Source organism: Semicossyphus pulcher, unplaced genomic scaffold, assembly GCF_022749685.1.
Source record: "Semicossyphus pulcher isolate SPU_LCO1_2020_fin unplaced genomic scaffold, fSemPul1.0.p SCAF_14, whole genome shotgun sequence".
In the NCBI taxonomy this organism is placed as follows: Eukaryota; Metazoa; Chordata; class Actinopteri; order Labriformes; family Labridae; genus Semicossyphus; species Semicossyphus pulcher.
The window spans coordinates 29853400-29958298 of record NW_027211648.1 but is presented as its reverse complement, the minus strand read 5'-3'; the positions used below and the strand labels follow the sequence as shown (position 1 = coordinate 29958298).

The window sequence follows — 104899 nt, the reverse complement described above, 5'->3', positions numbered from 1 at the left end:
ACAGCACCTGCATTACGACTGCTGCCGTAGTAAATGATGATGCATCCATTTTACCCTCACTCGTGAGCAAGACACCGAGATACTTGACGCCAGACAGCCTTTCTTTCGGCACTATACTCTTATCTTGGTTTTTAAGGGTGTACAGCTTCAACCTCCAGATGTTTTGAAGGCTTGCAAATGTACAGCGAGCTCTCCTGAGCCGCATGCTGATGTCTCTGCCGCTTGCACTGTCCTTACTGAGGACTCTTCCCAGATATAAACTCATCTACACAATGGAGAGGGCTACCGTCCACAGTGGTTGGTGCATGTGGTGTTCAATTTGTGCACATCACTTGGGTTTTTGGAAATCTTGGTTCAAACCCGCCAAAAAACATGATGCACTCCTTAAAATGTAAGTTCTTAACAGTTTAAAAAGTAGCTGCAACATTAAACTGTTCCTTACACGTGAATGGGTCTTAGTGGGCGGTCCATAGCATGCACTAACACATTAACCATGTGTTTGATTAAAAGGCCCTACTGTAAAGTGAGCTGTGCTGTCTGGTAAGTAATCAGTATAATTTACATTTTTCTTACATCATCATACGTCATGAGAGCCACAAATACCTGATGATTCACCTCTACTCCGTGTGTGTGTGTGTGTGTGTGTGTGTGTGTGTGTGTGTGTGTGTGTTATGAAGCCAGGTGACATTCCAGCACACACTCGTCTGATGATCGGCTGCAGGCTGTTTGTTCCTTTGTCTCCAGAGTTAAACAGTCACACTAACAGTTTGTTTAAACACACACACACACACACACACACACACACACACACACACCTGTCAGGGTTAATGAGCTGGAAATAAAACGACCAAACCTGCAGCTGTACCGAGCGATCGACATTAGCATCGATCAGATCTGCTTCTGTAGAAGGAAATACAGTTGAATATCCTGCAGCTCCCCCTGCAGGACACAATCTGCATTACAGCCCACAACAATGAGCTCATACTAACCTGTCCTTCAGAGGTCACATTGCATTAAAACTTTTTAGATGTTTTTATCTCGTTCTTTGAATTTTTGTTAGCAGTAAAACATGATGCACAAATAGTTTTGTATTTTCATATATTATATTCTCTCATTGAAACACCCAGTTTTATTGTACAAAACAAATAATGTGGAGAAAATGAAATGACTCTAATACTACTCTTACTAAAGTAAAGGATCTGAGTATGTTCGTTCTGAAGGTCTTTTAACGTCCAACATTTTTATTGTCAGAAACTGTAAAGTAACAAAACTAAGAGTTTAACTTTCAGAAAAGTGAGAGCAAAAAGAAAACTGAACTGTGGAGAAATATCAAATGAGACTGAAGCTGCTTCATTTTGAAGTCAAATAGTGAGATAATTTTCAAGACTTTAAATGTCCAAATCATCTGGTTAGGAGAGGCTGTAAATCCCACCGGCCTTCCTTTATAAAGTTGTCTGTGTTAAATGCTAATAAAACAGTACGCTGTCCTTCTCCGTCCCCTCTCAGACCTCCTGTCTCTGTGAGCTTCTCTTCAAACGGCTCTGTAGGGCAACCTTCTTCAAAGACAGACGACCTTTAGGCTCCGCGATGTGAAACAGCACAGACAGACAGTTATCATTTCCCTGTTATTGTTACTTATTTTCAAGTGATTAAGAGAAAGTTTGTTCACTTTTGTTGGGTTTATAAGCAGCTGTTGATCTCTAAAGGAACGTAGTTTAAAGACTGCAGCATAAACCTCATGATTAATGTATTATTATCATTTATGCTCTTGCTGGTGGGCACATTTTGCAATTAACTAATTCACACAATCAAATTCAGTTTATTGACAAAGTACCGACTGAACATTGTCTCTGTTCTTTCTCCAACTAGTAGTTTGTTAAACTCCACATTAGGAAGCTATTTTAGAATTAAGTGTTTGCTTGTTCTCAAAGATAAAGATGTTTTCTACATGAAAAACTTTAAACAAAAAGGAGCTGAAAGTTGAAAATACAAATGTAACTTCTTTATTGTTGAAAATAGATGAGACGACATTTACAGGAACAGGCAGAGATGATGAAAACACTCCTGAATCTTCTCTGCAGCTCATGAGGTGCAGACAGAGGAGCTGCTGAATAAACTGCACAGTTCAGAGGCTGCTGGATAAAACACGTGAATACAACAACAAGGCTTGGCTTCAAAGGAAAGAAAATCAGTGCCTGTCTGCGGCACAAACAAGAACTTTTAGTGGACGTACTTTGACCGGGGGCATTTGCTTTACGTTGCAACCATTACAGCCTGTTTCACTGCTGCAGGCGGACGAAACATACCGGAGCAAACCCACAAAGGTTTTGTACCTTTTAGTTATTTAGACCCCAAAATATGTAATTAAAAGGGATTTAAAAAAGGAATTGCCCTTTAAGATTAGAGAAAGAAAGTATACAAGCAGGTTAATGCCCTGTGTACTCAGTCCCCTAACTCCCCTCAGTCTGAATCTCAAACACACCCTCCTCCTGCTGGCCGGCTCACACAGGATCGTAAAACAGCTAAATTTCACAGTGAAATCAAACTGCAATCTGTGAATCTGTTCAAGTATCTTTGCAATTAATTTATTCGTTCCGTCAACGTTGGCAACTGTGACTCACAAAATGCACCTTTGACTGACAGAAAGCTTGCATTAGTAATGGGTTCCTGTGTAGTCGAAAACAAAGGAGGCTAGCATAGCCTGCTAACTGTGCTCAGTGCCGCTGCTCTGCTGGAGGATAAACTGCTGTTTGAGACAAATGATGATTACAGACAACTTTAGACAACACGTCTCTGGAATAAACTGTTTTTGACAGGTGGTTGAAACTGTGTTTGGAGAATCATTAGACTGTGTTAGCATGTGCACTGATGGCTCTTAGATTGCCAGCTACAACATTTCTAAAGCCTGCCTTGCAAACAGTCACCGAGCTCTCGGCATCATTTTTCTGTGAAGATGACCGGAGGAGATTTAGTGTGACGAAGAGTCACACATCTTCACAGTGAAGGACGATGTAGCTTGTTGTAACTTAAGTGTGAAAGATCAGGGGACCTACCGGCAGAGAGAGAATAAATATTCACAATATGTTTTCTCTGAAAAGAAAGACCAGTGTGTTTTCGTCTCCTAAGAATGAACTCTTTATGGAGTATGAATGGAGTGAGATTTCTTCCAGAGCGTTTCTACAGTAGCTCAGAATGGACAAACCAAACACGGCTCCAGAGAAGAGATAGGAGTGTTTCTCCTCATGTATCCACTATTAAGAACCGGATAGTTTCACTATCGTTTGCATCTGCATGGCAGCAAAAATATCAGCCTCAAAATGTTTGCCTCGTAGACCACCGTTATGAATCGGACATCTGTAGAGCTGCAGACACTTTGACCTGCTATGGAGGTCAATCACGACTTTTTCTAATGTAAATATTTGATCCATTGAGGTTTTTATCTTTCTGAACTTTCCTTGGGCTCAGTAAAGTGATTCATAAAAATACTACACATTCAGTGGAGCCGGAAGTAAACCTGGGAGCGAGAAACTCTCTGGTCTTATAAGCCAGGCCATCAGCTGTGATCAGGCCGAAGAAGCCCAGGTGTGAATAATACATCCATGGTTCTCCTGCAGGCTTCAAAGGGAAGGGGAGGGCGAGGGGGAAAGTTATTTGTCATTTGAAATCTGCAGCCTCACTGCTCGATGCCACTAAATCCTGGACACTGACTCTTAACGCATTAAAACAAATGAAAGATGTTTCGTCTGAAAATGACACGTACAGGACATTTATATGTTTAAACATGGAAGGTTCAGGATTAAAGAAACGCTCACTCCTTTATACGTCCAGTTTAACATGTTGCATTTACAAATGAAATGATATCTGACATGGAGACCTTTGTGGCACAGACTCATGGTTTTTATAAATGTTTGCATCTCCTCCAAACTTTAATGAAAGAGTGGATTCAAGAAGTCCTCCGGACCCAGGTGGCCCCACCGATCCTCGGAGAGGCTTCATGGAGTCACTAACTCTTCTACATCAGCTGCTGAAAAGTTTCAGTGTTGTAACATCCGTCTTCCTACACGGTGTGAAGAGTTCTGCAGGAATGCAAACGATCCTTTTGATTCCTGGAACAAAATATTAACAATTGGTGGTAAATAAAAACATCATGAACACTTTTATATCCGACATAAATACGACTGTATCTGCAGTCTGTAGATCCACAGCAGATAAGATGAAACAATCACTGGATGGTTCAGAGTTCGTCACAGGCTGGTGTCGGCCGTCTTCATCTTCGGGGTGCAGACAGAGTTGGGCTGCGTTGCCGTGTCCGGCTGAGCGTCCCTGCAGAAGAACACGGCAGGGTTTTTACACGCCCACATCGCCACCTCTCCTCCTTTCCCCGGACTTGAACTCGACAGCCGGCTGTTATTATTCACCCCTACACGACTCACGTAGCGGTCCCTGATCCTGTCCGCTTGGTTGAGTCGAATCTCACGGTTCTGGGTTTGGCTGGAGAGGTACGCCGCGATATTTCTGGTCCGATATCCCTCCTCTCTGCTGCGCCCCAGTAACATGGATATGTTGGGGTTCCTCAGGGCGTAGATCAGAGGGTTTATGGCTCCGTTAGCCCAGGCGAGCCAGATAGCCACCGTGTCCATCGCAGGGTTGAACGTGAAGTTCCCCATCGCAGTGATCAACCCCATCAAACAGTACGGCCCCCAACAGAAAATGATGAACACAATCATTATCAGGACTGTGGTGGCTGTTCGCATTTCACTGTAAAAGCGCAGTAAGTATGCGTACGTCGTCACAGGTCGCACTCTGATTTCGGTTAGCCGAACTGTCTTACAGATGTTGTAATGACAGAAACACATGAGGGAGAAGGGCAGCAAGTAGCACACGACGATCAGGCAGATGCTATACGTCGTCCCCATGCGTGACGTCCCCGAGTGGAACACGTACATGCAGTGGTAGAAACCTCGTTTATGGATCTCTGTCGGTGTTCTGACCACCAGATACCACGGCAGAGAGAAAACCACTGCAGTCAGCCACACAGCTATCAACAGCTGAGTCGCTTTCTGGCGTCCTATTTTAGCCTGCGGCTGTCTGACGATGGCGTAGTACCTGTCGAAGGAGATCAGAGTCATCGTCAGGGTGGAGATGATGCCGAAGCAGGTGTTGAAGAAGCCGTTAGCCACGCAGAAACGATCCCCGAACATCCAGCTGCCGTCCTTACTGAAGAGCATGACGAAGGAGAACGGCAGGCACAGAACGGCGGTGAGGAAGTCGGACAGCGACAGAGACATGATGAAAGCGTTGGTCACCGTTCGGAGCTGTCTGTGTTTGATGATGACGATGACGACCGCAGAGTTTCCCAGGCTGGAGAGGAGGAAGATGGAGAGGAGGACCAGAGCCTGAGCTGCCACCGTGATGCCTCGCAGGACCGAGTTACTCTCAGCGGCGCTCAGCACTGACGGAGTCGATGCCTGATGGAGTCGACTGAGCTCGTTCTCTATCTGTTCTCTGAAGGATGAGAGGTTTCCTGTGGTTCCCACTGAGGCCTCTGCGGTGGCGCTCACCAGGCTGGTTAATATGGAAACAACCCTGAGAGAGCAAGTTAAAGAAAAGAGGAACATTAATCACACAATCATATCACATTATTTACACTGCAAATTCAAGGCGGGATTATTACGCCTGTTGTTTGAAGTGTACAGAAAGTTAACTGAATAAAAAAAGATTAAATAAGACAGACAGATGGATTATATTCATCATACAGATTCTAAATACTTTGCTTTGCAGGCTACCAGAAACATATCGAGGTCAAAGATCAAAGATAAACGCTGAGCGCTTTATTTTGAAGTTTTCAATCGGAGAAGGCAGTAAATCACTTCACTGCTTATTGTTTGCTCAGGCTGCACTCCTGGGTGTGGTTTCACTATAATTTCCTGTACCTTATTATCTGGCAGATAAAGACGTTGAGTTTTAAATCTGTCGATTGCAAACTAATCAGTGGAGGCACACTGTGTCCAATCCAACGGTAACCATGTAACTGGAGAGGGGGTGGGTCCCGTCCAGATAAGACACTGAGGTTGTCATTCAAAAGTCTAAATAAAGGTTTGAACATTGTGCATTCAATTCTGCAATAGGGCGGCACGGTGGTGCAGTGGATAGCGCTGCTGCCTCACAAGGTTCCTTGTTCCTTTCTGTGTGTTCTGTCTGCATGTTCTCCCCGTGCATGCGTTGGTTCCCTCCAGGAACTCCGGCTTCCTCCCACAGTCCAGAGACATGCTCGTTAGGTTCATTGGTGACTCTAAATCGCCCGTATGTGTGAATGTGAGCTAAAAGGTTGTCTGTGATTGACAGGTGACCTGACCAGGTGTAACCCCGCCTCTCGCCCAATGACAGCTGGGATAGGCTCCGGCCCCCCCCACGACCCTGAACAGGGTAAGCGATATAGATAATGGATGGATGGATGCAGTAAATGTAGACCTTGTTCAGATCTTCAGACTGTTGGTTCGGCCCTGTATATCACAAAGAAGTCCTGATGGATTCAGCAGCCTCAGAGCAGCTTCAATATGCCAGAGCTTCATAAAGATATCGATCCTTTGAAATCCTCAGGGAGCTGCTTTCAGGAGGCAGACACTTTCTGTCACCTACAGGCAACCATACCTCCTGAAGTGAGTGTATGGATGGTGCAAGAAGAACGCAATCCATGGACAACTTACTTTTCTTGTGCAATTCTACCCAACATTGCCGTAATAGGTACGATACGATACTTTATCGTCCCGGTAGAGAACTTTGTCTTGGACTCGGATGCTGCACACATTTATCTGCCTCCACACCAACAACCAACAACTTGAGAGCTGACAGGGGTGAAAGGTGGATGCACAGGGCGACCTACCTCGGTACAACAGGTGAGGCGGTGCTCAGCTGGTCGCTGGAGGCCGGAGTCGGGGTGTCAGCTGTGAAGTTGCTGCCCCCGCTGCCCCACAGGGCCGTGCTAACAGACGGATCCATCGACGAGTGAGCACAAAAACAACACAACGAAACACCTCCGTCACACACATCCATTCAGATCAGAGTCAGTCTGTGCAGGTGTCCACGAGTCAAACGTAGCTTCTGATGACTCCTCCTCGTCCATGTGTAGTTTCCTGTTTCATTATGTCCATCAGCAGGAGACAGGAAGAGACACGGTTTCACAGGATAACACCGACTTATTAAGCTGCTTTAACAGAACTCTCATAATGCAATATCCTGGTTTCTTGTTAGTTAATAATGACAAAGTAAAACTAAAGTGTTTAAATATAAAAACAAGATGTTAGAGGCCTCACACGTTTTGCTGAAACAGCAAGATACCCCAGTCTGCAAAATGATGTAAAGTCACTGAAGCTTCGAGCGTTGTAACAGCTTCAAGCTTTGCATTTTGTGTGCCATAAAAATCCCTGTGACCTTCTTCCATCGACGCCCAGCTCGCAGGATTAAGAGGTCACTGACTGAACCTCAGGAGCCCTTCATCAAAGATGCATGAGCACAGATTCAGCAGCTTTGTTCATCAAAGAGGTGAAATATTCTTTCCATGTGGAACCAAATGTTTGTTTTAAATTAATGATCTTAAATAATTATCTTATTGATGCCGTTTACATACACATTTGAATTTTGGTGGAATAATGGGCCCAAATATGATATTTGTATTTTGCTTTTTAAATCATATTAAATAACATTTATTCGTATATTTTTTGCCATATTAGGATAATTTAAAGTGCTATTGCATTTCTATAATACTTTCATTATGGTACAGTACCTACCTCGACAGTTTTTTATGTAAACATAACTCAAGTGTTGTTGGGCACATGTAGGCCCGCTTTGTTTTTCTGCAGTAACAGTTGAATAACTGAACCGGAAGTTGTTTGTTTAAGAGTCTAAAAGCCTTCTGTTAAAGCATGTTTGCTAAATTGGCACCAACGCCCGTTATTCGGTTGTGAAATACTATTTATTTGTTTTCTGTTGTTACCTTCAAACTTTTATCATGTTAATAGATTTTTTTTCCATATTATAACCTCCACAAAAACAAGCCATGCCTCTTTAACGGTATTTTTTTTATCCAGTCGCTTGTTTTCCTGATGTTTTCAGCGCATAATAAGCGCCTTTTCCTCTGGATGCTTTGGACGCTGCACACACAGGACAGCAGTGATATGATTAGTCAATACTCCATGTCGTTATTTTCAGTCCTGCTCATGTGTTGTCCAGATTTTGGCCTTTGAGATCCTTCGTAAGGAGACAAGAAGAAGCCCAGTCCATTTCTCTTCCCCTCAGCTGTTCAGTGCTGGAGGAGAAAATCAAACCTCGTCGGACGGAGAGACAGACAGCAGCTCCTCCTCTGTTCAGAACAATAACCCTCTACACCTCCATCAACACCAGCTCCGTATCCACAGACAGCTGCAAAAAAAATCCCAGGTGTGAACAAGATTCTGCACGAGCCTTCTCTCTCTTTCTTCCTTTCTCCCTCTCGGGGTCTCTACCTGCCAACAATCCCCTCTCTGAAGCCACGCCCTCCCCATGAACGTGCTCACGGCTTCGTGTGACGTTTTATACAGTTGCCGTGGTAACTGGTGATAGATTTTGCATCTGTAATGTCCCAGTGAAATAATACACATTATGTTGGGTGATATATCACAATCAGCTGACTGGAGGAACAGTTATTATTTGGGAATTGTTTTGTCTGAACGGATATTTTACAGCTGATCTGAACCTGTTTAACCCTGTCAACATATGTAATGCATATACAAGGACTACTGACTGAGGTCCAATATAACTGAAAGAACTACTGTAGCCTAATGAACAACCATCAGAGCATCAAGCTAATGTATTTATCTCTAAACATTATTATTTATGAAATTAACATCATCTGGAGGGAGGAAATATGTAATTTTGTATTTAAATTATGGTTCATCTGTATATTGTTTAAAACTAAAATGTGTAAACGAAAAAAAAATCTATACTAAATGTGATAGTTTATATTATAAGCCACGGCAAACATGATCTTAAGTTCCATCTAAATAAAAGTGCATATAGACAGAATCGGGTGTTTTCACCAGGACCACATGGGTAGTTTTAAAAAGCATTAATTATAACACAAACATAAAGTGATAGCAGGACATGAGTAAGCCTCTGTTGTCCGCGGGGACCTCAGTCGGTAGGGTTGGGTTAAAGGTGAGATTTAAGTTGTGAAAAGCCAAATCAAGATAACCAATAACTTGAAAATGTCCTAAATTGTTCAGTTGGAGCTACTCAGAGAATGAGCACTTGAAACTTTGAATAACATAGCTAAACCCTCATCATCATCATCATCATCATCCATGGAAGTGATGTGAAACACAGTCCTTTACAGGATCAATGATCTCATGGCTCCGTTCCTTTTCCTTTCAGTGTTCTTTTCTGAGCGGGAGTGGGTTATCATGAAGCAGAGGGGGTTAATATTGTGAAACCTAAATGTTAGGCTGAGCAAGGTGACACCAATTTGGCTATATTTCCCCTCAATCAAGGTCTGTTGTCTCACAGGTTGGTTTTAGTCACCATGTTCACCCTGCAGCCACTTTCCTCTGACAGGGTAAGAAACTCGAATGCTGTTATGTTGTGCGACTGTCATTCTGGTTGCAAATCATCTGCTTCTCTCGCTAATTTATTTATTTATTCATTTTGCTAATCTTCACCCTAGTCTACCACTATTATTGGCATTGTAACCATAAGTATGTGTCTGTTGTTGTTCATGTAACAAGGACATATGTTGTTGTTGCTCTCTTTGCCTGTCTCTATCCTGCATCTCCTTCTATCCCATGTTCGGCCCATCCAGTCGAGGCAGATGTTCAACATGAGTCTGGTTCTGCTCGAGGTTTCTGCCTGTTAAAAGGAAGTTTTTCTGCCAATGTGCCGAATATTGCTAAGTGCTACTCATGGTGATTCATGTTGGGCCTCTCTTTAAATAACATAACAAAGAGTCGGTCTAGACCTGCTCTTTCTGTAAAGTGTCTCGAAATAACTCTGGTTATGATTTGGCGCTATACAAATAAAATTTGATTGATTGATAAAAACATAGCAAAACATTTCCTGTCTCCTTCGGCTTTCCCTATCATTACAAATGTGAAAAAATCTTAGCTAAGGTGACAGCAAACAATACGGACAGACAACATATCTATTATCAATTCCGGTTAGTCTCAGTTCTGTGTTTCAATAGAGACACAGGTTGCTTTTATGCACATAAAGCAACCTGTTACATTCCCTATATTTTCATATTTATTTCAATATACTGTTAACTCTGTAAAACTGCAAGTCTGTCTTATCTACAACTGTAACTGTTATTATTATTTTTAAATAAATTCTGTGCATGTAAATTGAGGCTGATACCTTATACAGTCTTTGTACCTTTTGCTCCGTAACCACACTGCATGCCACTTGGGGGCGGTAAAGCACCTGAATGATGTTTGCTAACTGCTAGACTATCAGAACTTTAAGAAGGAGAAGAAGAAAAAGAACTTCCGGTTTGTGCCACAATATTTATCGTCCGTATCCGGTTGTAAAACCAAATGAAAATACAGGAGCAAAGAGGAGAGTGAATTTAGTTTCTGTTCATTATTTGGTTCACAATGTGTAAGTCAAAGCTTTATTTTCTCTTTTCATCTGGTGATTATTATCTTGTTGAGATAATTTTACCGCGGCGTCCAACACAACAGTGTTTGTAGCTGAGAACTAGCTAACGTTAAGGTAGCTAACATCAGCCCACTGCAGCACAAATTGTTCAGCAGGAACAATTCCTGAGTTAAATAAACCAAAGATTATGTTTATAGCAGTTTAAATGGCGAACATATTTCTGTGCAGGAATTTCGTACAGTTTTCTTCGAGACTGGTTTGTGGTGTTATGCTAACGTTATGCTTCTTTCCAGAAATCCATTAGTTTGAAATAGCTGCTTTATCAAATTTAAATAGATAACAATCGTATTACTGACGTGGCTCTTAACCGAGAGACGGTCACTTAATGTTATGATGAACTATGCTTTGTTTATCCCTGTATTGGAGTCTGCAGTGGAGTGTGAATATCAAGTGCTTTCAAATACAGAATCGATGGAAAAGATGGAGGGCAGGAAAAATACAGCACATCACTGTGTAGCTTCACATTAGTTATCAGATAAATACTGTGTAACGTTCAGGACAGATTCATCGTGGATATATATACATGTAGCTTCTTCGGAACTTGGAATGCCTTAGAGTGTTTATGTTTGACACAGTTAAACTACCTTTGGATATGTGACTGTTGACTGTTTGTTTATCCTTGAAGCTGTGGCCATGAGTTCCCGGTGTCCAGGCCTGTACTGTGGCAGGATGATGGTCAACGGATCTGTGGAGGGAGAGTGTGGAGTGAGTATTAAATATAATATTTGTGTCTGACTGCTGGTTGGTGTGGGGGACTGAATTCCATTGCTTGTACATTATTTATTTTATTAAAGGATATATTTTGACAGCTTGAACCAAAATACTCAGACCAGATGTGCTGTGATATTCTGAGAGACTGTTTACAATGGAGTCATCGAGATGAAGCTGAGACTCAGACAAACATACAGATTTTATAAAATTCATCTGAAGCTCTTTAGTGGAATTAACTGTATATCAAGTTACCAAAACTATTCTGCATTATATTAACTAGGTTTACCCTGCATATGGAAAGTTATGGGACCTCAGTGCTCTCTGGTACCAATGATAGATTGTATCTGTGGAACTGAGGTTTAAAGTGCAGAAACATGGCTTTAAATGTTTTGTGAGATTTATGGCATTGTAACTTTGTTTTTGACCTGATACATTTTGATCAGAATAAAATAGCATTAAAAAAAATATATATTAGGCAATGCTTTAATGTAGCTGCTTGTTGTTTTCAGACAAGAATTAACTTGTCTGTAAAAAAGGTACTGAAAAGTGTAAAGTTTAAATCATCCAATAAGACAAATTCTATTAAATGTGGAATATATCTATTTTTTCATGCTCCCTTTCCCTTCTTAATCCTTGTATATTGTAGAAATGTCAGCTCCTGTAGTTGTAATGTATGTACTTACATTTTAAATAGACCGTGTAATAAGCACATGTAAGAAAGTTCATAGCTGACAAATTGAAATTGAAGTACGCAATGGTATCTAGGTTGTATAAATGTGGGTCAGAGGGTGAATATAGACGTGTATGTGAAAGGATGTGTTGAAGGCTTTATGTATATATATATATACTGGAAGGGAAGATGGAGGATCGGATGTTTTCCTGAGGGCTGAGTTATGGCCCTAAGAACTTTAGGTTTCTTCTTCTCTTTGTCTTTTGGTACATGTAGGTTTATATAAAAGATTGGAAACTGGTTTAAAATGACGTTTTGTAAACTCTGCAATGTTTCCTTTTCCAGTTAGAAATAAAATAATAAAACATTAAACGCAGAACTCTGTTGTCACAATATGTAGCCATAATCCTACGTCACTGTTAGTCTCATAGGGTAATTCTGAAAGATACTTTTACAACCTACGTGACTATTTCCTGGTCACCAAGAATATGTATGCACGTCTACTTCTAACTTTTGCCAAGAATGCTAGAAAATTACCTTCGTACTATTTTTGTAATAGCTGTCCTCACCGTCAAATGCACTAGAAGGATAGAGATTCAGTTATGGCTGAGATTAATAAATGAAAATAAATCTAAGTGAGGCTGCTGAGTAAGTTTCTGCAGCCTGTTCACATCGTGTTCGTCTGTCTTGTCAGGTGTGTCCTCGTGGAGAACGTGCAAACCTGCAGAAGGTGTGTGAACGCTGCACGGAGGCCCCTGAGCTCTACGACTGGCTCTATCTGGGCTTCATGGCCATGCTGCCTCTGGTGCTGCACTGGTTCTTCATCGAGTGGTACTCTGGGAAGAAGAGGTGAGGTCGTACATTGATAATTCAAATCAAAAAGAACACGAGAGTCAGAGTTTACTGCTGCCCTGTATAGTGCTGTCGTTTTTTCCTTTAATATCTTATTGAAGTCTCATTGCTCTGTGATCATCTGTTCTGCGGTCTCTCGTGTTTGACCTTGTGTTCTTCTGTTTGTCGTTGTGTGTTCAGCTCCAGCGCTCTGCTGCAGCACATCACGGCCATGTTGGAGTGCAGCGTGTCGGCTGTGGTCACCCTGCTGGTCATCGAGCCGGTGGGAATGCTCAGTATTCGTTCCTGTCGAGTCCAAATGCTGTCAGACTGGTACACCATGCTGTACAACCCCAGTCCAGACTACGTCAACACGTTACACTGCACCCAGGAGGCGGTCTATCCACTGTGAGCACTGACAACGACCAGACACAGTTAATGCTACATTTAAAGAGACAGAACGTGTTCAGTGAACTGTCTTTCTCCTCCTCAGCTACACCATTGTGTTGATCTACTACGCCTTCTGCTTGGTGCTGATGATGCTGCTGCGCCCTCTGCTGGTGAAGAAAATCGCGTGTGGTCTGGGAAAGTCTGATCGCTTCAAGAGCATCTACGCTGCTCTGTACTTCTTCCCCATCCTCACCGTGCTGCAGGCGGTCGGAGGAGGTCTGCTCTGTGAGTATGAAGAGATGCAAGTTCACATCCAGCGTTTGATGTTGGAGATGTTTTAATCAGGATAAATCATGTTATCAAAGTTTGTACAATTTGCTTTTATTGCAAACGGCAATAAAAAACCGAACTTTAACTCATTTTCTGATTGTATACATGTCCACAAAATGCTTCTAAAAATTGAGTAATAGTGACTCCTCCAAATTAAAAAAACAAGCTGTACTGTGTAGGATGGGCTGTGCAGCTCTGAGTGACAGTTTGTGTGTTTCAGATTATGCGTTTCCTTACATCATCCTGGTCCTCTCTCTGGTCACACTGGCTGTGTACATGTCTGCCTCTGAGATACAGGTAACAACACTCTCTGCACTCTTTGTAACATGTAGCAGATTACGATACCTGGACCTGAGAACTGGCCCTTACAGACTGCTAAATTTATATATATATTATTGTTATAGTTATTGAAGAGCTGTAGGCTACACTAGGGACCCTTTATCGAAATGATTACTGTCATTGTTGTATGGTCCACGTCAGTACAGTGAAGGTATCCTAACCTAGAAACAGGCTAAGCTACGTTAGCGACAGCTCTGTTGAGTGTCATTGAAACCCTGATTTTTAACATAAAACTGCTTTATTTTGTGCTTTTACTGGTTTGAACTAACTTCACTTTAAATGTAATAATATTCAGCCTTAAAATGTCTAATTGCAAAACACTGATGGTCGACCTTTTGACCCCTTTGATGAATGCTACATGCCTCTAAAAAGGCGGCTGTTATACATATTTCTGTGAATAAATTCAAATGTCTTCATGATTTCTGATCGATGCATTGACAGGCTTAGTAGCTGAGACTCAGAACGTATCAGAGGCATTTCAGTACCGGTATCAGTATTAAAACAAATGTAATTAAACCATACTGCATTATAACTGTTAGTCCTTTAAAGCCAAAGAAGTTGAAAACGTGATGTTAAAACGAGATTGTTTTTGTGTAAATGGCATCACAAACTGTTTGTTGTGTATGTTTGTACCTTTTATTATCTCATTTATCTGACCCTGTTCTCTCTGTGTGCTCACCTTTTTCCACCAGTCTTTTAAGCACCTGGTGGCAAAGAAGAAGCGTCTGGTCGTCCTGTTCAGCCACTGGCTGCTCCACGCGTACGGCATCATCTCCATCTCCCGACTGGACAAACTGGAGCAGGACCTGCCGCTGTTGGCCCTCGTGCCCGGCCCCGCCCTCTTCTACATCGCCACGGCTAAGTTCACCGAGCCGAGCCGGATCCTGTCGGAGGGCGGGAACGGACACTGAGCCCGTCTGATCACACAATCAGTAAAATGTTACTGAGCCATCAGTGGACTGACTGCAGTGTGTTTCTTAGTGATCAGAGGATTTAAAAAGTTTGTAGGCTCACGTCATCAAACTCTCTCGATGAGTTCATCGGAATTTTGCACATTTTCAGCCTAACATCCATCTGAACTCCCTATATAGTATGAAAACATGTATTTCTATCGTGGGACACAGTGTGTGTCGCGGAAGATCTACAGACTACTTCAGATTCTCGCCTCCTTTAGCTCACCCTTCAGATTCTCCTTTAGCTTCACATGGCTGCATCTTATTTTAACACTTTAAAACACAAGTTAAGCACCGCTCACATAACTGTTTACAACATTTTGTGCTGGCATATTACAGCTGATGTTTCTTTTCAATGTAATTAGATCAATACACCGATCATTATCAAGTCATTCTCCTCAAAGTGCCATTGACGGGTAACCCATACAGAGTCTATGAATGTTTTTAAATGACTCATTAGGCGACAAACTCAACGTGCAGCTGTCCGTGTAGCTGCTGCAATCAGACAGCGGTTGGTGTTTAAGTTGATTCTACAAATCTATAATTCACTGTTCCCATCATACCTTTGTTTATATTTATATGATGTCATCCCAAAGCGTGTTGTAAAGTGTTTGTTGAGCGTATTTCTGCGTCCTGTACATTTTCCTTGTAAATACAGTCATGAAGCGTTGTGAGGAAAGAGGGCCTCCCCTCAGCGATGATGGGTGTTACATTCTTCCTTTTTCAATTGCGCGCACACACAAAGGACTTTTTAACTTGTGTTGTGTGGAGATGTCCGAGGCATGGCGCTGCTGCAGAGTCGCCTCTCCAAGCAGTTGTTTGTTCGGAGCAGAAGGTTGCAGTCCACTCTTCTTACAGACTGAACTGCTGCCGTCTCAGAAAAATGTATGTAATAAATGACCACACACTAACAGAGAAACAGACCTGAAAGACTCCTGTAACCACCTGGATTAAAAAGAGATGTTTATTCAGTTAACAAGTTGCTTCATATTAAAGGAGAACAGTCTAGTACTGCTCTACTGAGGCGTCTAACCCAGGAGAGACCTGGCTGATGTGATTCGCTGTAGTTCACAATCAACTTTTAGAGATGATCGGCAGCCAGACCGAATCGTTTATTAGTTCCTCAGTGCAACGATGAAAAAACAAACTTACAGTGACAGCGAACCTCGTGCTTCAGAGGTCTAAAACCTTCTGCCATTCCAGGATCACACACCTGACCGAGACGATGATCTTCCTCTCTAGCAGGGTTGTGTTGAAGCAGGTTCACACTTCAGTTGGGAAACATTTTCACTGCTGTAAAGTTAAATAACTTTTTTGCTGGTCATGTGACGCTGTTGATCTTCAGACTCTCACTGGTTGGTGACTTGAAGCTGTAAATGTGTATTATTGTAAATAATGTGTGCTTGTAAATACTGTGTTCGTGTTCAGGGGGATTTGCTTGGTGCACACAAGCTCACATGACGATGAGCTTAACTCAAAGTTCAGTGTACCTACCTGTATAATTTCAGTGTAACTTGACTCCACATGTTCTCTGTGTATATTATTTAACCCATATTGAATCCTGTCAGCATGAGCTCACACCGCGAGTATTTATGAGTCACCTCTATAAATCTCTTAAACATAAACCTGCTGTCTCCCTTCAATCATCTGTGCTCCACAGTTGGGCAGAAAACTCTGAATTCTCTAGCTCATAAGAAAACATCAGGAAGGTTTTCAGCACTTCCTGTCTTAGCAAATACATTCTATGTACCGAAGCCCAGACAAAACTCAGATGCAGCACATCAAACAATTATTCTTTTTAGGTTTGCATTAAACTCTGCATGTGCACTCATTATGGCTAATCCATCCATTCATTATCTATACAGCTTATCCTGTTCAGGATCGCAGGGGGGGGGCTGGAGCCTATCCCAGCTGTCACTGGGCGAGAGGCGGGGTTACACCTGGACAAGTCTCCTGTCAATCACAGAGACAGACAGACTTTCACGCTCACATTCACGCCTACGGGCAATTTAGAGTCACCAATGAACCTAACGAGCATGTGTTTGGACTGTGGGAGGAAGCCGGAGTTCCTGGAGGGAACCCACGCATGCACGGGGAGAACATGCAGACTCCACACAGGAAGGCCCACTACGTCTGAACCGGGATTCAAACCAGGAACCTACTAGCTGTGAGGCAACAGTGCTAACCACTGCCCTCTTATGATTTATAACTTATGGTTAGTTATTGTTCGGGACGAATCCACCGGGTTATAAGTTCTTCATTTTAAACAAAGACAGTGCTTTTTATTAAATGTTGTTTTTAATCTTTCCAGTCAAACATCACAAAACTCTGTGCTTTCGATTGAACGCAGAACATGTTATCCAACAGCAGAAGAAGCTGCTCATGCAGATGACCCGTAGGAAGCTTTGGGTGTTCGTGTTTGTGGCTGTAGTTTTATTTAATGAATAACAACAACGGAGCCCGACAAGCTTTCAAAAGATTTAAGAACCTCAGAAAGTTTTCAGTGTGATGACAATCAGATATGATGATTGAAAGGAGGCGTTCTGTGTTAATAAACAGACAGACAGGTGAAGACGTTAAGAAACATAAAGTGAAGGTATTTCACAATTCAACCAAAATCCCCAAACTAATATCTACTCTGATATAATGATTCTATAAATGATTATAATAATGATTAATGCTCTATAAATACTACACCCTCTCCCCAACACTCCCGTGCATCTGTGTTATGGTTCAGTGTGTAACAGTGTGTTACTCTGAGGCCACACTGGAGCTCACTGTCACACTGCAGCTCTGCCACATACGCAGAGACAGACTGGAAGACTAAACAACTGCAACTGTTTAACACATTCATTTTCTGACACTAAACTCTGTTTCATTCCAAATTATTAGTTTGATATCTTTCCATGAATGAGATCAATCATTAAAGGGAACTTTTGCCACATTATATGTGAATGTCCGATCGGTGTTGATGGCTAATGCTAAACTGACCGCTCACCGAGTCGTGCAGTCGTCTTAACTCCACTGAAGGAGAGATGTTACGGTCTCTGTAGTTGGGTTTTTAAAAACGTGCATATATTAGCTTCGGTGATCAGCCAGAATGAGTTGGAGAATATTGGCAGATCTGATATAAGGCAAGATTCCAATATCATGCATGTCTTATTAAAAATGTGTCCTCGTCCATAACATCCTCTGCACTCATATTTCGAGATCACACTCTCTCTGTAACATCGTCTTGTCGATAGTTTACAATACAAGCAAAGGCAGACGCCAGAAATCTAAGCTAAAATAGTCGTAGTGTAGTTCTTCTTGGACACCAGATTACACTTCAAATGACGCAGCTGGAGCCAGAAGGGCAGATTTTGTTCCAAGCTGCAAACAAAGAACATCGGCAACAACTGCAGACGTCTTTCACACTTCATACTCTGATAGAGATGAAGGTAAAAGTTGGCAAAACTTCCCTTTAATTACTTGCACATTTGCTACACACCTGTGTTAATTAGAGTTGCACTGATGTTAATAACGGATATGTTGTGTCTTTGGGGAGCGCAGAGACACAAAGCAGACGAGGGAAATGAGCCTCACTTATTAAGAACTGACCCCCCATCAGAACCAGGTTTCACAGGTACCTCTCTCTCCACAGGTGCAGTAAGAAGTGTCACAACTGGATGTATTTACAAGCTGAAATTCCAAAATAATAAAAATTCATTGTGCATCCCTGGTGTGTATCACAAAGTAAACATTTTGCAGCAGTTTCACATGAACGTAACATGTTCTGTACGTCAGCTTTACATTCAGGCTCCGTTTGATGATTGGAGTCAGATCTCTGCTGCGCTCACACATCACATCAACATATGCAAGTTAGTGTGTGTGACTTTCACTCTGTCGCCCCGACTCAAACAGGAACAACACATTTCCTCTAAATCACCTGATCAACACATTTACACCCTGACAACAAGAGTCTTCAAAGCTTCAAGAAAAGTTTGAATTCTTCTTAAAATTCTGTTTTCTCTTTCATTTCCTGAATTCTGTTTCATGATTCAAGCACAGTTTGTCGTAAGTAAATCTGTGATCATTATTTCAACAATTCATTAAGTAAATATTATAAATTTAGGGAATTAATTTGCTGATTTAATTAAATTGAGGGGTTAAACAGCTTAAAGTTATTAAACAAAACATTCCATCGCAAAATTTAGGCCCAAATTCTGCCTTTCTGTCCACGTTATCGGCATCCTGAAAATCACAGAGCCTTCAGGAGCACAGGCAGCAGAACAGCATCACTCCTGTTTCTCAAGCAGGACAAAATCCAAGCCAGACGATCCTGAAGCATGGACCCGGCTCTGGATTTCACATTAACATTTCCAGAACCATCAAAACCAGTTAACTTCAGAGTTCTGCAGCCCCTCTCTTAAAAAGCACAGATCCACTGCAGATCCCAGTCCAAGCAGCCATCAGCATGTGTGAGCATCAACCAAAGGAAATCTCCATCTCTCATTCCTTCTGGATGTAGATGATGATGATGCACAGAGTTCCCACCAGTCCCAGCGCCTGGATCCCCAGGAACCAGAGCAGCAGCCAGAAGAACACGATCACCACCGGCTCCACTATCTTGTCCCCAAAGTACATCTGGCTGAAGCCGACTCCTCGCAGGTACTTGTTGAGCATCCCGAACAGAGTCCCCATCCGCTCGCAGTCGTCCAGCTGAGGTCTGGTGGTGGGGTCGTTCACGAGAGGCCATCCGGTGCTGGGGTCAATCTGGAGTCCATGCCGGGTCCGGGTGCCATCAACCTGTGCAGAAGAAGCATTTTAAGATTTTAACACACAACAACTTTATAACTTAAAATAAATAACCAGTTATTGGTGGAAAGATTCAGCATGCAGCTTTGAAAAGGGTTTAATGTCATATACTGGGCATGTGCACTAGCCCTCTTCAAAGCCACCAGACTGCATTGACAAAACAGCAATTTTACGTTGCATAACATGAGAGTTGCTCATTTGTTTTGTGTGTGTGTGTGTGTGTGTGTGTGTGTGTAACTGTGGGTAACAAAAAAAAAAGTTTTGAACTAACTTCTTAAAACACAAAATTTACACAATAACACAAATAGACTTCCTGGTTGGGGCAGCAGCTGAGTAGCAAGTGCTGTGAGTTAAAATTACTGTTTTTGTCAGTGGAGTCTGGTGGCTTATAAGGGGGTGATTTAATGGAGGGTTATCTCTGTAGGGATCCTTTCTGTAATGTTGTCAGACACTCTGAATAACATTGTGAGCCCCTCAGTGGAAAAAAATAACTATTAGTGGACATACTTTGATCGGGACATTTGCCCCAATAGATTACAGCTTTTCTTCACAGCTTCCGACTGAAACAATCTGCTGGAGTGGTTCCAAAACTTTTTAAATCTATTAGTCATTTAGACCCCAAAATATTATATGGCTTCATAATTATTTATATTTTCATGATACTCATCAGCCATGTCCTATTAATGTTATTTACTGTACAGTGTTTCACTTCCTTGCAGAACTGCAGAGCCGTGTGAGGCACACCCCATCGTGTTTCCTGTGGGACACACTACAGTCGCTCTGAAACACTCCACCTGCTGACGATCTGAGCAGATAACATTCAGGACAGAAATCTGAGACAGGATTTGTTGAGAAATCTTCATCTGGCAGGAAAACAAATGGACTACTGGAAAAACAGCTCACCACAGGCTACACCCACATTGGGAAAGAAAATAATTACCACAGTGACTTACACAAAGAACAGGCACAAATAACGCTGCTATAAATCCCCTTGACACCCAGTAAAATGTGTTTTAACTTGTTTTACTTGTTAGTCTGAGGGAGCAGTAAGCACCTGGCAAGTGTCAGTGTAAAAGTGCACTGTAGCTACGATGGGGCTATGTCATTATACTGACAAATTAACTCAAGATAAGCACTGTCACATGTTTTACTCTTTTATGGAGAGAAGGCAACCAAACTTCATTGAAAAACGTCCTTTTTAGAGATGCGTTGCTGCCCTGCCGACACATAAGATAAATCACACCGAATAAAACGTGACTTGAAAAAGATGAAAATCCATTCTATAGTTCGGTGTTGATTAACGTTATACATTATCCTTTACATAACGGAGCTTTTCATTCAATTAACCAGGCATCCAGTTATCTCTTTACAGCAACGTTATGTATCCCGATTTAAATACTTGACGTTGTTTATTCTTAGTATTCACAAAACTTCTTCTTCACGAAATGTATTGCTGGCCAATAATGAAAGAAACTTAAAAGTGTAAGATTTTTGGATGGGATTTGGCTCATGCCCGGATGTTATCGGGGCTTGTTACACAGGATAACTGCTAACTGAAACTGTTCCAACTGACGTCGTAGTAAACTGACAGGCTCTCCCACTACCACAGCACCTCGATGATTGCCGTTAGCTCAAAAACAGAGGAACCAAGAGTCTCAGGGTGAGAAGATTAACATGAAATCTAATGACAGGCTACAGCTAGCTTGTTAGTGTACTTTCGCTTTACCCGGTGTGACTGCTGGTGTAGTCCGGGCTGTCTCGCACCGTGGACAGGTTGAGGAGTGTGCCATCTTCTCTGGTGCTCTAACGGCTGCTCTTCAAAGTCACGTCGACGGAAAACAAAATGTTCATTTGAATGTGGCGTCGTAGCAGACATTTTACAGCTACAGTCCACTAACGGTAACTTTCGGGAATCAAACCATGAGAGTTCAGATTGATAGCTCAGTACCAATGTCCACCCAGGAGGCGCGCCGCGCGTTCACGAGACCCCAACGACATCATCCAATAGCAGAGTAGCAGCGCCAGCAGTTTTCTCGCAGTTTGAGACATATCAACACGCGCCACCTACAGGCTCTGATAGGAATTACAGCAGTATTACTTCACATGTAGCGTGCACAATGGTCATTTTTGGGAAACACTGCACACTTTAAATTATAGTTTATAATTTGTTTAATTCAAAATGTAAATGCTAAAAACACAGTGAAGGCGTCACTAGCTCCTGTAACACACAACTTCATGGCTTTACAAAAACAGAACGGTATCCTCTGATTTTCGTGAATCTGTATCATATTTTATGGAGACAATATTTTCTTTTTTCCCCTTAATTCCTCTGTAAGCTCTGTCTCAATTCACATGTTTTCTGATGTACAGATAGCTTTTATTTGTTGCTAAAGAAACTGCTAACTGCTGCTTATTATTGTGTGCGTTGGCTTATTAGCTAGTGGGTATTTGTGCCCCATATGCTATTTTCCAAACAACTGTACCTGTTATAATTTACAGGATCCAGGTTACACAGTTGCCAATGCAATGCAGAAGTGAGTTAAAAAACTGATTGATATAAAATAACTATGCACAAACATATCTATGAATGCAAAGACTTTCAAAACGTTTTTTGCAAGTAGGAAACATTTAAAAGTCTACAAAAATGAGCGTACACGTGCACACTTCAATGTAAAATACACAATCTCACAAACTACAGTAATAGATACACAACCCTGTTTTCAAGTATCCCTCCACCCTTTTTTGAATTGCATAATATTGCATGAAGACATATTTGTGGAGTCAATATTTGATAAGTCTTTACAGAGACAATTAGAAGATTTAATCCCCATTAAGGAGTTACTCTCTAACTCTTTGCCTAATTCTGTCTCCATGTTTAAACATGTTGAGTTGCTGGTGAGCCTGTTTAAGTGGAACGAAGTGTGTAAACATTTCATGCATTTTTTGCCCCCACAGGTATTTAATTATGAAGTGAAGCATTTCTGGTCCGACCTGAAATTCATAGCAAAGACATTGATTAACTGCCTTACTTCGTTTTCCATCCGAGACTCCTCAAGAATTACCTTCAAGGCTTTCCGCAGGACGTTCTTTCACCCAGGTCTACAGACTACCTGTTTAATGTCACATGTTTCTTTCTTTTTTAACCCAAGTCATCACTGCTCGGTCTGGTTTAGAAAAAGGATGACTGATTGGGTTAAACTATTAAGTCAATGGTAATATTTTGTTTTACATAAAACATGAACATTGCTCTCCTGTTTGTATGTCCTGTGTTCGACCTATTGGCTTTCCTAACCAATCACAGCACAGGAGGGCAGGACTAGGTGGGAGAGGAGGAAATCATTCTGGTTTATTTGCATCAGCAGGGATGGACCAAATTCCAAACAACATAATCTCAGATTTAAAAGTTTAACCTTTGCCTAGGATTTACATATATGGATTGCTTTTCTGGCTTATGTACGGAAGCCCTAAGCAGACAAGCATCCATACATTTTATTTACCCTCTATTTCCCCTGCGTAAATCAGTGCCCTTCTGAGGCCAACCCAGTCAAAAAGTCTCGAAAGGTTTGTGACATTACAGACACACATTTAAGAAAAATATCAAAAGTACGGAAGCTCTAAGCAGACATGCATCCAAAAAGTTTATGTACTCCGTTTCATTCGAGGTAATTAAGTCGAGATCTCAAGAGAACAACTGAAATTACTCATTACACGGCAAAACAGAGCTATAAGCTGTATGGATGCGTGTCCGCTCAGGGCTTCCGTATTTTCACTTATTTACCATTACTGTCTCCACTTAAATCTGCTTAGCATTTAGGTATCATAACGGTGTTATATATCCTGTGCTAGGCAGCATACATCTTCAGTGCTTAAATCTTTCAGGGCTCAAAAAGATGAATCACCAGAGGTCACAGTTAAAACACCAGCAGAAGGAAAAGTGCTACGTTGCCATGAACGCTGCTCTTATAGCAGCCTGTCGCAACACAGCACAGTAAGTTGGTGTGTGTCATTCTCACCTCAGAGCGGGCAGAGAGCAAGTCAGAGTTTAGGATTATGGGGTGCAATGTACATTTAAGAAGGTGCACGAACTTGAACAGGTTTTGGTTCTCTTAAAAAATGCCAGTAAACACTTACTGCGATGTTACATGTCTATTTAAGAGAGTTGCTTACATGTGTTCAGTGGAAGGTTTCGTGGGACATTTTACATCATCACACTGAGCGAGTTAAAAGCTTAGCAGTGGTGCTGTTAGGTCATGCAACCGTGGTGTGGCTTGTTTATATCCTAACATTAGCTCATGTTTAATAAATGTAGTTAAAAATATATCTAAAAGTGTTTTTTATTTGTGATGATATTCTTGCTGAATACATTTTGTATCAAAAACCTTTGTCTGCTGCAGAGCTTGTTTTGTGCAATAACCCAAAAATACAAAAATCCCAGTGGCTTCTTTGTCGAGGGAACAGGGGTCATTCAAAGTACAAAAACATCTCATCCATTCAGCGCTCTATAGCCGCACGGACAAACAAAGCAGGATCTGGCTCAGAGCTGGATTAACCCCCTGGGGTGGGTCCATGGTAAAAATAAGCTCTGGGACCCTACAAACACCAGTTATCAGACATTTGGGACAGAGCCTAAAAACCAGTGGTCCTACACTGAAACTCATGGCTCTTAAAAATGTGTGTACTTTAAATAATAATGTTTGTAACTTCTCAAACTCTGTCACAGAATTCATTAAATGACGCCCAAAAAAACCTATATTTGGATATTTGTTGTTACACACTGCCCCAGTACTGAGGTAAGTTTTAACAATGAAAGTGGAGAAGTGAAAATGTAAAGTACAGCATGAATTGTTAATTGAAATAATTGTATTTATCAATCATAGACAGTATGTAGGAAGTGGCATTGGTTTGTGGAGGACAGTTTTGAGGCTTCAATTTGAAGTTTTGGCCATTGCATCACTTTTTTTTGGAGCAGGAAGTGACCATATTTGGACGAGAGGGTGGGTACACAGTAACCTCTCTATCCTGGTTGACAGTGGCAGCGACTTTTCAATCACAGGGAGCCCCGCCCTGAGTCCTCCCCTGCTTCCTGGTCTGTGTGACTCTCAATGGGAGCATCAGTGACTAAATGAACATCATGCTGTGTTGAAGAAGACTTGAAACTAGAGACTGAGACCATAAACTCATTAGGAACATTTTTTACTGAGGGAATAAATCAAGTGGAAAAATCAGACTTTTTTTTGTTGCCCCCTGCTGGACATTTGAAAGAATGCAGGTATAAGGCACTTCAGCTCTGGCTTCACTTTTGAGACAAAGATGCTTATGATGATGATTTAATTCTCAGAAACAGTCTTTGGTGTCGACTCTTTCACTTCTTCCTGTGCTTTGCCAAGATGAAGAAGAACTCACCGCTAACCCCCGATTCCCTCTGACCTGCTAAGTTGTACCTGTCAGATGCCAAGAACCTCACATCCACCGGCTGAGGTGTCGGGGTCAATTTGTCTTTAACACCCAGAAAGCCTTGTCCTGGCCCTGATGTTGTGATTTGTTATTCTGACAGCGAGGCGTGGGATTACATGCCGCTTGTAAGCGCTGTAATCCCAGCTAATCTGGGATTCAGTTTCACTCTGCCCCGTGGACACAACCTCAGACTGCAGCGGAGGGAGAACATGGAAACACTGAGGGTCCGTCAGGGTGCAGTCTGATGAAGGATGTATCTGCTGGTCCTGGTTCAGATCCTGCAGTCCGCTCTGTCGGGGGTCCACTCCTGTCCAGCTGCATGTTCCTGCTCGTACGGGACCGGTGGGAACGCAGAGCTCAGGTTCAGTGAGGCGGACTTCAATCCCATCTCTGTGTTTGTGTTGTGCTGACATGAGAGAGGCTCATTATGGCCTAAACCTGTGTAAAGTGGTACCTGAAGCTGTATGGGAACAGACAGATAACATTGCAAAGGAAACAAATATATATGTTGTGATATTATCATTTCATTGATTCAGAATGTTTATAAAATATTGCAAAGAATGTCTGTAAACTTAATGACAGTCATGTGAGAGGAACGATTCTGTTGCATCAACTTCTGGTTCTAATTGATCACCTGCCGATGTGTTGAACAGGGCCAAAGTTGTTACACAAACTTCATATGCTGTTAATTTTGGACAAAACGTTACCCAGCAGCAAAATACTTTCTACATGTACGGAGGCTGAAGAGTGCCAACAGTATTACTCTAGAGTAGACTTTAATCAATTAAAACATGTTTAAGTTAAAGATAAAAAAAACTTAATATAAGGTAGTTTGTGAATACTGAAGAATAGTTTTTTAAACCAATACATTTTTTTATTCATTGTAAAAAGAACATGAAAAAAAACTTGATTTAAATTAATAATTTGATAATAAAATTAATAATTTAACCAACAGACATAATCCATTTTTTTTACTTTTCAGAAATTAGCATTAAAAAAAAAATTCTTTAATTGTTTTTTTTTTTTTACTTTTGTTTTTTACTGTCATTAAAGATACCATGTGGGGTTTTAACCACTAGGGGCGCTAAAGAGCAATTGGTGGTAAATATGGAGAGTAGAGAGAGCAGAGGGAATATTTAACTCTTCAACCACACATTTCATATTTTGACCAATTAAAACTCAAGTAATCAAGGATCAAGGATCAGGGACGTGTTTATTTTCCTTAAAGTTCAATATGTTGTAACAAACAACAAACCAACTATAAAAACGAGCATGGGATGCATGTCAGTCATTATTTAAAAAGCCAATGGCAGCATGGGAAAATTATTTTTTCAGTTTCTAGTAAATTAAAATACAAAACATATTTTATAATTTTTAAAGGATAAATATATTTGCCAATCAATACTTCTATTTTCCTCGACTGTAAAAGTTTAAATAGATGAATATCATTAAATGTACCGTATTCAGAATATAAGACGTATTTCTTCCCGTGACATACATCTGAAAAAGTGGGATCGTCTTATATTTGGGGTCTAGACTTTTACATGCTAATATACGTTCACAACAGTAGACGGCGCTCTTATCTGTAACACGAGTGTACCCCTCATGACTGAGGCCAGCTGTCACTCACAGCTACAGAGCCAGGGGGATGAAAGACAGAGAGACACTGAGATCGTCTGGAACAAAGTAGCACAAAAGTCGTCCAAGTTAACCGACAACTGAGTCGAGTTATGATGTCAACTTTAAGAGAAGTCCTCCTCTGCTCTCAGCGTGCTTAGCCCGGCCCTCCGCTCCTTGGTTCAGCTCCTGGGAGTTGACCAAGGAGAAGATGAGGCCTTGCAGCAAATATAATAGATGCAGTTTATATATCGCTAAAACAAGACTGTAAGAATGAAAACTCTCAGCTCTGTGTTTACCTCTGCAGGTCGGTGCGGTGCAGTGACCCCCGTATCTCATCTGTTCCCGTTAACGTCCCGGCCGACACGGTCAAACTGCGTCTGGAGAAGACCCTGATCTCCAGGGTGCCCCGCGCAGCCTTCTACAACCTGTCAGACCTGCGCTTCCTGTGGCTGAACTACAACTCCATCACCTCCATCCACCCCAGCAGCTTCGTCAACCTGAAGGCCCTGAGAGAGCTGCGTCTGGATGGAAACCTCCTCACATCCTTCCCGTGGGAGGGGCTGAGAGACATGCCCCGCCTCCAGACTCTTGGTCTCCATAACAACCGTCTGTCCAGCCTCCCTGCGCACGCTTCTCTGTTTCTCCCGAACATCACCTTCCTCGACCTGTCCAGCAACAGGTGTGTCCAGAGACCACAGACATGAAGCTCATGATGTAGAGGGCGACAGCGCAGCATGAAGTATGTAAAGGTATCTTTATCATTCCGCTCCTCTCTCCTCAGGCTGACGGTGGTACCCGCCGAGCTGCTCGACCTTTGGTTTCCTCCCCCAGGGCAGCAGGGAAGACCGGTTCAGAGGAGAATTTTGGGTACATTCTGTTTTGGAGCAAAAGAGACGCGTTTTCTTCTGTTGCAGCTTCTTGAATTAGATCAAGTATAGTTCATAGAGTTAAAGTTAGCAGTATTTTTCCTTTAGTGTTTGTTGTTCCCTTGACAATGATGTAACAAAGTCTTGTATTCCCAGGTCTTCATGACAACCCCTGGCTGTGTGACTGCCAGATCTCATTGGTGATGTCCCTGTCCCTGTCTCTGGGGAGTCCTGTGGTCCTGATGGACCAGCTGCTGGTCTGCAGCCGGTCTGTGGATCAGTCCGGGGTGCTGCTGGGTCAGACGGAGCTCTCCCGCTGTATGAGGCCTTCCATCATGCCTGCAGCCACCAGAGTCATCTCGCCTCTGGGTAGCAACGTCATCCTGCACTGTGAAGCCACGGGGTACCCGACCCCCACCCTGACCTGGATCAAATCCTCCGCCTACGCAGGTGAGTCAAGCAGGGTCTCTCTCAGGTGATGAAGAAGTGTTACAAACATCAGTCATGTCTTCATTTGTTTTCTCTGCAGATTGTTGCAGAAACAACTTCTTTGAGAACTCTGACGAGCTACCCAGGAGCTTGGAGAGCTGTAAGTGCTGCTAACTTCTTACATTTATTTTACAATAGCCTTTAAATTGTGTATGTTAGGGTTTTATGTATATAATAGTAAGCAAAAATAAGTATTCTAAATTCTGAATATTGTCCGTTTAATGACTTTAAACCTTCCCTAATATCCGGTTTATGGTTGCTATTTGTCTATTTACCCCAATAATCCTCAGGTGTTTATTTTGGGCAGCAGGACTTTGGTTCGGGCCGATGATGATCTATTTTCAGTGGCAGGTTTAGAATGTCAGCATGGGGAGTTTATTTATCTAATATTATAGCACTAAGTTACACTGCGGAGCCATCAGTTAGCATTACACTCATTGCTATGAGAACAATAAGGTGCATCTCAGCTAATTTAGCATGTGTTTGCTACGAGCTAGCTATGATATGCTTAGGAAAGCTTCAGTGAAAACGTGATCTGCCACCTACGCAATCATGAAAAAAATGGCCCAGTGCTGTTTTGTTCATCGTTAAAAGGGTTTATATTTACTTAGATTTTTGTGGATGCTTAAGATCAGCAAAGAGAGAAGAAAGCCTCGTCAATTATAGGAATTTTTCTACAGCGGTAACCGCCACCACTTGGGCCACTACCACATCAACGCCCCCAAAAATGTATTTATAGCGCTAATTCTAGACTTATTTACTAATATATATATATCTATATATATACAGATATATATATATATGTATATGTATAAATCCTACATTAATATATAAATACATACTTTGAACTGTTTATTCTGTTGCAGTTTAGTTAGTAGCCCGTGTTTTTATCTATAAACAAACCCTGTCTTTAGCGACTGACGTCTATAGACGGGCCTTAAATTGTTTATGTGCAAAAGTCTTGAACAGCAAAGATGGGAAAACTACAAAAATGTCCTCCTGTCACTCACCATCCTGATCAACAGACTGCTGTGCTTGTGTGCTGTGTGTCCATGCGCACGTATTACTGCTGATCGTTTACCTTCCTACTCCTGCCGCTACGCATACGGGCCTTTTTACCGACATAGGTTCAGTTTTATTTTTTCTTTCACTCTTTTGGGGTCAAAGGTGAAGTGTGTCACTGCTGCACCTCCTGCTTTTTGTTCTGCAAACTTGAAACCTGACAGCATTCATTCCTAGTGTTGCCGCAGCGACCAGTAAAAGTAATGTGTTGTTTGAGTGAAGGGAAAACACGGTTCTTCACTTCTAATATTTTAGTTTTCACATTGTTAATTTTTTTAACCCTGGGATTTTAAATAGGCAAGCCAATAGGTCTATGATATTTAAAAGCGGGTCCACCCCGCGGTTGGCGTCACATAACTGTGTTATTGCGATCATGCGGTTGCCGTCACAGCCCTAGTGTCAGTTGGGGGTGCCAACATCCAATCAATATGAATGATCCTCACAGGAGCTTTAAGTTCTTCGGTTCTTTAAAAGAGAGCAAAACTTTTAGCAACAAATTTAACTAAAACCATTTGATATGAATGATCAATTAATTTGCCCTTAGTGCCCTGAATAAATGCTTATTGGTCTGGGTCTGCTTTCAATACTGCATCCATTGTTGTTGTGTGTTGCAAGTAGATTCACAATGCCAGGTGGGAAAAGGGACCTGGGTCTTGAACTGCCAGGTTTTAGTTGGTCTGGTTAGAAAAACTAAATGTTTAAAGGCTGGACATTTTGTGATGAAAGCTAAAATTGTGCACCTTCTTATGTTGAAGTCATGCAGGTATCTCCTCGGGTCGGTGTCCGCTGGTCGATCATCATCCTGAACGGGTTATCTTACAAGGACGCTGGTGAATATCGCTGCCAGGCGAGGAACATGGCAGGAGTGTCTGAAGCCCCCATTAAACTGAAGGTGGTGGGAGTAACGAGACTGTCCCGCCTCCCAAAGAGGAAGTACATAAAGACTCCGCTCAAACTATCATCAAAGTACAGGAAGCTGACCCAGACTACATCTGAAACCAGCAGCCCCCCAATGAAGGAGAACCAGATACTCCAGAACATCACACCACCTTCCATTTCCAAGGCCCAGACTGCTGCTAATCTGGTGTCCAAAGAGTTCCTCGCAGATAAAAGGAGCAAAATGAACTTAACAGATGCAAATAAATAGACAGAACCGTCCATGAAGTCTACGACAGAGCCCAGAGAAAGTTGTGCTCTGTTGTTAGAAACACTTCATGAGATAAACTGAACTTGGCCCAATGGTTGCGTTTAACAAGAAGGTGGAAAGCAAATAAAACTTCATCGTTTAAAAAGCTTTAGTTGTATCATTCCAGGTTTCCTCTGGGCACATCCTGCACTGCAAAGTACTGCACAGTTTGTTGTTGAGCTATCGTGTAAATTTGAACATGTTTGTATAAATAAAATGTGACATAAAAACATGGTTGTGAAACCTTCAGATTCATTAAAAGCAGAGGGATGACTTCCTGTCTCTGCTCTGGGTGTGAACCACAGGACAAAGACGCCCACGTGTTTACAACTTACTGTCACATTTAAGTATGGGATGTTTTTAGTGAGATCGTTCCCCAGTGTTATCATCTTGTTTTCTCATTTAAAGGGGAAGTACTCTTAAATCTGGGCTGTATTCTGAAAAAAGTTTTGGAATCACTCCAGTAGATTGCTTCAGCCAGCAGCTGTGAAACAGGCTGTAATAGCTGCCGAGTTTTTTATATAGACAAATGTGCCCGATCAGAGTGCTCAGAGTTATTCTGACAACATTACAGCAACGATCCCGAGAGAGATAGACCTTTGTGTTTATGAGGGAGATGATTTGTTGAGGACAAGCAACAGCTGTTACATCGGTCTCTTCAAAGCCACCAGACTCCATTGACAAAAACAGGATTTTTACCTCATAGCACACAGAGTAGCTTTTCTTCAGCTGCCTGAATTGATAAGTTGGTTGTATCATTGTGTGATTAAGGAGTTTTAAAAGGTTGGATCGGATCCAACGCGATATTTATGTAACTCACAAAAACACATGAAAACTAGTGCACTAAGGCAGAGGCAGAAGAGCAACTGCCAAAGGTAAAATGACTGTTTTTGTCAATGGAGTCTGGTGGCTTTGAAGAGCGCGCTGTAACGTCTGTTTGTGATTAAAAAAAAATCATCTTCCTCTGTAACAACAAGGTCTATCTCTGTACGGATCCTTTCTGTGATGTTGTCACACACTTAGAATAATAGTGGAGAGTGCAGTTAATCTACTGGAGACATTCAAAACCTTTTGCACCTGTTAATCATTTACAACCCAAATGGGGGCACAGGAATAAAACACTGGAATTGTGCTTTGGCATTAACCAAATTAACACTTTACATAAAGCATTTCATTGCTCAATGTGAAGATATAGTCGCTTTTCCACTGGTCAAAAAAACGGCTGACACCCGCTAACACTCGGCTTTTTTGCTTAGAGGGAAAGGTTACAATCTGCATTCAGACCCGGGTCAAATGAGTCGGGAGAGAACCGCATAAATTGCCTCGGCTCTGATCGCCATTGATGGGAACACAAAACCTGTGTCGACATGCTAATCTCCGCCTCCTTTCCGGCGCGGTGCTATGCTCCGTCGCTAACTTCTTGTCATCTCAGCTACAAAGCAGCGCTCGAACATCGTTCCAAATTTGTCGTAGCCGAGTTGGATAAACAGACTGAATGAGTAACAGATACAATAAAGACATAACCACCGTAACATCTTCACTGTTTACTAACCGGCGCATTTGTGACGTCAGACGGTGACGCAGCAGAAAAGAGACAGAAAGCAGGATACTCCACTGGCAATGGGAAAAGAGACAATCAGCATCCACAAGTGGATCTTCCCGGGTCTAAAAAATGCGTCAACGTGCTGATTTTGGTGGGAAAAGGGTATGTGTTGTGTATGTGACAAATAAACTAAACCAACAGCTCCCATTCTCACCTGATACTTTAAGTTCTCATTCATGAAGCCGTACTCTTGAACCAGGCCTGTTATCAACATTTATTCTTACACTTTTATCTAAAGCTTTGGGTTAGAAATTTCACAAAGTTTTCATAATCACAGACAACAGGCACAGAGGGAGGAACTATGTCGACTTTAGCTTCCAAACAGGCAGGGTCAGACAACAGAGCAAAGAGAGAGAGCTGTAGTTCTCCAGGAATACATTCTCCAGCATCTGGTATTTTCAGTTTCAATCCCCTGCCTTTCTGTTTACCATTTTACTTGAACAAGAAAGTAAAAACAATTTGTCTCATATTGTTTCTCTCTCTGGATCAGGTGTAGAAGGAGCAAGTGACAGCCTGGAAATCCCTTTTAAATCCAAATGTAACATGACCAGTAGGTGGCACCAGTAGATACAACATGTTAACTCCCTGTTACTTCTTCCAGTGAGATAAAACTGTTCCTAAAATTACAGATGTTGCCGGAGTTTTAAATGTCAAAGAAGTTATAAGACGTCAGACTCAGACGGAGGGAGATATGAAACCTGCAGAAGAAGGCTGTTAGGAAAAAAGAGCTTTCCTGGAAAAAGATCTGTTGGCACAATGTTTGCTCTCTCTCTGCTCCAGTTAAACAGGAGAACCAGAAATCATTCGTGAATTGAGCTGATGGAAAATCACAGACACAGTGGGAAAGTTTCATTTTCAGGAAATTCTTAGCTGGAAACTTTTTCCTGCAGTTGTTTTCAGCAGTGACTCTTAACTTCACATCCATAAGGTGAGTTGTTACTTGCTTCTTTCTGAGAGTAGGGTGAGAAAATCAACGCCGATCTCATACCTGTGTTTTAAATTGAGAGCAGGATGTGGTTAGCCTAGCTTAGCATAAAGACTATTAAGGTGCAAACAGCTAGTCTAGCTCTAGCTAAAAGATACACCTGATAACACCTGAACAAATTATTGACCACGTTTTATTTATTGACCAATTTAGTGACTGGAACACTTCTGTTGTTGTTATGTATGGCGGCCTGGTAGGACCACAAAAAGTACTTTGTGTGGGTAAAACAAAAGAGAAGAACATCTTAAAGCTTCGCTTATCAATGTTTTCTCCCAACACAACAAATGATCACCAACTCTGCAAATCTTTGTAGCCTAATTCAGCTTGTGGTTTCCAGCAGTAGGAGGCAACACCTGCACATTACCTGCGAACTGCATGCACCAATTCAAGTCAATGCTCGTGATTCCACAGCACGCGCTGCGGTCCGTCTCCGGGTCTATTTTTGACGGAGGCCAGAGACAGAGTGAAAAATTGGATTTGGTTTCACATTCTACACTCAGGGCTGCAAGGTGGGGCAGTGGTTAGTGCTGTCACCTCACAGCTGGAAGGTTCCTGGTTTGAATCCAGGTTTAGACGTAGTAGGCCTGACTGATGTCTGAAAGAATGAGATTCCTGATTCAAGCTGTGGATGGTGGCAGGATTAAGTTGTCAGAGGGGGATTTCCTCAAGCTTGTTCATCTTTATCAGATGAATTGAAAGTGTTTATTATGAATGAAAGCAAACATTGAAAACACTAAAACATGTGACTGAGAAGGATGGAGGGTCAGATAGTTTATAGTTTTTTTTTATGAATAATCAGGTTTGCTATCAAGAAACTGTAGCCAAGACTTGGGGAAACAAATGTAATGACTTACAGCTGTGTCTCAGAGGTAGAGTGGGTTGCTTCCAACTGAAGGATCATCCCTTTTATCCCTGATTCCTGCAGCCCACATGCGGAAGTTTGCTTTGGCAGGACACTGAACCTAGAGTTTCTCCCAAAGGCCGAACCATCAGTGTGTGAATGTGTGTGTGAAACCGTAAATAAGGTTCGAGCGGTCGGCAGAACAGAAAGATGCTTTATAAGTGCAGTCCATTGTCCTTTCCTGTCATGGTTCCTGGAGAGAAGAATATCAGTTACCCGTGTAGACATGGTAACCGCCTGAAACTTGAATCATTTCAGCAATCGAGTCCTGGCAATGTTTATATTTTTTAGTCCCTCCAGCACTGCACATTCACCTTGCAATTTTTGCCAATTGCTGCAACTTTCCCGCAAATTTGACCAATCATTCTACTTCCTCGAACACGTGAAGTCATTTACGTCACCAAACTTACTTTGTTGATGTTCAAAATATTGATCACCTGAAGTCTGCAGTGTTAAAGGACATATTTTACTGTTTCTTTAATATGTTTGGATCCCTGCATGCTAGAGGTGTACTTTTTTTTTTAGCCGTGAAGCAGACAGCTGTGCCGTTCTTATGAAGCTCCAATGTGATATAATCCGGCCTTGAACTACAGAGTCTTTAAGGAGACTTTCTACAGTGAATCCATGATAATTAAACACTCGATGTCTTCTTGTGAACTTGTTGACAACTGTTAGCTGTCTACTTAGCCACTTCCTGATGCCTTGTGTCGTCTGTTGACCAATCAGAGACCGCGTTCCTAATTTTCCACCAACCAAAAGATCTGTTACTGATGTTTGTGTCAGCGCTGATTTCAAATAGTCATTGTACTGTGAGATCCCCATGTCTCTTATCAATGCTTTTATGGTGTCGCAGCAGCCTGAAAAAACAGTTGAACAGCGTAAATGTATTAAACAATGTGTAGATTCTACTTTGCGCATACGGTTGCATTGAATGTGCACGTGCAGTGCGAAATGAGCATTTCATGGTTATTGGTTTGACACATTTTATTTGGTGTCTTGAAATGAAAATCAGCCGGAGGTTCAGCTCAGCCAATAGATGCTTTAATGGTGTGCATGTCCCAGTTGCTCACAGTGGATGTGTGATGTGTGCAGAAAAAAAGCCTCAAAACAACTTGCATTAGGGATGTGCATCTGGAATTATTTCTTCTTTCTCCCTGTCACGGTATGAGCTTTAAAATAAAAAGGTAAAGGACCCAGGTGCAGGCAATGGTAACGAGTTTAATAAACTAAGGCAAAAATACAAAAACAAAATCTTTTTGGTAAAACAAAAAGTCTAACAGTCTTTGTAAAAGAATAATCCAAAGGAAAAACCGGAAACACACAGGAGCATCAGCAGGGAGCCACAAGGAAACCAAATTCACAAAAGACGAAGGTATCACAGGACAGGATGACAAAAGTCCACAGGTAACACGACAGTGAACCAGCAACAAGACAGGGGAGCACAAAGACTAAATAAACTTAGGAGGTGAGGCTAATCAGACACAGGTGAGACAATCAAAGGGCAGGTGAAAACAATCAGGGCAAGGCACACAATCAAACAAGCGGGAAACACACAAGGGCAGGAAGTGGATATCACAAGAGACAAGGGCTGTGTCCGAAACCGCATACTAACCTACTGCCTACATACTCAAACAGTATGTACTGCATACTGCCTACTAATCTGACTATTAGGATAACGTTCACATCATACTCAGAGCCGTCTTCTTCGTATCACGTGACTTAATCGTTTACGTATGTCCGGTCTGATCTCCGGTCCATCTCCGCCATAGTAGAAGCTGAATAGCCACAATGCATTTTGGGGCGGCTGAGTACAACCAGTGAGCTCCCGTCTCATACTCAAACATCCGGGCCGATCTAATATACATCCGGGCATTTCTCGCATACACAAAATAGCATACTATGAGATGGGAACGCACGACAAATTCCATTTTACGTCACGGTTAGTATGATCAGTATGATAGTATGAGGTTTTGGACACACAGGAAAAGCCTAACCCATGAAACACAAATGAAATGCAGAACTAAAGAAGACTAAATAACAAGAACATGCAATAAACTAAGCACAAAACTAAACAATAAGAACTCATGACAACGAGAGACAAAGTGACCAACAAAAACAGGAAATATGAACCACAAAATACAAATGAAAAACATAACTTAACTAACTCATGACACTCCCTAATACTCGCAGAAACACACACACACACACACACACACACTCAAACATGACTACCTGTGGCACCAACAATCATGCCCACAGACATTAACACACTGTCCATTGTCCTTTTTACGCACGTACGTGAGCATACAGCCGTGTGATCCAGCAGCAACAACAAGTTGATAAACATTTACAGCCGACCTTTCTCTGATGGTCAGACACAGAACTTTAATAAAGATAAGATCCTGTCCGGACCTGACGGCGTGCCTGGAGTTTTAAATAATGAATGAGTTACCTGCTGTGCCTCGCGTGTAAATGTTAAGTTTCGTTTCTGCTCAAAAACATTCAATACGTTAACAACAGGCTGTGGAAACTTAAAATAAAAAGGCCAGGCCTACACCAGTCCTTATTATGTAGGAGACAGTTTGTCTGCTGGTTTTAAAGAAGAAATAGCAACATGTGGACATGCTGTGGGGTTAGTCTGGTGCGCAGTCTGTTGACTGTGAGACCGGCTGCGGAGAACATGCGCTCAGACAGTACCGTGATGTCCCAGGAGCAGAGATACGCAACAAAGCTTTAACCGTTTAACTGCTCGTTTCATTTTGCTCTCTCCTCTCAGGCTCAGCTAAAAGTGTGTTTCCCAAATGTATGTTAAAAAAAGAGAACATTTTAATTAACCGTTTAACTGGTAGTATTACATTTCTTAACGGTTAATGGTTAACTTGTTAAAGTGCACATTCCTAACTTGCATTGCAACTTTTTAAAAAGCTGCTGCAAAATCACATTTCAGGCCACAACACAGAAAAATCAGCCAAATCCTGGAGGGACTGATTTTTGCTTTTTGCCTACTTATGTAAAACAGAGCAGTTATACAGTAATTATTGAAGAGTGAAAGATGAAGCTGTTTTGTATCCATCATTATCACCACCACTGTCATTATCTTTCATGAGTGCTTATCAGATAGTTAAACTGCGTCTGAAGCCCCGTCTGTCTCTGATGTCAGGCTCCTCACCCCGTCATCCAGTGTCGCTGCTCCGTACAGGTACAAACACCTCTTTTCTTCTGTTCTTTCTTTTACTCAAGACAGAAGAAAGACCTGAGTGTAAGACCTGTTCTTCTCACGTGCAGTAATTCAGTGGAGTTCAAGGATGACGAGCCATAACATTTATGAACGTCTTATCTCTGTGAAACTTGCAATAACAATATAAAGAGGATGCTCAGGGTCAGACTGGTTGCATAAAGCTGGTCAGCCGAAACTGTTTGATCCCTCTGGGTTCTGTAGAAACCAAACTTAAAAATAAAGCCCTGATATCGCCCCCTAGTGTCTGCAATTGTCAACTGTTTAAACCGTAACATAACTGCACATTATTAGGGCTCAATGTTTGGGTGTCAAGTATGGAAAGAACATGATGTTCTTGAGTTCCTACAGGAAACTTTAAGGAAACGGTATCAGACGGTTCAGTTGGACCTTGTGAAAAATTCCACACAGTATTCCAGAAACTGCATCCATGTTGGGCAACTCACCAACACACAACAAACCATACACACCCAGCAGTCATGCCCCAGAGGCCCAAATGGGATGTACCTGGGCTGATATATGGGTACCAAATTGGACATCAACCAATTTAGTCTTCAGTTTCCATTGAGGCCGTACTTGGGTTAACCTAAATGGGTTGACTTAAGTGCCCTTGATGGGCCCATAATGTATTAATTTAGTCTGCTTGGACCCCTCTAATAGCCATGTGTATTCTTCTTGGTTTCCCATGTGGTCTCCAACTCCAACGTGAAAGCCCACTCCGAGCCCAGTTAAGCCCACTTAACCCAGGTAAGGAACAAGAGGAACTTGGACGTGTTGGTTGGGAATGTTCAGTGCCAAAGGGAGCAGTGTGTCCTTTATGTAACGATGCAGAAAGGAAGAGTGAAACAATCTCTTGTTATGCAGCAGACAGAAAAGTACATCTATCGCACCCTGAATTAGGTTTGTTTTTTGGAACCTTGACTACAATCTTTTCCTAACTTTAACCATAGACACCTTCTAAAGAGGTTCTTCTTGAAGGTCTGATGTTCTACTCAGAACCATCGTGTTTTGTAGGGTTCTATATTTTTTCTTAGAACCCTCAGAAGACGAGGAAGTTCCTATAGATGAATCCTTTATAATGGCTATTTTAAAACCCTCCTGGGTGGGTTCTTGATAAAACTCTTTGAAGATAAAAGGGTCCGGTGGAACCTCCTAGGTCAGTTCAAGGTGAAACTTGGTATAAAAATAGAGGTACTTAGAAGGACCTCTTAAAGTGTTCTTGTTAACACCCTTTGAAGGGGAAAGGTACTGGGTTCTTTGTAGAACCTCTTGTACGGGGTTCTGGGTGGAGCAATTAGCAGTTGGTTCTATCTAATACTTTGTGTTGGGTTCTAGTTATTGTTCTCTAAAAGGAGGCCAAGAAGAAGCTGAAGACAATATGGCTTTAGTCTTTATTTTTAAAGTGAAGTTGTCTTGTGAGCTTCGTGGTGGTGCAGAGGTTAGCACTGTCGCTTTAAAAGCTTTTTCACAGCTAGGAGGTTCCTGGTTCGAGTCCCGGTCTTTCTGTGAGGAGTCTGCATGTTCTCCCCGAGCATGCGTGGGTTCCCTCCGGGTACCCCGGCTTCCTCCCACAGTCCAAAGACATGCTTGTTAGGGTCATTGGTGACTCTGAAATTGCCCGTCGGTGTGGATGTGAGCGTGAAAGGTTGTCTGTCTCAATGTGTCAGCCCTGGGATTGACTGGCGACCTGTCCAGGTGTAACTCCGCCTCCAGCCCTCTGCGACCCTGAACAGGAGAAGCAGTATAGATCATGGATGGATGGATGGATGGATGGATAGTTGCCTTGCACAGCAGGTGATTAAAAACATTGATAATAAAAGGAAAATGTTGTCACTGAACGACATCGAGGTTCTGCATAATCGTATTTTTACATTGTCAGTCAGAAAAAAAAAAAAGTTTTGGACCTACATTGAATTTCCAAAAGAAGGGGTTCGCTCTTTCTGCAGTGTCACTTGACTTCCCATTGGCTGGCCAATCCAAGCAGTTGCTCGACCGTCTCATTGCTGCGGATGGGTCCAAATTGACTTTTTTTGGATTACATGGATGGTAGCTGTTACGAACAGTGAATGAGGACATCCTGCAGATTTTAATACTTTTCTGTAAACGCATGAATTTGTCCTGATTCAGGTCTGAATTAAAGTACTTTGGGTCAACAAAGTCATCTAAGGTATCCTCTGGTGATCATGAATATCAAACCTAAACGTTCATCTTCCCAATAGCTGTTGAAAAATCTCGCTTTGGGGCAACTCGTTGGACAAACTGACCTCCTGCAACATCATAATCTTCAGGTCCTTCTGCTCAACAAATATGTATATATTCCTACTACTCTACTTATCCTACAACTGTGGTACACACACACACACACACACACACACACACACACACAAAAGAGACTGTTTGGCTTTTCTATTCCAAAGTGTTGCATCACTTTCATGTTGACCAAAGAGCAAATGCCAAAACAGGCACATGTCAAAACAATAGAGCCTTCCTCCTGTTTGTACCCACAGTCAGCAGATTCCAACTGCATCCACCACGCTTTAAATAACTTGGACAGGGGTCACTTATTTTTAAAGTTAGCAGCAGACACATTGTTTAACATGAGGATACACAGACATTTAGTATTCCTGAAACACACAATGTTGAACTTTAGCCGTTGATTTACGGGCAGATTGTAGATGTTTAACAGGAGGAGGCGTGTTAGCAGCTCCAAGGACAGAATAAATCTCTCACCCAATCTGTCAGAGTCTCTCCGCTCGCTGACAGTTTCCCTCTCCTCACCTCTCCTCCTCTTTATTCTCTCCACCCCTCAACAGCTCAGAGGCAAGCTTTTGATCAGCTCACACAGCTAATCTCAAAACTGTAGGAGCCAAATCCTGCAGCCCTGATTTCGGGTCAGCTGAGAGGGAAAGTCGAGTTTCAGTCCAGTGGAGTTTACAGGATTTGGGAGTCACCATGGTGGAGAGCATGGACTTGGAGAAGCAAGAGAAGCGTTACTGCATCCGTGCTAAGCATGTAGCCATCATCTGTGGGTTGGTGGTGGTGTGCGCTTTGGCAGTGGGCCTCGGGGTGGGTCTGTCCGGGTCAGACACCACCCCCGCTCCAACCCCCTCCATACCAGAGCCCACAGCAGGGCCTACACAGCCCCCTGTGCCTGGCAATGGACCCTGCACGCCTTCCACTGACTCCAGCGGCGACTGGAAGAACTTCCGTCTGCCTGAGTACGTGAAGCCGGTCCACTATGACCTCCACCTGGAGCCCAACCTGGAAGACGACACCTACACCGGGATAGTGGAGGTTCATGTGGAGGTCAGCAAGGTCACCCGCCACCTGTGGCTCCACATCAGGCAGACGTTTGTCAGCGCACTGCCCAAGCTGAGTCTGCAGTCCAGCGAGGGGGTCCATAAGGATGTGGGGGTGAAGAGCTGCTTTGAATACAAACAACATGAGTACGTGGTGGTGGAGGCCAGCCAGGATCTGCCCATCACCGGACCGGGAGAAGTGTACGTGCTCCGCCTGGACTTCCAGGGCTGGCTCAACGGCTCTGTGGTTGGCTTCTACAGGGTGGTCTACATCGAGGATGGGCGCCAGAAGTAAGTTCGCTGATTTGATTCTGTCTTGAAGAAAATGATCAAAAAACGTGAAAAGAAAAGAAGTTAACTGTTGGTGACGTGAATCCACTGAGCATCTCTTAACAGCATGAGAAAAATTAATGAGTAATGATTTAATATTTCTGTTTCTGATCATTTATTTGTTGGTGTATAAACAGATAGTGACATAACACCTGTAATTTCAATATATTTCCATTTGCTTTGAGCACATAATTACAGTTTAAAGTTACCTTTGGTCTTGTGTATAACAGTGAAGCTATTACCAAATATTCAGCAGTTTGAACAGAAATCATGGATGCTGTAATTGAAGAGATATATAAGTAGACGAAGACATTTACGTTGTCCTTTTCTTTAAGACTAAGATAAAGTGTGTTGTAAGGTATTGCTATGGTAACACAGCAGAGCATTAGGCAACTGAAAAAGGAAAATGACTACAGCAAAGAACAAAAACATAACTCAAAGTCGTCTTACTTTGCTGTTGTACATTCAGTCAAGATCTTTTAACTTTCTTTGTTCATCCATCTTTCCAACAACAGGATTGAAAAGTTAAAAAAGAACTCCTAAATGTCCCTTAGATTTTAACTTTTAAAAAATGTGATTAAATTCCCAATTTGAAAATGTTCCGGTTGCACCATCAAAGATATCTCTATTGCATACACATATTCCCTGAATCTAGTCTGATCCTGAGTCTTGCTCATGGGCCTAAAAAAGTGACTCAAATGCTCAATGAACTTTTATGTTCTAACCTCATATCTCAGGTTAACGATTGAAGTCTGGTGAACATGAGTTTCATAGAAAACATCAGTTAGGCAGCAAAACGTTACGAACTTTATTCTGGCTGGTTCCCTGACCCGCAGGTTTCTCACTGACCGATGACGTAACAGTCTCATGTGTAAATCACAGAGTCGGCCTCTAGTTGGAAACAGAGCCTTTTCAAATAATCACACTGGTTACTATTTAAGCTTTTATTTACAACAGCAATCAATAACTCCAAGTATTAATAAATCAATCAACGGCCATTTACGTTACTAATATACTTTCATTGTCATATTTATAGAGTCCAAGCTTGAAGGCTTTTTCTTGACCTTGGATAAAGGTGTTTGATGAATCAATCAAATCCATATCTCAGTTGTCATCGGTGTGCAATGGATGAAATTATGAGAGATACTGAGCTGTTAAATCATTCATCTCCATGAGGGAACTCCATCTACTGACAAAGACTGTGCAGTATGAGGAAACGCTCCACTCTACGGAAGCCCCAGGCGGACATGCATCCATACATTTTATTATTACATTTCACTCTGTTTTCCCGAGATAACGAGTCATTTCAGTTGTTTATTTATCTCGAGATAACAAAGCTGCTCCACCGTATCGTCAGATGATTATTACTCGTATCCTCAGAGCTGCAAAAGCACAAAACAAACACAGAAACAGGTTCAACTGACCTCATCAGTGTGGGCGATGACAGACTGTCCCGCTCTGTAACATCACTGTGAGCAGCCTGTTGTTCTGTTTTCTGGATCGACACCAAACTATCCCGTTATCACGGCAAAACCAGCTTTGTTATCTTGAGATAAGGAGATTAATAAGTCGAACAACTGAAATTATTCGTTATCACAGGAAACACAGTAAATAAAACACATGGATGCATGTCCGCTTAGGGCTTCCGTACCAATCCATGAACCAATACAATCAATAAAATTGTTCTTTATTTAAATAACAATGTTGCTTCTACTGGTCAGCTTAATCTTGGCTTTTGTATGAAGTTAATACAAAGTTATATTTTAGATGAGGTGATAATCTCTCCAGAATCTGCAATATTTTGAGAGGGTTCGAAAAAAGGTGCTAACTGGAACCAGAAATAGTTCTTCCAAGTGACGACAGTAATAGAAGACATATTTCTATCTTTCAATAAAAGGTTGCAAACAGTTCTTAAACCCTAAAAGGTCTTAAGATACAAGAAAGATTGAATAAATGGTGCTCCAAGGAAATTTAGCAAAAAAGTCCTTGGTGAAGACAAACTGGTTCCGTAAAGACGACCACTTAACGTTTTTTTGAGCATTTAAAAATGATATGATGGATTGATTGAAAAAACTGTTGGCTGCTTGTTGACACTCTTTCATTCAAAAAAATGTCCACACCCCAATTATCATTTTGTACCCAACCATGTGGACATTCACCTAGGTAGATTGTGGGTGTTGGGTTCAGCTGAATCAGCTGAAAGTTAGATGTTTGCAGCTTCATGGAGAGCAGCTGTGCTCAGCTTATATTTGTGTCAGTTATGATGGATCCTCGTGGTGTCACATGTTTAGGCTGCAGGAAAGAAATGACCAAAACATCCTTGGGAACTTCTCAAACCCCTCCAGAGACAAAACCGCCGTCAGTCCTGTCTGTTCTAAACAGTCATTGTTTCATTGGCTAGCTGACTCATGGATTATGCTTCAGAAGCGGCTTAAAACGTGACAAAAAGTCTTTGGGGAATTACAATTACTCAAGATACTTGACAGAGTATCACTTTGCAGGTTAGGTTTTGGTAAGGGTCCTGATCGAGTTCAGTGGGTCTGCTTTGTTTGGTACTTCCTTACAACAGATGGTGGTCAGGGGAAGTAACTCATGCACAGCATCAGAGGTGGTCTCAATCAGAAACAGTTTGCTTTGTGTACAAATTAAAACAATTTGGGGAAGTGAAAACTATAAGAACAAGATGTAAAGCACTTCCTCTTAAACACTCTCTTCTTCATTTGATCACCAGAAAGATTGCAGCGACTGATCATGAGCCAACAGATGCCCGCAAGTCGTTTCCCTGCTTCGATGAACCCAACAAGAAGGCCACCTACCAAGTCTCCATCACTCATGATCAGACCTATGGAGCTCTGTCCAACATGCCGCCTGTGGTAGGACTCAAGCAACACAATCATTTTAAGAGCATAGATACTGTTTCATTTCAAAATGCTACATACACAAGTATCTTTGGCTTTGTTCAGACTGCAGGCAAGATTTGTTTCTCAATTCAGATCTTTACGACGGAATATCCGCAAAGGTTTTTGTATGAATCAGGTCGAGTTCGTGTGTCCAGACATTGTTGGCCTCTAAGTTTGTGTGGTAAAACGTAGGCATCATTAACTACCTTAATGTAGCCCTCCAAACAATCCCGCTCTGTGCTAATCGCAGCAGGGATTCTGCTCTGATCTGCTCAGCTGTCTTTGATGCACTTCTCTTACTCTGGATTTGATGTCCTTGTTGTTTGTTGCATGAGGATTGATGCAAAACGACACTTTGATTTAAGTGAGCATCCAGGCATCCGTAGAAATGGACTTGCAGTCTAAACAAGGCCATAGAGTATCCTGCTCCTCATGTTGATCATTATTAGCATAGAAGTTATCAGAGAGGGTGAAAGCAGGGGAGTGAAAAATACTTCCAAGTGACGAAAACTCCTCGAACAAAAGCTGACAAGTGATGTCAGCTGGCAACTTATTTCCCAACACAAACAGTGTGTGATTAGGTACTTATAGACAGGCCAATGGTACTTATCCTCTTTCCTGTTGTCACAGCAGAAGAACAACAGATTCAGTTGATTAAATTAATTATTGCTCTGTCCATCTCGTTCCATTTGAGTGGCTCAGACCACCAAACAAATGAAAAGTCACAGTTAGGAAGAGGACCAGACTGTCACTGGCAGAATGTTGTCATAGATTACTGCCAGCCAATCACTACTGACTTGCACTTTTAGATTATGACAGAGGCTACGAGGAATACCTCGTTCTGACCTCCACAACTACTGAGAAAGTCGTGGAGTGTATTAAGACGTGGATTACCTGGCAACAAAACAATGGGCCGAAGATCAAATCTGAGTTACTCAGAGAATTAGAGAAAAACAAAATGTGCTTAAGGAAACTATAAAGTATAAAGATTGCTCAAGCAGAGGGAATAGAATCCGAAATGTCAGCATAGAAAGTTTGGGACTGAACTCATAAAGTTGTGGGTTAAAGAACAAATCAAGCTGTGGTTGACTCTCCAACAGGAGCTCACAATCGAAGGAGCTCAACTCGTGAAAATATATGAGACTAACACCATGAAACACTTAGAGCTGCGGACACTGTTCTTGGCGTGGACACGGGCACGGGCTTATGTCATTCAGACGCTCCACCAAGACACTCTAATTTCAGACCTGCCAATGGCCAAACCTCAGAGGGTCATAATGGGACCTGAAGACTGTGATTTTGTGTTGCAAGGCCGTAGTTATCTGAGGAAAACAGCTGTTGTAGAAACAGTAGGATAATAGCCTCTTATGACACAAAATTACAGCGTATAAGGGGATCATTTATTTACAAGAAAAGGAGCGATCATGTATTGGGTTGGATGGGTCACATCTTCTGTACTCAGGAAGGAGGAAGAGATGGCTTTAACCAGGAAGCATAAGGTGGAACTATCCGTTGTTTGGCAATTAAGCAGTAAAAACAGATCCAGATATGGATTGGTCCTGTTTCAATTCTGGATGCTATACTGTCTTATAAAGTATAAAATAGTATGCCACCATCATTAGTTGGCCAAACATAAGCTGATGAAAGCCTTAACCTATTTCACTGGTCAGGTAGTCACAAACAAAGCCTCAAACTCTTCTGTTAGACCTCTCTGAAGTGTTGCCGGCCAAGCCTCTGCCTATAAGAAAGATGGCCTTGCGGTTAAGATGCATGAGGGTCTGGAGGGTTTGTAGTACAATGTTGTACCACAGACAGAGTGAAGCAAATGTTTCCCATGTGTTGATAAGTTACAGCAGTCAGCAGAAAGTGTCCAGATAAGCTCTGGTTCAAGTACAGCGGTTGTGAAAAGAGTTTTTGTTGGGTTCAGTGAATAAAGCTCCTGTTTTATGCAATATCACCACACGACCCTTCTGTAGTTCTTAATCAGTCAGGCTAAAGCTAACTGAGTCAGTCTAAAGAACCAGAAGTCTCCCAGCTGTTGTTCAAAGGACTGATTCTCTTGAGGGACGATGTTATGTGATGAGTTAAATGTTCTGTCCTGTTGCTTGTTTTTAAGGTTCATCAAAAATAATTCTGTTTTTTTCTTTCAGCAGAACAGGTAGCTTCCTTTGTGTGCGCTTGTAAAATTTATATTTGAACCATATTGTATATTTGACTATATAGACTATTAGCTTAAACTAACGACTACGAGTGGCATAGGAAAATCTTCTGTGGTTGAAAGTCAGGGGAGGCCCTATTAAACAGGGCTTCCCTATGAAGTCCTTGTGCGTACCTTGCCAATAAAACAGTTCCTAACCCTTTTAGACTGGTGAATGGTTGCTGTAGATGGAAGGAGCAGCATTGCTGCCATGGTTGAGGGAATATAAAACAAAAGAGGAAGCCAGGCTCGGAGGGAACACTGTGAATACTAAAAGCAAAGGAATCAATCTTGTGCCTCTGTTTTCGGGGCCTGGGGATCCACCCAACACCATAGTCTGAGTGACATCCACATTGACCCATTAGCCTTTCCCTCTTCCTCTCCAGGGAGCCCCTGAAAAACTGCCAGGCAATAAACTCAAGACCTCCTTCAAGAAGTCCGTTCCCATGAGCACATATTTGGTATGTTTCGCTGTGCATCAGTTTGGATTCGTGGAAAGAACTTCTGCCTCAGGAATTCCTGTGAGTTTACCATTAAGTGTTGCTGTCAATGCCGTCACTTACAACAAGTGTTGCACCAAAGTTTGCACCAGTGCATGCACTAATGTGTGTTTTGTCTTCCTGTGATGTCAAAGTTGAGAATCTACGCCCAACCGAGCCAGTTAGGAACTGCAGAATATGCAGCCAACACAACCAAGATCATCTTTGACTACTTTGAGGAATATTTCAACATGACGTACTCCATCTCAAAACTGGGTACGATAAGACAAACTCTTGTATGACTCCACATTAGGTAGTAAAATGGCTGTCATAGTAACCAAAGCCTGGGACGGTTATGTTGCAACACATTCTCACTACAAACTGGTCAGTGGCCCAAGCCTTCAAAATATGGCAATCCAAAAACCCCTCTAGCAGCAATTTTGCATGTGCAGAGCTCTTTAACATGTGGACATAAAAATACTATGAAGATGAAGTGAACGTAAAAAATATTTGGTACTGTTTGGGAAAATATTGTAAAAAACTACGAGAGGAATGTTATGTAACTGATGCACCGTATTTGAAGCGACTAACGTTGGTTACATAGCAACCCAAGGGGACTTTGTTGCTCTTCATACTGTGTCACCTGACTTCAACGCCAAATCCAAACAATAAGTTCAAGTGTCCAGAGATTATGTTTGAGGGGAACCTACAGCTTCTTATTTTAAAGCCTGGGGCCACTGACCAAGCTGTTTGAATGTGTCACTTTTGGGGATCTGACATGTTGTCGATCTCTTTATACAGTCTATGCTCAGACCTGTTGTCTGTGTAGGTGCTATTTTTAACTTATAAACTGACTACACTGGCCTCGCTGTGTTGGTCTGATCCAGATAAGATCGCCATCCCTGACTTTGGTACTGGTGCCATGGAGAACTGGGGCCTCATCACGTACAGGGAGACCAACCTGCTGTATGATGAGAAGGAGTCGTCCTCCTACAACAAGCAGCGAGTGGCCAGCGTTATTGCCCACGAGCTCGTTCACCAGGTACCTGCTTACTTATACTTTTTATTTTATCTGTGCATTTTATTCTTTCGTTTTCAGTCACTACTGATGTTTGAGGGCAGTAAAGTGGCCGTCAGTGAAACGCAAAATATCCTGCAGATGTTTCAAATTAAAAGCATTCACATATTTAGGTGTTTCCAGTTGCTTGAATGCTTTATATCTGTGTTTGTGTTCAAAAAATCTGTAGGTAACAAAACTGATGATCTGACTACAGATGAGTACAGGTTTATCCAGTCAGCTCGGTAGCACTTTGTTAATGGTGTAACTTTTTTATCTTTATATTGTACCTGGCCGGAAAGACAAGCAGAGTTCAGAGTTCCAACGTGTCAATGTTTAAAATCTGCTCATGTTGCTTTTGTTCAAGACTTTTATGACACATAATCCAGGAACATCTGTTTCCATGATATCAGCTGTTTTACTCTGAGGGGAGATAAGAAGCCGGGAAACAGACAATAAAGGTTTATGAACTGTTGGTGTGCAAACAGTCTGCTGGGTAACAAGCTTTTAGGAGGCACGTGTACTGAACGATGAACATTAAGTGAGTCATTATGTGAGGGTGAATTGATAAAGGTTTATTGTGTGTTTTTGTGGTAGTGTGATTTATTTCAATCGGTCGATTTTATATCGTTTTATTGATCCACAGCAGGGCATTAAAAGCTCGTACAGAACAACAGTGTCACGGCATACCTCACTGCTAATCTTATTTTCTTTTCTAACAGCACAAATGTCAGACAGTACGTTTGAATAGGGTCCTAAAATCCTTTCAAAAACCTAAACAATATACAATGTTTCATAATGTGACATAGTTTCAAACATCTTAGAAAAATAATCAAAAGAAAATTGAACCATATCAACGACTTGCAGCTTTTGCCCTTCGTCATGAAGGTGGAGACGTGTGCTGTTGTTAAAAGCTTTGCATGATTTATAGCAGCACAATAACTGAACAGAAGATGGATCTCCATCTTCAGGCAGCTGATCAAACATTTGTAGAAGAGATATTGCTTGCTGGGTTGGTGTTTTGTACAAGCTTACAGATGTTTAATGAAATGCATTGGTGCACGTAAACACCAGACCGCCTCAGATCACATCCCATGTAAACAGCTGTCCCCAACTGATTCCAATCAGACGGGAAAATGGTGTCCATGTTAACGCCTCTCCTGTCTTATTGAAAGCCCTCCAAGAATCGAATGGATTAAACCTTTTAAACTGTCACTTAACAAACATCAGATGTGTTGGAAACAGGGGATGTTATAAATTGAAGCCTTTCTCTAATAAACACTGGCCTGGTTCTTTCTGGACTCAGAATAAAGGCAGCCAAAGGTGTCACTTCTACCCCAACGTGTTAAATAGTCCCTTCAGATTCTGTATGCAGGTTACTTTCTTTCCTCATAACTCATGTCACGTGTTCTTCCAGTGGTTTGGGAACATTGTGACCATGGATTGGTGGGACGACCTCTGGCTTAACGAGGGCTTTGCCAGTTTCTTTGAGTACATCGGAGTGGAGAGAGCAGAACCAACGTGGGGCATGGTGAGCTGTCCTTTAAAGACACAACAAAGACGCACCAAACTATCCATCATAATGATTAAACTCGTGTCCCCCTGTTCTAACACAGCGAGACATCATGATCATCAGTGACGTGCTTCCTGTCATGGTGGACGATGCCCTCGTCTCCTCTCACCCCATCATTGTGGACGTATCGACCCCTTCAGAGATCACCTCTGTGTTTGATGCCATCTCGTACAGCAAGGTACTGGAAGACCACACACAATGAAGGTTTCAATCTCAAGCTCCCAAAGAATGTTTGTAATGAAAATGATCCCTTATCCAGGGAGCGTCCATTCTTAGGATGCTGGAGGACTGGATGGGAAAAGAAGAGTTCAGAGACGGCTGTCGAGTAAGTCAGAGACAGATCGGTGATAGATATTCAACTATAGATCAACTATAAATAGATCAAAATAGAGATTAATGTTCATTAAAGTTTGGATTGTTTGGGCAGCTCACTCGTCTGTTCTTTCTTTTCTCTTCTTTCAACAGAAATATTTGAAAGACTACTACATGACGAACGCCAAGACAGCAAACTTCTGGGCATCTCTCGCCAGTGTATGTTTAAACTTTAACAGTTTTATCGTAAAGTTTTTGCACAAAGTTCAGAAGTATGAAAGTAACATAATTCTTGGGGCCAAATGGGCCAATCAAAGTCCATCCACTCGTTCTTGTTTTTTCCTCTGACAGTCTCAGACTGTTATTCCAAGTGTGAGACATCATTACAGAAAGGATCTTTACAGAGAGAGACCTTTTTGTTACAGAGGAAGAGGATTTTTTAAACCACTAACAGACGTTACATTCCTCTCTTGGAAGCCACCAGACTCCACTGACAAAAACAGCAGTTTTGTGGAAGTGGCAGACTCATTACTGCCTCGATTACTTTGTGTTTTTGTTTAATTGTTAATGATCAAAATATTGTGTTGGATGCAAACTTACCATTTAAATCACCAAAGTTGCACAATAACATAAACAAACTAACCAAGCAAGGCAACAGTAGAGCAGCAACTGCAGCATCTTTTTCAATGGAGTCTGGTGTATATGATTCAGGTTTAATATACCAATCTAACACAGAGAGATAAAAAAGCTCAAGCTTTTCCTCAAGCTTTGTTGTTGAATATCTCTGAACAGTAACCACTGTATCCCCTCTGTGCACAGGTGAGCGGGTTGCCTGTAGCAGAGGTTATGGACACATGGACCAAGCAGATGGGTTATCCTGTGCTGGACCTATCCGTCTCAGAGACGGGCGCAAAGTTGACCCAAAAGCGTTTCCTCCTCGATCCTAAAGCTAACGCCGCCGAGCCTCCTTCACCTCTTGGGTCAGTGAAACAAAGAAGATACCCGCTCATCCCTTTCACACATTAAATCTTCAGTGGGTTGGCATGGTTACCCATCAAGCCACACAAAATGTCCAAAGGCTGTCAAATGCTTCCTCTGCTGTTGTTCAAAAAGTAATCAAGTGAGAAATTTGAAATGTTCTCATAGACTTCTATACAATCTGACCTCTTTTTGCAACCTGTGCAGTCTACCCCTGCTGTTCACACTGAGAACATAGAGGAGCATTGAGCAGCCAAAGGGCCAGTACATTTTCTCAGGAGTTGGTGGAAGCCAAAGCGGAGTTTAAGTCAAGGTCAAGAGATGATGATGAGTGCATCTTTGAGGAAACAAATCCAGATGCAGATGGCCTAAACATTTAAAATGTGTATGGGTTGGTTTTGTTGCCAGTGCATTAATAATAATGAATGTTTTTCTGTTACAGGTACAAGTGGACAATTCCAGTGAAATGGCACTCTGTGACAACTGACAAAAATATGTTGCAGATGTTTGACAAGAGCGCCACAGGTAGAACGCTCAGATGTATTATTGTGTCAGAAAAATCAAAGAGATACGATGAACACTCTCCCTTTACGTCAGCCAATAAATAAATAAATAAACTCATCTTATTGCCTGTGTTGATTTCCAGAGCAAGTCATCAGTGGCTACTTGGCCTCGGTGGACGGGCTGCTGAAGGTGAACAATGATCACATCGGATTCTACAGAGTCAACCATGACAGCGTCACGTGGAGCGCCATCAGCCAACAGCTTGAAAACAACCACACGGTAACGCTGCACACACACCACGGCTGTGTCCCAATTCAGGGGCTGCATCCTTCGAAGGATGCGGCCTACGGAGGATGAGTCCAACCACCACCAACTGTTCCCGCCCTTAACCTTGCGTCACAAAGCCTCGCTCCTAGCTGGTTAGCTAGATCACATAACTAACGTCACGTAATGTCACCTATTATTTAAGTTTCAAGGCCCCTTTTGTTTTTTTAACGTTTGTATCTCTAGCTATTCGAGTTGAAACCAAAAACGTTTACATTTAAAGTGTATTCCTCGGCCGCTGGAGAGTCCACCATCTCTTTTGAATTGACGTGCACTGAATCTGTGGATACATTAGGCCACGAAGGATGCATCTGACTTTAGTAGAACTTCTAGAGCTGAAGTTTCCATGTTCTATTTTTTACCTGTATTGCCAACTTGTTCTAATAAATGTAAGAGTAGACCAGAGGGAGAATCTAACCAAAAAATGACCTATTATGTCTCATTGATGTTTGGTGTCTTGGGGAAGTTAACTGTAACCATAATCTCATCCCAATGACATCACTGTTATTTTATGTCAATCATCCATTTGACTCAGTTTCCTTCCTCACACAGGAGTTAGATGCAGCCGATCGAACGAGCTACATCGACGATGTCTTTGCTCTTGCCAGGTCAGATTTCACCTCTGAACACAAACACACTATGTGAACATTCACTCATATTGTTGTTGGTAAAACTGTCTCACTTCACCGCTCAGGGCCAACGTGATCGATTATGGTAACGCCTTCAACCTCACCCAGTACCTGACCGATGAGGCCGACTACATAGTCTGGGACCGAGTGGCCTCCTCTATCGCCTACGTTCGGGACATGCTGTCAGGCAACGCTGCGCTCTACCCAAAGTTTCAGGTAAGATAGGCGACTATTACCAACGTCTGTTGGGCTATCACTCATTCACCAGACGTTCATCTGTGGGAAAGATATTCTCTGGAGTCTCTGGGATCATAAAATTCAACTGAAGGCTTGATAAGAAAATGCAGAGATTATAATATCCATTATGAGTCGACTTAAGATAAGATAAGAAACACTTTAATGTCCCTGCAGGGAATATTTTTTTGGGACTCTGTCCTGAAGTCTCACAGAGAATGAAAATAATACATACTCCATAGAAAAACATATAACGACACAACTTCTGACAGTAGCGACATATTGCACAACATATTGGCCACACTTACCTTACCTGTAACTGAGAATCTGAATAGACACAGGCAGAAATTGATGTTAATCGAGCGACTCCAGCTGGTTCGACTTGGGGTGTTTAAAATATTATCTCATCACTCCTCAAATTTCTGCATGTAAAAAAACTGTGAGGAGTGATGAGGTCGGAGCCCCGACGCCAAACACAATCTGTGTTCTGCTGCTGCGCTAAACACTTCAAACTATCACAAACACGAGTCTGACTGAAACAACGGTTCAACATGGTGGGACTAATGACGGACATGTTTAGAGAAGAGATGACTCTGGCATTGATAAGAGAAGATAAGAGCCGGTACATGTTTGGGTAGGTCACTCATAAAGGAGAGAGTATGTCATCAGCGTATAGTGAAATCTGGTGTTTCCTGTTCCCCTGTTAATGCCAGTTTGCTTCCTGGCTAGATAAGTTGTTCTCAATTCGGAGTCATGTTAGTCTTCTGATTTATGTGAAGTTCAAACCGTTACATGATAGGAGATCTGCCTGCAAGGTTACGCAAAATAAACAACAGGAATTATATCTCAAACAGCGAACAAGCCAGAAACTACAAAACCCACTTTTTAGTAATCTGAATATTGAACACATGCAGTATTGTGCAATGTCATGCAAGGGTACAATGATGAGCTCTTGTCTTGTCCCTTTAAAGACATGATTTGGTGCAAGGTTCTGTATTGGTGCTCATGACGACCATGCTTTTCTGTCTTTTTCAGAAACTGTTCAGAGAACATGTTCGAGCCATTTCAACACAGCTTGGATGGAAGGACGAAGGAACACAGACGCAGAGGTACGTCAGGAACAGTGCAGACTAAAACAAAAGACCACATTCCCTGTGCTCTAATCATGCAAAATGCCTTGCTGGTGTTGCTGTCATGTGACTGTGATGTGTTTGGCAGGTTACTGAGGGAGACTGTGCTCAGCATCGCTTGTCAGATGGGAGATCAGGACGCTCTGAATGAAGCGTCTCAAATCTTTGACCAGTGGATTTCTGGATCTCTCAGGTATTACAAACTTAATTAGGGTCAAATTTCCTTACAGAAAATAAGGATCTAAACGACCAAACGTGCAGATTAATTATAGAGGTTTCTATCATTGTCCATAACCAGCAGAATGGACATCAAGACTTACTGCGCTTGACAACATGTTTTATATCTGTGGTAACCTGACATGTCTCTGTCTTCCCTGACCCTCCGACCTGCAGCAGTGTAGCCGTGAACCTGAGGCTGCTGGTATACAGGTACGGCATGAAGAACTCGGGCACAGTAGACAAGTGGAACACGATGTTCCAGAGGTACAAAGTCACTTCTCTGGCTCAGGAGAAGGACAAGCTGCTGTACGGACTGGCATCAGTGGAGAACGTGGAACTCCTCTACAAGTAATTCACACACCTCTCACTCAAACACTTTTCTCTGTTGTTCAAGTTTGATCATGTGGAGAGGATAACCTGTGTTGTGTCCAACAGGCTGCTGGAGGCGTCTAAAGATGAGGCTGTGGTGAGGAGTCAGGATCTGTTCACTTTGGTCCGGTATGTGTCCTTAAACCCTCTGGGGCAGAGCATGGCCTGGGACTGGACCACACTCAACTGGGACTACCTGGTCAAAAGGTAAGTGCAACATGGTCTGTTACCTGACAGACATTGGAGGCAACAACCAGAAACACAGCTGAGACTTTTATCAAACAAGCAGTTGAGGTGACACATACTCGTTTGTCAAATCTGATGATGATATAAATAGTGATTTGTTTTACAAGCAGGTAAAATATAACAAGGTCCTGGTGCCAACAGAGAAAATTCACTTAAAAGCATCTGCTGGTTAGAAAAGGAATAAAAATCTCTTTGCTTTGGACCTTTTATCTTTGGTCAGACCGTTTCTGTCTTTTGCTGTGAGGAAACAGAAGGAGCCTCTCAATAAAAGATAAAAATGACGGAGATTTTAACCGACTGAAAAAGGATTTAGTTTCCACAGGAGGTGAATTCTCTGTTGCCTCTGGTGTTCACGTCAAACTTACGGCGATCGTTGAAATAAGCTTGGAAATCAGAGAACTTGACCACTTCTTAGGCTACTGAGAGCGCCCCCTACAGGAGCACTTCTGTTGTGTTGACTGGATGTGGAGCATTTTTTTTCTGTGTTTGTGTATTTTTGTCTTTGTTATTTGCAGAGCGTTTCCATCATTGCATGTTTTTGAATTGGCATTGTCTCTGAATTCGCAGCCTGTTTCCTCTCATGGAAACCGCTTGGGCCGTTGCAGCACGACTGCCCGTGTTGGCCACTGTTCAAAGCACAATAGCAGCACCTACTAGTACCTGACATGTTCCCAAACAGGCCTTAATGTTGGCTCTTATTAAAATATTAATAGAGTAGAAGGACTATTTATATTTTATTCTTATATATTATATAATATGTATCTTATTATATGAACCTGCACTTATGTCCACTGAGGGCTTCCGTATATTACAGTTTCAGTTGTAATATTTTAACCATCAACCATCTCACAAGCATCCTGTTGTTTCTAAGCTTTTACTGCACATGCACGCTGCCTTGTTACACAACCTGTTGTAAAGAAGAAATAAACGTCTCTATAAATGTAACCAGATTCTTCTGAGGTCATGTTTTCTGGCAATGAAAGAGTGATGAGGAACAAGAAGAGTCACGTTTGTGTCCACCTGATGATTGTATCTCTAATCGTCCCTCTCGTTTGAGCTCTGACTTTACACACAAAATAACTCTATATGGCTGTATAACTATTAAAGGATGTGTTTATTGGTCAGCTGTAACGTGCACACACAAGATCACCTTGTGATAGTGTGTCCACTGATAAAGATTCTGATTGTTCAGGAGATAAAACGACACAACTCTTTTAACATTAACCCAAATGACGGCGTCACTGTTGATAAGAGAGGACAAACTGCAGAGCAGAGTATCTGAGATATAATCTGTAATAACCTTTCATTCACTAAACTCCCAAAAGCCTTTTAATGTTTCTTTTTATCTGTATTTTTCTGATGATGATCAACTCTTTTCTCTCTTCTCAGGTACACCATCAATGACCGGAACCTCGGTCGCCTGCTCACACGCATCTCCACCAGCTACAACACAGAGCTGCAGCTGTGGAAGGTCAGCACTGACACTTTGTGCAACTTAATAACTCCTACTTTACTTTGTAATTTCATAAAATTACTGGTTGGTTTCAAGCAGCTTCCTGCTTTTCTTTTGCTGCACTGAAGAGCAGGTCGTTGTAAATTGTTCTTCACTGTAAATTGCACAGTTGTTAACATTATTTCTTAAGAAATTTACCGCTTAAACTCTTTCTTTTAAGTAAGAAATACTCCAGAATGGCCTGAAAGCTAGCTGAGAACGCTGTCTGTGCTCAGCTTCTTTTTTATCTCCAGACTTAAAAGTTTAAAGATCTGCCAGAAGTTGTGTTTTTAATCATATTTCTGTGAAGATGACGTCTGGGTAAACTATTTCTACTGACATTTTAATACTTTTCCCCACAGTGAAAACGTATCCCAACTGCAGGATAATATTATTTACTGAAGGTTGAAAAGACGATGAAATGTTTGAGTCTTTTTGTCGAGGCCTCTTGTAACACATTTCTTCTTTGTGCCCTCTTAGATGCAGCATTTCTTCGGTCTAACTCCTGATGCTGGAGCTGGAGAGATGCCTCGGCAGCAGGCGCTGGAGACGGTGAAGAACAACATCGAATGGATCCGGTCGAACGAGGGCGAGATCAGAGGGTGGCTGGAGAGCAACGTGGCCTGACAGACAGACTGTCACCTGTACAGAAAGAGAGAGCACACAGCCCTCTGGACAGATGGACCTTTTATCGCTCAGCACATACAGGATGTGTTTGTGTTGAGTTTGTGTTTTTTCTGAAGGGGCTGCTGATGTGAATTAGAGGTGATCTCAGGCCCTGTTTTTACATATTTTGGGGTCTCAAAGACTAAATCAGCTGGCAGCCAAACAACAGGCTGTAATGGCTCCAACATAATTCTTGGCTGCATATGCCAGGTCAAAGGTCGTCCACTAAAAGTTCTTGTTGTTTCAGGCTCAGATAGTTATTCTAAGTGTGTGACAACATCACAGGAAGGATCCCTACAGAGATAGACCTTTTTGTTACAGAGGAAGATGATTGTTTTAACCACACACAGACGTTACATCGCTCTCTGCACACACACCAGACTCCGTCGACAAAAGCAGCAATTTTACCTCATAGAAGACAGGATTTGTTTGTCCACTGCTGTCTCAAATGGTTTCATTGTTTGTGTTATTGTGTGTAAAGCTTACTGTTTAAATCACCACAATCACACAATAACACAAACAAACTAACTGACAGAGGCAGCAGTTCCCCAGCAGCTCCTGTGTTCTGTGAGGTAAAATCACTGTTTTTGTCTATGGAGTCTGGTGGCTTTGAAGAGAGTGATACAACAGCTGTTTAAAAAGAGCATGTTACCCTTTCTCTAATGCTGTAATGACAAAAAGAAGAACTTTTAGTGGATGTTTTTTAACAGCCATTACAGCCTGTTTAACGGCTGCCAGCAGACGAGAGTAAATCATTTAGACTCAAGACAAACAGGTTTAAAAAGTACCTCAATGAACCTTAAACAGATAATCAAAACAAACACCCACCCTATACTGTAAGCATTTTACAAGAGAAAAATGTGCACCTGAATTCTTAAATTCAATTTTATTTTGAAAGTTGCTCCACAAACTCTGCACACTCACTCTGCAGTCCGTTTGGTCTTATTAAGCAGGTTTTTGGCTTACATATATATATTGTTTTGCTACTGCCCAGTTTTAACGGACTCTATTTAAAGTAAATGAGTCCATCCGTCCCTGCAGCTCAACCTCTCACTGAAGCTCAATCTTCTCATCACTCGTTCAGATCGATCCTTCTTCAGCTGCTTCTCCTGCTCCTACTTCAAACATTTTACGTACAAATTCTTCAATGTATTTTTGTTAAATTTTAACTTATAAATAAAGTCTGAATTGTTTGTTTTCAGTAAGTCAAATATGCAAACATAAATCTTTAAATCTCAGGTGTTCTTATCGTGTCTCTCTCATCATCATGTGGGTGCATTGTGCACGTGTTGAGCAGTGTTCGGGTAACACGCCATGATCGTCAGACCAGCCTGTATTATACGACGATGCAGTCCTCCTGATCTCGCCTTGTTTTTGTGCCTTTGGTGTAATAATGGAAGTGAAAGAGTTTTAATAAATTTGTACTTTAATAACTTTTGGAACATTTCCTTTATTTCATATGAGCAGTTGTAAGGCTGTCAGCAGTGGTGCAATATCACATTACACTTGTAACTGACTTTAGTACTGTGCTGCCATGCAGAGCTGAACTACAGTTACTACACGAAGAGTAAGACTGATTTGACCTTTGACCCTAAAAATAAAGTTAATGCACTCTGTCATTGCATAGCCATAAATGGTTGTAAGAGCAATGCAAAAGTGAAGTAACTAGAATTTTCTTTTTTTCTTTCTTTTTTCTTTGTGTGTTTTCAGTGTGAAAAAATGCGTGCATTGATTTTGACAAATTGAGGAGTTCAGGCCTGATAGCAAGTATCAGTAAAAATGTTGGGATTCAGTCGCTTGAGCTAACGTGGATGGTTAAACTGGAGATATACTTGCTTTTAAGTAAGTGTTCACACGCGCATGATGGCTGCCGCGCGTTCCCTGTGTCTTTTTGGAGTGTCGGCTGTGCACATCCTAAAAAATTAATGCACAAGAGCAGTAGGGGCAGGGGATGTGACAGGGTCAACACAGCAGCAGGGACAACGATGGCAGAAAGTTCTGAAGATGAGCTGATAGACCAAGTCCTCAATGATCCACATCTGTACGATGTGTCGTTGCAGCTGCACAGAGACAAACATGCCTGTCAGACAGCTGCAGACAGATAAGTTCTGTTTTAGAAGTCGACGTGGAAACCTGCAAAACTAAATGGAAACAAGTTAATGGGAATGAAAGTATTCGTAACTCATGAAACACAATGCACAATAAATGCCGTGTGATTAGTAAAGGTAACTCTATATTTGTATCTGTGCCTCTAATTCACAACTCGTATATCATATTTTGTACGTCAACTTAGTATTTTAAATTGGAAATATATTTGTGAATCTCCACCTGTTTGTGTAGATTCTTTTGAGACTGTTCTACCGTGCTGTTTCACTCGAAGTCTACAGTTGTAGGTGTCACGTGACGCGTGTCTCCGTAAATCTGGATTTGCGTCTGTGCCTCTAATTTACCACTTTTATATCAGCATTTGTACGTCAATTTAGCATTTTAAATGGGAATATAACTTGTAAATCTCAACCTTTACGTGGGAATCCTTTTGAGACTGTTGTACCGTGCCTCACAAGTCCGGGACCATCACGTCCGTGCACGGAGCAACATGTTGGAGAGACGGAGTGGGGACAGTGTCGATGGTGTGTTCTGTCTGAACAAACGAAAGCTTCTCCTGCCGTGATCTCAAAGTGAACAATTATATTTATTCATTTTTCAGCGATTATGTTGCAGCCATTACAGCTCATTTTGTGGTTGTCCACTGAAGCAATCTGGTGTGGCACTTCCAAAACTTTGTGTACTTTTGTTGTTATTAAGACCCCTAAAATATGACTAGTATGGGCTAAGGTGAGCGTAACAACACAGCCAGTGTGATGAAGGAAACATGAGTGAAACAGTCCGTACACACAGAGACTTCCATCAGTCAGTTTGTATTGAAGTAACCAGCACACAAACAATGAAAACAGCAAGTGAGATTTACACAGTAAACACCACAGTGCATTTGGGTTATGAAAGTGAAAACGATCTACCTTACAAACATTCAGTCATTCATGTTATTTCATCCTTCTAATCATCTATACATGGTTTCACATCAGGATACATTGATACATGTGATGTTGGTGCAGCTTCACCTCACTGGGTGAGTGGCTGTTGGGAGGTTGTCATGGGAACCTGGGAGTTGATTGTGATTCGCTGCCTGGTTTGACATCGGATCATCCCTATGATGGCTCTCCTGAACCTGCGCAAAAAAGAAACATGAATGCATCATCCACTCACAGCAAAACACAAGCACATGGGCGCTCACATAAACCAATAAGAAACCACAGTGAAGAGGATGAAACTGACTTCTTGTTGGCGATGACGTAAATGCAGGGGTTGTAGAAGGTGGAGGACTTGGCAAAGAGTGGGGCGATGATGGCCATGGGGGCGGGGATCTCCTTTGGGTCACCGAAAGACGCCCAGAGACAAACGATGGAGTACGGAGACCAGGCCACCAGGAACATGACCACCATCACCACGGACATCTGCAGGCCGCAAACACAGAAACTTTCATGTAGTTCAGGTAGAAACACAAATAAGATATAAAGAGGTAAATTAGGAGAAAGACATGAAGGGGAAAGAAGGCGTTGATAACACAGGGCATCTTTAGTTTTGGTTGGACCCAAAGTGAGGTTATTCTTTGACACACTGTAATGTATTAATTTTAGGATATCTGATATGTTAAAGGGCTGCACGTTCATGGTTCGAATCCCTGTTCAGACGTAGTGTGCCTTTCTGTGTGGAGTCTGCATGTTCTCCCCGTGCATGCGTGGGTTCCCTCTGGGTACTCCGGCTTCCTCCCACAGTCCAAAGACATGCTTGTTAGGTTCATTGGTGACTCTAAATTGCCCGTAGGTGTGAATGTGACCGTGAAAGGTTGTCTGTCTCTGTGTGTCAGCCCTGTGATTGACTGGTGGCCTGTCCAGGTGTGACCCCACCTCTCGCCCAGTGACAGCTGGGATCAGCTCCAGCGCCCTGTGACCCTGAACAGGATAAGCCGATAGATCAGGGGTCAGGAACCTTTTCTATTAAAGGAAACATTTTAACCCACCCTTCCCCTCCATAAATCTGTCTGAAGCTGCAAAACATATTTGAACAACATTGGTGGGAGAAGAAGTCCCCTGGAATGCCTCCTTTAGCAACGGTGAGCTGCAGGCTTACTTTGGGTTCATGCAAAAGATAAATAAATAAAATGTAGTTGTTGTTTGCTAATTTCTGGCAGCAGATCAAGCATACCGATGAGCCGGCAGCTTCGGTGCTAAAAGGAAACAAATCCGTCTGTGCACTTTTAAACTCTCAGTTTTCATGAAACTTTCCTTTCTATTGATTTGACATCCATGACTACTAAAGCCAGTGAGACTGGCTAAGACTGGAAAGGTGCCATAGATGAATGATACGGCATTTAGGTTGACAAAATACGAGTAGTTATAATAATTTGGTGTATAGGCTGTACATTATTTAAAGTTGGAAAATGTAAAAAAACACTTTGGTGCTACAATGATAAATGAAAATTAGAATGTGTTGACATGGGGAGAGGGGGAGGGGCACAAGAGCCACATGTGGCTCCGGAGCCGCGGGTTTCCTACCCCTCCGATAGATAATGGATGGATGAAGTGAAAAAATGTCACTAGAACTCCTCTAACTGTGAGTCCCAATAAAAACTATTTCAGAATTGTACAGAAATATATGAACCTACTTACAAACAGAAGAACCTTGACTTCTTTTACATAATGTCACTTACATGTTGGACATGACAGCACGTATGTTAGGTCACATTTAACACATCGAGACGTAACGTCACAAATATGAGGTCACTAATGTTACGTCAGATGTATTGTCGCACAAGTTAGGTCACCTATTTACATCTGAATAAATGTCACGTATGTTGGGCCTCATAGAATACGCATGGACTTGTATGTCACAGATGGATACGTCATGTTCAGTGGTTTACTTTTGTTGCATTTACACATAATGTCACATACGTAAAGTCACATATGTGACATATAGATGTGACTTCATGTATGTAGGTGTATATGTCCATGGTCGTGCTGTCACATACATTAGGTATCATACAATTTTTATGGATGTAACATCATGTATGTGTGGTTACACACATTACATAAGGTTGTAAATTCACACATGTAACGTCATTCATGTAACGAATGGATGAAAAGTCATGTGAGATAAAAGGCCAAAATGTGATCGTAGATTCTGTTTGCAATAAGATCTTCTCACAACTCACAACTTTTTGTTGGTTGTAACGTACATAAGAAGCTTTTCTTGTGTTTTCAGTAATGCACCTTCAAGCGATACATGCAGGAAAGAATATCAATTAAGTGATGAAAGAATTATTGGAAATGATCAATCAATCTAAAGAAATGAGCAAGCTCAGTTTTCACCTTCGTAACGTCCATCTGATCCGACCAGTCGATGTTGATGCTGTCCAGACAGTTGCTGGCTTTATATCTCTTCACTGTGGCCGACACGTTGTAGTAGCAGTAAAACATGACGGCCAGAGGCACCACGAAGTTCACAGCGATCACTGCCATGGTGTAAGAGACAAAGGAGCTGTGGAGGACAAGCAGAGTTTGTTTTAGCTTAAAGTTTCAGCAAGTATGCATTAATATCTGAAGTCTGTTGTAAACTGACGCGTCGTTCTGTCTCCAGTTGATGGTGCACGTGGCTCCTGTGGGGTCGGGGGCGTAACCAGCCCAGCCCACTATCGGCATGGTGGACCAGAACACAGCGTTCAGCCACGCGGCCAGGATGAGGAGGTTGTACGATCGACCCGTCATTTTCTGTTCTGGAGGGAGAAAGACAAAACACGTACATTCACAATATCCACAAACTGATTTCATTATATTTTAACATGTTCTACTTAATGTCCAACAGTTTCAATCCAGTACTTATAACACCCAAACAGATTAGTATTTCTTCAGCATATTGTACCTATGTCCGGTCTGCAGATGGTGAGGTAGCGGTCGATGGCCACCACAGTCAGCAGGCCGATACTGGCCATGCCAAAGAAGATGTTAAGAGCTGCGTAGATCTGGAGACAAAAATACAGACATTAAAACTGTGATGGCCCTTTAAATGTAATGCAGCGAGCTGTGTTGTTGCCTTTAGGTTTAATCTGTGAAACATATTTATGACACATAAAGCTGTTTGGTGATTTCTTGGTGGAAAAAATAAATACTGCAGTGTTTGTAGTGTTGGTGTAAAGCATATAAGATAAAAGATGGCCGACATGACAGCTCACCAAAAGTGAGTCCAAACCCTCTCTATCGCCCCCTGCTGACTGACTGCAGTATAGCTCATAAAGCCCGCCTCCTCCATGTTAACAGATGGGACATGAGTCAAACTATAAAATCAAAATACACGTCAAAAACATTTTTCTCCAACATGGTTTCTGTCATTATAGTTAGTTCTTATCATGCTGATTTATGTCCAAGTGTTCATCTTTCTGACAAGTTTACTTTTAATTAGTTTTTTTCATGCTGTAAAAAGGGGGTGTGGCCTAATTATTGACAGCTCTGTTGACAAATGGGGCTCCTGCAGCGTTCTGTTCCCGAGTAGCAGAGTAGAGGAGGAACGGCGAGAGGAGACGTAACGAACACTAACACTACAGTCATTGAACTTTCCATCAGCGTGAATATCTGCTTCAGACCGACACAAGAAGCTGTTCTGCTGCAGATTGAGCCCACCTGAGGGCTCCAACACGGCAAGGACACAAGGTAAAGGTGTGTTTTTGGTAGAGGAAGGGGCGGGACGTCGATACTGCGGCTCCACCAGCCGATCTCTACTGCACACACTCTGGATACTAATGAGCAAGATGGCAGCGCCCGCTCCGGGGGAGGTGGACACGTGTCGGCCATCTTTATATGCAGTCATTGGTGTCACAGGTTTACGCAGTGCAGTTTTTGGTGCGTGTTTTTTTTTTTTTGTTTGTTTTTTTAAGCTGCGTCATTGTTCATGGAGAAAAAGCAGTTGCAAAACCATGAGGGACAGTAAACAACTTTTTGCTACTTCACCTCCTTCTTTGCTCCTCCACTATAATCACTACGGCCACTAGAGGTCGCCCCCTAACAATTAACATTATTGTGTGTTGCCATATCCTGCTTGAGACCGGCCTTATGCTTTGGAGAATGGTCTAGACCTACTGGAGGGCATTACTTTGCCTGACTGAACAGATATGAATAGATGATATTTGAATACTGTAACATATACGACAAAGATAAGTCTTAGCATCTTTGCCAATTACTCAGCCTTGTAACAAAGGTACACAGTGGCTGCTGTAACAACATTTGTCTCTGGGTTTGCAGGCTCTGCTTCTCCCTGTAGATTAGCATCACATGGCTCAATATTTCTGTGCAACAACAAGGACTGAAGGAAAGACCTCATAATCTGCCATAAGAATCCAAACACGCGGCCGGCTGCAGTTCAGCAGCTGAAGTGAACGTGCCTCAGCTGCTCACAGGCTCAGTGTGAGTCACGTTCGTTGTTACAACATCTTAACGGTTTTACACTTCAGGCACGAGACACGCGACAACATGAGAACTACGAGGTCCATTTAACTTCTAACTGGGTCTTATAAACCAGGTGATATGTGAAAATAATGTTCACTTTTCATTAAAGCATTCAACTTTTAACTGTTGTAGATTTTCAAATGTGGACCCATCACAAAAAACTGCTTGTGGCGGCCATTTTTCTTGAACTACTTAACTAAATGATGTATTTGCATCACATCTTAAAAAAGAAATATGTTGACACAGAAAAGTTGATGTTTATAATCTTTTTAAGCTAAGTTATTTAGCATATACTAGTCTTTACGGTAATTTCATTGTCAGGGGTAATAAATACAACGATTAAGCTTTTAAAACTTTACACAACATGCACGCAGTCATGATAAGTTAAACATTAAACCTGGTGCCATTTACACAAGTTTTCAGTTTAGATGTAGGTTATTCTATCAGGGAAATAATGTACCCTACATCTGATGGTACCCACCTGACAGCCCGTGTAGCCAAACTTCCAGCTGCCGTGGAGATCTGACGCAGCGGACATCGGGTAACCGATGCCGGCCACTCCGATGTCAGTGAACGCCAGGTTGATGATGATGTAGTTGGTGGCGGTGCGGAGCTCCTTAAACTTCACAAACATGATCAGAACCACGATGTTACTGGTTAAACTAAGGACACCTGTGAGGAAGAAAGAAGATAGGAAGTACAGCGTCATGATGTGGGAGGTAAAGTCAAACATACAACACTTGATCCTATATTTACGAATGAATGTACAAACCATGATTTATGTTGCTTTTATGTCTCTGCAGCTGTCAGGGTTTATGTAGCTGGTACAAATAAAAGGAAGAAATGTGCCTCTTGATGCTGATTTTTGGATTTGTATCAAATCAAGTTCAGTGACTGAATTAGCTGAGGGGACAGCTAGCGGGGAGCTAGTAAAGAGGCCACGCCCCTAATGATGCATCACTTTAATCCTTAATATAATGTAAACAGGTGAGTTGTATAAAGATTCTCCCTGTACAGTTGTCATGAAGAGAGAAATTAGCTGTTTTTTGTACCAGGCTGTAAACATGTTTATTTCTGCTGTAAAGTTTAACATGGGGCTCTATGGGGACTGACTCACTGCTGGAGACAGCCTCAAGTGGACACCAGAGGAACTGCAGCTTTTGGCACCTTAGTCATTGAAACAGCTGCCCTGTATTTTTTAGACTGGAACTCACTGACAGGTGTGAATCAAACTGAAACATATTTCACTGTACTGCTGTATGTCTAAATAAAGTTGTCATGAGAGGTACAGTATATTGGCTGTTTGTCATTTGGTCCTTTTGACAGGAATTTAACTTTAGCATCGCACACAATGAATCACATTTTCACTGTGAGCTAGATTTCATTTACATCTATCAGGGAGGAGACGGACAGACAGTGATGTGGACAAACAACACTAGTTATTAACTTAAAAAATGAAAACCAATCTTCTAACATTTACTGCATAAATAACTTTTGTTTTAGTGTAATTAACTATTCAGTAGGTTTAAGTATTTTAAACATAATGAGTGTCCACCACCCAGGCCAACACCTTCTCCTATAAATCACATCTACGGCTTATTTGCAACAGTGAATAATTCTGGAAAACACGTAGTCGTTTTTGGATTGTTATCATTTTATATAAACACAATAAATTAAATATAGAGGTGTTTAAATCATCCAAAGTACTTGAATAATTGGTGTTGGTCTTTTTATGCTTGTTATGCAAAACAAGATGTGATATTTTATTCTACAGTTACGACACATAATTTAACCAGTTGTTTTCGTAGCTTAATCATATAACAACAGGCAGGACATGGATGTGCATTTACTTTTTACACCCTTTAAACAGCCCGATCACCACCTCTTTTTTTTCTTCTTTCAGGTTTCTGTGCTTTATGACGATAGAAAATAATAGATAATGGCATAAATATTTCTTATGAAATTTGGGTGGCTAGACAGTAATCTGTTTTCAGTACCTATTCAGTACCTTTGTGTGCCTGTTCTTTATAACTGTTCTCACGTTTTTACCAGAATTACCACATTTTCAACAGATTATTGATGGTTTGAAATTCAACTTTGAGAGAGAGTGCATGTTCAAACAATGAGTGAATACAACGCCATTGTTATTTGACTTTAGAAGGTTTAACAGGAGAACATAAAGCAGAAACTCAGACCAAAACTACTCAACATTCACATTAGTATATATTTATAGCGAGATTGGTGGTCTTCTCTGTGTTACCTGCTGTGAGGAGATATCCAGCCACTATGTTGTGCTCCGTTTGGGTAAAGGCACTTTTTCCCCCGTAAGGTGCAACATCATTTGAAATATTGAATCCAGGCTGAATCCCCATTTTCTGACGTCTCAGAGAACACAAACAAAAATAGAATTTTATGGAAATAAAAAGTCTTAGAAGGAAAAACTGAGGAAATGAAAAAGACAAAATCAGACAGAAAAAGAGACGTAGAGAGTCTGTATGGCAAAATGCTTCTTCTAACTAAAACCAGCAGTGTATTGTTGTTGAGGACGGGGGTTAATGTGGGGGGGTAGGGTGAGGGGATTATTACATACCACACTGCTACCCTTACACAGTTAGCAGGAGGCCGTTTGTAGGAAACATGGGCTGCAGGGCTGCAGAGGATTAACGCTCACATGGATTTTCCTGCAGGTTGGGCTCTCACCAATAAGCTTTGACATTACAAAACTGGAGTTGTTCAATGCCTAAACCTTAGACTGAACTTTATTCACTTTACAGAGGGTACTGCAGGTGACCAAGCTGGATTACAATAGTGGTCATTTAGTCACCAATTTGGAACAAATCATGCTGGGAGACGTTTTGGCTTCAAAAGCATGCTCTGAGGCTGAGAAAGGAAACCAATGCATAAGTGCCAAAAAAAACTGCAGTTCCTCAAGTGTCCACTTGAGGCTGGTTCCAAAAGCGAGTTAATCTCCATAGAGCCCCATGTTAAATTGTCCAACTTTACATCACAAATGTTTACAGCCTGGTAGAAAAACAAGTTTGGTCTCTACTGCATTTTTTTTTTCTATTCATGGCAGCTCTAAGGGTTTGAATTTTTATTTAACACACCGGTTTAAATTATACTAAGCTTTAAAGAACTCCAACCAGACCCTAATTTCTTAAAGACCAGCTCCAGTCATGTTTTAAGACATATAAAATGCTCTGCCTGAAATAACAAATTGTGTCTGATGTGTTTATTTTTTTTGCAAAATACATTTAGTTCCTCCCAAGGCATCTCCTCCTTCTCCCTAATTAAAAATTCCTGAAACCGCCCCCTTCATCCGTGAAAACAAAACACATCTCTGCCATCGTTAGTGGCAACTTGTTAAAACTTAACTAGCTTGACAGTAATTAGTAGTAGTAACGTTAACCTTAGTAGTCAGTAGTGAGTTTGCAAAAAAATTACAATGATGGTTACAGCTGACTTTGCACATTGCCGAAGTGATTGCCATAGGTTGCACATAATGATATGCATTGCGTCACGATTGGCTCCTTAGGTTGTATTAAAATGTGAATTTTTTAAACAACAAACCAGTTCTAACAATAGAGCAATTTTCCAAACTGTAAATGTATCATAAATGTGCTTGAATACATTCTATTTATTTCCAAGGAAGCAGTTCTTGTTTAAACCTGTCCACCAGTCTACATTTCATCCTGGTACATCCGGGTCGGTAGCGGCGCTGTGTGACCAGCTTGCGAAGAAACTACAGGAAATGACCTTCCACTTCCGCTTTACATCACACCAGCTTCTTCTTCGGACTAGAAAACAGCAGATAAAACATGTCGGGACTCCTGAGGACCATCGCTAGCCGTGCTGCTCCTGCCCTGCGGTCAAGCACCGTCACGCAGAGGGCAAACCTCTTCACTAGACCGGCCAAGGATAAGGTCGGATTAATGGTGAGTTCGCTTTTATCGATTAAATCCCCTTGGGCTCATGCTAACAGGATAGCTAATGCTTGCTAGCAGCTGTTAGCTAACCGTCCTTGGTTGGCGAGGTCAACACTGATGTCAGTAAAGTCAGAGGACTTTACACCCATTATAAAGTAATTGTATTACTATCCCAGCTTATTTAACTTCAACCCTAGCAAACACAATATGTCACCTCATTTTTTTATATTGAGTGTTTCGCTTCCTTCATAACTAACTTCTAAGCTAATGCGTCAAGCTAACGTTAGCAATGACATCTCCTCGCGCTCAGTCTTATACAGGATTCAAGTGTATTTATAAACCGTCAGCGTTATCACGCATATGTCAGAGACAGTTTAAACTCACAATAACAAACGAGAATAAAATTGCTTAAAATTATCATCATGTTTACAAATACAAGAGCTGCTTGACTCAACCTGGATTGTACACAATGTTCTTCATATACGAATAACGACATATTTAGTTTTTCCTCAATATTTCGCACATTACATAGGTTATTTAGGTTATGTGACCTCATGTCAACTTTTGTATTCAATGTTTCAAAGAGTTATTGATTTGACTTTGTCAACTTAAAGTGAAGGAGTGTTTGCAGTAACTGCACCACTAGAATCTGTGTATTTACACAAACACCAGAATGCTCTCAATGTGCAGAAAGCCCCGAAATATTTCTTATGTTTTATGTTTTTACCATAGTCTAAAACAATCATCAATTGAACGACAAATGAGACTTAGTTAGCTGTGCATTTCGGTTAATGTCATCACTAGCAATGTAGCTTAACCATTTTTTTTGCTATTGTGCAGTTCTTAGAGTCTAGAAGAACTCCACAATAGCAAACAAGGTTTCAGCTCATTCATTTTCTATGTTACAATCAGCTCAAACTAATAGTGCAGACTGTAGACTATAAGTGACAAATGATCACTGATTGTGACAAATAATGCAGTAAATGCAACGCAGAGAACTGGATGTTCTGTGTCTGAGGGAATAATCTGAGCTCAAAGGTCCACCTGCCAGCAGGATGAGCACAGTCTTTGACAAACACACAGCGTCAATAATTGATCTTGTTTTATTATAAGTGATGTTTATAGATCTTGTTTTGTAATTAGGGTCATTAATTGATCATGTTAATGTAGCAGTGAAAATGCTGATTAGCTGTCAGCTGACTTAATCCTCCCTGTCTTTCTTCCAGGAAACTACAATCGGGTTCACGCTGTTCTCCGTGGCCATCCTCGGACCAGCCGGGTGGATCCTGGCCCACCTGGAGGACTACAAGAAGAAAGAATAAAGTGGACATTTTAACCGTCTCTTACCTGGTGCATCCAGCCTCCTGTCTCCAGTGACAACCTGGGACCATCATCATCATTTTCCTCCGCTGGCAGAGAAGTTTTACCTCCCTCTTCTACCTCTCTGATGGCTTCACTCCACATCCCAAATGGAACAACTGTTTCTAAAACACTGACTCTTACACAGTGACTACATTACATATTGTATTGTACATCTTTCCTCTTAAGGAGTATGTTACAAGATTAAATTTTAAACAACTATGCCGCTTGTTATGTTTGTATATTTTGTTACCTATGAATGAGGCTTTTTAGTTGAAACATTTAGGATCTTTTTTTTTTTAAGTTAATGTGTGTTTTAACAATTTAAAGTGCTAAAGGAAATGTGCCACATTGAAATGGAAAGAAAGCTACGAGCAGCCTGTTGCAACACAGCCCAAAGAGTTGATTTTAACAGTCCCGCCGCTTACAAGACAAATAGCCAGTCCTAGTTTAGGATGTTGGGGTGGCCAATCAGATTTCAAGGGGGGCCCAGGCCATTCCTCTGGATCCACCCCTGAACAGGAAGTCATGAGTTTCACTTTAACAAAGCCTACTTTCACTTGTCTAGGCTTTCAGGTGTCCTACATGTACTTTCAGGTTTGTGGAGGGTTAATGCAGGAAATGTTTGACTTGATTTCACAACCTTTGTTATCACAGCAGACAGCAGATATTTCACCGTCACTCCTGGAATCATTTCGTGACATTAAAGACTTTCCATAACCGTTCATCACAGGTTTTTATTGAAATCACTGAGTAACTTTAGAGTGTTTAAAGTATCTTTTAGGGGAAATTTGTCACAGCTTTGTAAATAATTATTTAAGATATAATCTCAAAGATCTCAGTTGATGACAGATGTGATGTGAGTCCAGTTTCTGTGTCTGTAACGCAGACAGCGAAGCCTCCAGAGCAGCTCGACCAGATATAACTCCTCTCTTATCCTGTCCTTTGTAACGGCTCCATGCTGTCTCCAAGCATCGGGGAAAGTGTGACTGTCCGGGGCGAGTGTAACACCTGATTTTACATATAATAATGTCAAACTATTATTTATAGTGATTCTTAGGTCACACAGAGGTGGAATTGTTCCCATGATGGTTGGAAAGTCTGAGCGTGACACCTCTTATAAACACGGCCCTGCAGTTTCCAGCAGCTCTCTGCAGACGGCTGTTTGGTGCTGTTTGGTTTTTATTGCTATGAGGCTCAAATGTCTGCATGAGGAGTTATTTAGATAGTAAATAATATTCAATGCTTCAATAAGACAAAGTGACTATAAATCCAACAGAGATGCTGTTTCACCTGCAGCACAGTCTGGGGTGCATCTCTTTTCAGTCAGTTTCTGTTGTGTCATTTGTGCAGGTTAAGCGTCTTCAAAAGAGGCCTCTGGTCAGGTGTTAAAGGCTGGGAAGGATGTGACTTCCTGAAGATTTTATACACAAATGATATCAGCTTTTTATTAAATATGATGCATTATTATTGATTCAATTACTGAACAGTGAAATAACTTGTTATAATGACCAGCACACAGTCAATCAGATCAAAAGCATTTATTTCTTCACTTGTTTTGAATCAAAGTCACAACACAGAGTTCAAATTCTTCAATTGTAAATTCGGTTTTCAAACTTAACACACACACACACACATACGCGGTTAGAGTTTTGTTCCTGTGATTGTCACACACACAGTTCTCTGATCTTTAAGTAGAAGCAGTTATTCTACAGTTTAGAAAGTAAAAGTCCCTTACCTGTCTCATCATCTTCCAGCTGCAGCGTGTTCTCGGCTGCTGCATGCCAGACCTGGATCACACGGCATAGAGGGGCTGTGAGAGGTGGAACGGTTCCCTCATCGGTTGTATGCTTTCTGTGTACAAACAGACAGTGTTAGTCTGATGTAAAGGTCTTAACCTGTCTAAACACTGCAAAAGAAATGGTCCACCAACATGGAAATACTCAAAAACTCTACTTACTGGTCTCGATCATCTTGGTGGTCTTGGTGGTCTTAGTGGTCTTGGTGGTCTTGGTGGTGGTCCTGGGTGATGAATGGATGACTGAGGACTCCGCGGGGAGTGATCCTCTGGCTCTCATCCATCGTCATCGTGGCCTTGAACAGCTCGATGCACTGCTCTGTCTGCCCAGCCTCAGCTTTGTCGTTTAAATCCCGATAAAACTAGTTTAGGAAAGAAGTGTCAAATCCACCATCAATCAAGTGATCCTCGTGATTCATAAAAAGACACTAAACTGAAAATGAAAGAACTTCACACTTACTGTTTCAGGTCATCCAGAGAGGAAAATGCATATCCACTGAATGTGACGTCAGGGCTTTCCCCAGATACTAAAAGTTCAATGAATTGATTTTAATGTTCTTATTAAAACAACAATGTTCATAACTCATCAGCTACCATTTGACAGCATCTACATTATTATTCAGCCATGTCCTCGCTAAAATGTAACATTTGGTAGTGTTATAAGACAGGATTGGAAAGATGTGAATTGTTAAATGTTAAATGAGCTGTCCTAATGAGCTTGCAAATACGTTGTTTTCATAACTCGTAGGCTACCCTCTTCTAGCTAATGTTACTGTTAATTAGCCAACGTTACCATTAGCTAGGAAGTGGTAACTTCTCTATCTTGCGGTGTAACACAACAAACCGTGACGTTGGCTAGGAAATGGTTGAATTGTACCTTTAACTGTTGTTAAATGGGTAATAAGTTGTTTCAACTTTCAGGAGGCATGGCATCTCTTTCTTCCCGCCCCGGACACGACCTATGTCCTGGAAGGTATAGGCCACTCTGGGAGGGGCGCGTCATGAGGCGCGTCAGCTCCAGGTTACGATTCCTTTCCTCCTTTAATAAAGTGCAGAAAGTCTGCTTGTTATCTCATTTGTCAATTGCTGACTTGTGGAAGTGAAAAAGCTGAAACAACTTACATTTGAATCTGAAAGGTGCATCCTCGACTTCAAAATAATAACCTGCGACTGCCATGTATTTATTAAATGACAAAAATAATTTTCTACAAACATAGGGTAAACAGAGACTTCACATACAATTCAAATATACCAAAAATATGAAACATATTAATAAATAATTAATTTATTAAATAATCAAATATTTAAATTAACATAAATCACTCAGGTAATTGAAAGTAAGGTTTTATAATGTTCCAGTAGCTTCAGACTTTTTTGTTGTTTATCAAACTTAGAGGACAAAAGCAGATAATTAAATTCTTAGAGAAAAGTTGAGGCCTTAGCTCGTGAATAAGATATTTTATGTGGTAAAGAAGTTGGCATGTAGAATAATGAAATTGATCAAATATTCAAGACAGTTATTCTGGTAGTAACAGGTAATATTCTTATTGTAAAGAGCACAAACAAAACAGGCAACTTCAACAAATTTAGGAAAAGTAATGATGTTTGTAATTTCATTGTGTTTAATAAAGGTTAAAGAAAAAAAAATCCTGACCGGGAGTTGATCATGTGACAAAACAGACGGTTTGCATTTGCAACATCTGATTTCCCGTCTGACAAACAGCGTCTTACAGCAGGTAAGTACACGAACTAATTGTAGTTCGTGTTAATAACTAACTTGTTGTTTCCGATTAGCTGAGTGACAGTAGCTGACTTGTCAACAGTAAATGTACATTGAACTAAACCCGGAAGAATTGGTTACTGTCAAAGTTGTTTGGCTTGCTGCTCCGCCAAACTCCATTGAAAAATATTATAATTTAGCAGTGTCCTTATTATGGGGAATGTTACGGTTACCGTAATGTTACATGTTAAGTGTTACCGACCGACTGTCAGTGCCGCTGTTGTAGATAACTGTCAGCCCTTACTGAAGTTAAACAGTATTTCAAGTTTTTCAAAGATGTGACGCTTTGTTCTGTAACGTAACAACTTAGATAACCGCCTAACAAAACACGCATTAAGTGGCCAGCTTTTGAATGAGGTCTGGCGTGGTGTTTAAAGCTCAGACTAACGATTGTTTTCATTATAGGTTAGTCTGTCGATTATTTTATCAATATATAATTTTGATCTTTGATGTATAAAGTGGCAGAAATTGTTGAAAAGTGTCGATCAGTCGTTCTCAAATATCTTGTTTTGTGCACAACCCAATGACAATCTGAAGCTGGAATCAGAGAAAGTCTTGGTTAAAATGACTCAAATATAATTAGTTATAAAAATCGTTGGTAATTTAATTAAAAGTTGACGACTAATCATTAATTGTTGAAGCTCTAGTGATGTTTTCTCTCCTTCTCCTGTATGTTCATCAGAATAATTAAAATTAACATCTTAATAATAATAAAAAAGAAAAATTCTGACATGACGCCAGAAAAACCTTGTGATTGTAACTGTATTTTTGATTTTGCAACTTAATCATCTTTTTCTTACTAATGTAGAGACATCAGCACAATGAGGCTGGTGATTTTGGACGAATATAACCTGGCCAGCGAGTGGGCAGCAAAATACATCCGCAACAGAATCATCCAGTTCAAACCTTCAGCTGACAGATACTTCACCCTGGGTTTACCTACAGGTGAGATACATTCACACCAACAGTAATGTTCTGGTAGGGTTAGCAGGCAAACCATTAATAACTATTAATATTAACGTGTCTCCTCTCTTTCAGGGAGTACTCCGTACGGCTGCTACCAGAAGTTAATTGAATACTACAGAAATGGAGATATTTCATTCAAATATGTGAAAACCTTCAACATGGATGAATATGTCGGTGAGTTAATGGTCGACAAATACAACTTTGAACACGTTTTCAAGAAGTGTTAGAGGCAAACTCACACCCTCTTACACTATTACTTATTGTCAATGCTATATTGTGCAGTAAATTCCACTAATGGACTATGTGGTATAGATTTTAAGGTATGTCCAATTGTGACATGAACATACAATATTTACTCAAGCAGATACACTTTAATTCCCTCTGTAAACAGACTGACATCAAATTTACCCGACTTGTTTCAGCAGATTGATCTGTTTACAGTTTGTCCTCCGGATTGTGTAATTAGAGCCACTCCCTAGCAACTGGTTGTTCTCCATAGCAACGGTCTGGCATCAAGAAATAGCAGACCTCAGTATACTGTAATTAAACAATCAGAATCAAGTGTTTAACACAGCGGTGCAATAGTAATAAACTCATGTTTGGCATTTTGGCCAACGCTATTTTGTGTTTCATTTTAAAGTCAGAAGTGACCATATTTGGACAAGAAACAGGAAACACAAGACATCAAGTTCATTGATCGTATTAGCTGAGGTGATGGGAAGCCAACAGCTTTCTTTCACTTTGTCCATACCCCTAATCGTGCACACCTGTTGTCCTTAATGTTATTTAAACTGACTAAAAGTTCACCACCTGTACAATCTTCACGAATGCCGAAATCAGCTATAGAGACCAGAAGTGTTTCTGTACCAGGCTGTAAACATGTTTATGTCTGCTGTAAACTTGGACAGTTCATGGGGACTGCCATTTAAGGAACTGCAGTTTTGGCACATTTTATTTATTACTTTTTGTGTTAGTTTAATTTGGTCAAGTTGCATGAAAACACGTTGCATAATGGTGGCATCCGGCCCCGTCTTTCTCCTCAGGTCTACCTCGCGCTCATCCAGAGAGCTATCACTCCTACATGTGGAACAACTTCTTCAAACACATCGACATCGACCCGGCCAACGCGCACATCCTAGATGGAAACGTAGACAACCTGGAGGCGGAGTGTGAGGTCTACGAGCAGAAGATCGCAGAGGCCGGAGGGATCGAGCTGTTCGTAGGAGGTCAGACACATGATGGTTAACATTAACTTTGTCTCTCGTATCTCCTCAGTCAAAGACAGCCTGTGATATAGAAAGCTTTTTATCTCTAGGTATCGGCCCTGACGGTCACATAGCGTTCAACGAGCCCGGCTCCAGCCTCGTCTCCAGGACCAGAGTGAAGACTTTAGCTAAGGACACCATCGTGGCCAACGCTCGATTCTTTGGCAATGACCTCTCCAAGGTTCCCACCATGGCTCTGACTGTGGGCGTGGGAACTGTCATGGACGCCAAGGAGGTAAGATTATTTCTTACCTAGCTAACCGGCTCTCCACTGTCAGTTTCGGAGGATGACATTGTTTCTGTCCCCGTCTCAGGTGATGATTCTGATCACCGGAGCTCACAAAGCCTTCGCTCTGTATAAAGCCATAGAGGAGGGCGTGAACCACATGTGGACTGTGTCGGCCTTCCAGCAGCACCCGCGCACCATCTTCGTCTGTGATGAGGACGCCACGCTGGAGCTACGAGTCAAAACAGTCAAATACTTCAAAGGTAACAAACAACACCAGCACCAGTTTTATTCTGTTGAGTGGAGAACAAAAGCATTGGAGAAGCCTCTCAGTGTTAAAGCATAAAGTTGAATCAGCACCTACGGTATCTAAAACAGTTTAAACGGGAGTGTAGGCAGCACTGACTGCAGGACAGTAGAACGAACCACAGCGTTAGTTTACAGTAACTTTAAGGTAGAAAGCTCCTGCCTCAGAGGAGAGGAGAAAGTGAAAAAGCTCAGGTGTTGTTTCTGGTGGTTCAGAGAAAAGGTGGCGGAGGTTCATGTTTGTCTGGTTTCCATCTGTGGATCTTCACCATATGGAAAGGGCCGTGTTAGCTGGGCTTATGTTCCTCACAATGATTTAGACTAGCAAGACAACACTCACTCTTTAAGCGTTCACCAGTTAGAGGGGACGAACGATATATCATTTAACCATTGCAATATTGATGTGCGCATGTGCAATAGTCACATTGCAGGACATGCGATAGTGAATCTACAACAAAAGTCTGCCTGTTATCACATTAGTGCAGCTCTTCAAGAGAGCACAGAGTGAACGGACCGCTGAGCTGCAGAGCCTGCGTGTCACCTGCCTGTAAACTGTAAACAAGCACGCGACGCTGCTGCAGCCACAGATCATGTTAGCGAGATGATCAAGGCAGACGCTCCGTTAGGCGACACGGCGTTTCAGTGTGTGCTTTCCTGTTACGAGCGGCACCTCGCCCCGCTGCTGGTTAATGCTGTGGCCACATACACGGACCGTTCACTGAACCGCGGAGGGTTTCTTTTTAGGAGCTTTGGTTTCAAAAAGTTACTTTCTCATTTGAACACCGTTAGAAATGGTTGATGACATACAGTGTAAGTAACGCAACTGCAGCTGAACCAAGAGTGATAAAAGTAGACGGGGGAAGAAAATAGACTTCAAAGTCCCAGTAATAAAATGAACGATTGTTAATTGTTTATATGTACAAAAACACACTGGTATGTTATTTTTTTCTAAAATCATGCAGCCCTGCTAGTTAGCATTAGCTAAATGAGACACCATGATTTTATAATCACTGTCTTTGGTTAAAAGTATCACAGCAGTTAGTTTAGGAGACTTTGGTGAAGTTTGAAGGCTGTAAATCGTGTTTCAGTTCGTCAAAGAGAGGAAGCTGTTAGATTTGGTTATTAACAAGGTGACAGATAAGTCGAACCTTCATGTTATTGTGTATTTCTGTGATGTCCTATCCAGAGCACTTCACACCCGCTCAGGGAGTTCTGAGGGGTCTCTAACACTAACACTTTTTCAACATTGTAAGAGTTACAGTCAGTGTTTCACAGAGACAAACGGCACAGAGTCACAGCTGCACAACATTAAAGAGAGAAGTCATCACTTCAGTTATATTCTGTGTAACTGTATGTGTTGTTCCTCTGCAGGTTTGATGCACGTTCATAACAAACTGGTGGACCCGGTGCTCAGCATAAAGAACCAGTGAAACTGAGAAGATCACCACTGAAGAGACGAGGATCCAACATGGATGCACCGCCCTCTCTGGTACCTCTCTACACCTGAGGACCTGTTGTCTGACATGTGCTGTTGTTCATTCACAGACTTGAAGTGCTGTTAAATGATGCCAGTAATCAGGTATGTTGTAGTTCAGAAGTAATATTGAAACAACTGTACTGATCAGCAGTGGACCTTTTCCCTCTGAGGCTCTTTGTTTAGCTGTTTAAAGGGATGGTGTCCGGTTACTGTGATGAGTCAATGCTGTGAGTCCTTAAAATGAAGGTAAACATTAATGTTGTTCGTGGGGTGAAATGTTACTTTATGTTTTCGTTAATCTTTATCAGTGATTCACTGCCCAGCTGTTTAAACAACGAGCACTTCATGAAGAAATTTACACGATTGAATGTAATCAAAAACGACATTTGAGTTTGGTTTTGTATCGTTTCGTGTCCAAGACATGAGAGCTGTGAGTCTGTTCACTAACTGTCATACCGACGTCTCCACCTGCAGACCTTCAGTGAAGCTCGTTAAAGCTGGGCCCGAATTATTTTTGATATATTATGAGGTCCAAACTACAGAAGCCCTGAGCGGACATTCATCTTGCATTTTATATGCTCTGTTTTCCGATCTCGACTTTTATCTCGTTTTATCTCTGTGATGTGACAGAGCAGGACATGCCATGCTGCCGTCGCCCACACTGATGAGGTCAGTTGAGCCCGTTTCTATGTGCAGCTCTGGACATACGAGTTATGATCATCTGATGTCACGCTGGTGCAGCGTTGTTGTCTTGAATTAACAAGAGAAATAAGTCGAGATCTTTAGGAAACAATCGGAAATGACTCGTCATCACGGGAAAACCGAATAAATAAAATGTATGGATGTATGTCCGCACAGGGCTTCCGTACTTAGTAACTAAAAGGTAGAAAAGGTTTGTATTTGATGGTGTAATAAAACATCCCTTTCACAGCTGCAGGTTGAAGCAGTCTAATCGAGCAATTCCCAAATCTTTTCTTCCTGTTAGTCGTTTATTCATTTTAAAAAAAGTCTCAGGTTTAAAAATGACCTGAATTTCCCTTTTTAGGTCTTAATCAACTTTTCAGTTTTCATCACATGAGCTAAGAAACTTCTGTCGCTTAACAGGTGAATGTTTGTGGAGGGAAATGGTTCCCTCTGTCTCCGGTGTCAGACGTGAATGTCCTCCTTCATTATTGACTCCTTGAGGATGACCTCTGACCTCTTTTTAAGTGAAGGCTTGAATCGTTTTCGGTTTAATTCATCCTTTATGAGCTGACGTTAAAGGCTCTAAAAAATCTTGTTTGATAACCACGAGTGGAGATTATTTTGTTACACATACTGATCCAAAGGTCAAAGGTGATCAGAGCTCCAAACAGCCGTTCAGTTGTATTATGTGCTGTTATTTGGTTGGTCAGCTGCATTTTCCTGTCCCATCTTAAAACTCCTTTTTGCTCATGAGTGAACGCTTACCCACCGTCAGCACTCCTGTAACTTTAATGACATGATTTACTCCACGTACGTGAAACCTTCAGTCTGAGCTTTTGTCTCGTGCATCAGTGTTTGGGTTCAGGACGCCTCTCTTCTCTCGTTGGTACCATGTGTTACGATGCTGAGGTGTGACGACATTCCTTCTTGTCTTTCTTTTCCTGTAAAGTCACTCCTCCTGTTTATCAGCTGTTACACTTCTTCTTGGACATCTTGTGAATATTTTTGCACACATACTGCAGTTTGAAGTCTTTGTTTTCTATTGACAATAAACAGTTTGCTAAGACTCCTTTGCTTCATACTTGTCTTTATGAAATCCATTATTTGAGGCGACCAGGATATTGATGTCTTTTTATTCGGACCACTCGAGATAGTTTAGTTTCACTTTGTTACAGCAGCTAAAATCACAGTCAAGAAATCACATTGGACACTGAACATAAAAACATTAACGGATAAAAATACTCAAATAAGTTTCTAAAAACTTACAAAGATATCTGTGATGCATGATAAAATATCTGGTGTGCAAAAATAGTCACCTACAAAGTGCTTCAGAGAGGCAGTGAAATAAAACATTAAAAACATAAAATCATCAGGTTTTAAAAGAGAATACAAATCAAAAGTTAAAATGTTTTTTTTTAGTACTTTAAACTAATTAAAGTGAAAGGAAATATGTTCAATGTTGGGATGCAGTTCTGTTGTTTTCCACAGGGGGGCGATGTTTCCTAAGATGTGTAACCAAAGACGACCCATGAGGCAGATTTATTGGATAAATATTTATCTGTACAAGAGAGATGCGCCATTCAAAGATCGTCATTCTGTAAAAATCACCTCATTTTCTTTCCTGCTGAAGGTTAGAGGAAAAGATCAACATCAATCTCATATTTGTCTGAGTATAAAGCAGGAGGCGGCTAGCTTTGCTGAACACAAAGACTGGAAACAGGGAGATGTTGAGCAGTTTCTCCTCGATCTTCATTCATGTGTTGAATAAAGGGATTGTTAAAAAGTGAATGAGTTTGGGCCGAGGTTCTGTTACTGATGAGGCTCTAAGAATGAGAAGATGAGTGGGTACGAGTTCAGGAAGTAGAAAGTGCCTCATTTCTGGACTTAATTTTTACATCTCATCACTTCTAGTTTCATCCCCTCCAAAGGGTTTAACAGGAGCATGAAGTGATATTCAGTAAAGTTCAGGGACGGCTGGTAGAATGAATTTATGAGCAGTCAGGGATCGGCTCAATCTTTAAACCATAAATGTACTTTTAGCTGATTTAAATCGCTAAACTTTTGGTCTCTGGCTCGTCTGCTTTTAGGACTTCATAAAGCCTCTGACTGTTGGAAGAAGTATTCTGGGGATTAATTCACCTTTACAGGACGTCCTGCTCAGCGTGACACAGCTCACCTGCAGAGTGATCACATGGCTCTGTGCTCTGTATAAAGGCTGTGTGATCCAGCGGTATACAGGACATACATGCAACACACAGCAAGAACCACATGTTGACCTATAACCCCCAACACACACACATACACACAAACACACATACACACACACACACACACACACACGCACACACACACACGCACACCGTCCTGCTCCTGGACAGTGGTGTGTGGAGCGTGTGGTAGGAGGTGCAGGTACCTGTGTTTCTGTGAGCAGAGGTGAGCTCTTAGTTCTGCAGAAAAAATCAACACCTGAGTGAAGGAAACAGAAAATCTTAGTCATGAATATTCTCATGTAAAAGTAACGACACTCTGAAAACACTCCATGACAAAGTCTGCTTTAAAAATGGCACTTATTAAAGTATAACACAAGATACCTTAAAGCTTTCTAAAATACATTTTGACTTTGTTTGGTCCGCGTCTGCGTCCGCCTTGTTGCTCACAAACAGCTGAGGAATGACTTTAATAGAGAGGGAGGAGAGGGAAGCGAGCGCCAGCCTCAAAGCAAAAGCTTCACCTCACTGAACTCCTGCTTCAATCCACATGCTTCTTGAAAGTCAGCAGGACTTTTCATTGGTTACTGTCTAAAGGGCTGGACTGATTAAATCTCCATCTGTGTCTTGTAAGAGTAAAGGAAGTGTGTGTGTGTGTGTGTGTGTGTTTCTTGCTGCTGAACAACACAAAGTAACTCACAGGGTGATCGGCTTTTGTCTCATTCCAGGTGAGTAACCTCTAATATTAAGCCCTCAGCTGTTTATCACAGTTGGTACAAAAAGATATATTTGATTAATTCATCTTTGAGAATTTGTTTATATTTGAATGTGAACAGATGTCAGCTTCCTCTGTGGCAGGGGCTCTGTAACCTTTAGGGGCCAGGGGACATTTTCAAAGGACCCCTCGTAATCAAAACACTGATCATATGCTTACTACATCTGAGCTCTTAGATGCCATTGGAACCATTTGTATTGTCAAAGTTATCAAGCTAAATACTTCAGACCTGTTTCATAGTGATGAACAGAAAAACATTTCCAATTGAATCATGTTTAAACCACTTTATATATTATATATCAGATCATATTTATCCCAAAAGGTAAATCAGTTTTCATACATACATTCACAACAGCAGCGTCAGCATCAGGAGTACGTCAGAGACAATAAGTCGATTAATTAAATTAATTCATAGTCAGGGGTGCGAGCTGGCACCCTCATGTGGCCCCATGCCTGCTGACTCACACCAGGGGCAGACAAAATGAAGTAAAAATTAAGATTCCCACCGGACAAAGATCTGTTCTTGGGTGCATTTACATCAGAGGCTCATGTTACTCAAACTGCTCGCGGACTCAACTTGACAGCATCTATACTTTTCAAGTGATTGATCTTACAAGCTTTCAGAACATTAACAGTGTGACGGCTGCAGGAACGGCTCGACCTGAGTGAGCTGACTGATTCATGACGGATCGACGTGATGTGTCACACTCATGTCAGTTTCTGTTGGTCCAAAGCTGGGTGGGAGTAAAGGACACAAAATGCTTGTTTCATTGGCACAAACGGTCGTCATCTGTAGACATGCAGTCTTTAATGATACAGCACGATTTTATGACTTATTATACATTTATTATAATTATTTTGCGGACCCCATGCTATGGATCGCAGACCACCAGGGGTCCTAGGACCCCACTTTGAGAACCCCTGCTGTATGGAATAGCTCAGCCTTTTTGTAGCGCTCTTGAGGTTATATAAGCCTGCACTCATTGGCATGGCGTTTGGATCTATCGTGTTGCAGAGCATCTGCTAACAGCTTGATGTGTTGCTGTTCTACCACATTGTTATTTGCATTCTTTAATATTTTGTTTGTGCGTAAGTATGCTGCTGCAGCACGTGTGTGATTTGGCGCTATACAAATACAATTTGATTGATTGATTTGATTGATATATCTGTAAAACTTTTCCTAACGTTCAGCAGAAGATAATAATGACTTCTGAACTTCTCTTGCAGCTTTAAAGAAGAACCATGGGTAATCGATCAGGCCGTAGAGAAAAACAACAAGAAATCAAAGAAGAGCAACAAAAGAAAGATCAGGCCTTAGCTGTTGCAAAGATCCAGGAGCATTTAGAAAAGGAGAACAAAGTTGCTCTAAATATTGCCATCACAGGAGAGTCCGGCTCTGGTAAATCCACCTTTATTAATGCTTTAAGAGGCATAAAGGACACCGAGAAGGGAGCAGCCCCTACTGGTTCTGTAGAAACCACCAGAAGGGCTACACCCTACCCCCATCCAGACTTCCCCAATGTTACACTGTGGGATCTTCCTGGTACTGGCACCACCATGTTTCCAGCTGCCAATTACCTGAAGAGTGTTAAATTTAGAAGGTACGACTTCTTCATCATCATCTCATCTGAGCGCTTCAGAGAAAATGACGTGAAGCTGGCCAAGGAGATTCAAAAGCAGAAGAAGAAGTTTTACTTTGTTCGTTCAAAGATCGACCATAACGTACATGACGAGGGAAGAAGTAAGAACGTCAACGCAGAGAGGACTCTCGCACAAATCAGGGACGACTGCATGGAACGTGAGTGAAACATAAAGACTGCCTGTTTGTTTGTCTGACTTCAATGTTTTCTTTTATTTGCGACATTGATTTCTCAAAATCCAGACGTCAGACAACTTCCTGTTTACTGTTAACAGTCAGCAAACTTATAAAGTAGAACATGACGTCATGTAGCCACTTCCGCTAACCAAAACACACACTAAACTTACCGAAAAAACAGCAAGGATCCGGCACACCGGCGTGTTTAACAGCACAACAGCTTCTCTGTGTTGGTCTGAGGTTAACGTTCACAGGTATGGAAACTTCAGTGACTGTAGTGATTGTTTTAGTTATTTTTCCTCTCGCCGTTCGTCCTCTACTCTGCTAATCCAGAACAGATTGGCTGCAGGAGCCGGATTGGTCAGAAGAGCTGTCAATCATGAGGTCACACCCCCTTTTTACAGCATCAAATAACTAATCAAAAATAAACACTGAACACTTGGACATAAATCAGCATGATAAGAACTAACTATAATGACAGAAACCATGATGACGTGTATGTTGATTTTATAGTTTGACTCATGTCTCATCTGTTAACATGGAGGAGGCGGGCTTTATGAGCTATACTGCAGCCAGTCAGCAGGGGGCGATAGAGAGGGTTTGGACTCACTTTTAGGGAGCCGTCATGTCGTCCATCTTTTTTATACAGTCTATGTTTTAAATGTTGCTGGGCGGCTCCGCCACTGACTGTGGCCAGCGCACACACACTGACACACATGCACATACACGCACCGAACTTGAAAGGTGCACACTTGAAGGTGCTTTATCTTACCTAGAGGTGCGTTGCATATTCGCTCCGCCATCTCCCGTCTCAGTGAGAAACAGAGAGAAACAGCGTGCACCATTACCATCCATCCATTATCTATACCGCTTATTCTGTTCAGGGTCACGAGGGGCTGGAACCCAGAGAGGCGGGGTTACACCCAGGACCGATCGCCAGTCAATCAGAGGGCCGAGACAGACAATCTGTCACGCTCACACCCACACCTACGCAATTTTTAGAGCCACCAATGAACCTAACGAACATGTCTTTGGACTGTGGGAGGAAGCCGGAGTACCCGGAGGGAACCCACGCATGCTCGGGGAGAACATGTAAACTCCACACAGAGAGGCCCACTTCATCCGAACTGGGGTTTGAACTAGGAACCTTCTAGCTGTGAGGCGACAGCGCTAACCACTGCACCACTGTGCAGCCCCCTTACGATTTCCAGGTATTAAATATCACGACATGCTGCGCGTTCATGATCATGTGAGGGCTAATATCGTCTTTTTGTTTGTTTCATCGATATATTCACCAAATATGTTGTTTTGGTCATCAAACAGTACATCATCTTTTCATACAATGTGTTACAAGTTGAAAAGCTCATGGAACTAAACATAATAAGGAAATATGTGGATTGTAAAAACTGATGTTACTAATAACGCTCAGTGGGAGGGGCTGCAGGTATATGAGCTGCTGCCCTGGACTTCAGAAGTCAGTCTGGAGTTGGTTACAGGAGAGGGAACTGCAGGTAATCAGCATCTTTGTGATTCTTTCTGTGACACAGGTCTTCAGGAACTAGGTGTCCAGTCTCCTCAGGTGTTCCTGATATCCAGCTTTGACCTCCACCTCTATGACTTCCCTCTGTTGGAGGAGACCCTGGGGAGAGAACTTCCTGAGTACAAGAGGGATGCTCTGCTGTTGGCCATGCCCAACATCAGCCTGGAAATGATCTGCAAGAAGAAAAAGGCTTTCCGTTCCAAAATCAAAGTCTTTGCTGCTCTGTCTGCAGGTGTAGCAGGTGTGCCAGTTCCCGGGCTTTCCATGGCTGTTGATATAGCATTGCTGGTTGGTGTTGTTAAGCAATATCTACGCGGGTTCGGTCTTGATATCATGTCACTACAGAGGTTGGCCAATAGAATAGTTGTTCCTGTTCAAGAACTGACGAATGTCATCGTTTCACCTCTGGCAGGGGCAGAAATAACTACTGAGCTTGTCATGGAGGTGCTTTCTCAATTTTCCGACACAGTCATATTAATGGCGGCAGAGGAAGGGTGCAAGTTCATTCCAGTATTTGGCATCCCAATCGCAATGGGCCTCTCTTTTGTCACAACCCAGCAGTGTCTCAACAAAGTCCTAGACATGCTGGCTGATGATGCATGCAGGGTGTTTAACAGGGCCCTGGGTTTGAACCCTGCCGAGTGATATTGTAAAGACATGACAATGGGCCTCATTCACTAATATCTGCACAGAAATGTTCTTACTCTCCGCAAAAAATAAGTACTTGCGCAAAATCACCGCCGAATTTATGACACGTGCGTACCGGCCAATTTTGTTCTCACCACCGTGCGTATGTTAGTAAATCAGAACCATTCTACATTGAGAGGCGCGTGTCTGCGATCTGCACTCAGCATACTGCCACGCCTCTTTTTCTCTATATGAGGACATCTGTTTGGTGCCGCACGAAGAGAGCGGTGTTACGAAGAGAGCGGTGTTACAAAGAGAGCGGTGTTACGGAGAGAGCGGTGTTACGAAGAGAGCGGTGTTACGGAGAGAGCGGTGTTACGAAGAGAGCGGTGTTACGGAGAGAGCGGTGTTACGAAGAGAGCGGTGTTACAAAGAGAGCGGTGTTACGAAGAGAGCGGTGTTACAAAGAGAGCGGTGTTACGGAGAGAGCGGTGTTACGAAGAGAGCGGTGTTACAGAGAGAGCGGTGTTACGAAGAGAGCGGTGTTACGAAGAGAGCGGTGTTACGGAGAGAGCGGTGTTACGGAGAGAGCGATGTTACAAAGAGAGCGGTGTTACGAAGAGAGCGGTGTTACGGAGAGAGCGGTGTTACGAAGAGAGCGGTGTTACGGAGAGAGCGGTGTTACGGAGAGAGCGGTGTTACGAAGAGAGCGGTGTTACGGAGAGAGCGGTGTTACGGAGAGAGCGATGTTACAAAGAGAGCGGTGTTACGGAGAGAGCGGTGTTACGGAGAAGCTGAAAGAACGTGAAAGATGTCCTCAAAAGGAAAAATGAAAAATTTCACATCAGCAGAAATAGAAACAATTGTAACAAAAGTGTTACATTTCAATATGAACATTTTCATATGGTCTACTCTATTGTAAACTTAATAAACTAACTCAACTGCTATGTGCGTACGCACAGTTCAAGCACAGACTGTTCGTAAATGAGACCCAACGTCTTTAAGGCACGTTAGAAATGGCAGGCTGCAAACAAGCTTTGGTATTATATGAAAAGTAGTATATAATGGTTGATGGCAAAATATCTATATTTTCTATATTTGCAGTTGATCAATTCATACAGTGGGCTTTTTATATACACTCATGTTTTGTTTTTACAAATGAAGACACTAATCAATAACTTATAGCTTCAAAGCAATAAAAACATGCATCTTATTCTATTAATAGTAGCCTAATACTTTTATTGTCATATAAACAGTTTATGAAACAAAGAGCTGTTCCATATGTTTGTAAATCCATCATTGTTTAGCTCTGAAGCTGCAGCTGCCCATGTCAGTGCTCTGATGTCAGAGTTTCATGTCCCTGACGTCCCTGACGTCTTTAACTGGAGTCAGTAGAACGAGCTGAGTCGCTCGTCCTGTCTTGGTATGAAACACTTTGATTTGTATGATTCATGTTGATGTTGGAGGTTGTAATAGTTTCTGTAGAAGTAGTAATAAACTTCATAATAAACATGTAGTTATCAAACAGTAAGAGCCTCTGTTCCATGTATCACTATGTACACAAAGGTAGAATATAACAGAAATAAAACAGATCTCAATTATTGTGTTTATCAACGTTATTCTTATAAAAACTTCATCTCAGTTGTTGGCCATGAATATTTTCACACTCATGTTGATGCACCAGAATGCATTCTGATACAAGGTGAGCTGATGCACCTTCACATTCTTCATTATACCAACAGTACATCTGCTGTCCTTCTACAAATGAGCTGCACAGAATGTGAGATAAGTTGCAGACCTATGTTCTTTAGATTGTTAAAAGACATTGTTTGTACATTGAAGCTATAGATATTGTAGGTACCAAAACCTACAAAATACCATGACATGTAAATAGACAAAGTGTTCTTTATGTTCACTGAAGTGATTTTCTAGCTCGTACCAGGAGGTGGCGCTCTGAACAAAGACTGATGTAGACGTGTTCAGGCAGGGACATATATCAGACATGAGTCAGGCAGATAAGCCCTCGTGTGATTGACTTACAGCGACTTCCTGTTCCATGGCGAGACATGAAACTTTGACGAGCCGCCATGGCCACGTCGTTTGACTTATGTACACGAGATGAAAACATTTGAAGTTGTCTTTTAGCTCCACACTAAATTTGTAAAGTACGACCCGTGGAAAAGGCCATGAAAGGACTTATCGGCAGAACATGCTCATTCGAGAGCTCGCCACGTGCTTGCCCTTTGAGTTGTGAAAAACGTTTTGATAACTTTTCATCGTTCATGTCTCTTCGTTCAGCCTTAATTTTTAAAATTAATTTCACCGTATTAAATAAAATCCCCCTTTACCCTTAAGTTAAATTCAACATTTCCGTGAGCTTAAAATCTTTGTTTAGTTTTATTTTGCTGCCCTAAAATAAGTGACAACACCAAAGGCCAAGTGGCCTTCCCCCTAAAAGACCCCAGGCCTGCTCAACACTCACCCATCACGATTAGCTTCACTATTAGCTTTGGGTGCGCAACAGTCTTCTCAGGCACCAAAAAGGGCACTATGAAGCCATTTTGCCAAACTCGTGCCAGAGGCCCATACATTTTCACCAGACCTTCAAAACTTGGTGAGTTTTGGTGCTAAAGCTGAAAATGCGACGTGAAGGAACAAACAATAATCATTTCTCATAATTCAACAGGGTCCTCGCACCTGTCGGTGCTTGAGCCCTAAGAAATGTTCTGTGTTGAGGACAGATTGTTAATCCGTGGAGCTCGAGTTATTAATTGTGCAGAAAAAATCCACAGCGGCGCCCAGTTAGTGACGCGTTTTCCATCAGCCAGCAGTGGTTGGTCTGCCAGAGAGGGTAGGCGGAGCTAAGCGGCTGCTTTTCCGCTCTCTGCAAGTGTTGTGAGTAAACAGTAATCTACTATGGCTGAACAAACAAAGAAAAGATGGATGACTACAGATACAACTTCAACAAGAAGTGAAAATCCAAAGAAGAAGAAACAAACTCGACGCTCAGATGAAGCAAACAGTCTGAAAAGGAAAGCGACCGTCAGCCAGGAAGATCAAGAGTTACAACCGGAGCCGACCGTGGACGTCACACATGCAGCACTGTCTGGATATCTGAAGTGTGCTCCTGCAGTTACTGTTTATCGTTATTCAAGATTGTAATTTTAGGGGTTTTTGTATCAATCAACACAACATTCGTATAAACAACAACTATAAAAGCCATCTGTCAGTTTTATTGGACACATCCCGGCATTTAAAGGCGTGGTGGGTGTGTATGTTAACACAGTCTGGTTTTGCATTCCTTTTTCTGGCAGAAACCAGTCAGTGATGTTTCTTTAACTCACGACTGCAGCAATGCACGCTGTGCAGAAATGCAGACAATGAGGAAACAGTGTGTTCTTCAAAACAACAATACTAAATATATCAGCAGGTGAAATCAAGTGCCAGGAAACCGCTGGCCAAAGAACAAAACTTCATGATTAGATAATCACCACTGAGACAACATGGGAAACCAGCCTGCGTGTCCTCTGCAGGAACTCTCCTCCAGGTTAGCTGTGGTATGTGGTATTTTCATTGAATCACTCGAGGAACTCTCTGTGATCAAATTTAGTAAAACACAAAAACTTTGTCTTAGTAGGCAACATTATTCTTTTGTTTTAGTGCAGAAATCCCCCAAAATCTTCTGAAAATGTTTAAAAACATCAGCTTTCTTCTTCTGTTCGTTTAGGTTTCAGGGGGCGACTTTGAGAACGGGACATTTGCACAAATCTGACACACCGCGTCTGTATTTGATAAACTGGACATTAAAGACATTATTAGAAACTAAGAGCAAAAGCTACCTTAGTTTTTTACACCTGAAATATCACCACATGTCAGCTCAATCTGAGCCACAGATTCTGCAGTAAAGACGGGGCGAGAGCTGCAAACATGAACTGTAAAATCCAAAGTACAAAACAAAACATGCAGGGCTGCTGCTCTCTGTTTGGGAAAGTCAGCTCACGTTACAGGTATCACTGACACCTTGATGTCACGTATTAAAATCTAAACACATCGTTGACACTTTGAAAGAGGTGGCACTGAAAACAGGGGAAGGTGGTGACTTAAAGTCCAAAGGTCGCGGTGAACAGATGGTTCTGAGGGTGTTTTTGAAGATGTCCATGTCACGGATCCCTGAAGGTGGAGAGTTCCAGAGGGTGGGGCCAGCAACACTGAAGGCTCGGCTCCCAACAGCTCGGAGGCGAGAGCGAGGGATGGAGAGCAGGCCTGCATCTGAGGAGCGCAGACTCCAGGATGGGGTGTAGGGATGGTGCAGGTCCTTTAGGTAAGGGGGGCGAGGGAATGGAGAGACTTGTAGGTGAGGATGAGTATTTTATAGGTGATGCGGGACTTGACAGGGAGCCAGTGGAGGTGGATGAGGGTGGGGGTGATGTGCTGCCAGGGCTTGGTGCTAGTGAGATCTCTGGCAGCTGATTTTTGGACGTAGCGGAGCCTGTCCAGGGCTTTGCTGGGAACCCCGAACAGGACTCCATTGCAGCAATCCAAGCAAGAGTCGGAGAGTGATGGCCGGAGTCTGGAAATGTTACGGAGGTGGTAAAAAGCAGATTTGATGTGAGCCTGGAAAAAGAGGGTGGAGTCTCGGATGATGCCGAGGTTGCAGACTATGGTACTGAATCATAACACAAGTTACATGATGCTTTGGCAGTATTGTAACAATTACATTCGTGCCAATAAAGCTTTTAGAATTGAATTGAACAGTGCCAATCTCCAGAGGCCTGAGCAGGGATTCGGGGGTCAGCCACCTAGTCTTCAAACAAACCTGTGTTTATCTCGGGAATGCTCCGGCTGGTTGGTCCTCCCAGCACTTCTGATCTCCTCTGGAAACAAGTGTTTCTGTAAAACTTGTGTTGCCAGAATTCAGTTCCAATCTGCACCACCTACAGGCCTGGAGACTGTACAGCAAAAAATCAATCAATCAATTTTGATTCATATAGTGTCAAATCATTACAAAGGTTATCTCAGGTGGTTAAGATGCAGAGACCTCAAGCAGAACCAGACTCATGTGTGAACCTCTTCTGTGTTTGGATGGGGCGAGAGAGACAGAGAGAGAGAGAGAGAGAGAGAGAGATGGGCCCACAGACAGGGAGACGTACACAGTGTTTCATAGTCTTGTCCATGTTTAGTTGCATTTTTCTTTTTCATTTGTTTTCTTGGTTTGTTTGTTTTTGACTTTATATCATTTATTGTTGTTTTATTTGCAGCTCATTTGAACAGCTGTCGATGTTTTTATATATAAATGTATATGAACTGTTCAAGTCTATCTATAACAGCCATCTGTCCTTTTATTAAACATACCCAGGACTCTAAAGATGAGTCTCTTAACATGATCTGGTTTTGCCTTCCTTTTTTCTCTTTCGGGCAGAAAGTCAGTGAAGTTTCTTTGAACTCGTGGGTGCAACAATCCGCGCTGCACAGGTGTACAGACACTGAGGACTCGATGAGTTTGTGTTTCAAAACAACATGCAAAGTATTTCAGTTCAATCAAGTGCCAGGAGGCTGCAGGCCAAAGAGCAAAACTTTGTGACCAGCTAATTACCAGAGACAACATGATAAACCAGCTTATCCTCTGCAGAAGCCCAGGTTAGCTGTGGTACGTGGGAACTCATTTCATCGAATCACCCGGGGAACTCTGAGAGAACATTTTGTTAAACACAGGACCTTGTCTCAGCTGGCATTATTCTTTTGTTTTAGTGCAGGAACAAACAACAGAAAAGGTTTTAATACATCAGCTTTCTTTTGTTCTTTAGGTTTATTTTGAAACCTAGGCCCTTATTTTTATGGGGTCCAAACTACGGAAGCCCAAAGCAGACATGCATCTTGCATTTTATATACTTTTGCTGTGTTTGAAATGCCATATTATACTGGCAGTATGTACTGATTTGGCCAAAATGTAATATGTAGTATGCAGAATGCAAACAAAAGCAAAATGTGCAATATGCATGGGATCAGTCTACCTCGCCTTCTGTATCCCACAATGCAAAGCGCTGGAATGTCACAGCGGCAGTTGAAGTGACGGACAGCAGCAGCATTCCAGCAGAAGGGGGCGCTGTAGCTGAACGAGCGGCAGTTATGTTTACGTCCGCCTGGCGTAGCATACTGCAAAATGAGTTTGAAAAGCTCCTCCATACTACGGACTACCGCCGAACGCAGTGTGCAGTATGAAGCATGTAGCATGTAGTATGTAGTATGTAAAGTCTTCCGATCTCGACTTATTTATCTCGTTATCTGGAGATAACAAAGCTGCTTTTCTCATGATGACGTCATAATTTTGTGTCCATTAAGAAAACAGACCAACAGGCTGCTCACTGTGACGTCACAGAGCAGGACACGTCATGCTGCGCACACACTCAGGAGGTCAGGTAAGCCTGTTTCCATGTTTGCTGTGTGTCGTGTGAGTCCTGACGTTACGGTGGTGCAGCATTGTTAGCTCCTGTCAGTCATTTTTTCATAAAAAAGGTCCTGGGAGTTTCTCCAGTTTTGATCACATGACCGAAGTATGAAACTTCTGTCATATCATAACTAAAGATTGTACATGAAGGGAAATGGGTTCCTCTGTCTCTGGTGTCAGACATGAATGTCTTCCTTCATCACTGACCTTTGACCTCTATTGACTGAAAGCTGTGATTGGTTTTCACAGACAGCTGATGTCTCTGGTTTAATTCATCCTTTTTGAGCTGTGGTTAAAGCACACACTGATCCGAACCTCAGAGCTCTAAACAGCATTTTGTGCTGTTATCTGGTTTGTAAACGTCAGAGGGAAGCAGTTGAGTTTAGTTCCACGTCAGGTCAGCAGTGGTTTCTCTCCCACCTCAAAACCTTGACATTAATTACTTCATTTTCCCGTCACGTGCATCAGTGTTTGGTTTCAGGATGCATCTCCCTCTCATCTTGTCAGTATTTGTTACGATGCTGAGGTGTGACAACATTCCTTCTTGTCTTTCATTTCCTGTGAAGTCACTCCTCCTGTTTATCAGCTGTTACACTTCTGACATCTGGTGAATATTTTGCATCTGGTGAAGTCTTTGTTTTCTATGGACAATAAACAGTTTGCTAAGACTCCTTTGCTTCATACTTGTCTTTATGAAATCCATTATTTGAGGCGACCAGGATATTGATGTGTTTTTATTTTCTGACCACTCCAGATAGACAGGTAGGACGGCAGGTACACAGAACACTGAACATAAAAACATTTAGGCATAAACATACTAAAAAGTTTCTAAAAAGTTACAAAAAACTTAGCAAAAATAAAAATCCAGTGCTCAAGTGCTTCACAAGGCAGTAAAATAAAACATTAAAAACATAAAATCATCAGGTTTTAAAAAGAAAATAGAAATAAATATGGTGTAGACCAAAATTATAAATAAAAATATTTTGAAATAATTAAAGTTAAAAGAAAACTGTTCAATGTTGGGATGCAGTTCTGTTGTTTTCCACAGGGGGGCGATGTTTCCTAAGATTTGAAACAGAAGGCGACCATGAGGCAGATTCAGTGGATAAATATTGATCTGTAAAAGAGAGATGCACCTTGTTTTTATTTGTCAATTAATATTTGTGTTAACTGCAAAAAAAAAACGCAACATTGACCAGACAAAAAAGAAGTCATTAATGGTACCCCCTCTTTAAAATGTGAATAACCGTACTGACTCGTTGCAGGAAAAGGAAGAATAATTAGTATTCTTAAAAACTTTATACACAGCGATCAGCCGTATCATTATGACCTCCTGTCTAATATTGTGTAGGTCCCCTTTTGGCACCAAACAGCCCTGACCCGTGGAGGCATGGACTCCACCAGACCTGTGAAGGTGTGCTGAGGTATCTGGCACCAAGACGTGAGCAGCAGATCCTTTAAGTCCTGTAAGCTGCGAGGTGGGGCCTCCATGGATCGGACTTGTTTGTCCAGCACATCCCACAGACGCTCCATTGGATTGAGATCTGGGGAATCTGGAGGCCGAGTCAACACCTTGAACTCGTTGTTCCTCAAACCATTCCTGAACCATGTCTGCAGTGTGGCAGGGCGCATCATCCTGCTGAGAGAGGCCACTGCCATTAGGGAATACTGTCTCCATGAAGGGGTGGACTTGGTCTGCAGCAATGTTCAGGTAGGTGGTACGTGTCAAAGTAACATCCACATGAACGGCAGGACCCAAGGTTTCCCAGCAGAACATCGCCCAAAGCATCACACTGCCTCCGCCGGCTCGCCTTCTTCCCATAATGCATCCTGGTGCCATGTCTTCCCCAGGTAAGAGACGCACACTCACCCGGCCATCCACATGATGTAAAAGAAAACGTGATTCATCAGACCAGGCCGCCTTCTTCCATCGCTCCGTGGTCCAGTTCTGATGCTCACATTATTCACTTCACCGGTCAGAGGTCATAATGTTATGGCTGATCGGTGTACATTTCCTTGTCCATGCCAGCCTTCAGTTTGTGCATTACTTTAAGAGTGTTATATTAAGTGAAGATATAACTGTAACCTGTTTACTGAGCTTTTACTCCTTTGTCACAAATTGTAAACTGCTTTCTTTCTGAGGTTTATTCAATATTTGATTCAAAGAACTGCTTGTCATTCTGTAAAAATCACCTCATTTTCTTTCCTGCTGAAGGTTAGAGGAAAAGATCAACATCAATCTCGTATCTGTCTGAGTATAAAGCAGGAGGCGGCTAGCTTTGCTGAACACAAAGACTGGAAACAGGGAGATGTTGAGCAGTTTCTCCTCGATCTTCATTCATGTGTTGAATAAAGGGATTGTTAAAAAGTGAATGAGTTTGGGCCGAGGTTCTGTTACTGATGAGGCTCTAAGAATGAGAAGATGAGTGGGTACGAGTTCAGGAAGTAGAAAGTGCCTCATTTCTGGACTTAATTTTTACATCTCATCACTTCTAGTTTCATCCCCTCCAAAGGGTTTAACAGGAGCATGAAGTGATATTCAGTAAAGTTCAGGGACGGCTGGTAGAATGAATTTATGAGCAGTCAGGGATCGGCTCAATCTTTAAACCATAAATGTACTTTTAGCTGATTTAAATCGCTAAACTTTTGGTCTCTGGCTCGTCTGCTTTTAGGACTTCATAAAGCCTCTGACTGTTGGAAGAAGTATTCTGGGGATTAATTCACCTTTACAGGACGTCCTGCTCAGCGTGACACAGCTCACCTGCAGAGTGATCACATGGCTCTGTGCTCTGTATAAAGGCTGTGTGATCCAGCGGTATACAGGACATACATGCAACACACAGCAGGAACCACATGTTGACCTATAACCCCCAACACACACACACACACACACACACACACACACACACCGTCCTGCTCCTGGACAGTGGTGTGTGGAGCGTGTGGTAGGAGGTGCAGGTACCTGTGTTTCTGTGAGCAGAGGTGAGCTCTTAGTTCTGCAGAAATATAACATCTTAAAATGACAAAACCAGTGAGGCGATAAAATCAACACCTGAGTGAAGGAAACAGAAAATCTTAGTCATGAATAAGTGTGGCACAAATATTCACATTCTCAGGTAAAAGTAATCACGCTCTAACCAGGCATCCCTCTCCCCAGCAACGTTGTCCAGCTCCTCCTGGGGGATTCCGCAGCGTTCCCAGGCCAGGTGGAATATATAATCCCTCCAATGCGAAGGAGAAGCGGCTCTACTCCGAGCTCCCTCCGGGTTTCCGAGCTCCTTACCCTATCGAGGAGCCCAGAGACCTTTCGAGGGAAACTCATTTCGGCTGCTTGTATCCACAGTCTCATTGTTTCGGTCACTACCCAAAGCTCGTGACCACAGGTGAGGGTTGGAACGTAGATCGACAGGTAAATCGAGAGCTTGTGCAAATATGGATATATATGTGTATTGAAATATTTGAAAGAAACACAGCTATATAAATAGTCCAACATTAAACATGAATTATCATTTACAGTCGACATATGACACCAAAGAACTTAGCTCATACGTATCAGTCCCTCTAGGAAGTTGCGATTCAGCAAATTTGCTCAAATTCAGCCAATCGCCTCAACTTTTTCACAACCTTGCAATTTTCCGCAAATCAGACCCGTCAACCTGTTGCCCCCACGGGCGTCGACGTGTACATCACCAAATGTTGATCTGCATAGAGCTGCTGTATAAACATGGGAGAGTATCGTTTACTGTGCCAAGCAGACCGCTGCGATCGTCTCCCCCTCTCACGAGCTTCCTACTCCGGCCTCAAACTACAGTCTTTAATAAGACTCAATAGAGAATATAAGATATGATGTCAAAGTGAGGTTGACCTTTGACCTTTTAAAGTTACTTAAACATGGCATCACATCATCATTTATATATTAGACATTATATAGACAATACATAAACAATCATAATGAATTCACGAGTTAAGAATGGTTTTTCTGAACGATCACAGTGACCTTTGACCTTTACCTTTTGACCACCAAAATCTGGACCTTTGTACCAAATTGTTTTTCTTTATATTTCTACATTCACATGTATTCTTTAGTTTACTCTGTTCAATATGGGTGAATATACTCAGTCATTTCTTTCCAACCATTGACTGTTTGTAAAGATGGACGGCACGTCTCCATCTACTCTCATTGTACTTATTTGAAGCTAATATCCCCCGAGGCGCTGGTGAGGTCTTTTGTATCCAGTGTGTGCAGTAGAGATCGGCAGTATCAACGTCCCGCCCCTTCCTCTACCCGACCACAGCTTTACCTTGTGTCCTTGTCGTGTTGGAGCCCTCAGGTGTCCTTGGCGTGTTGGAGCCCTCAGGTGGGCTCAGTCTGCAGCAGAACAGCTTCTCGTGTCGGTCTGAAGCAGATATTCATGCTGATGGAAAGTTCACTGACTGTAGTGTTAGTGTTAGTTACGTCTCCTCTCGCCGTTCCTCCTCTACTCTGCTACTCGGGAACAGAACGCTGCAGGAGCCCCATTTGTCCACAGAGCTGTCAATCATGAGGCCACGCCCCCTTTTTATAGCATCAAATAACTAATTCAAAGTAAACTTGTGAGAAAAATGAACACTTAAATCAACACGATAAGAACTAACTATAATGACGGAAACCATGTTTGAGAAAAATGTATTTGACGTGTATTTTGATTTAATAGTTTGACTCATGTCCCATCTGTTAACATGGAGGAGGCGGGCTTTATGAGCTATTCTGCAGCCAGTCAGTAGGGGGCGATAGAGAGGGTTTGGCTCCACTTTTAGGGAGCTGTCAGTTAGAGTCTCTGTACTGTGATGGGTCTGAAGCCCAGAGTGAAAGTAGTTTAGCTAACAAAGCATGAGGATCGTACTGTACAGTATGCTAATTAGAATAGTATTATCTGCACACACACATCACAGGGAGGTTTCATTTACTGTGACAATTACCTACACATCTGTTCCTATTATTGACACCAGATGTTTCCACTGTAACATCAAACCAGGCTGTACTTTATGTTTAATTATTTCTGTCTCTATTAAGTTATGGATGTAATGGAAACAGGTTTGCACTAGTTAAATGTCACAGCTGCTTGAGCTCAATGAAATCATTTTAAACCATTACATCCTTGGTTTCCTGCTCCTCTCTAAGCTTATAAACACTGTGTTCTCCGTGGACAGACTGCTTCCTGTTTCCGTCAGCACACCGTCTCTGCTCCGCTGCCTGTTTGAATCAGGTTCAGGAGTTCACTGTGGCTCACCGTGACACAGTAAACAGTGCTGCGTTTGCATTGTGGCACCTCTGAAATGCATGCTGCTGATTAGATATGACATGTATAAATACTGAGTAATTACTTTATTATGATGCAGTGACTCCTGATTAAACAGGCAGCAGGATGAGAGCAGCTCAGCCTCCTCTGTTTTATTTCTGCTCTGATGGAATGAGGTGACACTTTGCTTCTCTAATTTGAATGTGTGATAAAACAAACAGACTTCAGGTCCTTCTGAGACACACTGGGGACACCAAGCATGTGCGCACACACATCTGCTGGGGCTGTTTTACACCTGTTGGGTTGCTTCCACAACCCAATGAGGGAGGAGTGTTGGTGACTTGTTGCTGGACTGTTCTCCTGTGCACCCATGTCTGACAGCATGCAGCTACAGCAAACTGTGATCAGCAGATCTATATGAAGCCTTTGCAGCAGGTGTGAATGATTTCTGACAAATAAACAGTAACAGATAATATTACCACACAGTTCCTCCAGGATTTCACGGCATTGTCTGTGATTGTTGCGGCCTTAAAATGCCCGATTTCATGGCAGCTTTTTAGAGAAGTTGCTGAACAAGTTGCGTTATATTGAAGCTTCTTTTTTGCTGTAACACACATCCACTGTGAGCGAGTGGGATGAACATCCAATATGGCCAATATCTATTGGCTGAGTGAGCTGTTTGTCTTCTGACATAATTTCCAGTAAATAGCCATAACATGCTCATTTCGCACTGCACGTGCACATTCAATGCTCTCCATACGTGCAGAGGAGAATCTACACGTTACACTGTTCTACTCATTTCAGCTGCTGCAGCAGTATAAAACCATTGATAAGAGACAGGGGGATTACTACCTCACTGTACAATGACTATTTGAAATCAGCACTGACACACACATCAGTAACAGAGCCTCTGGTTGGTGGAAAGTTTGGAACGCAGCCTCTGATTGGTACATAGAATCAACATGAGGCATCAGGAAGTGGCTAACTGGACGGCTTACAGTTTTTAAGATGTAAACATGGATAAATGATCACAAGAAGACATTGAGTGTTGGATTTATTATCATGGATTCACAGTATAAATTAAAAGAAAGAGAGACCATCACACCGAAGCCTCGTTAGAATGGATCAGTTGTCTCCTTCACGGTTAAAAAAAGTACGTCTCTAGCGTGCAGCGTTCCAAAGATGTTAAAGAAGCAACTGGCCAAAATTGCGAGGTCGAGAAAAAATTACAGTAATTGGTTGAATTCGCAATGTAACTTCCAGGAGACTACCAGACTACTGCAAAAACAAGATAAAATAATCCTGGGTAGAGAATTGAAATGCATGTTACTAAGTATGAAATGTAAGCACAATTAATTCCGTCAGTTTACAGTGAACAAATCAAATACATACAAAAAGTGTACAACAACAACAACCATGGACAGTCTCAATCAAAAATCATCCGTGGATTTACAAGATACTTCAGCAGATTTATCTTACAATAACACAGTTCGAGCATTAAAAACTCTTGCTAGCTAACAGCTAGCTAGCTTGTAGCTAACCTTAACCTTTGACACCGCAAATGACAGCAGCTGACTGTTAACTCACAACAAGCAAAGGACAACGGTCCTCATAATGCAAGGAAACATCATTCTGTAAATAGAAATGTGATGATACATGAATTCATTTTACATGAGTTTCAGTGGCTCTATATGTTTATATTGTATTTCGTGAATATTGTTTTAAAACAACAATAATTGGGCCTTCAGACCCGTCTTCCCTCCACCGATGACACCCGATAACGAAGAGAACAGTCTCAACCTGCTCTGTGTGTTAAGTGTCCTGAGATCACTTTTGATTGATTGATTGAAATAATTCTAGCCATTTTTAGTATCCCTGTTTTTACACATAATTACACATTTACATCATAACATATTCTTTACTGACTATTAGATAATATAAACAGATTAAATAAGATTTTATTGCTTTTGGAACTTCCTGATCTGCTGCTAAAAGCACATTTGTTCATTTAGGTAAAACAACAAGAAATGAAACCTAAAGATATCAAATCAGCAAACATGGGTAGTTATGGTATATTTCTGTTAACAAATACAATAACTGTTTCCTGTGATAGAAGCTGAGTGCTTGCTGAGTGCCTTCCAGCCCTTTGAAAGCTTTTAGCATTAATCCTACATACTCGTAATTTCAAAATAAGAGCGTGGTGGGAAAAACGGAGACGTTCCAGTCAAAAAAAGGAAATGATAATGAGGAAGTAATTATAAAACAAACATTTATTTTTCTACTAAATATGTAGAAAAGCCAACATGTTTAGTAGAAACTGTTAACATATCAATGTAATGATAAATATCTGTTACTAATGTGACATTTGAAGTACTTAGACATCCAAGGGGATAAACAGAGATTTGTAATGAGATGAAACATCCTGCCGTCGCTTTTATTAACCAGCAGGGAGCTGATTTACATGATGAGGAGATTGATTAGCACATAGATTGATACGGCTCCATTCATCAGTATGTAAATCACGTTCACACTGTTTCACACCACCATGAATAACATTGTTTTTTAGCTCTCAGATTTCCGGCAAACGTCAGATATAAAGTGTCCTGTTCGGCCGCGCTTCATGCAGCAGATCATTTCCAGGAAGCTGCTCACTGGACTGAACCTGTTACAGTGAATATTCACTCGGCGTGTGGATTGGAGGTCTCAGAGGTCTGGCTTGCTGTAGAAATTGATCTGTGGCAGCAGCAGGAGGCTGCAGGTGATGAGTGACGGTCAGATGAGTTTTATTAATCTGTCAGATACTGTCAGTAAACGCTCAGCTCACCGGTCCTGGAGGAGAGACTGCTCCATCACAGGCCGGTTTCATTCATGATGCTGGAAACGGAGACTGTTTATTAACTGTAAGCACTCTTCAAGGGCGTCTAGAAGAGGATATAAACCAGATTCAATAAAGGAATACAGCAGTTACAAGACGCACAGAGCTCAACACGTTCAAGGACAGAAGGACTATAAATAACTAAACTGTGAGAGTGTGTGAGTAACTTCAACATCAAATCATCAGAAGACTGCTGTGGTCAGAAAACACGTTAATATGGAAATTATGAAAACTGATTAACATCCAAACCAAGACTCACCTGGTTATTAGAAATGTCATCAAGCTTATCGTTAAGTTTCAATACATGTCTCTGAAAAACATTTACTGTAACTGTAATATCGCTATGGAAGCCCTAAGCGGACATTCATCCATACATATTGTTTACTCATTTCTGCTGTTTTCTGGAGCTCTCAATTTATTTATCTCGTTATCTCGCTGGTTTTCTCGTGATAACGGGACGATTTTCTGTCGATGTAGAAAACAGAACTGCTCACTGTGATGTCACAGAGCAGGACATGCCATGCTGCCATCGCCCACACTGATGAGGGAAGTTCAGCCTGTTTGTACGTTTGTTGGGGATACGAGTTATGATCATCTGACACCACGGTGGTGCAGCATTGTTATCTTGAGATAACGAATTGAACAACATGAGATCGCGAGAAAATAACTGAAATTGCTCGTTCTCACAGGAAAACAGGAAATCAAATGTATGGATGCATGTCCGCTTAGGGCTTCTGTACATTGCTTCATATTTGACTGAAACTAAAGTGCCAGCAGGTTGTTACTAGCTAGTCACCTCTTAAACTAGAAACTAAAAGTTGAAACTTGATTGATTGATGATGGATGCCATTAGATTATTGTGTGAAATCGTTTGGTTCAAGCCAACGTGAGCTAATGTTTTATTGTTAGATAGTTTCATGATATGACCGGGGGTGTGAATCAAACAGGTTAAAATGCATCTTAATGAATTAAAATTCTTATCAAAGTTGTTGAATATTTTCTTACATTGAACTTTTTTTCTCCAGCAGACTCTGTTATAGCAGAACACACAGTTCCACTAACTTTATACCAAAAACAAGCTAGCTAATGTTCTAACTTAGCCGCCCGAGCTAAACCAGGTTCAGAGTTTTATGTTGTCTGATAAAATCAGATTTTTTCAGACTTCTAAAGTGGGCTGTGATTTTAATGTCTTTAACCCTTAGATTAAAGCTAAGTTTAACCTGGAGCAAAGAAACATCTTAAATAATACATGATATATAATGAAGAGGCAGTGTTGTGAAAAGAGCTTTAGGGGTTGGTTCACACAGATTACATTGAAAATAAGTCTGTTGGTATCTAAGCTTATTTATGTGTACAGGTTGGTTTAATAGCTCATAGAAAAAGGAGAAACCAGATTTAATATATTTACAACAAATCTAATATGAATTCTTATGATTCAATATCAACCTTTAACCCACACTGTCACACACTGTCAGTTAATATCAGTTAACATGTAAAACGTGACCTTTAACAAAAAGAAATCATAGCATAAACACGGGCTCAGTGGGAGAGTGTTGACACTCACAATCGATGCTGTCGGCTGACTATAATATAAATGCCATGTAAGTGATTACATTAAACAAATACAGGAAAATATCTTACATATACATTTGTAAAGTTTTTTGTCTGCTGGAAAATTGAAACAGCTTGTTTCTTTTATGAGACACTTTGTTGTGACTCAAGTATGGTTTTCTACGGAAGCCCTAAGCAGACATGCATCCATACATTTTATTTCAGTTGTCTTCTCAAGATCGCAACTTATTAATCGTGTTATCTCGAGATAACAATGCTGCACGTCAGATAATCATAACTCGAACAGGCTTAACTTCCCTCATTAGTGAGGGGCGATGGCTGCATGGCATGTCCTGCTCTGTGACATCACAGTGAGCAGCCTGTTGGTCTGTTTTCTACATCGACACAAAATTATCCTGTTATCACGAGAAAACCAGTTTTGTTATCTTGAGATAAATAAGACATGATCTCCAGAAAACAACAGAAATGAGCTGTTATTACAGGAAAACTGAGTAAATAAAATGTATGGATGCATGTCCGCTTAGGGCTTCCATACTTTCAAATATAGTCCTACACATCTAATCCAAACCTCATCTTTTTTAATTTGCTCTGAGTGTCTGCAGGCAATTTCTACAACAAGTCCAAATGTTTCACTAGAGGCTTCAGACCCTTCTAACAGGATTAACTGTACAGTAAGGTGTATACTGTACACCTCAGTGAACGGTTATTGGTTATAAAGGAACATCAACATGTGACCAGATGTGTCTGATGTAAAGAGATCAGTAAACAGAGATATATCTTTCCCCCTCACCTCCTCCCTCTTATATTCCTGATGGCGGAGGATGAGGTTTCCCTTTGGATGGAGGGGGTTGGGGTGGATATCTCCATGGCAGAGTGTGGGCACTGTCACCATGGAAACTGCTGGGCTTAGTGATTGGGTAAGCCCCTGCCAGCTCACACACCCCGGGGTCTGTGGAAACCCTCGGTGCTTCAGTGCAACATCTCGTGTCAGCTTCAGAGTTCTGACAACAAACCTGCAGCCACCAGTTCAACAGCAGAGCGTCACCTCAGTGTGTGTGTGTGTGTCAGCGACAGCACAGTCTGATTATTGAATTAAAATACCCCCTTATTTTAAAACTCATGCATTTATGTGGAGTAACTCATTCAGACAGGTTAACCCCAAGAGCAGCATAGCAGGAAGGTCCAGATCTGTCACAGGTTCACACCTGCAGCCCTGAAACAAAGCTGTGAAGTGTAGTACTAAACCTCCTAAACTTCCAATCACCAGTCGGTGAGTCACATGTTGGAACTTCTTGTCTTTTGTCTGTTCACAGAACGACACAAGATAATATGTAGAAAAATGTGATGCAGAAGTTTCCTCTTTGTTTCTTTTAGTCACTTTGCTGCTGAATGTGAGTAAAGTGGTTCTTAAGTTAGATAAATTGATACGTCAAAGGACCAAGTGACAATGCAAAAGGAGTAAACTGTCCTTAACCAAAATACAACCAACGTACATCGTTATGTTCTCATTCACGTGGTGCCTTCTGGTAAGCCATAGTTTTACAGCTGTACAGAAGATACGTAAGCGACGTCACATACACAACGTAACCCACCTACCTTTTCACTAAATAATCTAGCGTAACTATTTAAACCCAAACTCTGATAAAAATTTAGCTAATTAGCATTAAAGCTAATGTTAGCCAGCCTACTGTAACTTAGCTAACTAAGCTGCATGAATTGTGTGTTTGCTGATAACATCATTTGCAAACGACAAAGTAGCATTTTACCACCCAGATGAGCCCAGGAAGTCTGGATAAATGACTGAGTTGACAGTATTTTACTACGTAAGCTCGCAAGAAGTTCCTCTGTGTGGAAGTCAACATTAGCTTGCTTGTTAACACAAAGGTCCCCCCTTAAATGGAATTCCCTGCAAGTTGACCCTAGTTTTCCCCGGACAGTGGTCATATTTCCATTTAGCCAGACAGTCTTCAGATAGGGTGCCCATACGTCCCGATTGGACCGGGACCGTCCCGTTTTCAAGCTCCGTATCCCTACAGATATCTATAAAATGCTAATATGTCCTGGTTTTGACCAGTTGAAATGATATAACAATGCACCATGCTGCAACACTGATTTGTCTGTATATATGTCAATCAATGTTGTTGCCAAGGCTGTTGCTGTTTTAAGCAATAGAAAAACATCATGAATGCACCGCCAGTCAACGTTCAATACTGATTTGTTTGTACATGTGTCAATCAATCTTGGTGTGCTGCTGTTGCTTAGCCCTGCTTAGCATACTGACAGGACCTGCTGTGTAATGTCAGGTAGGCTGGCTGTCATGTCATTTTTATGTTTTTATATTTAAGTTATTTTGGCCTCAAGATGTTTCCAGGCCGACCTTGTTTTTGTTAAAATGACTTCCAGTCAAGACTTCCTTTTCCACGTGCTGCCTTGTTTACAGAAAAAGAACCTGTTTTTCTTGTGATTGACTTTAATTAACGGGTTAATTACCTTTGCCCAAATTTCCACATCATGATGCAGATTTGTAAAAAGTAAAACGAAGCTTTGTCAGGTCTGTCCTCAAGAGGAGAAGAAAACTACTTTTAAAATGCTCGTTTGTTGAACGGAGGTCGGATCGATCTGATCTAGGCCTAAAGTTTCGGTTGATCTTGGGAGACATGATTTTTCATCATCTGAGGCACTTTCCATCACTGTCTCAATTCAGGGGCAGCATCCTTTAACCCTCCGACTTCGTCTTAATTCCCATCCTAATTGGTTGTTAAGGACAAAAATGTCCACCTCCCATAAAACTACATAAAAAAATACAGATTAATATATTTTTCTACTTTTTTCTGCATAAATCTCTCAAACAACTTCAGTCCTTCTCAAAACTAAACATTCAATAATTTTGAGAAGTTTTTAACCCTTTAAATGCCTGTTTGATTACTCGATATCACTGTTATTATTTATGAAAAAAAGCAAAAAAATTAGCTATTTTCCATATAACAAATGTTGGGTGGCTGGGGCATTTTTTTTTTATCAGTCTTGGATATGTCAAGGATTAACCAAAATATTGACTTTGATGCATTATTAGTTTTTGTGTAGCATCAGATTTAAAATTTACTACCCTATTTAGACGTTATGGACAAAAATGTCCACTTACAAGAACTGCTATAAAAATAGTACAGATTAATATTTTTTTTCCGCTTTTTGGGTTAAATCTTTTGATCAACTTCAGTCCTGATCAAAACTATCAAATATTGAATAATTATCAGGATTTTAACCCTTTAATTGCCAGTTTGAAAACATGAAAATCATATTTCTTGTGAAATAACACACAAAAAATGGGCTATTTTCCATATAACAAATGTTGGGTGGCTGGGGCATTTTTGTTTAATCAGTCTTGGATATGTCAAGGATTAACCAAAATATTGACGTTGATGCATTATTAGTTTTTGTGTAGCATCAGATTTAAAATTTACTACCCTATTTAAAAGTTAAGGACAAAAATGTCCCATTAACTCCCATTCAAACCACATTTTTTTATCTCAAAGCCATTGCTGATTATAATCATGCATTCTGTAATGTTAGGGTTTCATTTTTGAGAAAAATAGTAAAATCTGTCATTTTTACTGTTCACCTCTAAAATCAGCCATTTACTCATTATAGGCCTATGCACACAATTCTTGTTATTTCTTGGTGATAAAACATATGTAAAATACTGCAGTAATACTATTTCCGCTTTTTTTCCACGTTTCCACTGAAATAATTTTTAAATCAGCATCAGATCTTTCAATTCTTTTTTGGCCTTTGGCTTTATTTATAGGACAGTTGAAGATAGACAGGAAATGTTGGGAGTAGAGAGTGGGGGATGACATGCACCAAATGATCGGCAGACTGGGAGTTGAGCCTGCGATCAGTGTGACGAGGACTGCAGCCTCTGTACATGGGGCGCCTGCTATACCAACTGAGCTAAACAGCGCCCCAGATCTTTCAATTCTTATTTATTTTACATATTTGAACATTCAAAACAGAACAATATGTTACAAAAAATAAAATGGATGTACAAATGATGAAAATAAACTGTGTGTGTGCGTGTGTGCAGAAAAAAGATGGATGTGCAAATTATGTAAACAAACTATATACATTTTAACTTTTAGAACAATTTATAGAACAAAAAGTGTGTGTGTGTGTGTGTGTGTGTGTGTGTGCACCGTCAGCAGCTCCAGCAGCTCCAGCAGCTCCAAAAAGAGGGGGCTGTGCTCAATTTGCACAGGAAAAAAAAAAAAAATCTACACCTGTTGCATCAGGTGTGACAACTTTGTGTGCAAAGAGCACACAGTCTCATGCTGCAAGTTCTGCTGGGAGGACTAATCTTGCCTCCACACACACGCACGC

At 41.6% G+C, this 104899-nt stretch overlaps 9 protein-coding genes across 9 annotated transcripts; 6 read left to right on the top strand and 3 right to left on the bottom strand.

Moving 5' to 3' along the window:
• Positions 1-3616: 3616 nt before the first annotated feature.
• On the bottom strand, positions 3617-7053 carry LOC138591707 (G-protein coupled receptor 135). Its single transcript, XM_069662378.1, has 2 exons — positions 6884-7053; positions 3617-5586 (listed from the first exon to the last, which is right to left on the bottom strand). The coding sequence occupies exons 1-2, from the start codon at positions 7051-7053 to the stop codon at positions 4245-4247; spliced, it is 1512 nt and encodes a 503-aa protein (XP_069518479.1). The 3' UTR covers positions 3617-4244.
• A 3493-nt stretch (positions 7054-10546) lies between these two features.
• Positions 10547-16560, top strand: jkamp (jnk1/mapk8 associated membrane protein). The gene is made up of 7 exons (XM_069661875.1): positions 10547-10626; positions 11312-11391; positions 12762-12916; positions 13100-13306; positions 13392-13573; positions 13839-13915; positions 14650-16560. The coding sequence occupies exons 1-7, from the start codon at positions 10623-10625 to the stop codon at positions 14866-14868; spliced, it is 924 nt and encodes a 307-aa protein (XP_069517976.1). The 5' UTR covers positions 10547-10622; the 3' UTR covers positions 14869-16560.
• A 649-nt stretch (positions 16561-17209) lies between these two features.
• Positions 17210-21664, bottom strand: fam241a (family with sequence similarity 241 member A). The gene is made up of 2 exons (XM_069661964.1): positions 21434-21664; positions 17210-19698 (listed from the first exon to the last, which is right to left on the bottom strand). Exons 1-2 carry the CDS (start codon positions 21581-21583, stop codon positions 19402-19404), a joined length of 447 nt encoding a protein of 148 aa, XP_069518065.1. The 5' UTR covers positions 21584-21664; the 3' UTR covers positions 17210-19401.
• Positions 21665-25412: 3748 nt separating this feature from the next.
• On the top strand, positions 25413-30345 carry lrit3b (leucine-rich repeat, immunoglobulin-like and transmembrane domains 3b). Its single transcript, XM_069661129.1, has 5 exons — positions 25413-25522; positions 27086-27460; positions 27563-27648; positions 27804-28097; positions 29954-30345. Exons 1-5 carry the CDS (start codon positions 25413-25415, stop codon positions 30343-30345), a joined length of 1257 nt encoding a protein of 418 aa, XP_069517230.1.
• A 9715-nt stretch (positions 30346-40060) lies between these two features.
• enpep (glutamyl aminopeptidase) lies at positions 40061-56007 on the top strand. Its single transcript, XM_069662251.1, has 20 exons — positions 40061-40698; positions 43469-43610; positions 46221-46355; positions 46469-46589; positions 47201-47355; positions 48788-48901; positions 48987-49121; positions 49203-49268; positions 49409-49474; positions 50075-50235; positions 50676-50758; positions 50880-51016; positions 51614-51669; positions 51756-51906; positions 52960-53033; positions 53143-53247; positions 53448-53621; positions 53709-53849; positions 55278-55359; positions 55861-56007. The coding sequence occupies exons 1-20, from the start codon at positions 40061-40063 to the stop codon at positions 56005-56007; spliced, it is 2883 nt and encodes a 960-aa protein (XP_069518352.1).
• A 3159-nt stretch (positions 56008-59166) lies between these two features.
• rrh (retinal pigment epithelium-derived rhodopsin homolog) lies at positions 59167-65971 on the bottom strand. Its single transcript, XM_069662446.1, has 7 exons — positions 65860-65971; positions 64081-64271; positions 62023-62122; positions 61723-61876; positions 61473-61641; positions 59380-59558; positions 59167-59272 (listed from the first exon to the last, which is right to left on the bottom strand). The coding sequence occupies exons 1-7, from the start codon at positions 65969-65971 to the stop codon at positions 59167-59169; spliced, it is 1011 nt and encodes a 336-aa protein (XP_069518547.1).
• Positions 65972-67372: 1401 nt separating this feature from the next.
• On the top strand, positions 67373-69106 carry cox8a (cytochrome c oxidase subunit 8A). The gene is made up of 2 exons (XM_069662194.1): positions 67373-67534; positions 68752-69106. Exons 1-2 carry the CDS (start codon positions 67418-67420, stop codon positions 68845-68847), a joined length of 213 nt encoding a protein of 70 aa, XP_069518295.1. The 5' UTR covers positions 67373-67417; the 3' UTR covers positions 68848-69106.
• A 3267-nt stretch (positions 69107-72373) lies between these two features.
• Positions 72374-78446, top strand: LOC138591334 (glucosamine-6-phosphate isomerase 2). Its single transcript, XM_069661896.1, has 7 exons — positions 72374-72418; positions 73271-73407; positions 73501-73602; positions 74472-74654; positions 74744-74928; positions 75008-75182; positions 76597-78446. Exons 2-7 carry the CDS (start codon positions 73284-73286, stop codon positions 76653-76655), a joined length of 828 nt encoding a protein of 275 aa, XP_069517997.1. The 5' UTR covers positions 72374-72418; positions 73271-73283; the 3' UTR covers positions 76656-78446.
• Positions 78447-80278: 1832 nt separating this feature from the next.
• LOC138590771 (interferon-inducible GTPase 5-like) lies at positions 80279-84369 on the top strand. The gene is made up of 3 exons (XM_069661127.1): positions 80279-80321; positions 81596-82166; positions 83732-84369. Exons 2-3 carry the CDS (start codon positions 81611-81613, stop codon positions 84367-84369), a joined length of 1194 nt encoding a protein of 397 aa, XP_069517228.1. The 5' UTR covers positions 80279-80321; positions 81596-81610.
• Positions 84370-104899: the final 20530 nt, after the last annotated feature.

Coding starts and splice junctions, on each gene's coding strand:
- cox8a (XM_069662194.1), top strand. CDS start 67,418: ATGTCGGGACTCCTGAGGACCATCGCTAGCCGTGCTGCTCCTGCCCTG. Junction 67,535..68,751: donor AGGATAAGGTCGGATTAATG/GTGAGTTCGCTT, acceptor TCTTTCTTCCAG/GAAACTACAATCGGGTTCAC.
- LOC138590771 (XM_069661127.1), top strand. CDS start 81,611: ATGGGTAATCGATCAGGCCGTAGAGAAAAACAACAAGAAATCAAAGAA. Junction 82,167..83,731: donor CAGGGACGACTGCATGGAAC/GTGAGTGAAACA, acceptor TCTGTGACACAG/GTCTTCAGGAACTAGGTGTC.
- enpep (XM_069662251.1), top strand. CDS start 40,061: ATGGTGGAGAGCATGGACTTGGAGAAGCAAGAGAAGCGTTACTGCATC. Junction 50,759..50,879: donor GTTTGACAAGAGCGCCACAG/GTAGAACGCTCA, acceptor GTTGATTTCCAG/AGCAAGTCATCAGTGGCTAC. Junction 53,034..53,142: donor GAAGGAACACAGACGCAGAG/GTACGTCAGGAA, acceptor TGTGTTTGGCAG/GTTACTGAGGGAGACTGTGC.
- lrit3b (XM_069661129.1), top strand. CDS start 25,413: ATGTATCTGCTGGTCCTGGTTCAGATCCTGCAGTCCGCTCTGTCGGGG. Junction 25,523..27,085: donor GGTGGGAACGCAGAGCTCAG/GTTCAGTGAGGC, acceptor TTACCTCTGCAG/GTCGGTGCGGTGCAGTGACC. Junction 28,098..29,953: donor CAAATCCTCCGCCTACGCAG/GTGAGTCAAGCA, acceptor CTTATGTTGAAG/TCATGCAGGTATCTCCTCGG.
- rrh (XM_069662446.1), bottom strand. CDS start 65,971: ATGGGGATTCAGCCTGGATTCAATATTTCAAATGATGTTGCACCTTAC. Junction 62,123..64,080: donor TTGGCTACACGGGCTGTCAG/GTGGGTACCATC, acceptor TTTTGTCTCCAG/ATCTACGCAGCTCTTAACAT. Junction 59,273..59,379: donor TACGTCATCGCCAACAAGAA/GTCAGTTTCATC, acceptor TTTTTTGCGCAG/GTTCAGGAGAGCCATCATAG.
- LOC138591707 (XM_069662378.1), bottom strand. CDS start 7,053: ATGGATGTGTGTGACGGAGGTGTTTCGTTGTGTTGTTTTTGTGCTCAC. Junction 5,587..6,883: donor GCCTCACCTGTTGTACCGAG/GTAGGTCGCCCT, acceptor TTGCTCTCTCAG/GGTTGTTTCCATATTAACCA.
- jkamp (XM_069661875.1), top strand. Junction 12,917..13,099: donor TGGTACTCTGGGAAGAAGAG/GTGAGGTCGTAC, acceptor TTGTGTGTTCAG/CTCCAGCGCTCTGCTGCAGC. Junction 13,307..13,391: donor CAGGAGGCGGTCTATCCACT/GTGAGCACTGAC, acceptor TCTCCTCCTCAG/CTACACCATTGTGTTGATCT.
- fam241a (XM_069661964.1), bottom strand. CDS start 21,583: ATGTCTGCTACGACGCCACATTCAAATGAACATTTTGTTTTCCGTCGA. Junction 19,699..21,433: donor TACACCAGCAGTCACACCGG/GTAAAGCGAAAG, acceptor TCTTCTGCACAG/GTTGATGGCACCCGGACCCG.
- LOC138591334 (XM_069661896.1), top strand. CDS start 73,284: ATGAGGCTGGTGATTTTGGACGAATATAACCTGGCCAGCGAGTGGGCA. Junction 73,408..73,500: donor CACCCTGGGTTTACCTACAG/GTGAGATACATT, acceptor CCTCTCTTTCAG/GGAGTACTCCGTACGGCTGC. Junction 74,929..75,007: donor CTGTCATGGACGCCAAGGAG/GTAAGATTATTT, acceptor TCCCCGTCTCAG/GTGATGATTCTGATCACCGG.